Genomic DNA, 143,730 nt, shown 5'->3' with positions numbered 1-143,730 from the left:
CCAATAGCCTACATTTCATTTAAATAGATGCAATGATATGCCTACAGATTTCTCCAGCAAGAAGCAGCTGGTATTTGAAGGATTCTTGCATGTTTTATTCCAAATCAAACCTGCTCAGAACTAAACTGTCATGAAGTCTGTTGCCTTTGGGGAATGTCGCTGTTTCTCTGTTCTTTGTACATTTTTAAATGTTAGTACCAGGCCTGCGGCAATAGAAAAAACAGTTCTGTGGACCAAATCTTAACCTGTAATGTGTCTCTTTTGTGCTCCTGATTTTGCTTAAAGGTGACCAGCTTCAGACAGTCACTTCTAGAGCACTCAGGAGTGTGAGCTGGCAAAATGATCACCTCCCTTCTTTGTAGGGAAGGGAAAGAGGAGATAGCTTCAGCTCCTGTAATTCAGATCGGCCTAATCCTCCTCTAAAATGTGCTAGTGGAATGGGCCTGGGGCCAGCATGGAGCCAAGGGTTAGCTCCCTGTTTGCTCCGTTGAGAATCTGAACTAATTTCCATGTGGGTTTGTTTTAATTCTCAATTTCTTGGAAACATTCACTGGAATCTTTGGGCAGGAAGGCTTTGTTGGTTCTAAAATATGAATTACACTATACATTACTGGTGATGGAGTTTTATGAAGTGTCATTATTATGGGAGTTCAAAGACATACCTCTCTCTAGGATTTCTTAAGCAAACTGAAGGATAAAGACATTGGCTTTGTTTGGACTGGATTAAGGTTTGATGAGGAGGAAGGAAGATGGGTATGGCTCAATGATCCCAAACATCCAGGGCACAGGTAGGTTCATTCTGATGTCATTCTGTGTTGGCTTCCATGACGTCTTCTCCACTTGTTGTGCCTGGGCTGTTCAGCCATTAGACTGTGCAAAAGTAGTAGCCAGATATCAGGGCCCCTACTCCAGTTAGGCAGCTCAGCCTATTCTGATTTTTCTCAGTACAGAATTCTGATCAAAACATGCAGTTGAAAAGTGAAATTCCTTGGCAGCTCTCAGAAAAGGAACTAATTTTATTAGGAGGTGCCTATGCTGTGTAAGCTTTTTACTTCCAGCTGCAAAACAAATAAGAAACAGAAAGGGTGAAGCTTATTAAACAAATAAAACCTGTCTGTATGTCAGAGAATCAAAAGAATGACAGCATAAAGACAAAACATCCAGTCTCTGTGGTTTCACTCTTTGTATATGCAAACAAATTTTTTCAAAGATCTTCATATCTGTGTGTTGTCTCATGCAGTTTTACAATAAAAGGAAGGAAGAAAGAAGAAAACTGTGCTGCCTATAAGTTGACAGAAATGCATGCTGATAATTGCCACTCCCTGTACAAATGGATTTGCAAGAAGAGTGCAGTCCTTCTGGGTACCTAAGATATTGTAAAGTGCAAGTGAATAGGGTCTTTGAAGGGTCTTTGATGGTTTACACCACTTTACAGAGGGTAGGATATCTGATGTAAAATGAAGGGGAAATTGTTGACCTGAATTGTGATGAATCAATGCGTTGTGATTCTATTTGTGATTAAAGTCCAAGAAGATTTCAGGCTCGTGTCTCTCTTCTTTTCAGGGTGAAGGTATAAAATCTATGCGTCTTTGTGCAAGCTGATGCACTGCCCCTTAGAGCTATTAAATAAGCAGTTTACTAATTTTAAGTAGCTTATAGAGTCGAAGAGTTGTGTAAACCACAAGTAAAATAAGGTGGGTTTTTTTACCAGCCTGACAGCTAGATCATACAGCAGGCAATAAGTTGCTGTTGCTACTTACTTCAGGTGAACAGGTGATAATCAGTGCTATGCACTTAAACGAGTCTGCAAATCTCACCACTGGAGGTCCAGTATGGGAAGACATAGTTCTACACAAGAAAAAGTCAAGATCTAGTATTTTTTTTTTAAAAAATCAATTTCATGTACGTCATTCAGTGTTACACAATTTGTCACTTAAAAAACCCATAAATACCTCTTCAATTTAAATGTGAGATTTAGTTGCCTGATATGATGTCTTCATTCTATTAGCATGCTAGAAATGGCAAAATCGTATTTATGGGACTACAGGGCTATAATTCTTCCTTTTCTTAGTCCACTTCACACTTTTTACAAGTCAAAAGTGGATGTTGCAACCCTTCTACATCTCAAGGCTACTGATCAGGATGAGGCAACAGATCTCAGAGATGTTTGCTCTTTTCTGTCTGATCTTACCTTGAGATAACTTGTACAGGTCTGAGAGTAATATGCAGTTCTCCATTGTTATGTACAACTATGACATAATTAACATTTGATTTTTATAGCTAAGAGAAACCAGTATAATGATTAAAATGATGACTCCATGATGTAAAGATGAGTTTCAAACTCTTCTGGTTGAGGAAGATCACTCTGAAAGGCACTTCCACTGCATTTTGGGCTGTGGTAGTACTGTGGTTCACTTGGTGATTTGATTGGTATACAGCAACCGCTCCCTTCGTGGCTTCAAGTGTAAGAGTGAGGTGGTCTAGCATTTCTGGCAATTGTTTGAAAATTGTTGAAAATTGATTGGCAATTCCTAAAGACATTGACCCTAACATGTCATACAATTGCAATGACTCCTGTGAGCTGAGTGTTGCTTCTGTAGGTATGATGCAATTAAAAGCACATCCTTCAGCAGATGTTGCTTTACTTACACTTCGACTACCAGATAAATTTTACACAATGAGATAATTAACAATAACTTGTGGGCACTTGATGAACACACAGTTGCAATGGTATTACAAATTTCTAACATTATCTGGGCAGCTCCTTGATAACAAAAGGTCTTTTTCATAAAATTGGTACATGGTTGTATGTCATACTTGTATGTAGTTTTTATATCTCTGTAATTGAGGAAATTCTGGTTTCCACTATGATCTGTTTCCTATCAAGCCCAGAAGCACCCACTTTTACATAGCTGTTTTATACCTCTGCCATCATATATAACACTACACAAACATGAAGTCTTCCCAGTCCCAATGTTGCAAATGTACACATAATAGCATACAGTCTTCTAAAATAAAATTTACCATTGTAACTCTTTCTATACTTAATTAAGCTTTGCTTTTTGTAGCACTTACAGTACTATGTTTTAGAAATACACAACATCACATCTATGTCTATTTATGTTGTATATAAAAACATCATATATCACTATCATTAGTATATATATCATCATTAGTATATATATCATTATCACTATTATTAATGGGAGGCATGTGAATCGTCATTGAAGGAAATGAGGTTTCCCTTGCTTGGAGATGGGAACACCTTACAATTGGTTGCATTTTGCCCCATGAATGTGATGATCTTGATTTTAACTTCAGCCACGGGAACTGATTGAAAAAACACATCATTTTATCTTTTCCATTTCATATATACCTATAAAACAATAAAAAGAAAACAAAACCAGCTAAACCAAATCGATGCAACTTATAAGCAGTGACACCCTTAGGATTGAAATGGATTATTTGTTCTTCTGTACTACTCTTTTTTATTTTTCCTTGCTTTTCCATGTGCAAGGTTCATACAACTACTAACACCCTGCTTCATGCTTTCCCTCCTTCTCCAGTTCCACTGCTGCAGCCTACTGTTAGCAAATGTTACAGGCTGGACTAATTCCAGTGTGTTATTATCCTCTTTTCTCATTTCTCATAATTCTCCTTGCTTGCTGGATCCCTTTTGCTAATTCTATCGAAGCAATAGTTGATCTCACTGCCCAGTCTGATTCACTGTTTGTTGCTCAAACTAGATACTTATATGTCAATCATGGTGCTTTTCTTTAGTTTAACCACCCCTTCAATGCAAGTATCATCACTTAGGGGCCTTATCATCTCCATTGTTATACTAACCTGTTGAGTCTAATGTGATAATGTGATAGTGATTTGTTCTGTTCTGTTGACCATATCTCTGGCCCTTTATGTTTTTACAATGGCTTCAACAACTAAAGGTTCTCTCAGTTTTTCATCTGGTTCTCTATTGTGGACCTCTTTTTTGCAATGGGGCAGATGGTAGTGGATAACCATACTCTTCCAGACTCTTCTTAGAGCAACTGTGATAATTCATTTTCTTGGATGGATCTCAGTGTTGTCTAAGTTCCCCTTAAGACCCCTTTCCTGCTTTACAGCTGTGTTTAATGTCCTGGGGCTAGGCCATACGCAACAACTGTTCAAATGCAACCTGGTCATAATCTGGGGCTTGTCTGTCTCTATTGTTTAGAAGACTATGGGCAGAGGCTGACAACTTCTTCCATGCCAAATACATTTCTACTGTTACATTTGACTAGTACTAATATATATATTATACAATGTGATGTATCCACTTATAATAATCATTTGCTATTGCAAAGATTGAATCTATATCAGTTATTTCATCAGTCCACCCAGAAGCTGTAGCAGATGCTTGAGAGGAATTCTCTTGATCGGTCATGGTTAAACCAGTATTAGTACCTAACTTTAGAAGCCATGTAATACACAAGCTTTTTGTTTAAAGGATCTGCTTTTGGGGCCATGGCTCTTAATTATTCTGGGATCTGATAAGTAGTAGTCATTATTTCTTTCCTAACAACTCAGGCTGACTCTGGTTATGTATTTCTTATTCTTTCCCTTCTGTTCATCCATCTTCTGTTTTTACAGTAACTCATGCAGCGATGGGTGATACAGCACCTCAGCATCGGAAGCATGTGGACTTTAGCCTTATACTTGTCTGTGGAAGGCTCACTTTCTCAATCAAACCATTATTCGCTATCTCTAAGTCAGAGGGAGGGGAGAGGGTGCTTCGGAAAGAGCTGTGTCCATGCCTTTGCACATAATGTTGCTCTACAGCTTCAATCCCCTCTAGAGTTTTACTTTCTCAGTGTTTTAACTCAGCAAGCTCCTCTTTCAGCTTTTAATTTCTCGCCTTTTCTTTTGAAGTCTGAATTTCCTGATCTAGCCTATGTGTCACTGACCACATTGCCCATATGCTGTCTCACTTGTTCTCTTTACAGGAAAGTTTTGGTGTTAGCACTTTACAGTTTGCAAACTTCAATCAGTATCTGTGTTATGAAAATTGGGCTCTGAGTTCTCAAGCAATCCTGTTCCCCAATTCCAACAGTTCTTACAAAATGGAGATGGAGTAAAAACAAGAAGCTTTCCAGGACCACAGGAACACGTTAGCTGCATTCCAGGTCTTCTGTGATCACTGGAAGCTTCCATCCACAGAAAGCTTTTTACAGAGAAGCTGCTAGCAGCCTTTGTTACACTCAGAATCTTATTACAGTCCAAAAGGAAATGCACACCTTATATACAAAGTCAAGAAGTCATTCTTCGGCTAGCTAAAGTTATAACAGTCTAATCAGAACATAACAAACAAATTATTAGTCCAGTTACAATCATACTGCACAGTCCAAATTATCACAAAAAACATCACTAATAATACATTAAAATTGCTGACATACACGTCCTAGTAGAGTTTTGTTCATCATTGCAATGCCCCACGAGTCCTATGTCCATGGTACCTGTCTTTCACAAGACGAATAGGGAGAGGGCGTGTGTGGAGTCATCGACTGGTGTCCAACAAGTTGTTTCTCAGGAAGGGCATGTTGTTGACAGAGATAAGTTTTTTTCCTCCTCAGTCTTGGGTCAAGCTGGAGTTATATTTTCTTTGGTTGCTAACACAGTTTGCTTAGTTGCTCTGTTTTCACTAGTTCCCAACTAAAGTTTGACTACCTTTGACTGTTTTAGTTAAAGATACACCATAGCCTCTGTAGCCTCAGCCTATGGGGTTAATATTTGTATTAAATAACAGCATAGGTCAGCTACACCTTTACTGCGTGTGGTTTTCACAGAGATAACTAAAACCAAGTTATGCAATAGTTCCCTGGCTGCTAGACAACTCCTGTCACAGCTAAAACAAGCTGAAATTGGCTCAGGCCAAGACAAGTGCAGACAAATCCTGCATGGACAGATCAAAGCCTGTCACTATCCCTAGTAATGTGAAATCGTATTTACTGGGCTACGGGGCCGCCTTCTGGTTCTTTTCCATGTTCTCTCACAGCCTTTCTGAAGAACAGTGACTAGGCCTTTCCTGTGGATGTAACCTGAATATTGTATGGGTATCAATAGAAAGTGGTTCATTCAAACACACGTGGAGAATTGTAACCTGAATGCTTGCTCTTGATATTTCTACATCATGTATCTCAACTTCTTGAATGCCATTCAACTTTTTCTTGTTGTGAAATACAAATTCATCTGTGTTTGTAAGTGTAGTGGCAACTGGCTGATATACTTGCAAAGTGAAAAATTAATTGTATCAGGACATCCACCCAATCCTGGGGAGCTCGGCAGCTTCTTTGCTTTTACTGCTGTGCTAATTTTGCTGGAGCCCAGCAGGCACACAGATGTACAATGAAACACGCTGAATAAATGTGCTGTAGCAAGAAGGAAATATTATGTTCTTGTAGATAACCAAATATTACTGTTAAAGGTGCAAAATAAATAAGGTAAATAACAGATAACTGAAAGATTATCAACTCAGGATATGGTTTGTTCCTATTATAGACTTTTGATCACATAATGTACACAGCATTTCCAACAGAACTGCAAGCAGTTTGACAGTGCCTAGTAAACCAGAAGAATACCAAACAGCTTTTCCATACACGTGGGGTAATTGAGATCCCTCTGACCACTAGATTTTTATGTTGAAACCACAAAGGCAGGATAAGGAGTCCTGATTCTTCAGGACTTTAGCACTGTGAGCTGTCTCTGTGAAACAGCATGTGCTTTCTCCCCAGCCACCAATTTCTAGCTCTAGCAGACATGCAGTCAGCCTCCTAGTTCACAGTAAACTGTTAGTCTCTCAGCTTGTGAGGTTTGTCCCCATGCAAAGTTCTACACAGTGTTTTTGTGGGGAGATAACTTTGTGTAGAAAACTAACCAAGATCCAGGCTTTATTGCTGAAACTTCCCCAGGGGCTGAGTTCAGTCTCTGCTCCCTGTCCTGTGCCAGCCCAGTGGTACACTGTCATTCTGCTGACTTTGGCTCCCTGTGACTGCGAGCTGGGCCACTACCTCATACTGGATGTGGTAAGGTCATGTATTATATTCCTCTTCTTCAAGGCATTTTGATCACCATTTATATTGTGGGGTTTAAGGTGTTTCCTTCTGTTACACAAAAATATATTTACTCAAACGTTGTACAGCATATTATGAAAAATGTAAAAGGCACGGTCTTCTTAATGGATTCCTAGCTAGTCCTTATAAAAATTCTATAAAGACAGAAGCACAGTGTCCAGTTCCCACAGAATCACTCAAGTGAAAGCTGAAAACAAATCCCTTAGCGTCATGTAAGCTGGTCCCAGGATGAACAAGCACTGGTGTCCTACAGAGCTGTAACTGAAAGAATTAGCTTTTGAATCTTGAAATCACATGCTGAAGAAAAATTCATTCATGGTTGTGTTTCTGGCTCCTGGGGAAAAATGTAAGGATGTCACATACTTGTAGTTGTAAAGAAATAACGCTAGAGAGCACTGGAAGTTTTGTGGAAGGAAGTACTCATTTTACCCTCATTTCTTCCCTAAATTGGTCTGAAAAACACATAGTAAATAAGGGCTGGAGACCCCTAAAAGGTAGCTCCCGGTCTGATGTTGGCCATATGCCTCTGTGCTCCTTTCAACTACCAGAAAAAAAAATAATTACAGAATCATAAAACCATCAAAGTAATCGGGGAAGAAATGACCCCTGGAAGTCTCTAGTCCAACCCCCTGCTCAGAGTAGGACTAACTTCAAAATTAGGCAACGTCACTCAGGGCAGCTCTCTTGTCCCTGTGGGTTTTAGCTAAGGACAGCGTTCACATAACCTCTCTGGGCACCTGTTCCAGTGCTGCCCCACTCTCATGAAGGAAGAAATTTTTCCTTCTGCAGCACTGCACCTTGTGCTCATTGTCTATTTTGCACATCTGAGAAGAGTCTGGCTCCAACTTGTGTATGCCCCCCTCCCCATTAAGTGGTGGGTGGTAGCAAACTAGACCGTCTTCTCTTCAATCATCCCTCTCCAGGCTATCTGGAGCCTGATTCTGGCACCCTCTCGCCACCTTAGTGGCTCTCCACTGGGTTTGCACCAGACTGTCAGCATCACTCTTGAAATAATATGCTGAAAAGGAGACGTGGTACTCCAGCTGTGGCTTCATGACTGTGTTGAACAAAGTGAAATAAGCACTTGATAGCTATACTCTTTTTTGTCAGTGCAGCCCTTCCTTATACATTTAGCTTTCCTTGTCATAGGGGCACCCTGCTTATTCATTGCTCAGCATGTTTTACTGCATGGAATATGGTGTTTGTTTTCTGTGTTCAGGTATCTATCACAGGCTTTTTCTGTGTTCTGGTATTTGTTCTAGGCTTAATCCTAATATTTGTTAAACATGTATATATGTGTTATATATGCATATATACTTCTATACTCTTTCTAAGAGATTTTTAAACACTAATCACCTATTTCCTGGTTTGCTGGTGCAGAACTATCCCTATCACGGTGAGATCTCAGTCAGATCTCATCTCAGTTCCAGATCTCTGCCCTAAGGATTGCAGCATGTCCAGAGATACTTGAAGAGGGGGGAAACACTCACCTGTCCTATCTTTGCATTTGTATTGTAAGCTGATTCTGTCTTTGTAGCTGATAGAGAGAGGGGCAGTTCCAGGGGGCTCCTTATCTCAGACACAAAGTTAGAATGTGGTAAATCTCCTGGGCTGCTGAGCTGCTTTCACTTAACTGCAGGAGGCATTAACACAGTTACTCTAAGCAAGGCTTAACTCAGATCTCTAGACCTGGGTGAGCTGCTCCCATACAGTTGTGCTCATTGCTGCAGTCTGGGGAAGATTAGCATATATACCACTGACATGGTACTTATATTGTGATTTAACAATGCTGTTACTGTTTATAGATACATTTGCCCCTATCGTCTGTGGATAACAGGAATATTAACTTAAATGTAGCTCAGTGGCAAATCTAAAATGTTTGTAAAGCTTCTCAATGCATAATAATCCCAATTATTGGGATTGAAAGAATTGTAAGCTGTGTGTGATCTAGCCACCTTTTGTCCATTCAATCCACACAACAATTATAGATAATCATGATTTTACAACAGCTTTGCTTCCAATTTCATAAGCAGAAAGAAAATTATTGCCAAAATGCACTGTGACAGTAAATAAATACGTTAATGGCCAAAGAATGTCTAACTCTGCATGTGAGTACATTTACAGAAAGAGTTCTGGAATACACGGGAAGAAGAAAACTGATGTATCTGGATTCACATCTTACAGTTTGTAAAGCAATGACCTGCAAATACATGATGCATCAATAATCAGCCTGGCCTACTGAAAAGGGTGCTGTGCTGAGGGACAGGAGCGCTGAGCAGTTTTCCAGCCTCTGCCACTGGCCTGCTGAGTGAGTTCAGGCAAGTCCTTTTATTTTTGTGCTTCCAACTGCATCCTGGGAATGGTGACATGCCCTTCTTGGCGAAGTGCTCTCAGATCCAAAGGTTAAAATGCTACCCAAAAGATAATACTTTATTATACATGAGGGTAAGGGACAGGAGCTCTACCAGACCTGAAGGAAGGCAGGCTATGTCTGTATGGCAGAACAGAACACTCCATGGACAGCCTAAACAAACAGGCTTCAGCCTGCAAGTCCACAAGTTGCAGTGCTGCACTGTGCTGTAGGGACTGTGTTAGAACGTATTTGCATCGAACCAGGACGTGTTTGCTCAACCACAGCGCTGTGGTCACACTGGGGTGATCTGCAACTGTACCAGCACCTCTGTTATATCTCACCTTGCAGAGACACCCTCTGTTGTCCAAAGCACTAGATGCTGTTGTGTAGATGTATGATGTGCAGATACATCACTTTTTCCCTGCCAGTCATTCTCCAAGTCACAGATACAGGGTTCCAGAAGACCAGAACATACCTTATAACATCACCAAGAACATGCTACCTGTGGAAGAGGTCCCAGCAGGCTCACTGCTTCGGTTCTTTGAAGGAAAACTAACTCACTATGCAAGGAGAAAAGGCAATATGACAGTGTGCTGGAAGGGGTGTTCACTGGCTCTTTCCTGCCATCACCAAGCTGCTCTGGAGACTGAGCATGTTCTCCCCCTACATATTCACCCCACCACTGCTTAGCATTGAAGAATGCATCAAAGGGAACACATGACACTCAGAATTCTAACAATCTGCACAGCAACATCTTTGGGAATTAACCTGAAGTTCAAAAAGACTTGACATGCCCCCAAAAAACCCAAAACTCTGCATAGAGAAGAAACCCATCTCACAGGCTTCTTCCCACCTACTCCAAGTCCCATCTGCTGCCAGCATGGAAATATTCAGCTTGCAATCCTCAGCCATTGCTGGTTCACTGACCTCTTTTTTTTTTTTTTTTTTCCATATCTTGGTAAATTCAAGGGTTTGCTGTGTTTAGATTACATCTTTTTTGCTGCTTGTGGGATAACAATGCACAGACTTTCATTTATGGCAGGAAGCGCCTTTGGTTGTAGCCCTGGCTCTGATCATGTCTTCAGGGTACTGCTCTTGCACCTCGTTCTACATACAGGCTCTGCTGTGACACAGGGTTTAGAGTCAAAACCCAAACTGGAGATTCACTCAGTTTAGCTTGGAAGTCTCTGTGATGCAGCTCAGCTTTTGGGAAGTGGAAAGGTCCATTTTGTTGTCAGAGCAGCAGGTCAAGTTCTCCAAAATGTGCACCACGAGGCAGCTGGAGTCCTGGGCTGAGCTGCCTGTTCTGTGGCAGAAGGTGCTGAATTCTGCTTTGCAGCCCACGTCACTGTTTTCGGTCTACTCTTGCCTTCGCACGCAATGAAGGACACACTGTCACACCCACAGAAGTTGTCTCATCTGCAGTCGTTATCACATTTGCTCTGTGCATGACTGGAACCGGTAACTGTGCTAACACCAGAACATTACTAAGTGACGTTACTCAGGCGTGACAGTTAGAAGTGGAGTCTACGTGCAATCAGGAGCTCATGTCAAGATGGGGAAGAACGTGAGCTCGCGTTCATTTGCCTACCTCAACAGAGTCACTGAAGCTCCAGACTGCCAAACTCTAAATGATGTGCGGAGGAATTCTAGACAACAACCCCACCATCTTTCCTTGCAGATGCTGCAAGAAGGTCTGAGCCACCAGATATCTCCATGGTCTGGCAAACAGTCTGAAAACTCAAGGCTAAAAAATCACTCGCCCTGTACCTGACGTGTGGCTGACGGATACACAACAAGCCCTACTGTGTTACTGGCCTCACCAGCGTTCATGTACTGTGAACTAAGCATATTAATCAGGGGACTGGGAGGAAAGAAGAGGGTGAGGCAAGGCTCTGCTTGACAAATCCAAAAGATATAAGGTGATGGTGGATCCTGGGAGAAGTTAGGCCACATGGATGCCCAACCCAGATCAAAGTTTGTGAAGAAGCGTTTTGATATTTGGGTGTTTTGCGTTATTTTTTTGTTTGGTTTGTTTTTTTTTTTTTTTCCCCAGGAGTAACAAACCAAAAAACCTGTGATATCTGAATGTGAAAAGATGACAGTGGGGGAATGACTAGGCTGAACCAGGCTCTGCTTCTGAAGCATTTATTCTGCAAAATATACCAGCAGACAGCAGCACGTTGTCACAAGCAAAAGGTGTGTTCAGATTCTGGAGATTTCATATGATAAAAGTGTAGCTGTGAAACTGTCTAAATAAACCAGAAGAACTCTGATTAGCGGAATTTACAAGAAATACCAATAATTTATTTTAAGACACACGGCATGTAGTGAAAGAGGCTTGCTTTATAAAATTTAATGTTAGCCTGTTAGCTTGTCTGCAGTATTCTGCTAGATAACATACAGGAAGAGGGTTAAGGAGAAGCCAGAGGCAGTCTCTTCTCAAAAGGGCACAGCAAAAGGACAAGAAGCAATGGGTACAAGCTGCAGCCCGGAGATTGTGACCAGGCAGAAGGAAAAAATTTCTTCCTTCATGAGAGCGGTGCAGCACTGTAACAGGTACCCAGGAAGGCCATGGGCGCTCTGTCCATGAAGATATCTAAAACCTGCCCTGAGCAACCAGATCTAGATGTGGAATCAGCCCTGCTTTGAGCAGGAGTTGGAGTAGAGGCCTCCACAGGTCCCTTCCTCCCCAGATGACTCCATGATGCTGTGATATGCAGGCTGGCAGTGCTGCTGAGCCCTGAGGACCTGACTTGTTGATCTGAGTGGAGCTGCCATCCCCAGACACGTGGACAGGAAAGAGGGGGATTTCCATTGTCTTTATGAGCAGTGGGTTATTTTGCTAACAAATATCTCTTGGTTCTACAGTAGCCTTTTTCTCCAAGGATTTTTTCTTCTGAAAGTGGTATTGGGACTGAGAGATCAGTGGATCAGACTTGGTGACCCATATCTGGGTATTCATAAATAAAGCTAGAATCTAAAATGAAAGCAAAGAAAATAATGAAAATACTTACAGAGCTAAAATTATTAACACTAAAGAAAATACTTATCAAATAAAAATTCTGTAGCAGTGCAATATCCATTTTAAATGTAAGAAAAAAAATCGGTTTTCCAGTAGGATAGAAGAAATTCAAGAAAAATGCCTTGCAAAGGCTTCTACTCGCCTATTCTTTCTAGAAATTAAAATTCATCTTCCTTTTCATTATCAGTCCTAACAGTGAGCCCAGCATGTAGACTTCAAATCCAAAAAAAGAACTGCTTTGCTCTGGAAGAAAACTGCATGCATCTGTCATTTTTTTCAGGCAAGTGAGAATCTTCTAGATCACAAAGGATGTAATTGCCTGGTCTGCACTGCACACTTACTGAGATTGCTCTTGTGTCTGAAAATGTGTTTTTCCGAGGAGAGGAGAGGAGAGGAGAGGAGAGGAGAGGAGAGGAGAGGAGAGGAGAGGAGAGGAGAGGAGAGGAGAGGAGAGGAGAGGAGAGGAGAGGAGAGGAGAGGAGAGGAGAGGAGAGGAGAGGAGAGGAGAGGAGAGGAGAGGAGAGGAGAGGAGAGGAGAGGAGAGGAGAGGAGAGGAGAGGAGAGGAGAGGGAGATGTTCCCTTAAAATAGAAACACTTTTTTTCCACTAGCTCAAAAAGAGCCATGCTTACACCGACTATACATGATTATATCTTGATGGTTTTGAATCATTTAGGAGGGAGTGATGTGAGAATAGACTGCTTAGGTGTATATGTAGTGATGGAAAGAGAGACTGAGAGTTTAAGCAACCTGTTTGGCCTTCTAGTTCTCCTTTAGGGACCATAGTTCAAAAAAAACCCAAATAAGGAAAGTGGGTTTTGGTTTGGGGTTGGTTGGTTTGGTTTTTTGTTTTTTTCCATTTCAGAGCCTAGATATCCTTCTCTAAAGGATGGTGAAAAGTTCAGGGGGAAGCAATGGAAACTGATTCAATCAGAGGACAAAAGCTTTGTTTCATGTTAGGACAAGTCATAGGGTTGGTATGTAGGTTGCCATGAAAACCTTATCAGTATCCAGTTAACAGTATCCACATCTGCATACTGATCATTTTGTGGCTGATGATAGAGCAACAATGATTTAGATATGTTGTATATAAATTGTACCTGAGCGGCACTTCTGAGTAATCTGTTCCATGACTATCAAAGGTTCATTTTTTTTCCCTAAACCTTTTTGTGTCTGCACTTAACACTGTTACCAACGTTGAGAGTAGGAAGGGAAAAGATCAGTAATATAAGATCACAAAACCAAACTTTTTCTCATTTTAATCTAGAGTCCCTTTGAGTGTAACAGAAAAGGTGAATGGGCTATATCACAGAATAGAAACATTATTTTCAATTGATCCGTGTAGGTTTGTAGACCCTATCTGTGTCAAACTCTAAAGGAATTTTCTAAGTGGGAATAAAGCACAAAGCCAATAGTGTAGCTCTTAACAGAAAATGTCAGGACTCTGAACGCACAAGACTTTGTGGCTGTATGTTCTGAAATTTATTTTTAGGTTTTAGAAGGGCTTTAAGTTTCAATTAAAATCTGTGGGACTTTTTTTTTTTGTTTTTTTCCCCAAATAGAAGACAAAAACACTGTCATCAAAATATCCTGCAACAAACACGCGGGTCATGAACAAGGAGTTAAAGGCAGTTCAGGCTTTCTGCCAGTGGAATTGTTGGGTCAAGCAGGAGATAGCTCAAGCAACTTAGGAACAGCAGCTCTGGTCCTCGAAACTGCTGTCATAGTATTGAAACATTCTTTTAAAAGACATTGTTCATATTACTCTTAATTTTATTTTGAGTTAAATTAATATAATCTAAATTCAGTTGTTAAACCATTATAGTACTTGGTGGATGGATCAGGTTAGAATTTGAGTTACATTTTTATAGCTCTAACTGTGGTGCAGTTACATTAGCCCCAAAACATCTTATACTGATATATATCTTGTTTATCTTCTTTTTAGGTGAATAGGCTATGTAAGATCATGCACACAAACACAACACATCCACAACACAAACCGTACTGCTTTAGCTATTCTTGTGAGAACCAGCAAAGCTTTTGTACATGAGTAAGTCCATTTTTGGGTATTCATTAGAAACTTTGCTCTGTCTTGGCCAAAATTTTTTTTTTTATATTAATTTAAAAAAAAAGTGTTTTAATCTTAATTCTCTCCTGTATTCTGAAGGGCAAGAGATCACACAACAAGAGACAGAATGGAGGCAGAAAATAGGCTTTGAAGCTGTATTGAAAGAAGTAACTTCCTTCCTTTAATCTGTTTCTCAGCCTTCTTCAGAGCCATAGCACGGCGTATGTATACTTTTGGAGGCAGGCAAAGCTAATACAGGATGCAACCCACTGTATTAAGCTGGCTCTTTCCATAACTCAGAGGGACTTGCTCATCAATGGCAGGTGATATCACATACGCGGACGTGGCAATGCTACCGAGGGAGAGACCACACGTTCCTTCTCGGACATCAGTTCCAGGTAAAACATCTGATCAGCTCTTGGGCATACACTGTTTTCTCTTGTGTGGTCTCTCTCTCTCTCTCTCATTCTTAAAATTGTCACTGGATAATACTAAAGAATGCTATAAAATGCTGCATGCAGAAGTCACAGGAAGGGTGAAAAGTTGCAAATGGTGGAAGACGTCCTCAAGAGACACAAATCAGCAAAGCTACTCCTAGGTCAGTATTATTACAGAGTAGTGTCTCAGTTCTGGCCCCTTGTTTTGAGTAACAGAATGAGAAACAAAAATTGTTCATTTTTGAATAATGAGTGTAATCTTTTTTTTTTTTTTTTATATTAACAACACAATCAAAAACCTGTTAGAATAGGCTCCACCAAAATTCCGCCTAGTCCAAAAATCAGATCAATGCATTTTATGATATCTTTATGGAAAAGGAGTAGTAAATTAACTAGTTGCAGTCAAAAGTGCAGTCATGGTCACCGAAGGAAGTACTGAATGACTCCTAAAACCCTTTTGCTCTTCCTATTTAATTTTCCAGTAGTGATTTTCCCAGAACCACATTATCAATGTGTGATCACTTCATATATTTGTAACGAAAGACAAAGGATTAAGTCAATATTTAAGGTAAGGAGATGATTTAAACCAAATTTTTTTAAGAAATAGAATTTCCACTACTTGGAAAAAATGTAATTCATTCATGAAAGCATTTTGTCAAAATTCTGGATCACAGCTAGTATGAATAACCACTTCTCACTATGAACAAATAGGAAATGCTTGTGGTCAGAGTAAGATGATATTTTCATGCTTTCAAGGTTTATTAGTAATTAATATATTTAATTATTTGTCTAAACAACATTGTATAATGAGCATTTTTAGATGTTCTACTTACAATGTAGATTAATAGTGATGGTGGTGCTCTGAATGCATGTACTTAAATGATGGAAAAATGGTGGGTTTTTTATATTTTTACAAGACCTGTATCTAAAAAATAAAAATGAGTTCACTTTATTATATATCTAACAGAAAATACTACCTTAGACTGTATGTTCATGCACCCACGGATGTTTGTACTACTGTAACCTGTACAACACAAAGCATGGAGGGTTTGCCTAGAATTTTGCATAGTTTCTCAGGTGATATAATTTATTTGCAAGGGGAGACAGACATCAAATCTTGATTTGAAAACATCCTAAAATGTCCCTTGATCATGCTGTCTAAAGGAAAAGCTTGAATTTGAATAGGCCAGGCTTTGATTTCCAGTGAAAGTTCTCATTAACATCTAGATGGTTCTTTTAATCCTTTGTCAAATAGATTTTAGCACTCAATATTTTCTCACATGAAGTTAATGGCCACAGTAATCAAGTAATTTCTCAGTGTCCTTTTGCCTTTAAATATTTCACTCTACCTTTCTGAAGAACTCTATTTTTTTGGGTGTTTTTCTGTTCATTCTCCAGTCTTTCCATCTCCTTTAAGAAATATGGGCACCAGAGACGTCCCCAGTATTACTACAAGTCTCAGTTATGCTGTCTCAGTTATACAGAGACAAAAATCTCTTCACTAATCTTTCCTTCACTGTTTATAACTCCCAGTATCTCCTTCTCCCACCCTTATATATGGTTCTACTCAAACACATTTTGTTTGACTGGGCTTGAATTTACAGGGCTGTCATTATGGCTCTCTTTATCTATTGTTTTCTCAACCTTTCTGTTATTTTCAGATTTTACTAGCAATTATTTTTCTACTTACTTTGACACAAGTGGAAAAAGCACCAAATAGTATTAAGCAATATTGGACCTCGTATCAGTATAGAACATGCTAGGAATATCTCCAATGACAAATATCTCCAAAATGACAATTATTTCTCTGTCTTCATCATTAACATGGGTTTTCCTGCTATTAAAATAGACAAGAACTTGAGCCATATTATCATGCTTTAAAAATTCAAATGAACAATTTCAGTTGCTTGTTCCTTCTGTGAAGTTTTAATGCTTTGACCAAAATTCACACATACTCATCCGGCTGGTGAGTCTTCTTTTATTACAAGAAATTCTTCAAAAAGAAGAGACACTTTTACCATAGGAATAATGGGAGAAAATGTAAATTTTCCAGGGGATTAGTTGTGTAATTTTTAAAAACTTGGTAGGAAATTCAGGAAAAATGTGACGGGCATGTTGAGCAATGTTCACAAAACAGACTTAAGCTCAGTGTATGTATAGCAATGATTAGTGTTAAGGTTCCCCACTGCATAGTGGACCCTTGCTGAGATGCCCTGCATTTCTTTGCAGCTGATGGAGAAGGATCTGGGATCCTAGCACGGTGAGCTAGGAACTGCCCAAAGCAGCTAATAGGATAGAGCAGCGATGCAAGGTGCTGCCAGCGCAGCCGTTTCTGGGAGTTGGATCCTTCCCTGCAAGCTAGAAGGAGCTCTCTCCTACAGGGACTGGGCTCAAGGCTGCTTCAGGCAGGACGGATTCCACATGCCAAACACGCTTACAGCATATCCCACTCTACATGAAGAGGTTTCAATGCTTCCTCCTGTTTGGAGCAGGAATTCGAAGCTGATTCTCAAAGCGAGGGTCTCAGCTCCAAGGTGACAGGACTCTGGCAAGCATCACAAGCTCTCCCTTTGGCACTATCCTGACTCTGTGACACATTGAAATGTCTGCTGGAGGATGGCTAGTACCCACACCCCTCCCTTTGCCAGGTTTTATGCCAGTCTTGCTCTTGGCCAGGGATGTCTGACTATCTTGCAGAAAAAGAAGCAGCTTCAGGATGGGCATGAAGAAAGTACTGCATGGTTAAAACTCTCACCGCGGAGGAGGGAGAGCTGGGTTTAGTCACCACTGCAAATTCAGCAGATGAAGGCTCTGAGTGCTAGATTCCCAGACTTTAGGCAAGACTTCACATCACTAGGCTATGGGAAAGTGGAACATGCCCACCTCCTCCTGGCCGCATTTTGTGCAAGTTTCAGACCATTAGATGCAATTTACTGGAGCAGATATTAAAAAACACTAGTGGGGGGCATAGCTAATTTGCCCTGCTAAAGTACAGCTGCTGTCAAGATCTGGTGCATGTGAAAGGTAAACATGCAGGGATCTGAACTTCTGCCAAGGTTCTCTAGTAGCTGAGTAGGTGTTTTAAACATGTAAAATTTGGATTTGAGAATGAAAGTCCCTTTCACAGATCCAGTGCCCGCATCTTTTTTTAGCTCTTCCTCATCAGTGAGAAAGAGGTTTGGTTTGGTCAAATTATGCAGTTTCTTGGAGTTCTCCCAAATACTGTTTTTATCTCAAAGTCTGTTCAATGTATTTTATGAGGATAAAGAAAACGATATAAAAATCACTCGTGGCACAGTTGCAAAGAATGTATAAGTTTGCAGTCTAATGATAAGGAAAGCTTATTCAAAACTGTTGCGATAAACTTGATAATTGGATAAATTCTGTTAAATAATGTTTAACACAAAGTAGCAATAAAAACAGGTCTGCAGCTGTAAGTTTGGGAGGCTGCACCCAGAAAAGTGACTGAAATGGATTTATTGTGGTCCTGTTCCAACAGGAGACTCCATGCCAGGTTGTTACACAATCAGATGGACTTCAGCTGTCAGTCAGGTGCTCTGAATCACAAGGACAGGGTGATTCTTGGATGCTCTAGCAGAGCACACTGAGGAGCAGTTAGTAGGTGATACTATCTGTGCACATTCTTTGGTGGGCTGGCAGGTGCTATTGCAGTGCATATACTTCAAAACAGATGTTCAAAAGTAGGAAGGTGTTCCAAAAATACAAGCAAGGGTAAATACAGCCTGGAAATCCATTTTCTAATGACAGACTCGGACAGTTTTTGCTTCCTAGTCTACTCAAGAATAATTTGAGAGTCACCTGATTGTGGTTCACAAATGATTACATACAAGATCTTTAGCAGAAAAACAAACCAAGAAGAGTGTAACTCCATCATCAAACTAGCCCACAAGTAGTTGTAGGCTGCTACTAGTTCTCCCCTTAGCTCCTTGTTCTCCTGATGCTCTGGAGTGAATGACCCGCCACAAGAACTCCCTATCTGCACACTCATCAATTAGAAGCTTCCAGTAAATAGAGATGACTTTCTGCACTCGACAATTTGCATATAGAAATGAAGTGAAATTTCAGTTTTAGTAAGTGACAGAGATCTCCACCTAGTACCAGGGCTCCTTGTTGCTAAACCAGGTAATGGTGCGTAAGCATCGGCAAAAGTAAGGTTATGTGCTATTTTAAAACCACTTGCTGACTTCTGAGGACTTCACATTCAAATGATCATGAGTCAATACACACTGTAATAGAAGTAATCCTTCTTTTTTTTTTAATATTCAGTTTGCACGGATAGCATGTTTTTTCACACAGAGTGGAGATATTTTTTAAAGGAGTGGATCTTTATTTGAGAGAAAAAACATTTAGTCATAGTAGCAGATTTTCCAAACTACGTATTTTAGAAGAAGTGTCTCCATTTATAAGGCTAGTGCATTTAAAAATTTATAAGTCCTGGCTGTTCTTCTTTGAAAAATATTTACATTCTAAGAAGAAAAATTTTTATGAGCTTTCTTTTTGAGAACAGTTACTTATCTATACAGTTAAATATAATTTACAATTTTTCTGTAGTTCATTGAACTAATAAACTGTAATAAAGCAAACAGCAAAATGTCAGGTTCTCTAAAACATAAAACATCTTACCTGTAAGAATAAACCTTATTTACCAATCAGGTCCTTAGTATTTTTCTTACTGCAAAACCTCTCCACACTTGAGCAACTCTCATATCAAATGCTACCTCATTTTATCCTAATGAGACTCTTCTTCTGCCAAGTTTTTCCCTGATCAGTGAGATTTTATACAACACAAATTGCTACTTCTTTTTAAAAGCCCCAGTGATCACAAACTAGGGCTGTAGCACAGAAGCTTATTCTTAATGCAGATTGATAAAATATCATGATTTATGGAAAGATCAGTCTCCTAAAGGTCCAGATATCTTCCCTAAAACTAGCCAGGAGCTCTACAAAATACACAGCTAAAACAAAATTGAAAATGTGTTCAGAAAGAATCCATGTGCATCTAACTCACACCATGCTATTTTAGTGTTTGTTTGGTTTTGTTTTGGCAGCGTGCATCTGGAAAGGGATGTCTTCAGCCATCAGGTCCATCCCTCTGCTATTAGAGGTATCACATCACATCCTGGCATAAACACATAATATGCTGGCGTAAACATTCACAAGTCAGGAGTGCCCTCCCCCAAATCACCTTGCTGCAGAAGCATTTCTCTGAGTGGCAGCTTTCCCTTTGGGGTGTCCCTGCTGCATGAAGCAGTCATGGCTCTGGTGCCCCTTAAAGCCCTGTGATACCTCCTGAGATGGCTTAGCAACAAATGGGATGTTTGCTATGGATAGTACCCAGGTCTTACCCATCCTTCAGTCTGTCTGTCTGCCTCCTGGTCCAGCCACACAGGACTGAAGTAGTTCAAGCAAAGATTATGGAGGAGGTTTTTAGTTACTTCCTGACAGCAGCAGGAAATGATAAATCATCATCTTGCCTCTTGTTTCTTAAAAAAAAAAAAGCAAAAAAGCTCAACTAGCAGCTCTGGAAACACATGCCCCTTTTTATACAGACTCCATCTTCCATGTAATTCTTTACTGTTTCTCCACTCAATGGCTTGCACAACCTCAAATGTCAGCATTTCCTTACTCCTTACAGGAAACATGATCACATACGCTGAGCTGCGCATGAAGCCGAAACCCAAAGGGACCAGCAGATCAGAGACTTCCGCTTCTGGTAGTGTGCTATTTTATTTGGTTGTTGGTAACTAATTATAGATTTAATCTTTCCCATTACCCAACAGTAGGACCTGTTATCAAGAGTGTCTACGTACAATCTCTCAATAAAGAACTGATTTATCATTTCACACATTTTTTTTTTCACTGGGTTATCCAATTGTACACTCTCCTTGTAAAAATGGTATTGAAAGAGATTTTAAAAATAATTTGAAAAAAATGCCTTTGTGCCCTACATTGAAAATTTGGCAAAGGAAAGTAAAATTTCACATTTTTTTAGGAACCCTCCTGTAAGTGTCTCTGCAGGAACAGTCACAGGCACACATTTGGTCTTGGAAATAGCATAATACCCACAGAACTCTGTGAGCTGAAAGGGAACACCAAAAATACAGCTTATGCAGCTGGAAAATGGGGTGGTTGCTCATCTCACACAGGCAAGGCCAGGAAAACAGCAGTTATGAAAGTGCAACTCTGTGGCTTGTGGAAGTGGCACCTTGACACCAAATTTCCTCGGGTCCTGCCTCTTCCTGAGTGTTTCACTTTCACGAGTTGATGAGTGCCAAACAGCTGGAGAGATGCTTGGTCAGATGTACTTCACTGCGCTATGGTGTCAATATAGGATTTTTTGCCTTTTCTGTGCATTCAGGTAAGTTAGCTTTCAGGCACGACAGGCACGTTAACACAGGAGAGAGTGACCAGAGGGGAGGAACGTACCACAGACCATCCCTGATACTTCCCCTGAATTGCTCTGCAGGGTCTTGAAAGGTGTGGGTGGGTAGGTGGGATGAGGCAACGCTTGAAAATATTAACTCAAAGGAGAAAGAGAGAATTCTTAATGGAATGACTGGTTGAAAATCACTTGCGCTATCTGACAAAATGATCTTTCGATTTCACTTCCAGGTATGCAAAATAGATGCAAATTTTTAATAAGTAAAATGCCCCCGCATACTTCAAACAGACTGATTTTAGGCAGATGCATTCTCTGTTGTTTCCGCGTAAGAAACTGGCATACATAAAGGCAGTGTTAATTTTAATAGTGCAAAAACCTTAAGCTGCTCTTCCTCCTGCCTCCCTCCAGGCCGCCAACACGGGTGCTCAGCCTGGTTCTACGTGACGCTGGTCCTGGGAGTCCTTGTGCTCATCCTGCTAGGCGTCATAGCCATACTAGCCAAGCAACGTGAGTAGATCCTACCATCTGCTTCATCTTTTCATTGCAGACATGATTAAGCCTCACAAGCAGAGTCATGCCTAAAGAAAAATTCCCTTAGTGTAGCATTAAAGGTGTCAAGTTATACTACAGGAAAATAAGTGTAACAGTCCAAAGGGAACATTTGCTACCTGTCATTTAACATATATAGTGCAGATGAAGGGGAGTTGTTGCAGTCTACCTTGTCATCAGTGATGCTGAAAGGCTGTAGAGGTAGATTTCAGATTATTATGACAATCAAAACATATGGCCTTCCTGACTTACAAGTTAAAAGTTGCATCCATGATGCTACTTTGAGATCATTTCACTTAATTACTGTGTTGGTTTGAACAAATAAAAATCAGACTTCAGATCATTTCATTTAATCAGACTTCCCTGGTACTAGTAATATCATAATCCATGGCATGCTCCAGTTATACAAGAACTGTTACAGCGAAGATATTAATTTCCTAAGAGAAAAGCCTTGAAAAACTTCAGAAAAAACATATACCTCCCAATCCTCCCTAAAATCTCACCAAAATATTGTGTATCCTTTATATATCCAACTATCAAAAATAAAAACCTTATTTTCTTTTCCTGTACTGTCCATATTATTCAGCAGCTACAACCTTTGCCAGTTTTACTCACTGAGTATGCTCATAACTGAGTGTGTGTAAGCCCCAATGTATACACACACGTACATCCCCTCACATTCACACATCATGGGATACAAAGGATACATTTTCTTGACTCTTTTTTTTTTTTTTTTTTTTTGTTCAAGTTTTGAAGGGCAGAGCAGGAAAATCTGAAAGTTTGTCCCTGTATGATCTAAATAGCACTGGCAATCACATTTCTTCAGAGAAGACCGTCTCAGCGGGGGTCCTGAAATGGCTCATGGAGGAACTGTGTGAAGATGGACAAGGTGAGGCAAGTTAGTCCTTTCACAGCATAGAGGATGTGTTGCGTGCACAGTTTTGTTGTCTCTGTTCCCGTTTCTATGACACCCTGTAGTTTATGGGAACTCACTGGTACTACCCAGGGAGCATGGAGTTTCTTCATAGAAGTGATGACAGGATCTAAACTAACATTTTGATCACAATAGTTTTGCTACTCTTTAGGTATAGTTTCTGGTACTTTACATTTCCTTCTGCCAGGAGCTGCTGTCAGAAATCGCATCTATTGTAGATCCTCCCCTTGTCCTGGAGAACACTTTCCAGACAATAATTGTTCACAAAAAGTGTGAGGGGATTTAGCTTTCCTATCCTGTTGCATGGATGAGGCAGGGGAAGACCTTCCTGGTCTTTTTACTGTGCATCTATTATTTGTTGGCAAACACTAGTGCTTTTCTAAGGACTTATTGTAACGATGTTACTTTAAAACATTAGAGGAAGCCAAGACAGAAAATGTGGGGGATGTTCCTCCCAGATGCTCTGCGTGAAATGGGAAGCGGACCTGGGAAAAGCAGTGTTCCCCTTATTTAACACAGTTCCTTCTCCAGCTCCGTGGACATGGTTTGGATATCACTGAAGTGCCTGTGCTTTCCAGTCACATCATGTGTCAAATCCACGTGCTCCACATCACGTCACATCGCACGGTGTCTCCTCACAAAGGCTGCATGTGGGAGGATGAAAAGTGTCTTTGCAGCCCTCCAGGTCCTCCTGGAACTCTCTGCAGGGCAGACCCACGGGGAGGTGGACATCCCCGTGATGTGCAGTGGGAGTGCAGAGTGCAGAGCACCACGGCAAGGGAGTGGGAGGCTGAGGAGGGGCACACTCAGCAAACACATGTCTGGGAGTGGGGACTGGCCACTTTTGGACCAGCCAGCCAGGCACATGAACATAAAACGCTACAAGGCAGCTGGAACAAGTCACGGTACGAGCTAATGGTTCCCTCTCTCCACCCACAGGAACAATATGTGAGTTGTGTCCTCCTGGGTGGCAGCTACACAGGGGGAGATGTTACTACTTTTCCGAGGAGGCTGTAAGCTGGGATGACAGCCAGAGAAACTGTCTGGCCAGGAAATCCCAGCTTCTTGTCGTTGAAGATGAAATTGAGATGGTGAGTCTTGCAGCAGCCCTAAAATTGTGTGACAGGCATCTGCCTTAGCCAAACATTGCTGACCATGGCCCAGATGTCAGGTGTACCTGCAGGCAAGCCAGACCCATCAATTGCAGAGCATCCTACTCCACAGACAAGAGCTTGTTTCAAGAGTGTCAACAGGGTAGAGCTGAAGAGGAGAAGCGTAAGAGATGCAGGTGTGGAAGCCAGAGTAGTTTTGACCGGGAGGAGGAAATGCTGGGGCCTTCCCACCGACTACCATTACTTGGGTCTGGGAAGGGAGGTCTGATTCAGCCACTAAATGGAAATTCAAACAGACAAACCTCCTTCTCATTTCCTTTGGGAAAACGAATAGCAAGGTATCATCAAATGGCTCTTCTGAGAAACTCATCATTCCCTGAGGAATGGGTCTTTTACCTTAAAGACCAGGCTTTGCAACCTGGCTTATTAGGGTGAGGAGTATCACTCAGGTTTTTTTCTTGACAGCTGTCAGGCAGCTAGTCAGACTGAGCACCAGCCTGAACTGAAACTCTGTGGCTGGTCACACGTGTATGGGCTGTTGCAACAGGCTCCTTTGCCCTGGCTGGATCCCTGCCCTTGTTCTCCATGTGAGAACCTGAAAAGCCGTGCATGAGACAGGACAGTGACCTGAGCACAGCAGGAAGCTCTGCTGTTCAGTAACATGCTTCTACTTGTTCCACAGGAGTTTATAGACAATAAAGAGAAAGATACTAAATATATCTGGATTGGGTTGAAGATTCAAGACATGAAGAAACAATGGAGTTCAGTGGAAGATCCCAGAGTAAAAAAAAACAGGTGATGATTTGTGGGGGGAGGGTGTCTTCAGGAATAGCAAAGGTATGGTGCTCTTCATGGAAATACAATTCTGAATCCAAGCTAATTTCCCAAAGCACAGATCTAGTCCTCAGGCACCTATTCAGGGTCTACTTCACGGCCAGCTCCAGGTTAACTGGTTCCTGCTGGGCACCTTTGGAAACAGTTTTGTTTTCAGCCTGTAAGACCAACCACAGTCACAGTTCATGTATGTACTAATGCAGAGGGACATTAATATACACTTCTCCCACTAAAATCAGTCAACAAACTCTCACTTTACACACCATGTGTTGACTGCCTCTGTTGAATGTGACATGTGTCACATAGCGTGGGTGCTGGGATCTGTGCAACTGAAGGGTCCTTCCCCTCCCTCCTACCATTACAGTTCAGCATCATGGCTGCACGTGGAGGTTTTCTCATCCTTCTTACACTAATGTTCCTGAGCATCCATCCCTCAACAGCCAGCATTCTCTCCTGTGGGTGCCCATCCCACCTATGTGTGGCTGTTGAAGAACAGTGGGTTATCGAAGGGGCATCACCCAACCCCACCACTCAGGATATTATCAATATTTTTATCCAGAACTGAATTTAAAGCTGACAACTCATTGAATTCCTTTTGTTCTCTCACCAGGGTAACTATAAATAGAATTGAGACTGACAAGAATTGTGCTGTCTACAGAAGAAAAAACATGATCCAAGCAGATAACTGCCAGACTTTAAAGAAGTGGATCTGTAAGAAGAACGCAACTTTGTTGGTGCTCTGAGCCAAATTGTCAGACAACAGACAGAGCTTTTTGTCAGGAGACCCATTTTACTGACAAAACAACATGTGATGTAAATAATTTTATGAGACTTGCACAGAAATTTGCATTTTGCTGTTCTGCGCTCGCCAAGACTTTGATGCAAGCAGGGAACTTGGAAAATGCCAAGTGTCGGTGTGAAGGTCACGCAACAGGACTGCAAGTCAGCACGTGTGGATTTGGGGCTGCTGAGCCTTCCCACTGACAGATGTTGGCAGCAGCTGCCTCTAGGAAAGGGCAGGAGAGAAGACATGCTCTTGTGAGGATGAGCACTGTGCATGTGAACTGCGTGATGTGCAGGCAAGATGCCATCTGTGGTGGCTGAAGAGTGTGTTGGGGCCCACTGCTGTCACACATATCCCTCAGGCAGCCGCTGCTGAGCTGAAGCACCTTTTATTTGGGTTTCAATATTTTAGTGTTTCATGAAGTTTTTGGGTTTTTGTCCTTAGAGTCTAATTGTGACTTGCAGAAGCTACTTGAGGTCTGGGAAAAATGCATTTATTAGACAGTGTCTTATACTTATTCAGAGCTGATCTGCACAGCTACTGGGTATACAGATCACCAGACCAAGCACGAAGCGGCTCATAACACTTGTGGTTAATAAGCTGTTGGCTCCCATCTTCTTCTGATGCTGAACCTTGGGATCTGAAAGAAAGCTTGTAACTAGGGACCATAAGACAACATTGCAGTGCAAGGAAATGAAGATGGTAGCCTGCCTTTCCACCTACATTTTGTTCCTTTATGTTGCAAATTCTTTAACATGGAACCATAGTTACTGCCTGGAAGGTAGGATGATGAGGTACTAAGGCTAAAGGCTGTTGAAATTAATGCCTGTGGGTGGACTCAGTAAATACGTTACTTGGGCATTCAAGTGTTATGGATACACACCATTTCTGGATCAAAAATGCTAAGAGCAGTCTGACTTAGTGCCTTTCTTAGATTCATATATTTGAAAAAAAATGAACAAATGTCATGAATTGATTTTTAAGAAATCAGGCACGTCATTTGTTTCAGCTTTTAAAAACACCTTAGTCTAATAAAGGTAATAATTCCTCTAGATCTGTAGCTAGCATGTGTCTTTGAAGTCAGAGTGACCAAATGCAAGGCAAATGTTTGCACCATTGCTGAGATATTTCTGACGACATCTGTTGCAACAGTGAGGAGTTAAGTAATGTGCAAACACGGAAATTAAAAAAATAACATAGGGGACAATGGAAGCATAGATGTAATAATAATTTTGCAAATCGTGTACCTCCTCTTGGGTATTGCCAGGGCCCCGAGTGCTCTAATAGGTCTTAAGGGTCCTCATCAGCCTCTCCTCCTGAGACTCGCGAGGTCTTCAGCCTCTACCTGAGTTCTGTCAAAGATGTACCTGCCTCCAGTCCCGTCCCATCCAGTTGGACAACTCAACCGGTAACTGAACCAACTTTTTCTTTGAATAAAGTATCAAACACTTCTGATGTGAAAGCTAATACTCAGAAAGCTCAAAAGCTAGTCCCCTTTCTAAACTGTGAATCTCTAGTCTCATATTCTCAGACTGTGATGCAAAGCAGCTGAGGTACTCTCTTATTTACATACTGCTGACTTGCAAAGGTGTAAAATCTTCTTACAGACAGGGTTGCTTAAGCAAATTTTCATTTTACCCACCATAATTCAATTTCAGGCAGGATCTCTTCAGATGCCCCTGAAGTTAACTCTACTATGTTTTGCTTTCCACAGTAAGAAGGTTAATTCTTACCTCATTTCATAGAATTATGCAATAATTTATAGTAGAAGGGACCTCAAGGCCCTTTTGGGGCCAGTCAGGGGTAGATTCTAAGTTCCCAGAGTTTTACTCTAATTTTATGTACTTTTACACTAGCCATGTGGGGTTAGCTGTGTTTGGAGAAAAACCAAAACAAAACCTAACATTCAAATCCAAGGCGCTACTCTAACAAAAAACTGAAGTCCTTATTAGCAATGAGAGAGAGAAACAAGTCTGACATGGCTTTTGAAATGTAGAACCTTTAGCTCATCTTTGCTATGACACATAATTAAAGGTAGCTGCAGTCTCCCAGGTACTCTGTCCCATACCTGCACTAGATCTCTAGTGCCCCTGTGGGGGGCTGTGGTTAGCAACTACTGATGAGTAGTCTAGCAACTTGAGATGAGTAACCAGCAGATATTCTTGCACAGGAGCTCTTGGTGTAAGGTACCATGGCTTTAGCACGCACACGACTGCAGCTGTGGAACAAAATGCTCATGGGCAATATGGCAACACCAACAGACTGACACCCCTCCATCTAGAGACACTGACGGGTAACACCTCACTTAATTATGGACAGACAGAGATGCCAGGAAGGTAGTACGTGCGTAAAAGTGAGAGTTGAAAAGGCGTAGAGATCTTCAGTGGAAAAAGACACCAAGCACATGATGCACTCTGCTGCGTTCCACAGGCACAGCACGATGGCACTTCAGAAGGACTTTGGGTCTACAGATTAAAAGCTGAACCATACCTTCAGTGTGGCTGACTTCCTTTCAGACGAAAAAACAACTCAGACTTACCCTACAGAATGCAGCATCAGCAGCTAAAGACTCATTTGAAAAACTGCAGTTATTCTCATGTTAAAAGAACAACAAAAAAATCCCCCAAACTCCGTGCAGCACACTTGTGGGGAGGAGGATTGGTTTGTTTATTCTAGAGAAGCAATGGCAAGGAAAGAGTCTGAAATGAGTAAGATATATCTATCTGTATATTATAGATCTATCTCTATATATTATAGATACCTCTATCTATATTATATAGATTTATATATAAATAGATTTAATTTTATAGATACCTATATATCTATAATATATAGATTTTTTTTTTTCTCCCATTGGGAAAATTTAACTTCAGGGTACTTAAAGCATACCCTTCTCCATGCATTGGAGACAACTGCTGAATTGGTTTTTATCGCAGACGTTTCTCAAGCCGTGCTGAATTTAACAAGAAAAACTTGGAACTACTGAGCTGGTTTCTCTCAAATTGGTTGTGGTTTTAACAACATTTGTGAAACATCTAGTGTTTTAGCATTCTTGCTATTACTAATGTAATTAAACATGTTTTTGTGGGGTCTTACATTTTAAACAGTTACTAAATCTTGAGTAATTCCACTGATTTAAAAAAAAAAAAAGAAAAAAAATGGCCATTGAAGTGAGTACTTCTTAAAGTACTTCATTAAGCCCCGCTCTGAGTAAAGCATTTGCAGCCTGACCCTTCATTTCGTAGCACGACAAACTGGATAATAAAGAAAATGCTAAGAGTCTGACTTAAGAGTCAGATTACAAAAGACCTTTCATTATAACCTAATGTGCTCACAGTTTCTCGAAAACCTCCTTTAAGAACCAAATTTCCCATTTTTGTACTTTATCCATAGATGATGGAAAAAACCCATAAGAAGAAGATTATTTTGTAGTTAAAGGAAACATCCTGGTAAATCATCTCATTAAGGAAAGCTAAGATACAACATGGTACGTGAATACTCCTTATCCCTTACAATTTCTAGCAAATTTGTGAAATGTACTTTTAGTATGCCCCTAATGCAAATACTTGGAAAACTGTAAAACTCCATGTTTCCCTCCAAAGTTCTGTACCATGTGTGTTTCACTAAGCGCATTTCAGCATTTCCACAGAGGTACTTCAGCATTTCAGTTAAATGCTTTTGTTAAAATGAAACGTGAAAATGTGCCAAAAGTGTTAGAAAGTGAAATGCACTCTCTTTTTGGGTCAAATGTCTCGTGTCATGTCAACCCCAACATTATGATTAAAGATCTTTTCATATTCAAAACTTGAAAATTTCATTTTGCTTCAGTCGGGTGATTTTTTTTTTTCCCCAAATGGTGCCCAAGATGAAAAATACTTTTAATGGCACAACATTAAGACACAAACCACTGTAATTCAGAGGTTCTGTAAAGATATTTATTATCTTTTCAGGACTATTGCACATACCATATCCTTCAGAGCTAGTTAATTTAAAAACATTGCAGAATACAACCCCCTCCAACTAGTTACATATAAATTAACACAGATTATTAGGCTATTCATACTGTAGAGTTCTGTTACTGTGCCTATAAAGAATACAAGCAATTAAAAAAAGTGTAGTTCAGCAAAATTAGTGATCATATATAAATAAACATTTGAAACTCACAACTTATTAACAATATCCATACTGCATGGTCCTGTTACAGTAAAGTCCTATTGTCACAGAAAATAATGAAGGCATAAACAAGAAGCTGAACAAAAATAGACAGCAATTAAATTTGCCTAAAAATTTAAGGCTGAAGCTACAGTGCACTCTAGTGACTACTCCAAAAATGGCTCCACTTGCTCCTCCAAGAAGTCTCCTGAAGTCCATAGGCCTCTCAATAGCACACAGGTCACAAAACAACAATTTTCCAGACTTTAGTCTGAGCGGGGAAGTATTTTACCCTGCTACACAGGCAAATTTCCCATTCTTCCTTCTCTAGAAACCCGACAGGAATAGTCCTTCCAGGAAAATAAGCTGCTTTGCTTCCTCTGGGTCAAATGGCACTTTTAATCTTCAGGTTACCTGCTAGACGTGAGTGGACAGAGTTCAGTGGCAATAAGCCCTAATTCTGTTCAGGCTCATAGCAATCCAACAGCACTGGGTGTTGCTGCTGAAAATGATACGCACACAGAAGAAAACAGTGATTGTCCATCCAGATATGTACCACTTGCTCGGAAGCCCCACGCTCCGACAAGCACGGGACATGAGGAAGCCATGAAAAAACATCCTTTGCTGTTAATTCTCTTATTCTCTACACATGATTTTGCCTGTTTGCACTGAGGACTATTTCTAACTGTATAACACTAATGACTGCAGCTTCATTATTACCTTTTCAATTCAGACTTTTTCCCCTTCAGTGCAGGTGCTCAGGTAAATAAATACTCTCATCTATTCTGACTTTTTTTTTTGCTAAGGTAAGTGCTGTGGGAAGGAGAACTTCAGGTGCAGTGCAGCTAATAAATCCCTATGATAATACTGTCAGGGGAATTTAACAAGATTAATGTAAAATAACATTAACAAAACATTGAAAACAATGCAGTCACACAAGATGCACCCCATCAAATCGGGACAGTAAAATCTGCAATGCTGTCTAAAACAACAACTTCTGCATAACCCTAACCCTGTGTCTGCGAGGCACTGGCAGACCTTCAGGCAGACACACTTCACAACCCGTCCTTGCACACAGAGTTTGGCTAAGGGAAAAGAAGAACAAATATCTCCAAGTGCATACCAAAAAGGAAAAGAAAGAACAGCTGCTTAGCATCCTACAAGAGAAGAGTTAATGGAAGAAATACTGATGGCACAACAAAAAGAAACATCAGGCTCAGCAGTAGCTAGAAAAACGGGGCAAGGAAATGACTTATCAGGATGCTGAAAGCAAGTCTTTTAAATGGTATCTTTAAAAAACAGAAGCTTCCTCCAGGGGTGGAGAATTCTGGCTACCAGAAAAGTCATTCACCTCCAGACAGGAGCTGAGACGCGGTCCCAGAGTATAGACACAACCTGTGTGGATGTCATGTTAGAGCACTAAGTGTCAGGGGCGGTGGCTTCGCCTCCCTTTATCATGCTAAGCTAATATTCAAGCTACAGACCCACTTCCTGGTTAAATAACATCCAGAGACCGAGACTCCTTTTGACTCAAGATAGGCACAGTTTCCAGAGCCTTTTACTTCAATCCTGTAAGGGAGAATGAAAGACACAATTACTTCGACACCCACAATCAAAAAACGCAACAGAGCAAAGGGAACTACAGGGATCACAGGTTCTCTTTGTACAAAGCCTGATTTACCACAGGCAGGGCATTGCAGGAGGATGATAGCTTGTGCTTTGAAGAGAACACCACAAAGATTGTCTTTTTTCACCGGGACCTGGCCCCCAGAATACAAAATCTAGGACTTGCAGTACTCCTGCATCTTGCCTAGTGGTTGTTTAATGAGAAATACACCCTTAGAGCAGAGACTGGAATTCACATTTACCCTTCTCAAGGATGCTGTGCTATCAAGACTGGCTCCACCTTTGACTTCCACATCCTTCTACACAGCTAAAACGTTCCAGAAGCAGCTGTGGAACAAATGCCTCTCTCATTTCCCTCTTCCTCAGAACCGAACACAGCACTACGGTTAAGGGGGTGGTGGAAAACAGGAAGCGAACCTCTGTTTCCACACCGTAGGTGTCCCTACACAAGAGGTAAGGGTCTCCTTCGCCAGCTCCGTTTTCAAATAGTATTACAGTGTCCTGTGAATAGGCCAACCAAACTAGTACGGTCTCTGGAAAAACCAAGGGACAAATCCCCACTAGTGTTAACACCACTCTAATAGCAACTGAGCTTAGACATCAAGATGTTTGCCCTTCTAAAGACAGGAGGGGCAGTCTGAAGCAAGCACAAAGGCAGAAGTCTAAGAACATGAAGAACTTCATCACTGAAAATGAAAGCATCCGTGGATGTTTGTATCACAGGCAGGGGATAAGCAAGAGTGGGAAGGACTTCAATTTTCAACTTGAGATGCCTACGTGCTGCTCACATCTTACATTAAATGTGTAAGGTCTTTATCAGACCAAGCCCTCAGGTCTTGGGGATGAACTGAATATAGTCATGCACCACTAGTAATGTCACAAATTTAAGAGTATTTAAATTTTCCACTTTTTAAAGTTAATTTCAGACTTGTGGAATCTCAATCCTTACTACTGTCACTGGTAATTCTACCAACTCCTGCTGGCAGCTGCCCCAGGACGAGAAGCAGCAGTCTCTGAGATCAGACAGCCACTGGTGGGAGGAACAAACTGCCCCACACCTGACACAGGGATACAACAAAGGGCCATGACCACAGAGCCGCTCATGCAACATAAATTCACAGCTTCACCTTTCTCTCCAGCAGCCTTTTTTGTAGGCGCATTCTATAAGAAGTATGGAAACATCTCTCAGAAGCCTCCCAAATATCTTTGCTATAAACCTCATGCAGGTCGCATGCAGGTTTGCACTTTTACAAAATACATTCTATAATGAGGAATGTGTTATCGCAATCTTCCATTCCTCTTCCCATTGCTTTTGGTGGTCTCTTGGTTAACCTTTCACTTCACTATACTCCCTGCTACCATGAACTCCCGTCTCATGTTGCTTCTGAACCCAGCATTATAAATTAATCTCCTAACTTTCATCCGTCACAGTTTTAACAATGCTACTATGTGAAATCTTTATTGTATTCCATGCTCTCTCCAGTCATCCCTTCAACATCATTACAGATACTTATTTCACGACACTGTCTTTATCTGTGTTAGTTATCCTTTCTTACTCCCCTATAATCTAGTATCACCAGCAAAAACCCTCAACATCAACTTACAGTTCATTGTCTAGTGGTTTCCCATTTACCCAGAAGAATTCTTCATTTCTTTTATAGAGTCCAATCCACGGGTCTTGCTTTGTTATCTTCACCATAAAACTCTGTAGGAATAAACCCATATGAGAAAAGAAGTTTTGCATGTTCAGTCCAGATATTAAAATACAAAGCCTTTGATTCAGGGCTAGAAACCAAAACAATGACCTTGCTTTTCTTCCAGAAGAAACAATATTAAAAATTAAATCTACAGAGTATTGCAGCATCTGGATCTTGTGTGATTCACATAACTGAAGGAGAACTTACAACTCGAACAGAAATCAAATGGATTAATTTTGAGATAGGATCCCTACTACAGATACTGTAGTGACAGAGATGTCAACTGTGAGAATACTACTACTGTGAGTATAATACTAAATGTTAAGAACTGCTATGGAACTGCAAATGCATCATTTTACTGTCTCTCCACAAGAAAGCCTTCGATAAACACCTTTGCAGGTAATGCATTACTTCATCACTGATATGTCTTCATCATACTGAGTTTTTATTATAAGCTAGCAAGGATTTGTGGAAGACATTTTAGAGATTAGTTAAGGATGATCCTTGCCCCAGCATGTGCGACAGAACTGACATCTGCATCCAGTACACCCATTGGCTTGCATCAGAAATAGCGTGGCCAGCAGGGACCGGGAAGTGATCTTGCCCCTGTACTTGGCACTGGTGAGGCCGCACCTCGATTCCTGTGTTAAGTTTGGGCCCCTCGCTACAAAAAGGACATTGAATTACTCGAGCGTGTCCAGAGAAGGGCAACGAAGCTGGTGCAGGGTCTGGAGCACATGTCGTACCAGGAGCGGCTGAGGGAACTGGGGTTGTTTAGTCTGGAGAAGAGGAGGCTGAGGGGAGACCTCATCACCCTCTACAGCTACCTGAAAGGAGGGTGCAGAGAGCTGGGGATGAGTCTCTTTAACCAAGGAACAAGCGATAAGACAAGAGGGAATGGCCTCAAGTTGCGCCAGGGAAGGTTTAGTCTAGATATTAGGAAGTATTTATTTACAGAACGAGTTGTTAGGCGTTGGAATGGGCTGCCCAGGGAGGTGGTGGAGTCCCCATCCCTGGAGGGGTTTAAGAGTAGAGTTGACATAGCGCTGAGGGATATGGTGGAGTTGGAAACTGTCAGTGCTAGGTTAACGGTTGGACTAGATGATCTTCAAGGTCCTTTCCAACCTAGATGATTCTGTGATTATACTGGTGTCTGTGATAGGGGTGATGGATCTAGAGAGAGGCCATTTTAAAATATCAAGGTGTCTGCTATCAAGGTCTTTAACAGATACAGAAGAATATATTCTCTTAGGTCTTTGTGCTAGGTGGAATCTTTCCTAATATTTTAGTATAACTCAGGAAACGATGCTCCAAGCTGTGGTTAGGGTAACTATCTCCAAACTCCAAAGGTCAAGACCAACATAACTACCAACTTAGTTGTCATTAACCTATCCTGCTAAGAGCAAACAGTTGCCTAATTAAAGATAAATAAGATGCAACAGTGTTTACCCTGATAGTTGCCCCAATGTGAGTACTTATAGCTGTGACCAGCACCAGATTTAACTCAGATAAGCCTGGGGCATTTTCTAAAACATCAACTGCTAAAACTGATGTTTGCACAGAGAGGAAGGACGCAGCTTGCTGCAAGCTGTGACTTGTCACGGTCTTTGCATCAGCTTTCAAGCCACTCAGCTTAAGAGGCTGGAAGAACACACTGGTTCATTGTGCAGCTCCCTAGAACTGAGATAGGGTGAAACCAGGACCCCCGCTTTTGTTACCTTACCAGTTCCTGCTGATTTTCGATCACTAGGAGGGAAGCATTGTGCAAAGAACAGAAGCTCTGACTGGAGTTCCAGCTGGCTTCACTCTCCGAGAGGTAGTAGCATTTCCTCTGGAAATACAGCCAATCTGATGGACAGAGTTCCAGGGAAGGACAGACAGGAAAATCTTTGGTTGAAGAACGGTTTACTGTGAAAAGACAAAAAACAATCTTCCTGTTTCTTCTGAAACAAAGAAATTGACTCAACAGTAAAGGTTTTTTATTATTAAGCAGGTATTCTTTATTAGCAGTGCTGGGGTCACCCTGGGGATTCTCCACCATAAGGGTTCCCAAGAATTAGCAAGGGACATCAGTTTATATACACATGAATCATATATATTCATTAGATTTCCTAGAAAGGGGTGTCTTATGATAATGAGTTCCCAGAATTCATTTACATAGTCTGAGCACACATAGTGAAAATAGGGTGAGGGTCTCTGGTGGTCAAGGGAAGAAGTAAGTAGTCTTCTTCACAGTGTTCGCTAGTTGGCCTTCTTTCCAGAGCATGCGCTGTGAAAGTAAAGTCCAGGTGTCTCCCTCCTAAATCAGCAGAATCATCCTCCCTATAACAGGGTCTCTGTGTCTCTTTGTTCAAGCCCCCCCTTATCTTAGTTTTCCCATTCGAGGAGTTGCCCAAGTGTCCACTGAAGGCCTTGAGTCTGCAATCAGTGATTTCCATAGGGAGCCTAACGAGCGTTTCAATCTCACCTAAACAGACAAAGAGACCTAAGGAAACAGTTGAGGACTCAGGAGTCCTTGAGAAACAAATGAAGCAAAACACAAGCAAAGCTTTGAAACAAACGAAGCAAAGCACAAGCAAAGCTTTCATACATCACATCACAGTTTAGTCTTAATAATTGTCAGGAACGCATTTGTTTGAGCCTTTTCATTCCCTTTCACTTCCAACTGGAAAAGATTTTTGGAGCTTTTTAGCTTGCTTTCTGACTGCATCATCTAAATCATCAAAGTCTAACCGTAGCGTTATTTTGACACAGCACTTAGGGACATGGTGTAGTTGGGAACTGTCAGTGCTAGGTTAACGGTTGGACTAGATGATCTTCAAGGTCCTTTCCAACCTTGGTGATTCTGTGATTACTTCTGCTCAGCAGCAACAGCTATTGTAAACTAATTATATACTCTGGCTCCTGCACCCTTATGGTTGCTGACCTACCTTTAAAGTGACGATCAGGGACAGGTTGAAGAAGTAGCTGAGAAGGTGATAATAATGTATCTTCCAAGGACTATTCTACAACTTAAGTATTTCTGACAGCTATAGTTTTTGCAAGTGTTTCTTCCTTGCAGCTGAATTACTATCTTTGTTTATTATAGTGTCATTTTTTGAAGGACTACAGATTGGTTGCAAAGAGCAATCTTCCATTTGTTATTTGTTTTCCTGAACTTGGATTAAGACCAACAGTGAGGTTACAAACTTAGCACACTAAGACTAAACTGAGCACTCCCTAATCTCACTGCAACTAGTAATTTCTCTAGCACTTGACCACAATTTTAAACAATATGTCACGAGACATCTATTTAGCCTTGAGATAAGGGAAGTTCTGAATAAATCTTTTGAAGTTTTGCGGGACTTCTGACAGCCTAAAACCGATGATTTCTAAGGCTAATTATGTTTTCTTTTTAAATGGTTTACACACTTACCAAGCTGAATACACAAAATCAAAATGACAGCGGCAGCAAGGACTCCAGCAACACCTCGCCATAACCAGATATTTGAGAATAGACCTGAAAAAACAAATGTCAAGAATTTAAAAAAACCTCACAAACCCATAACCAGCTGACAGGGGAGTAGAGCCTGGGACCCGGGAAGCTGTTCCCAAAAAAAGTCACTCTCTGTGGAGAGCAGGCTGGGAGCAGAGTGAAGACTAGGAAGTTTAGCTTGTCATCACAAAGCTACTTAGCTAACAAGAACTTGGAATTACTCTGAATTTTAATTATATCATCCAGAACTTAAACTTAATAGCGAGGTAGTTCCCAACGCTCCGAAGTGATTGAAAAAGAAAGAAATGAGCGTGGAACAAATGAGGGTGGACAGTAACTCTGAGGTTGACCTGATGCCTAAGGATGGCATGGGTAAGAGAAATAAGTCATCAGCTTCAGAGCCCAAAACTTCTCCCACCTCCCTTCCAGGAGCCAGTAGCGGGCTGGGTTTGGAGGTGAGAAGGACCCACTGACTCGCGTGTCTTGTGTCCCACTCCGCGGGCAGCAGCAGAGGACGAGGTGCCCCCCCCAAAGGCTGCAAAGGGAGGGTCCCCTCTCTGCTGCCCGCACGGGGTCTGTCCCCGCAGCCTCCCACCCCTGCGAGGAGCCACGGCACACGGGTGGGGGTTACCCAGCCTCCACGCACAAGGTGAGCCCGATTCCCACGCCGGAGCCCACACGCTGCCCGGCACCCCCGGGCATTTCTCGCGTGGGTCCTGCCGCCCGGAGCCTGGCGCCGCCCGCCTCCCCACCAGCCCCGCGGCTGCCCCGGGTGGCCGGCGGGACCTCCACCGGCTCGGGCGGGCCCCCGCAGACGTGCCCCGGCCAGGGGGGCGGTTTCCAGCGGCTCCCGGGCCGCCGCTCCCGGGCCGGGCCGAGCCGGGCGGAGCGGGCAGCCCCCCCGACGGCGCGCCCGCTGCCGGCCCCTCTCTCCGGCTGCGGCCACGGGAGCTCCCGCGGCGTCAGCGTGTCTGTCCCGTCCCCCCTCCAAGTCCCCTCTCCCTTTGCCCCTTCACCTTTGCGGGACCCCGTCCCCCGCTCCGGGGAGCCGCTGCGCCCGCCGCCCCCTCGGCGCCCCATGGGTGCGGAGCGGCCGCCCCGCCGGGTGGGGAAATCACGGGGCCGGAACTACCGGAGCCACCGGCCCCGGAGCGGCGGAGGGTGGGGGGAACAGGGGACGGGCGGGGGCCGGCGGCCGGGATCCGCTTCCCAAGGCCCCGGCGCTCGGGAACGGTGCCGGGGGGCTGAGGGCGCCGCCCCCCGCCCCAGCTGCATGATGACGGTGGGTGGGCTCGGTGCCAGAAAAAAGAAACGGGAAATGGTTTAAGAAGAACTTGGCGCCGAGCAGAACTGGCTGTGTGTGGTTCGCTGCCGTCAGCAGGTTTTGGGACTCCGGAGGGACCTAATAGAGGCAGAAGGCTCTTGCTGCCTTTGTAGCTACATGTTGGCCACTTAAAACTTGATCTCTGTGGAAAAACCTGGCCGGGGATTTGCCTCACCCAGGCAAGCGAAAAGCCTGCTGATCCTGACTTGGCCGGCTGTGGGGATGGAGATGTCGCAAAAGTTGTAGCATTGCTTGTAAGACGGGGCTGGACATATCAGGGGGGTTGGCACATCGTACAGACGCTTCATCTGGTGTGTTATGTGCAATAACTGGTTTACTTACAACAGATCTTGGCTGTGTTGCACGTTCAGATAGCCAGAGGAACAGGGCTTCAAGTCCGTGTGGGCTCTGCGTGAGACTGATGAGGAATTTGGTGACGGTTCATTCAAAGCAGGCATCTGTCTGTACCTGAGGAGACAACCTTAAATAGAAAACCGTGAGAATGGAGGGTTACACTTCATGCTTTCATTGCAGTCTCCAATTACTTTGATTGTCACGGATTTTGAGCAGTAGTCAGTTGCTGAAAATTATCTCCAGGTGTTTACAGGTAATAAAGAGCCATATAAACATACTTCCATAAATATAAATTGACTTCCAGTTGATTTTAGCCTTTGTCTGCAGCAGATGCTCATTTAAGCAAGGGACTTGGAGGGGTGGCTGGACAGGCCAGCATGCCCAGGATGACACTTGGGAAGAAACAGGAAGGCAAAAGGGTGAAGAAGAATCCAAAAAGATACGTGTGAACATGGCTTAAAGCATGGTGGCTTCAGGGAAGTTAGGGAACTGAAGATTCCTGGGAGAGGGAGAATGGGACAGGGAAGAGGTGATGGGTCTGGAGAGCACAAGCTGTGGACACTTCAAGAGGTTTTGTGAGACCAGGATCCAGAGGGGCAGAGAATGAGAGTGGGGTGTGGAATTAGGGCAGAAGGGAGGTTCATTACCTGCTTCATACAGAACAGATTTTGTGTACAAGGAGATAGTGGAATACGAATGTATGCACAGCTGTTATTCTAAGAACAGGTTCTTCAGCATTTATTCACTGTGAAGAAGTAGCTCGCTCTCTTGTCATTCAGGCCTGCCTGTCACTGAGGTCAAAACTAACTTACTGTGGCTTATAACCACAGTGCATTCACAGAACTCTTTTCACACTTACCCGCTAATTCAGAAGATACAGACCATTCTCCAGACTGACAAAAAAACCTGAGAACCTGTAACATACTCAGCTGTGAATCAGCTGATGCTCCAAAACTACTGTAGTTACTAACCCCAGATGCTTATAACTGAGACACTCAACCTTTGCTTTCCCTGATCGGTTTGGCTAAGGCACCTCCAGACCGAAGAGCCTGCTGCTGTTAGTGAGGATGTGCGATTTGGCAGGCTCCCACCACCTCAGCTTAACACTTCAGTGAGGGAGGGCTGCTGCTGAACTACCAGCAGACTAGTCGAGCATTTGCACCGAGTGTTGGAGGAGGAGAGCTCATCACAGAATCACGGAATCATCTAGGTTGGAAGGGACCTTGAAGATCATCTAGTCCAACCGCTAACCTAGCACTGACAGTTCCCGACTACACCATATCCCTCAGCGCTCTGTCGACCCTACTCTTAAACCCCTCCAGGGATGGGGACTCCGCCACCTCCCTGGGCAGAATCATACCCGAGCAGAATGCAGTGTGCAGACGGAATGCAACAGGGACACTTGTCCGACCCACGCTCAGCTGCTGGCTCTCCTTTCTCGTGCCTTACCAGCTTGAGGCATATAGGCCTCTGCGAAGGTAAATCTGCAGATTTCTCTGCACAGGTAACCCCCACGGACATCACTGCAGGCTGTTGGGGTGCTGAGGATGGGTGGTCAGAAAAGGGAAATGTTTATTTTTGCAGGAAAAAAATGTCTCTGGTAAGGCACTGCAAGGGCCATATATTTATTTTCTTATGTGCTTATTTGGTTTCATAGAATGTTCCCATATTTTATAAAATGAAGACTGAAAAAAGAAGATAGAAATTTCTTAAATCAAAAAGGCAAAAGACAAAAATACCCTCCAAACTCAAATCACTGGAAAATTAAAGTATTGACATGATGTAGGGAGAAAATGCAAAATTCTGAGTAAAAAGCATGGCATTTTTCAAAATAAATTGTTTTCTCTTGGAAAAATTTGGCCCCTGCAATACTAGGAGTCTCATGGGACTGACTCAGAAAGTTGGATCCTGTGATGCCACCTCCTCTCTGCTGCCACCAATAACCTTTGATTACCTTTTATCACCCATAACGTGCTACCTCCAACTGTTCGGAAGAATCGCGTTCAAGTCGTGCAAGGAGAAATCGCTGCATGTCCAAAATTTCGAGGCAGGGTATACACGTAGGAAACATCTGCACTGTGGTCACAGCAGTGTAGTGCAGAGACGCCCGGGTTTGACTGCTGCTGAACAGCTCCCACGCTAGTAGCAATCTTTTTGTGATGGCACAGACTCGGGTGGACTAATTTACCCTGCTCTTGGTTGACTTTGTCAGTTCATCTCTATCTCCCTCCCCAGTCAGTGGGTTCAAAATCTTCAGTCAGACCTTGAGGCATTTGTACCCCAAACAAGACACTGACTTTGGGTATTTTGGAGTGCTTTGGAAACTCTCGTGAAGTCGACATATATCAGACAAGTGCTAGTTTCTTAATGTCCCACTGAACTGGGCCAATCCATTTATTTGGAAAAGGAACTGAATTAATGTTGTGCTTCTTTTTACATTTTTTAAAGCTAGTAACCCTCCACTGATCCATTGATAAGTACCTCTCATGCAGCAAAAACCACAGCTTATTTGTAATCTTTTGACTGTACTCCCCCAAAGCCTCCTGATCTCAGAATGCCTCTGTACCATAGGAATCCTGCCAGTAAATAAGGAGGAAGGTACTAAAAGGTTTGCTTTTTGCTTACTATTCCTGAAGTTTATTTTTCATTGGTCCTGTGTTTAGCTGAACAAAAATACATTTCTTTCTTAATAGTTATAAAATTTTTACTATTCTAGTGCCTATTACTTTTTGAGGTGATATATTTTCAGGATGATATTGAGAGATTCCTGCAGTTCCCAAAGTGAAATCATTAGACTGGAAAGAGAAATGCATTTGCTTATCTTTATTATTTATTTTCTTATATGCTTATTTGGTTTCATGGAAAGTTCCCATATTTTATAAAATGAAGACTGAAAAAGAGTTTTGTTTGTTTGCAACAAACAATTCTGATGTAGAACATGAAACTAGTCAGATGACTAAAAATAATACAGGAAATATCCACGTTTTTCACAATAAAATGAAAGAAAAAGGTGAAGGATGAATGTAACAGAAACAATGTTGAGCCGCTTACGGGACATCATGTGTGCTTAGCAGTTCTGAACATTAAATAAGTTAGTCTCCTTTAGAAGGTATTTAACAGAGGTATTAGCAGATTGTATTTACTGCAGAAGTTAAGTTAGTATTTGGGGAGCACTAATCATTTTATGAAGTGCCTGGTTGAGAATGCTGCATGTTAGACACTGGGTCTTTTACACCAAAAAAGCTCATTCTGCTGCAGAAGTCTTGCAAAACATTATTTCACAGAATCACAGAATCATCTAGGTTGGAATGGACCTTGAAGATCATCTAGTCCAACCGTTAACCTAGCACTGACAGATCCCAACTCCACCATATCCCTCAGCGCTATGTCGACCCGACTCTTAAACCCCTCCAGGGATGGGGACTCCACCACCTCCCTGGGCAGCCCATTCCAACGCCTAACAACCCGTTCTGTAAATAAATACTTCCTAATATCCAGTCTAAACCTTCCCTGGCACAACTTGAGGCCATTCCCTCTTGTCCTATCGCTTGTTACTTGGTCAAAGAGACTCATCCCCAGCTCTCTGCACCCTCCTTTCAGGCAGTTGTAGAGGGCGATGAGGTCTCCCCTCAGCCTCCTCTTCTCCAGACTAAACCCCCCCAGTTCCCTCAGCCGCTCCTGGTACGACATGTGCTCCAGACCCTGCACCAGCTTCGTTGCCCTTCTCTGGACACGCTCGAGTCATTCAATGTCCTTTTTGTAGTGAGGGGCCCAAAACTGAACACAGGAATCGAGGTGCGGCCTCACCAGTGCCGAGTACAGGGGCAAGATCACTTCCCTGTCCCTGCTGGCCACGCTATTTCTGATACAGGCCAGGATGCCACTGGCCTTCTTGGCCACCTGGGCACACTGCTGGCTCCTGTTCAGCCAGCTGTCAATCAACACCCCCAGGTCCCTCTCTGACTGGCAGCTCTCCAGCCACTCCTCCCCAAGCCTGTAGCGCTGGTGGGGGTTGTTGTGGCCAAAGTGCAGCACCTGGCATTTGGCCTTATTTTGGAATGTTTTGGAATAGAAGGCATAAGGGAAAGGAATGCAGCTGCATTATCAGCTGTGTTTGTATTTTTTCTGAGGCTAGTATTCACTAGGATTGTTATTTACTTGTTTATAGCACTTGCGCATTGTTACTGTGTAGTAGGAGATATAGACCCCATCTTCAAGAACTGACAGCCTTAACACTGAAAATGACCTAGGGGAGGATAGAAGTAAGTAGGGACGGTTGGAGTATGGACAAGAAAGCATCACAGCATTATAATGACATAAAAACAATTAACACTAGTAAGCTGAATAAACCAGATAAAAATATAAAAATTAGTGTGACAGGGAGATTAGGATGGAAGCCTCAGATGATATAAAGCAACTTATTTGGCTTTATCTACAGAACCTGATGGCCTGGCCACCAATAACTATTAGTAGTTGTACTTCCTGTAAATGGTATCTTCCAGGAAATTGCTGAACTTTATAGATAATATATGATTCACCATAGAGCAAACATCATGTTTAACACCTTGAAAAGTCACTCACCATTTGAAGCCTTTGCAGCCATGAATCAAAGAATGTTCCGAAAAAGTCCAAACGTAGATTTTGCCAGCTGAGCTTGGTGTCATCATGTCCCTTGCATGGGTAGGAGGCATCAGAAGTTTCTCCCCAAAATGTCTGCAGGCTGTGCATCTGCACCAGGAAGCTCTTAGAACTGAAACGAGACCATGCAGCTGTATCATCAGCCAGAGACCTACTGATAGGTCCATTCTCGACCAAAGAGGAGAAGAAAGAAGCACACGCAGCGATCACCTGTCACTTCTGAAGTGGTGAGTCATCCTGACATGGGCTTGACAGAGCTCGACTCAGTTTCCTGTTGAGCATCCTGTGCAGTTGTCTCATGGCTGCAGCTGGTGGAGCTGAGCACCTTCCATCAAAGGCATGAATAACATTTGAATGGCTCAAAAAGGTTTCTTTTCCTAATCTGTATCAGTTTAACAGCTTTTCCTCCCAGCATTGCCTGCTGTAGTGCTGAAGGTACCGTAGCAAGAACTACTGTCCTCCCTGGTGGACCAAAGCAAGGGAAGGATGTATGAGAATTGCAGTAAGAGACCTGCATGGGGTGATGGGTCTGCAGAGACATCAGACCATCTCATGGTATGATGAGTATGTGCTAAAAAGGAAACCAATATGCCACTGATTTATATCAGCATGGTAGTATTGTCAGCGCTGTCCTCCACCATATTCTTTATGCGTTCTGTAAGCCTGCTTGCTGTTCAGACAGCACATCTACATTGGCAGTACATTATCACTAAACTGTCCTGTCAGTGAAGCCCTTTTCTCGCATTGATACAGTTATCATTTAGAACCATATAAAAATTTTTCCATGGACAATCGTGCATTAACTTCCTTTTTTTTTGACATAAAATTTCACTTGTCATTGTAATGTCGATTCACAAGTCTTGTGTAGGCATCTGCATTTCTTCACTGTGTGTTGAAGTCCTTGATCACCTAAATAATCACCTAAATTTTGCTGTCAGTACTCTCTTCTTCCACCCCAGATATTATTAAATTAGTATTAATATTAAATACTTTAGCAACATAACCAAATTAGGTCTGATGATGGATTAGGCATATTATGGAACTGAAAGTAATCCTTATTACATAAATATTCAAAATCAGAGTGAGATGGGGAAAAATAATCAGTGTGCATGGCATATATGGGTACTACTTGACCTATTTCTGTTTAAAATAGTTGTGTTCAATGAGAGTGGCTGATGAGGTAGGGAAAAAATGCTGCTGGTCGTTTGGAAACCAGGAGTAGCTATAAAACTAGAATATCTGTTTCTTTCACACTGAGGTTCTAGGCAAGATTCTGTATGGTGAATGCTTATAGCAACAGGTATCTCTGCCAGGAAGAGCTCAGAGTCTAAATAGAAAAGGTCGGCATGAGGCCAAATAGAGAAATTATTGTTATCCACATTTTACAGGTGAGAATCAATGTGCAGAGCGCTACAGTCCTCAAGGCTACACAGGAAGTCTATAGGCAGTAGAAAGAAAGGAGAAGACACAGTCTTGTGTGTCATCCTTCCTGTCACGAGATAAATTTCAATAAACAGATGCCTGAATAAAAAGGAAACTGTAGAACAAGCTGCTCAAAGTCAATCTGTTATTAAAGGACTGCAATCTCACGGTCTGCAAGTCATTTGAATACTTTTTCCTTTCTTAATATAAAAATGCAGTTTAATGATATTTAAAGTTCTTGGCTTGAGATGTTAACAAACACTTCCTTAATTTTAATTTCCTGTCCTTAATTAAATTCCCATCCTTTATTTTTTTCAGTATTCTAAAGCAATCCAAGAGACTATGTGAGACAACAAGTAAGAAGTGGAACTAAATGACAACAAATTGTTCTTCCATCTCTTTCTGACCTACCAACTTAGACTCACAGAGAATGAGGTGGAAAGCAAGCTGTACCAGAATATGGATGATTTCTTTAAATGTGGCACTCCTCAGATGCATAGGAACATCGGTGCAGTGCAGTCTGAAGGACTGTTCTCCAGCGAGCCTGGAGTGAACACCAGCCCTTTCTCTATCTCCTCTGCAGCCAACTGCACCCTGTCCATCTTTATAGTCTGTAGAAGAAAAGCTGCTGAGACAACTACTACCCTGTGAGGTCTATGGGAGGAATGAGAAATGTTTGCCAGTCAACTGCCTAGTGCAAAATGGTATCTCTTCATTGTAAGGACAGAGTAATACCTTCTTTTTTGTTTCCTGCTTTCTTAACTAAAAAAAAAAAAAATAAATGGAGGGGGAAGGGATCAAGAAGGGCAAGGCACAGGGCAGTGTGGAGCATGTGCTTGGAGGGGACTCCACTTTGTCCTTCTTTCTTTCAGTGTCAGTGTTTCTGGGGTGTGCCGTGGGGTATGATGAAAAGGGGCAGCAGCTCCCCAATCCACAGGTGACACGTGGGCCACGGTGACGGCGTGTAGTGGTGGCCCATGACTCTTGCTGTGTGGGGTGGCGGGGAGATCACTGTGACGGTGCAGATGGGGATGGAGGCATGGGTTGTGGCACTAACAAGCAGTTCCTGTGGTTGTAGTGAGGTTGCGGTGGTGACGGTAGCTCTCCTGCTTCTGCTTCTGCTCATGCAGGGAGGGTGGTAGGTACTGGGGAAGGAGCTCTCTAGGAGCAGGAGGGCATGGTCCTGCTACTGTAGCACTCGGATGAATTGCCACATACTGAATTGCAGAAAGCGTGGGGGTCCTGTCCCTCCTCATTTCCTGGCCACTTTCTCTACTGTTTATTTCCATCCATAGGGGTGGTTTTTCCATCCATAACATAAATAAATGCTGCCTCCTGCCTCAAAAATGGGGTAGGAGCAAGACAAAAAAGAGAACATGGAGAGAAACCAATTGCAGAAGAAGAAGGATACAAACAAAGTGAAGGCAAGGACCAGAGGGTTAAAAATAAGGCACTAGAGGAGAACACCAAGCAGAGCACTCCTCACTACACCTTTTGATCCTTGAAAGCACCCTAAGAGCCAGCAGACATTGTTCACTGATGCTCCCCCAGAGACATAATAGGGTGAGAGAACAGAAACTGACCCCACTTTTGTCACGATCCCACAACAACCATTCTCCTGATAGAAGGCCAGCTTGTCCAGAACAGGAGGAGCTTAGAGCCATATTCATTTCTGCACAGATTGCCAAGTACCAACGGTAACGAATGCTGCCATTTTGTGCCAGGGACCAGAAGGGACAAGCCAGCTCCTAGCACAAGCCACCCATGTCTTCATCACCTGCAGAGCTGCTCAGCATACTCTTCTTAAGTGCTGATGTTCTCAACTACATTTGTTCCAAACAGCACTTGGTGCTAGCTTCTTCTCTGAAGACCCACAAGACTTAGAGAGTTTTCCTCTTTTCTAACACCTTGCCATTTCACTGCAGCACTCTGCTCCAAACTAAGCTATCATCAGCCTTGAAAAGCCTCCCTGAAGCAGCAGAAGGCTGTGCCAGAAGATGTTGTATTCTGGACAATGGTCACAGGAAGGGTGATCTGCAATGTAGAGATGTGGCTCTTGCCCCTCTACCTGCTACATGAGGCATTTGAGTGCCAGCAATCCCCAGCATGGAGGGAGTTGCTGACACATCCCATCCCAAATAAGCATAACCCAGCTTTAAAACTAGAGCAAAAGCCTCCGTGCATAAAGCTGCAAAGAAAAGACTCTCACCATTGACAGTAAATACCAATACCTCACAATTTATAAAATATTTTGAAATGCAGTGTCCGTGCCTTTTTTCCCCTGGCAAACCCTGAACTATGCTGCTACAATTTTGGGGGTCATTTCTGTATTCTGAGGCATTCTGACACAGTATTTCTTAATGAGGACTGACCCTATAATATATTTCCAGTACCAAACAACTGTGCAATTGCCACTGTAAATGTCACTTTCCAATTACATCAGGGCTTATACATGCGGAAAAATGTTCCTTTCTGCCACTGTGAAGACACAGCTTCAAAGAGATTTCGAGAAGCTGGTATTCAGAGCTGGGCCATGAAGAGAGCTACACACGCTATTCTAGCAGTATGCACTGCATTGTTCATGGAGTATAGTTGTTGCTGTAATTGGTTGCTGCCGTACAATTAATTGTTGCTGTACTATTGATTGATGTTATACTATTGAATGCTGATAGTAATTTATAATAGCTTGAGATAAATATATATATTTGCTTTCTTAACCATAGGTAGAGGTGGTTTTTTTTGTGGTAGTTTACTTGCTAGTGATGACTTGTGTGGTATTTGTGGTAATCTCGAATAAGGCAGAGACATTTAGAGGATAAAAGCCTCCATGTCCTTGTGTGTTAGGGACTCCTGCAAACTCATGGTCGTGATCTGCACACACCTGCAGTCTGGGTAACCCTTTGGGTTGGGACAAGGGGTCAGCTCACAGATATGTCAGAAGTTACTGAAACTATAAAAAAAAGTCCATGGTACCTCAACCTGTGGTACCTGCAGGATAAATATGATGTTATAATGACTGTGATCTGACCCGACTGAGGGTATCTGCCTAGAGGTCTGACTACTCTGCAGAGGGACTGTTCTTAACTGGGGCAGCAGAGCTTTGCCTGCTTTACCGGGGACACCACACACAGGTGGTGCCCCCACGGGGGTCGACCGTGCTGCACACTGGTGGGGTTCGCTCTTGCTTCTAGTAATTTCTCTCTCAACCCATCATGGATGGGGAAGAAGACTGGTCCCCACCTCTGCTGTTTGCAGCCCCAGATCCTACACCTCCCCTCTCGCCTTGTAGCATGGGAGGTGTTTGGGAAATGGGACTGGCTGGCCATGCAGAGAGCCTGGAGCAGCAGGCAGCATGTGCAGGGTTGCAGCTGCCTGCATGCAAGGGAGGACCTGCTGCCGTAATCCTCAGTCAGAGCGGGGACGTGGCGGGTGGAGGGATCAGGGTTGACTTTGGTCTACCTTAGCTTTGTTGTTGAGGAAACCACCAAACCCATTCAAACCAAAAATGTGCAAAACCACACTGAATGGTGCCAAGTAGTTTATGGTAAGGTGTTCACACTATGGGTCATGGCCTTGACAGGAAAAAACAGGAAGAAAACCAAGAGAAGCAAAAGAATGAGCTAAGTGCAATGACCTAGGTAAAGAGCTTATGATTTAACTGATTATCTGTGCTTCTTTCACTGGAGTAACTAATCTGGATCATTTTTACAGATCGTTAGGGTGAGGCTTTGCATGCATCCTTTATACCGAGCAGCTCTGTAACTGACCCATAGGCTTGAAGTGTGTATCATCATACTCCATTCCTGTCTGCATTACTTGTGGCAAAAAGCTTATGACATTTGCTTTGTGCTTCTGATCTGCTCCTGTGCTTGTTCTGAGTGCCATGGAGGGCCAATGCTAAGGACTTATGTTTGCACCTGTGCAGTATACCTGAAATGACTCCTGACTTCTGCATACATAGTCCACAAGCATTAAGACAGCTGTCGGTGATATCAGATGAAAGAATAAGGACACCATTCTTAAAACTTAGATGTTGTATTAAACTCCCCTTTCAAAGATACGACAGAAATTGTCGAGTTTGCCCTTCAAGTAAGGAACTGGGGAAAAAAGAAAATGGGAAACAGAGGGTGGTGTATCATAAACCTGTTTCCATCTTCCTTTGTTTTCCAGAAATGTCTTCTGTTACTGTATGAAAATGTTGGGAAGGCAGGCTTTCCTACCCAAGCTTGACAAATGTTTAAAAGTGTCTCCTTCCCTAGGACAAGAGGAAATATTTTGAAACAGGAGGACAAAGAAAGCAGTGTATGAATGGGGAATAAGGAAGGATCCCATCTGATGGACAAAAAGATAATATTCACTCTGAGAAGTAGGCAAAGTAGTGAGGGCAGAAACTACAAGTGGAAGACTACAGTGACACTGCAAGTGGAAGAGAGAGAACTGTGTATAATAAAAAAATCCCCAAACCCTAGATCGAGGCTCTTCTCTTAGAAGCTGTCTCAGTAGCTACAGGAAGAGAAGTGTGAAGTGTGACTGTTCAGAAATGCAGGTACCGTGGTGTCAAAGGGTCAGCCAAGAATTTGACCTCACTTTGGAGAAATGACAGCAAGCAGCCACTTGGTGGCAACTTTGGGGGAATTTTGCAGTTTTCAGGAAGGGTGAACTAAGTGAAGTAAAAGTGCAGAAGGCTCTGAGTTGCTGCGAGTCCTTTCCTTGGATTGTTGAATAGCTGTTTGCAGAGCCTGCAGGCTGCCTGGCTGCTCTCTGCAGTTCTTCTCCTGGGCAAAAGAGGGAAGGAGAAACTACCCTGCTGCCTCAAACTGGGGCAATTTCTTCTGTGCAGCACAGGGTCTCAAGGATCTCAAGGATGAAATAGGAGGGGAACACCTCTGTCCTCCACAGTTTGTGCCTGTGACACCAAAAAGTTAATCTGAAGTCAGGCAGAAGAGCAAGTACCAGGAAAATTGAAAGGCCATCTGCTGTTTTCATTTTGTCTGGTTGTAGCAAAGGATTTGTGCCAGGTTCTGAAATCCTTTCCCTGAACTGGCCCATCCAAGGGCAGACTGCTGTTTGTTAGAGTGTTTTAAAACTAGCAGTAGTTGCATGTTTTCTTGAATTATGAAAAAATATATGGAGAGCTCCTTTTGTATTCTTTTTTTTTTTTTTTTTTTTTTTTTTTTGCCTGGGTTTGCATTTTGATTGGAAAAATTAAAAAAAGCCTTAGCATGTAATAGGTGTATACTTTGACATGTATGAGTATTAGACGTGTATTAGAGTATGTCTCAATTGTAGTGCTTTAGGATAGCTTAGAAACAGGTAGTGATTTTAGGGAATGTGATGCCACCTCCACAGCTCCTGCCCATCAGCGAGAGCTGTGCATCCATAAGTAGTTTAGTACAGTCCCAGTGGCTTCTCACTGTTGGGTGTCTGCTCTTGGAGAAGTTTCTGTCTTATCTTCAGAGTGGCTGTAATGTACTACTCTGTTTCTTCAGCGTAAGAGGACACAACCTTGTAGGCCTTCCGTGGCTTTCAGGGTTCTCCGTAGTTTGCTCGCTGCTGGCACCAGCGGGTGCAGTGTGCATTGCTCTAGAGAGCCAGCTCTGCTGCGCCCAGGTGGCCAAGAAAGCCAACGGCATCCTGGCTTGTATTAGAAATAGTGTGACCAGCAGAAGTAGGATGTGATAGTCCCCCTGTACTCTGCACTGGCGAGGCCACACCTGGAGTGTTGTGTCCAGTTTTGGGCACCTCAATATGAGAGAGATCTCGAGGTGCTGGAGCGAGTGCAGAGGAGGGCAACGAGGCTGGGGAAGGGCCTGGAGAATAAATCCTGTGAGGAGCGATTGAGGGAGCTGGGACTGTTTAGTGTGAGGAGGAGAAGGCTGAGGGGAGACCTCATCACTCTCTACAGCTCCCTGAAAGGACATTGTAGGGAGGTTGGTGCTGGTCTCTTCTCACAGGTGATTAGTGACAGAACAAGAGGGAATGGCTTTAAACTGCAACAGGGGAGGTTCAGACTGGACATTAGGGAAAAATTTTTCATAGAAAGAGTGGTCAGAGAGTGGAATAGGCTGCCCAGGGAGGTGGTGGAGTCACCATCCCTGGGTGTGTTTAAGGGTCGTTTAGATGAGATGTTGGGGGATGTGGTGTAGGGGAGAACTTTGTAGAGTAGGGCTGATGGTTGGACTCGATGATCCCAAGGGTCTTTTCCAACCTGAATGATTCTGTGATTCTGTGATTCTGTAATACAGATTTTCTGAGCACAAGGTGATACCACTAATAAAACATGCTGACTCCAGTATATAGGAGCATGTTGACTCCAGAATGTAGCCAGCATAGCCTGATGCAGTTACTGACCAATTTATTTTTTCTCTTGCAGCTCCAAATAAGGCCCCCAACCATTTTATTTTTTTATTTTTGCCCAGTAGACCCATTCAAAGCAGTGACACATAACAATGCACCCATCATTCCCGTTCTGGTGTGACTTTCAGATGTTGCTTCAGCTGCAGCTGTGCAAAGTGTGGCATCAGCAAGCCTGTTGCTACTGTTTTGAACGGCCTGAGTGCTAGTTTGCTGGGTGGTTGATTTCAGTGGGGCTGGTCCAGCGATCAAGGTGCTTGAGAGTTCTTTGTCTGGAGGAACTTGAAATGCTTTTTAAAGCACTTTATGAAGCCTGAGCTTTATAAACCAGGAAGGCATCAAATATTTGTCTTCTTGCCAAGTGCCCTCCCCTTCTGTCTCTCTCATTCTGAGGCTAAGGCTCCTCCTTCCTGGCAGGGAAGTCGAGGTCACTGAAATCAGCAGCTGCTGGGGCTCGTGTCTCGCCTCTTCCCAGGTGAGTGAATGCTTTCTTCCTCCTTCCTGCTCTCCTTCACACAGCGGTGATGGTGCCCCACTCCCAAGGCGATGCCCCGCTCCCTGCACCCGAGGGCCGTGGTGGGAGATGTAGGGAAAACAAAGATGGCTGTTGCTCGGGCTCCTGGTCTCTCGGCTGGTGCTGGCAGCTGTGGTTAGTTTTGGTTTCAGGTCCTTGTTTGAGCTCAGCAGAGGGGAATTCCTTTCTGAGGTGGAGGAGGAGGAGGAGGGCGGGAAGAAGAGGAGGGTCTCGCATGCAATCAGCTGGTGAAGGGGGGAATGAGGAGGCTGGAGACTTCGAAGAACACCCTGCGCTGCTCATACAGTTCTCTGCAAGTTGCCGTGAGACTTGTTCAGGTGCTGGGCTTTCCAGCACCGAGTGAGATGAGAATATTTGGCAGTAGAAGGACACATTTTGGCACCCCTTATTTCTTTTTGCTATCATAAAGCAAAGTTGCTTGAAATTTTGCATGCTAGATCTTTTCAGAAAAGTAATGTTTTCTAAGACTAATGGGGCCTTGGATGACACAGGGAGCGATATAGAGCGGCAGTGCCTGAGCCTTACTACACCTTGTTGGCCATGGGGAGCAGGCATCTTGCACCTTGGGTTTTGGAAAGGTCATTGTATCCTCTCCACAGCTTCTCCAGTGTGGATGGATGGACCACTTCAGAGAGACTTTCACACCAAGAACAAAAACCTCCACAGTGATTACACCTAGGTCTTATAAAGGGCTCCAAGGCAATCTGTTTGCTTCCCCCTTATCTTGCTTAGCTAAGCTGAAGTGAGGGACAGACCATCTGAGAAGGTTCAGGACACTTTCTGGTGGTCTGTGGAGAGCTGTCTGAAGAGGGCTGATGCACTTATTATAGTAGCTCGTCTTCTTGCTTCTCCATGTTGATATCCAAAGCAGTGAACTATATTCTGTGCATTCCTAATATTAAATCTCAGGTAGATAATATTGATGCTTATCACTAAGGAGCTTTGCTGTTGCAAATGCTTGAATGGAGTATATAGTTACTTATAATTACTATTGTAATTTAATTAAAATTCTAGCTAGATGAAAAAAATTTTCTCCCCTGAAACAATTCCACTAGGTTAAATTGAAAGTATGAATCAGTGCTCAACAATGTGATTGAAGTTTCCAACATTGAGTCGAAGCCAGGGACTAAGTCAGATGCTTGATACCCCAACTCCCAGACTCAGAGTCTGTCACCATTATCAGTGTGTCTGTGAATTCAAAACCACAAGTGTATAGTGTAGCCTGAGAAGAGAAGCCTGGACAAGCAAGATGGTATGCCTTTGGTAGGCAGAACAGTTTGCAAAATTATGCCCTTTATTTCTATCTGTTTTTACGGAGAATGATTTCATCATTTGTGCTTTTGTGGTTTGCTTTTGCAGCAAAGAATGATGGATTTTGAAGAGGAAATTAAACCCATTTTAGATACTTGTATTAGTGAGACCAGTTCTGCATTATCTGCAAGAGTAGGAATAACAGATCTTCAAGGACCACAGATGCTTCCTGATCTACCTGCACTGGCAGCCCATGAGACTCACCACATCTTTGTCAGTTACAGTAACATGAATTCAGCCTGGGCGAGGAACCTTATCCAGAGCCTAGAAGCCATGATTCCTAATCTGAAGGTCTGTTATCATGAGAGGGACTTTATACCAGGTAAAACAATTATTGAAAACATGGTTGAGGCCATTCAAGGAAGCCAGAAAATTGTCTTAGTCCTCAGCCCTGACTTTGTCCAGAGCAGGTGGTGCCTTCTGGAAGCCAATCTGTCTATCTTCCAAGACTGTTTAGAAAGGAAGCCAGTGATCCCCATCATGTTGGTGCCCTGTTTTGTGCCGCTGCATCTTACCCATTTGACTTATATTGACACCAGTGACATCCACTTTTTGGATAAAGTTATCAAGGTCATTTGCACTCCCAACCACGAGATGAAGAATGCTACCATGGTTCCTTATAGCCCTCCATCTCTTTACAATGGGAAATCTCTCCTAGCCCTACCTGCAGTGGATGATCAGGTTATTTCAAAATGGAGAGGAGGCACATTCAGTGAGGCACTGCCTGACCAGGTGAAAATAGTCTGTGAAGATACTGAGGTCTACAGAAAGGCCTTGCAGATGATTAATGAGGTATCATCTAGGGTATCATCACCTTGTTTTTTAGTCAGTATCTTTGAGATATCAGCTTGCCTGTTAGGAATCTTCTATTTGATGGTTGCCATCTTCTTATTTTCTTCATTAGGCCAGGACTCTGGTGACTCCTATGAAGCTTTCTTTGGCTGTATTATGGTCTTCGCAAGTTTGTCTACCTTTTCTGCTTTTGTTAATTGTGCCTACAATAACAAAATCAGATCAGCTGATGAGAAACTTCTGGAGATGTCCCAGGTTGCTGGTGAGGCCAACTCATTGCTAACAAAGTATTCCCTGCTGGTTGGCTGTGATTCCCGAGTGAAGCTCCAGTTCGTTTACATCTCCCTGGCAGGGTGCAGAAGGCACTTCTCAGAGACTTTTGGAGAGGGAAAACCCTCTGCCGAAGAGATGTTCCAGCGAGCCTTGCACTATTTCTCCTCTGATTATGCCTGTTGTGTAGCCAAGAGGCACTTCCAGTTCTCCTACTCGGGGACCACACTGGGGCACTGGGATAAAGGGCCCTGTTTTTGCCAGTTTGTTTCCCACTGTGTGGAGAAAGGGTCCTGGCACTGGAATAGTGATTATCATCCAGATAAAAGAGGATTGGGAGGAATTTAGATGCTGGAGAGTTTATACTCTGTGCAGTTGGCAAGATAGATACAGAGTGGACATTCTTAGTCTCAGCAGTCCTTTTTCCCTTGACAAAAAGAGCTCTGGGTAACAGGAAGAAAAGGGATTGTCTTCTATTTTCACTTGACCCTCAAGGAATTTCAAGACTATAGTGTCTGTAGCCCAAATGTTTATGGTGGAAATATCAAAGGGAAAAAAGTCCTTTCTTCATTTACTGTGGGACATACATTTATACAGCCCTGAGGAGCTGCTCACAAGACAAAGGTTAGGGGAAAAAGTGTAAAATACAAAATGGTTGAAAGCGCAGACATTCAAGCACACAACAGAGGGCTTGATAAAGGCTAAGAGAAAATGTCCACTAGAGAACTTTATTTACCCTCCATTCTAGGCTTATTTGCAGTGGAGTTAAAAAGAGGAGGCTAGGTGATTACTGTCTCTTGAGCACAGCATGTTCTTTACTACACCCCCTTTCACTAATCTTCACTGTAGGTTGTACAAAACAGGTGGGACAAGTGCTCACCTCCAAGTCTAGTCTTGACAATGTCCATAAGGAATTGCCTTGCTGTATATGAGTGCGGGGTAGGAAAGAAAAAAAGAAGAGTACTAATGAAAAGGGCAGCAGTGGGCAGAGCTGAGCAGCAGTGGAATCACTGGAGACCGGTGTGAATTCTGGAAGTTCATCCCTTCTGGTCAGTGTCTTTAGATGGATGCTATCGGTGATGCACCCCTTTCTTTCTGGCCTAGAGAGCTCCAGTGAGAACATCTGGGGAACAGCAGTGGTCTGTCTGAAGGATGAATCCCTGACTTGTCTTTTTCAGGGGGAACATTTTTAGTCCACACGGAACATTTTACAAGACTGATTTCTGGCTACATCAAGATGTTCCTTCTCTCTTCTGCACCTCAGTGACTCTCTAAACTGCAGTGGGTCATTGGTTATTTTCAGATGGTGGTTTCTGGGTATATAGAGTTACAAGAAGAGGGAAGGGGTGTTATGCAAGGGGCCTGACTTACTGTGGCAGGGAAAGAAACCTGGGACAGTTGCACTGACATACTGCTTCCACTGGGCACCACAGGTTGTGTGATTTCCCAGACCAAAATTGCTGGGTCCCAGATGTTCAATCATGTTGTTGCCACTCCTGCTGCTGGCCTGCCCAGCCCAGAAATAATACTGAGACATCTGTCCGGATAGATCTTAACTGGAGACCTAACTGAGGTATCAGGCATATGAGGCACTTTTGTGGACAGGTGATGGATCAGGTACCAGTACCTTGTACTTACACTGCACTATTTACTTTTCTACTCTGACTGTACTTTTTTGGCTTGTTCATTTTATAGGCAACCCTTTTTAGCAATGGCTATTTAGTCAATTTTATAGTTATTCTGTCTTCAATGACTTGAGTTTCATGTACAAGAAATGCAGATACTTTAAAGTTCTTTTTATTAAATCATACCAAGATATGGAAGCTTTCAGGTTTCCCAGTTGATTGTGAACCTGCGTCAGCTGCCAGAGATCCCACCAAAGTTGCCCATGTTGATCATGGCATTGAAGATCAGGGGGCCTGTTGTGTCCCCAAAGAACTGGATTGTCAAGGTGTTTTGCAAATTGATGGGGTCAACATAAAGGGCACAGACACCAAGTTAAAAAAGATAAGCTTATTTTACTTTAGTTTAAAGCAGCAGAAAGAATAAGCAAGGTAATGTACCTGATAAAGAATAAGTAAGGTAATGCACCTGATCATTACTACATAGAGTTAGCTATAGTGATTAAGAAAGATACATCACCAATTGCCCTAATACTTTACCGTCATCCAGATCCGTGCTTCAGCTGGGGAGCCCCGTCACAGCGAAGGATCAGAGAACCGGCAATGGGGAACTCCTAGGCAGTGCGTCCACTCGTAGGTGGGGTCTCCATCTTCGCTGTGAGAGGGTTCCTACTGTTATACAGTTTAACAAATAAATCATATAAAAAAAGGGCACGAAAACTTCTGGTAGATTGGCTTCACTTCACTCGGGAGCACCCTGGCTCTGGCCAGGATCCCAGGTGCATCCGAGGAGTTCCTGTCTTCTAGGAAACCACTGGCTTAGGGTCCAAAAATATATATTCTTTATCTGTAGTTTTCAGAGGATATTACCGTGGTCATACTTCATGCTGAAATGATGCTGGTTGAGAGGTTGACTCAGAAGTCAAGTCCTAGGTTCACTCAGAAGTCAACTCTGGTTCGAGGCCTATGGTTCAACCTTTGGTTCAAGGCCTATGGTTCAGGTCTTTTTATGTCACAAGGTTCAGAACTGAACAGATGACTTCTCCATTTTTTCTGTTAAATGCATGTGAATAAAAATGGCAATGATCAAATGATTTGAACAGTCAGAATTACAATCACTTTCAACTTCAGTTATTGTGGGTTTGTTTCCATGCATCTTCTGATATCACAAAGACTTCCAAGAAGACTGGGAGGAGAATGACTCCATTTCTGATGAAAAAGTAAAACACAGTATTTGCACAGTGTTTATATATAATGGAAACCTATCCAACTGCATAAATACTTAAAAAAAAAAAAAAAAGGCAGCATTTCTTCTCCGTTTCCCTCTTCCTTTTTTTTTAACCTGTGAATCATCCTTCATTAACAACTTAATGATAAAAGCTGTTTAAAAGCCAATTGCTTTTACTCAGAAAGATTTCCATAGAGCATGGTGGAAAGGGCTGGAGTGAATCAGAAGGAAGAAATGAAAAAGGAAGGGAAGAGAGGCTTGATACCCTTAGCATACTCTGTTGCCCCTGTTTTTATACAGCCAGATCAGTGTACTTTGAGATAAACTACTGGAATACATGAGTTACTGTGTAGCCTCTGAGTTCTTCAGGGTCTCATGGCCTGAAACCCTTGAGGAAAAGGTACTACATAATTGAGCCCATGAACTGGAAAGAACTCCTATTTCAGTCCAAGCTCTAGGAGAAACATGAAGAAGGCACTGCCCAGCCTCAGAAATTTTCTGGTGGAAGAGAAAAAAATAGAAGAAACTATGTTGTTGAACAGAGCAAAAATAGAACCTTCAAAGTAGCTGAAAAATCACGAAAGCTCTAATAATTATTATAGGTAAATTTCTTAGGCTGTCCTCTGCTGTGGCTTATTGGAGAAGAGCAGGAATTTATGATCTGTCTGCACAAAATTCTTTGAATAAGTATAGTTGGTTTTTACCTATGTTTCTACTCGATATGATTTTATTTTTTTTTCTTAAGTCCTGAATTCCTCTAGATTTTAGCGATTTTTTTCTCAGTGAAGAATACTGAATAACAATGACCATTAACTTTAGAAGTCTTAACTTTGATGTGTCTGTCAGTTTTAAAAAGACATGTGAGCAGCCCTGAAAAATGTTTATTTTCACATAAGGCACACCAAGTTGGTGGCCACAAAGGGTTCAGTGTGACTGGACGTGCTATAGCTGCTGAGAGATTTGCTGAAGTGCTGGCACCATTCACTAGCATGCCGATATGTCATGTGGAGAAGAGCTTATTTGTAGATTGCTTGTAAGACATTTGAAACATGCTCGATCAGTAGGCAAAAGCAATTTGAATGGGTATATGGTGTTTTCTTGGCTGATCACTATGCTCACAGAGCTGGTACAAGACTCTTTTTTTCTTATCTACTCTACTGACATACCTATATGTTTTTTTCAGTAGTTATTTATTGTTTAGCTCCTGTAATATCTGATATTGCATATACAAACATAAAATGGAGGACTCAAAGCACCCTGTGCTATCCTGGCTAGGCACAAATAAATACGACGTAGTTGGGTTTAGAAAACATATCCAAACATGCATGGGGCAAAATGTCTTCCATATCTATGTTTCTGGTGTACTGCAAAGAGGAGCCGAGCGCTGCCTTCATACTAAATGCCAGTGTGTATATATATATATATATCTATATGCTCTTCTTGTCTGTAAACTTCTACATTACTGAGTCACTATACCATTCATTTAAGGAGTTATGGAAATGTATGAAGAAATCAATTCATTATTATATACTGACATCCATCCTTTTGTTTTTGAAATTATTTCAGAGGGCACCTCATTTAAAAGCCACAGCAGTGTGACTCCTTACCCTCCCAATCTCCTTAATTATCTACAATACAAGCAAATAAATTGAATTAGTTGGCACCTACATTCTGCAATCATGATCATGATCAAAAGTGTAACTTTACGTCCAGTTTCCATGTTAAAGTTCTGTTCTCCTATTACAGATCTTATGTTGACATGATAATCTTCTTTTTCCTTTGTCACCTTGATGTGACAGCCCCTTTTCAGTGAGGAAGAGTTTCAAAAAGCCAGACATACTGTCAAGGTACATCCCATTTACTGCGTGACCTTGGTCCTCCACTAAACTTCACTCAGGGCAGTTGTGGACTTTTAGCTGGTAAGGGGGTCTGTTGCCAAAGAAATGTCACCAGAAGAGGGGGCAATGCAATTGCAGAGGGAAGTATTTGTTGCAAAGCGTTGTTAATTTTGGCTGAGGAGATTTTCATTCTGTCTTGCATAATGTAGTTTCACAGCTGGGGCTTCCTCTTTCTCTGTGAGATGAGACTGTGTGGGGGCAGAGGGATGTGAAAGGAAACTGCCTGCTTATTTCTGTGGCAGGATGAAAACCAAGAAATGGTTGGAATTTATGTGCTAGGCTAGACTAGAAATTGTCTTTGAAGTACAGAGAATAACTGTGATGGCTGACTATCCCTCCACAGGATCTGGGGAGCAATGATTTACTGACAGCTGCGAGTAGCCCAGAGGTACCTCTTCTCTAACCCCTGAGATGAGGTGAGGTCCTGCACAGAAACCCACACGGCAGGGAAGCAGTGGCTGTGCACAGGCACCATGCACAAACCAGGCCAAGGATTTGTGCTAGTGTCAGCGGTTGGAGTTCATAAAATGAATTTGATGGATTGTCCAGTGCGGGCACAGATGAGGTGGCCTGATGACATCCTAGTGACACGTGGTTGGGACAGTCCTGGGGGGAATATGATGAGCACGGTGCATCACCTGCCTTGGGCAGAGCAATAGCTCTTCCCAAGTTCACCATGACACTGCGGGCACTCACTATCTTCTCTTGGATAGGAAGGGTAAATACCCTGCAAACATCTGCTAATATCTGAATTTTTTTATAGATATTATTAACACTCTCCTAGGTATCAGTGACCAGACTTATGTTCAGTTCCAAGATACACACTTCCCAGGGACCTTTAACTTCACAGATGAGAAGGACAGGACAGGCAATGAGGAACTGGAGAGCTTCAGGTGCTTGCTATGAAATTCTGTTGTCCTTTGCTTCCTTGGTAATAGCCAGCTGCTGAAGCAGCCTGTCTGAACTAACAAGCATGTTCTCAGCTGGAATTGCTGCCATGAACCTGCTAAGACAAGCATTATGTGCTTAGCATGGTGGAAATGACTTTCAGGTGGTTGGCAACTTACCCTGTAACTCATGCCTCTGTCCAAAACAGCATGCTGATCCTTAAAAAGCAAGATGTTTAGCAACATAGCACCCCAGAAAGAATTGCATCAGGCAACAGGACCCATTTCCAAAACAGTCCCGTAGTCACTGGAGCCAAGGAACATGGCATTCATTGGGTGTATCACATCCTCCGTCACCCACCAGCCTCTGGAAAGATTGAACAACACAGTGAACTGCTAAAGACTGTGCTGAGAATGATGAGCGCTGGGATGTGGAAACATTGGCATGTAAATTTAGCAGAAGCCACTGGGCTGGTTAGCACCAGGGGTTCTGCTAATTGACCTGGCCCTTCCCAGACAAAGGCCCTACACACTGTAGGAGAAGCTAAGGTTACCATACTACATGTAAGGGAACTGCCTGGGAAAGAGTGGGGGTTGTTCCTCCCTTGGAAACAGGTAAATCCATTTTTGGGATTGCTTTCACTCAAGGATGTAGGTGCACTTGAGGGGTAATGTGGGAGGATGGGGAAAACTGGCGTGTACCTCAGGGAGATTTATCCTTAGGGGAAAATAAGTCATGATTTGAGTTGTATATTATAAGAAGTATTATAGCAGGAACCACCTGAACCAACAGAGGATAACAGCCTCACAAGAAACAGGGCATGTGCAGTGATAACCCTGCCCAGACTGGTTTTAGCACACAATAATCCATGACAACATGCCACCTCTTCTGTCCTGAGTGACCACCAAAACAGATGGAGCCCAAGTCATGGACTAAATTAACTGAACAGACTTGAATGGATATTGGAATCAACATTTGATGGGGATGGCCTGTAGACTTAAGGGAATGACATCTGTGTATATGTCAAAGGGTGGGGTGAGTGTGATGAGTGGATATGAGCATGATGAAAATTATATGGAATAGGAGGTGGAGACTGTACTGGGCACGGCTGGGATGGAGTTAACTTTCTTCATAGCAGCCTGTATGGTGCGGTATTTTGGATTTGTGGCTAAAACAGTGTTGATAACACACTAATATTTGTCTGTTGCTGAATAGTGTTTGCACAGCATCAAGGCTTTCTCTTTTTCCTACTCTGTTCCCTGCCTCCATCTACCATGAGTGGGCAAGAAGGTGGGAGGAGACACAGCCAGCGCAGGTGACCCAAATTGACCAAAGGTTTTTTTCATACCGTATCTTACTCATCAATAAAAGAAGGAGGCATGGAGGGGATTGGCTTTCAAGGTGGCTGTTGCTCAGAGGCTGACTGGGAATCACTTTGCTTATGGGAGGTGGTGAGTGGCTGCTTTTGCACCACTTGCCTTTTTCCTCTTACCTTCAGCTATAAAACTGGCTTCGTCTCAAGCCATGAGTTTTCTTGCTTTTGCTTTTCTTATTCTCTCCCCTTTCTTGCTGCTCTGGAATTTCACTGGGACTGTCCTGTAGGAGCTGTCTGCTACTGAAATTGGTACTTTTTTCAGTGACATCATCTCACGTCAGTATTTTCAGAGGGCAGTACTGGAAAATATACTGCTACATCAACAAGTCCAATGGATAAAGGGCAGACAGTGCATTTGTTGATGCCATCTAAAAATGTTTTTTAAATAGTCCAGATTCCCACTCCTCATCCTTTCCATATACATTTCTTGATACTGATTTATTTTTTGTTAACATAATTGATGTAGAATTATCATTGTCTCACAGACACTATGTTTACCTCTCAGTTGCATAACTTGAATTTTGCGGTGTAACAGAAGGAAATGAGACTGAGGATTTCAAGGTATGATATAGGTGTTTGTGGTGTAAATAAAAGGAATTAAACTTAATGCATTAAGATATAATGAAAGATACAGTACAATAAAATGATCTAAAAGAAAAATGGTACACTAATCTTATATGATATTACCTTTATGCTGTGGTCAAAAGCAAATTGTATATTTCAAGCAGGAATCCTGAACTATTGTGCATCAGCTACAGTAATGACTTTAGTCCATAAAGTAGAGATCTCTCTCTCAAGACAAAATGCAGTGAGAATCCTGAGTGTGATATCTGTGTGGTAAAGCTATTTGGCTTATCAAAAATCTCTACTCTGCCACTGAAAATAGCTGGAGTGGTGATGGATACATCTGAAGATGGTTTTAGAGCAGATTTTAAAAATAGCCTTGGATACAGCTTCCGTTGCTGCTCTTGAAGCTTCATCTGCATTTTCTCATTTCTGATGCTCTCCATCAACAGTATCTCAACTTACATCCTCATACAAAGTGGTTTGTGTCAGGATGAATTTCATAAGAGCTGGGACAGGAAGAAACTGTTAGAGCAACAGTCATGCATTGCACTTCTCATATCGTTGAGCTCAACTACACAAATCTTCATTGTCTGTGATAGATAATGATAGAAATTTGGAATCTGTACATTTCACTGCAAGATCAGTGCATTTTCATCTGCCAAGTCCAATCCATTTCCAAGGAACTTGCTAAACCATTAGTGATGCTATCCATGTTCTTAACAATTTGTAGGAACACGCTGGTCTATAGGCACCTGTCCCTGTGGCTAGTTTTCAGATCTGGCATTATCTCCTATCCCAGACTCCTGTCCAATATGGAAGTTGAGTATACTTTTGTAATCTAACAAGGTGGGACAGGACAAGACAGATCATTCTCAGCATCTAGTTCAATTACAGCACAGCTGAAATTGGTGCTTTCAGACTTTCAGTCTGAAATAAGAAAGAAAGAAAAAATGAAAATCAGAATCTTCATCCTTATTGTCTTGTGTCTGGGCTGGTTTTGAGAATGTCATTGAAAATACATGATACTGCTTCTACTAGTCATGCTTTATGTTGTATAATGAATGTTAAATCCTCCTGAGACTTGCAACTTTGTCATCCTTTTCACACACGCACATGATCAAGGTCCACAGCCTTCTCCGAAACACATAGAAACACAGTCAATTATTTGGGTAGCTGATTTCTAAGAGATGTTTCTCATTTCCTCTGGTCATTTGCCAGGGACAGGTTTATTTCCAACTCACAAGCTTATTCTGGGGTTTTTTGCTTACTCCCCCTCCTTGCCCCTCAGTGGTATTCTGTTTATCTAAGCAAGCTGTGAGAAAGTAGCATGTCAAGGTATCTTCCATTCATATGCTAGAAGAGGATTTATTATCACATTATTATGCCAATATTACCCATCTGTTAATTTATCTATCAATCAACATGCCCATTGCTTTCTTAGCCAGTGCATCTCTAATGTGTCTTGATACCTTACACATCTAGAAGATAATACCAGCAAGAGTTTCCATGATGAGACCTTTGGACTCGTTGGCTGAAAACTGATCATATCTGTTATTTCCTATAACGAAGGAAAAGAGTGCTTCTCTCTTTTCCAAAGTAGAAATTTGCACCATCCAACAATCTCTTTCCCTTGATATAACCAAATATGTAGTTAGAATGCAGATGATAACACACACACAGAGGGTGGAGGGTCCTCCACCAATGGTCCAGGTAACAGGTGTGCCATTCTTTGGCCAATGATGCAACCACAGAATCACATCCATTTCTTTTCCCTCCATCAGTTGTTTCTTGTCTTGCATTTTGGTTGCAGAGAAAGCATCTTTTAATCATATATTTGCATCTGCTAAACTAGACCCTGATCTGTGGCTGTGACCTCAGCACTTCACGCTGTGTTCAAGGAAAGCATTGCACTGTAAAAGGGGTTGGACAAAGCAGAATATAAGAAGGACAGTGTCATGGTTTTATTCCATCTGGCAGCCAAACACCATGCAGCTGCTCGCTCACCCTCCCCCAGCCCCAGGGAATGGGAGAGAGAATCGGAGGGATAAGGGTAAGGAGACTCGTAGGTTGAGATAAAAACAATTTAATAATTGAAACAAAATAACATTAAAATAGTAATGATAATAATAATAGTAATAATAGAAAATACAAACAGGTAATGCACAGTGTGATTGCTCACCACCCACTGACTGATACCCAGCCCGTTCCCCGGTAGTGATCCCAGAGAAGAGAGAATCCTGAAGCCACAATCCCAGAAGTGATAGTGAGCTTCCTGGTCAACCCTTATCTGTATACTGAGCATGATGTTATATGATATGGAATATTCCATTGGCCAATTGTTTTGGCTCTGCTCTATCCCAGCTTCTTGTGTACCTGCGCACTGGCAGGACATGGAAGGTTGAAGAGTCCTTGATTTCTTAGCAACAACTAAACCCATCAGTACATTATTAACATTCTTCTCATGTCAAATCCCATCCTGAATCCAAAATGCAGCACTATTCTAGCTACTAAGAAGGAAAAAAAATTAAAAGCTCTATCCCAGCTGAAACCAGGACAGACAGAGATAAGAATAGCAGCAAAACCTTTCTGGATATTGTCTTGCTTGCAGACTGCTTTAAAACTCAGTGCTGTTGAGTTGTTGTACTTTCTTTTGCTCAGATTTAGCCTGAAACACTTGCGTTCTCCCACAAAAAGCTAAGTATGATCTGGTGACTAGCATGTGCCAAGGATTATTCTGGTTACATAGTTTTCATGCAGCCAAACTGCTCTTGACGGAAAGCTTCGCTGCAGAGAAGTGAGTTGTGTCAGATCAAATGTCATCTGAGTCAGAAAAGGATGGTGGCCCATTTCACTTCCTAGAATAGACATTATGTTAATAATCCTTCCCCTGTCCACTTGCAGATGTTTTTCCAAAGAGAGGAAACACTGATTATTTTTTTTATCAGCAGAAAGATTTGCAGAAGTTTAAGCATGAAAGGAAAAAAAAAAAAAGTCAAGCAGCAGAGAATTGTCTGCACTGTATTGTCACAGGGCATAAGAACATACGAGTACAAGGGCTGGAATTCAGGTAGATGCTGAAGTTATTATATCCTGTAAGTGTGAAATACACATAAATAGGTGAAGACTATAAAATATTTTAAATAATTTCCTCTGAGCTATTACAACTAGGCCTTGGCTTTTCCCATAGAGAAGCACTGTTTTACTATGAATGGATGAACTGCTGGAGTTCTGGAGGAGCTTGGCACAGTCTGTTGCCCAAGGGCTGGGTATTATTTCCAATCACAATTATCCGTATAATTCTTCTTGTGAAGTTATACATTTCAGAGCCAAATCCAGAGCCCCAGGTCTCAAGTTGCTTGAAGACACAGCCAAAAGTTCACCTGATCATCAAATATTTCAGTTAAATTTTCTAAAAATTAGGTTTGGAAATTAGGGAACATAGACTTCAGAGCAAATTTAAAAAAAAAAAAAAAGTCTTATATCCTAAAAAGAATACATGGTTTCTGAACAGGCTTTATTTTTAACTCTGGACTGGTTTTCAAGGTAATCCTGACATATCTTAACCTGAATAAAATTTTCATCTTAAAATTAAAGTTTGATTATTTGTTCCTCACTTTTGTTTTTATATATGATCTTATTATATGAGTTTTATATATGAGTTTATTATATGAGTTTATTCCTCACTTCATGTCAGATTTGTACATCACCTTAACTTTTCTCCCTCCTTTCTAACCGATTCTGATACACTTATGGACAATAAGTGCATTCCTCCATATGTGTCATTTCACTAAGCTAGTCCATGCAAACTTTCTTAATCATCTCTTGTAAGATCCATCCTTTCCATATTCTGGCTCTGCTAGTTATTATTCTTCGTACTTGTTACAGTTGGTGTTCATGTTCAGCATGGGTGGCTTGAACTCTTCATGTTACTACAGATAAGGATGTTTTTTCCTGTAGCATGGTGGTAACATGTCTCATCTCTACTGGAAATATTCATCCAGTACATTCTAGGACTGCACTACTTTTTTATTCACAGCCATGCTACGCTGGCAGTTCCTTGTGCTTAGCACGGACTGAAGTGCACAGGTCTCTTGTCATTTCTAACTGCTAAACTCCCAGTTTAATTCTTGTTATTAGTCTGTACCACTGCACTTTCTGCTGTTACATTTCATTCCGTTTCTTTTGCTACATTCCCCTCAGGTCATGTAGTTCTTACTATATTAGGCTTGGATCTTCACCTGTTTTGACATAGTCTTCCAGTCTTGCATTATTAAGACACAACCTTATGTCACTTTAGGCATTACTAACAGATGTCTGCGTTTTGCAACAAGGCCACTACTGACTGTATTATATATGACATCTGTTTTTCCAAAAAGCTTGTTAATAATTTCATATGTGGAACCCTAATTAAATGTTTTAATAAAAGCCTGATTTCAGATGAGTCAGTCATTTCCTCAGAGAAAGCTGACCTTGTGAACATATTCACATTGGGTTTTCTCCCATTGACCTCTGTGATTTGTATTACCTTTTCCTTCAAAATTTGCTTGAAAACTGCCTATATTATTGAGGTGAGTCTAGCAGTCTATATTTTGTCTAGATATAAGGAACAGGCAACATCTCAGAGATGGTATTTGGGAAGCGTTATCTGGTCCCTTGTCCATAGAAGTCAGTGAACCCCCGGAAGCTCTGCGCCAGAACAAATTTAATCCGACAGCAAGTGGAAGATGCTGTCCCTTCATCAAGGCTGGATCTATGCTTTACTGGCCCTTTGAAGAAAACTGGGTGCTTTTGAGCCAACAAAGGAAACGGGAATGATCAGATGCCACAGAGTTATGGTATTTAGCACAGCTTTAACACCAGCTGGCAGAGACTTGTGACCCAGAAGGGTTCTCTGGGATCACAGATGTCTACACATTACTTGTGTCTCATACCAAACATTGCTAAATGACATTAATTATACCTAGCTTTCCAGTAATTAATAATTTCATACTTATAAAAATAAATTGAATAACAAACAGGCCTATTCATGCGCCAAACCTGCTTCCCACATCTGAGGGAAATGGAGGCTAGTCTCACGCAGTGAAGCTGCATTGAAAATATCTTCTTGGTCTCTTAAGAGCCTTTGCTTTATTAGATATAACAAGTGGCTTTTGCAGATCTTATTCTATAAGGGTAATGGTGTCACTGGCATTTTTCTAAATTTAATTTGCATCATTTAGTCAGAATCTGGCCTTGAGCAAACGTCCTCCTGAACTGGTGAAGAGGCTTCCATAGGAAAAGTCTGGCATAGCTTCATCTCAGCCACAGACACCAAATCTAACTTCCTCACTCATTCCATGCTCAAGCTCTACAGACCTCTTTTTTTTAGCTCTCCTTCTGCCTTTCTGAAGTATTTGAAGCTTTTTCACACAAATTTTGTGTTGTTGAGGATCCATTGCAAGATGCAGTTTCTACTTCTTTAGGTCCAATGACAGCGCAGAAATAGTCAGAAAAGTATCTTCTTATAGTAAACCTGAACAGGGAGAGAAAGGCAGATTTAGTTGCATTCCTGACCTAGCTGGATGCAAGGCAGTCAGCATCACTTCCATGAAAGACAGAGTGGCACCTGGCCTTGCTGCTAAGCTATATTATTGTCAGTAGGATTAGAAGCTGCCTTATTGGAGTCTCCCTCCCATTCCTTAATTTTCTTCCCCAGACCTCAACAGAAGTGTATACGCTATGCTTTCCTATCCAGAGACCTTCCCCCTCTTTGGTAGCCTCCATTCGATGGTGTTGACATCACAGTCTCTCTTGTACCTGCCTAGTATATCCTTTCTTTCCCCGTTGAACTCCATCTAGCCAGATTCCTCCTTCCCTGCCAGAACTACAGCTGTGTCCTCTCTTGCCCTCCTGATGTGACATGCCTGTGTTCCCATGTGATTTACAAGCTCCATTTGACTTCTCACAGGCATGTGCTGAAGCACCTGAATCTCACGGTTGCTACAAATTGCAGTCTCTGATCTTGCTTGTACTTCCTGTTGGTGGCTCTGGCTTCCAGATGTTGCATCACAGTGACTTGCTGGAATAAGCTTACATGTCTGTGCTATGTGCCACGTTGTTAATCCACTTCCACTTCTTCTCGTTCTCAGAGTAGGTGAGACCAAGTAAGTAGTAATGACCTTTTGATTGTGAAATAAGATATTGCTAGAAAGGAAAAAAAACAATGGTAATACATTAAAATTACATTTTCTTCACCAGAGTTACACAGAAAGCTTAGTGCTAAACAGCCAAGAGAACAGTGTGCGTCCAGCCACACCATCTTTTTCCACAGCTTCAGAGGCTGAATTTTTCCAATTTTATTTAATTTCATCTCTCTTCCTGAGGCTTCTTAGGAACAGACTAGAATAACACACTTGTGATACCATTAAAAATATACATCGTAGTTAGCCAGGTGTGACTTGATACCTGGAGACACTTTTCTATTCTGGTTGTGATGGGAAAGCCTTTTCAGTTTTTGTCAAAGCAATGGCTCTCACACATAAGTGTCTGTTTGACTTGCTTGGTCTTGGTTTGTGTGCTAAATCTCTTTAAAACACAAGCCAGCTAGGCGGAGAGTTTGCTCATTTGCATGGGAGCATGCTCGGGGAGAGAAGCTTCCAGACGCAAGACTTCAAGCAATGAGATGCATCTTACTGTGAAGGTGATTGCTACCATACAGAGGGGTTTGGTGTATACAGCTAGCAGTAGATTATAGACCCCCAAAGACATCTAACATGAGAAGACACAAGCATAACCCATCCATCCTTTGGCATACAGGTCAAGAAATTCTAGAAGCAGCCCCATGAATTCAGATCTCACCAGTGTTTTTTTGTTGTCAATGATCACCAGGTCTGACTTCATGTCAATACATTCTTTACGGGAGGCGTTCCAGTCTTTTTCTTCCTTTCTTTGAGAAAAGAAGTAGCATTTTTCCCCATATTTTTGCCAGCCTTGGGGGCAGCCTGCAGGAGGTAAGAACAGGTGTGGAAAAATCCATGTTCACACTAATGAAAGGATCCCATTACAGAAGAAAGGCAAGAAAGTAAGTTACAGCCAGAAAATTACCTGTGTGATCCTGATTGTAATTTTCACCAGACCACCGTGGATCCCTGCTAATAGCTAATACCACCCCAGGAGTCCCTAGGCATGAGTCAGAGAATTAGGATCACAGATAACATTATCCAGCCTTTTAAATCTTTGCTCAGGAGATAAAGACAAATGGTGAGGGTAAAAAGCAGCTTTCAGTTTTCAGATGTCTTCTTTGCCTGCTGCAAATTACGGCAATAGTGATGCTACTGAAAGAAAGAACATTTCTCTCCATTGCCAGGCACAGTAGTGGGAGGAACAGAGGTGGGACCTGGAAAGGGTGATACGATTCAGGGAGACAGGGACTGTGTGATGTAGTTTTGTTGGTTATCCAGCAGCTCCTAAATGGCAAAAGGGAATTGCACTTCATTAAAATGCTAAGAATGGAGGGGTATTTGAAAAGCAGTACACGCACATTGATCCATCATGCTTGCTACAATGCTGTGATACCAAAGGGATTGTTATATTCATGCCCATTCCCCTAGCCATGGGCTCCTCTGTACTAGCATGAGAGAGTAATCAGTTCTTCCCTCTGAAACAGTAACGCAGTGCTGACCAAACACTGCTTACAAAGAAGATGAAAATGTGAAATGTCTCTGGCGTTGAGAGCTCATCCTATGAGTGTCCAGGATAAGGCTGTTTATTCCTGAGGTGTCAGAGTTTTTGCTTGGTTGTTTTTTTTCTGAACAAAAATCTATACACATACCCCCCACACCCCCACCCCAGCCTTAAAAGACAATCTAACGGCTTCTGGAAACTGTCTTTTGAATGACAGAGGATTACCTACCTAGTGCCTCTTCATAGGTGGTGGAGAATGGTTCTGAGCCAGATGGGCTGCTTGCAGTTGGATGGTCTGGAAATAACAATACAATTTCTGCTTTTAATGACTGACTGTTTTGCCATACACCATCAGAGCTCTTCCGGACCTCTTTGACACCTACCATCACCCCACACAGAATGCCTACTCCTCACTGTTTTGCTTCTCCATAGGAAAAAAACAAACCTGTAGTACCATATTGAGGAGCAGATTTCTAAAGAGCCTAACTCTGGAATTTAACAAAAAAATGCGCTGCACAATTTCAGAATAGCGGTAAATATGGTGTACAGTATACTCATAACTATAGCAATAAGAAATAAGAGCCATCTTTGAGAGATCAGTGCTCAATCCAATCTGTTCTTGGTTAGGCATGCTTGAAGCTGTGGTCACTGTCTGCTCCTACCCCAAACATCTGGGCTGAGATATTGAGGCAGAGCTCACCTGTGCCCCAGCTGGAAGTTGGTCTAATGGTGTTGCTCCCCCAGACCAAAATGAGACAACAGTGTTCATTTTAGGTTTTAAAGCAGATACCCAAGCTGAAATAGCATTGATTTTCCTCTTTCTTCTGACACAGTGGTTGTGAGGAATTTGTGCTCCACAGGAGGCTTCTTACCCCCAAGAAAAAGGGACTGTGGAAAGAGGCTTGCAAATTTATTTTTATTATCTGATGACTAGCTAGACAGCCTGAATTTATCACAGAGAAAAAAGGAAAAAAAGAGCTTTGAGAGGGTGAAGAAAGTAGCTGAGGCCTCAGATGAACTAAACTTATGTTTAGTTTACTAGAGAAGCTCATGTGATTTTTATGTATTTTTCATGTCTTCTCAGGGCTTTGGTTTTATCAGTTTAGAAACTCCCTCAAGAATATAGATCCTGTTGAAAGTATGGAGTTCAGGGATCACTCACAGTCAACAGGCTAAAGGAGGATTATGTTGTTCCACATGACTCTGTGTAGCAGTAAGAAAGTCTTGATAGTCTCTCAGCTTCTCTGCTTAGGAAACCTCAGCTTTGGAGACACAATTGCCCATTTCATGAATGGGTATTATTATTTCAACTGACTGAGAGTTACTAAATTGTCTATAGCAAATTTTAAGGAGGCATTTTTGAGGTTATTTGAAGTTAAACAATGAAGGGATGAATAATAACAGTAAAGAAACATTAAACTAAAAATTATAGGGGTAGAATTCTTATAGTTGAAACCAAAATTGATAAATTCCTTTTAAAAAAGAATATATAAAATGAGGAAAAGATTGAATTAAAGAAAGTTCTAAGAAACTTGTGCCAGAATGACATGGAGCATGAAAGAACTGACATCTCTGCAGACTTCATACTAGAGACAAATGATAAAAGAAACAGAATATTAAAGGAAGAACTTTGTTTACAAGCAGTAAGCTCAAAAATAAGATGAGGGAAAAGAAGTGGAGTGGCAGTTAGATTCAGTGACACGTAATCTCTTCTGGATATTGAAAACTGGTAGTGAAAGGATGGATTACTAGCCCAAAGCATTCAAACTGCAACTATCAACAAGGAAGGTGGCCAACCTGAGCTCTTACTTTATTGGGGTAGAACCACTTCCCTAGTACCTCTGCATCCTTACAGAGGCAAGACTCTATAGTGCAGTAGGACTGATACCTTGGAAGGGGGTTCAGCCCACCAGAATGCAGTCATAACTATGCTGACAAGAAGTAACTATTGGGTTTGAGAGGTGAGCACCTCTGTTACAGAGAATCCTTTTTTGCCTTGTACCCACCCCTGGCAAAAATACATTATTTTATCATAAATGTGGCATCTCTTCTTCCAATATATTTTCTGTAGCCAAACTTTACTGACAAAAATCCTGAGGAGCATCTGTGCCCTGTTGAATATCTTATTTCAACAAGATACTTAGTTTTCAGAGAATGCTGCAGAAGTTAATTATTTCCTCAAGAAACAAAGAATACTAGGAAGGTGAAGGTAGCACACTTTTGCCTGTTGTGAGAAACAACCTGACCAGCCTTTAACACGTGGGGATTTTTTCTACCAACTCCATCTCAGAGAGTTCTTCATAGCCAAAATGAAACAACTTTTAGCCCTATGACGATCATAAAGAGAATATAGAATTTTTTTGGCTGGCGGCTCCAAATACTCCTAATGGCTGAAATATCCCCCCAACTACTACATTAGATGATTCAGTAGAATACTCAATATTGAAATAATTAACAAATATACGCTTGTCTTATACAACATATCACTTCTCCCTACATATCTTGTTTCAATTTTATCTATAAACAATCAAGGTTTCAGAAACTCTACTGCCAAAAATGTCCAGAAGGATTTCAAGGACTACCAGATACTCCAAACTGAGCAGTGACATAAGTGAATCTCAGTTTTAGTACAAAGGATTAATCAGCTTCTTCTGTAAGCCTAGAGTCAGACAGTGAGTGCCGAAAGGAAATAGGTTTGAAATAACAGTATTATTTTGGGAGAGGATTATATTTCCTTTCCCAGAAAAAGAGTCATTGGACCAAGTTCATCTGTTCTGTAATTTTGCTTAGGGTTCCCAGCATCTGAAGGGACCTAGAATTTTCTATACTGTCCTCTCTTTCTTTATAACATTAACTCTAATATATATAGCATTTTAAATAATACTTTACAGAGTCTGAGTGCCTTTTTTTTTTTTTTTTTTCTACTGGGATTGTAATGAGTTGGCATCTCCTGGTGAAAAACAGTTATCAAACTACTGTTTTACAAATCTCTGAAGTATGAATTGTAAAAGCCGCACTTCAAAAACACACTGCCTAGGAAGTCCTACTAATCTACATTTCTTTCCTGATGGCAAGCAAGAACTAGACTTCTGGAGTTGGGAGAAAAAAGTTTCACTGTAGCACCTAAAACCAAATGCTGGCGATGTATAATACTGTTCTTACATTTACAATTCAAAGATCAAAGTTGATCAATAAAAGTCTAATTTTGTGGAGACCAAATTGTATGATTTGCCCTGTTCCTTTTAGGGATTAACTTCCAATATATTGGTGTAGGGGAAGTTGAGTCTTACATATCACTATAAAAAAACCCCAAAACAACCCACAAAGAAAGGTGTATGTCCAAACATTTGAAAACACAGGTTCTTAAAGCTCTGGTATATAGAATTACATCCAAACCTGTAGACAGAGATACACATGGTAAAGTATGCATTATATTTTATAGTACATTAAAACAGTTCATCTTGGTGGAAATAATTAAGTTAAAGCTGAGGACTGAAGCTGAAGGAGCAACCACATGTTTGGAAGAGGAAGAAGCAGAATTCACTTTTCAGGAACGTTTCATTTTAGAAGATGAAGAAGCTGGGTTTTGCATATAGCCTGAGCCTGTGGGTGGAAGCTTGAAGTACTGCTTGTAAAGATACCCTGAAGTCCTTAGTATATAATAGTACCAAATACTGGGACTAAAACTGCCTACCGTTAATTTAAAGCATTTATTTCTGTGAAAAATTAGAAATTAATGCATACTGGTATGCCTTACAAAAATGAACACCACCCTACTGATTCTCCTACTGGATGGAAATCAATTTACGACACATAAATGGTGGGTCAATATTTTCACCTGGAATATTGTCACCTTTAACTCTGAAATCTGCCTGAGAGATTCAGACAGCAGCATTACTGAAAATGGTTCAAAGGCACAAATCTTAACAAAGCGACAATGTGTTATTTTCTAATTGGAGCAACTTAACACTGAATTTTATCATGCTTTAGTCATATGCTAATTTGGAACATCAAGGCTTTCTTTGCCTTTTACTGAATCCCTAGAGCAACAAGAAAAAATAAAACAGAAACATCAGTTTGAAATTTTATGTTTTTCATGCATATATGCATTTATATGCATATATCTTGAGGCTGGATTTCAACTTCTGGTTTCAGAAAAGAGCAAAATTTAATTAATATGAAGGATCATTTGAAACAAAGTTAGACCTGCCTGTTCTTGGAAGACCAGCTCATGAACTGCAGCGCCACTTTTTTACTTACTAGCAGATAAATTTTCTCAAAAGGAAAAAGAAAAGGATATGACACTGATATAAAAATCATAAAAATTTCTGGTCAGGTTCTACTGAGTAAAATTTTTGTCATTTTCGTGAACAGAAATGGAAAATGCCTTCTGGCCTCCAGAGCTCTTTTATGATGGAGCAATATCAAAAGGTGACAGTTTAGTTCATTTAAACAAGCTGTTCATCAACAATGGCATATTTGACAAAACAAAACTGCATGGAAAACTCATATAAAATTAAAACTTAGAAATAAAAGGGTGAAAATGACAACAGTTTTCATTTGGAATACAAGTGAAAACTGTATGGTATTGAAATTAAAAACTAATTTGATTTAGTTTCTCAAGTTTGATCTAGATCTCAAGTTTCTTAGGAGTATTTTTTTGGTTCACTGAGGCAGTACTAAATCCAAACAAAGTAACTATACCTGAAGCCAGACCTGAATTAAAGTCTAATGACTCCTCATTCAACTCCTGACTTAAAGTTCTACTAATGCTGGTAATTTCACCTTGTTATGTTGGTTTGTTGTTTGTTTTCTTTTTGAAATTTTGCCTTTCCTGTGGTATTTTACATTTTATAAAGGTCAGAGCACTATCAGACATCCCTCCTTTATTCTTTGCCTTGAAAAAGAAAAAACAATTACCTCCCCCAACCCTATTTTTTAAATTCCATGGATGACAGGTTTTGGCATGTCTTCAGAAAGAGTTTCTCCATGTGCATCTCTGAGTAGACTCTGGGACTTGAGTGTGATTTATTGTGGAAGCCTCTTAAGCTTACTCAACTATCAAAGGATGAAAAGAAACAAGCAACCACATCTGAAATTTAAAAATGGTTACTTGAAAATATTCAAAGGAAAGTACCACATGGCTCTATTAAAATTTGGGGGTTTTTTCCAATGAAGATAAGAATGCTTTCTTTCTAAAAATATATATATCCTTTTATGCAGTTTAAAGATTGTTATGAACTCAGTGATATATATGCAGAGAGACATAGTACTAAGCTTTTATTTGAGTAAGGGACAAGCAAATTCCTTTAAGTTGTGACTTAGCTACCTCTTTCAAATTAGCTTTTATTCATATTTATTTAAAGATTTTTGGTGTTATGGACACCTTGGTGACATGATACAAGATCATTGCCTTGAAATATTCTCACGGATAGCAATCATAATAGTCATAATAGGCATTATCTAATCTTGACTTGTTTCTTCAAAACATTTGTATAATAAATCATTTATTGCTCTAACTTTGTCAGTTTTTTAATTGGGTTTTGGCTTTTTCTCTTTTGGAATTTTAAACTTTCAAACCACTCAACTCTTTTACAGATTTCCTCTTATGGCCATGGTTGGCTAAAAACTACTGTCCCGTGCCTTCAAACTAGCCTTCTGTTGCTACTGGGTTTGGATGTCATGACTTAGACTGTAGGAGTCTGGGCCACGCTGGGAGAAAGTTAGTGCAGACGGAAGAATGCAAGGACGAAGACAAGGCCAGCAAATAAGGCTGGCAAAAACACACAAGATAGCAGATAAGTGAGAGCAGATAAGAGACCTGTGGTCAGCAAAAGCACACAAGTCTGAGCAAAACAGGGTATGAGATAAGGGAGTTTTGGCAAGTTTTGGGTTTTACCTGCTAATTGCAATTAACCAATGCAAATGCTTGTAGAGGCGCGTGAACAGCGCGTGTAGATGACCTGCAGCCTGTTAGAAGATAGATGAGTGCGTGTACGGAACTTAGTAGAGTATAAATGTAACCAGAAAAGGAATAAAGAAAGAATAAAAAAAGATGGACGACCTGATCATCACATTGGTGTTGCGTCGTTTCTGTTCCCGCATGGAGAAATAAGGACCCCGGCTAATGGTGACCCCGACATTAGACAACAGTCAGTGGGTGAGAGTCACAAATCAATTGCAGTTATTACATTTTTAGCAGGACTTACACATAACTATCAGACACACCGCTGAGACCAGTAGGAGGATTGTCACAGCAACCAATACAGCGACACATGTTCGGGAGCAGCAGATTTTACCTACACATAGACAGAAAAATACTAGATATTATATTTATATATAAATATAATATTTATATTTATATATTTATATTATGATACTAGAGTTAAGTGCTCACTGGGATCCTTATCTGTCCTCTATAACAACATGAAAGCGAAAGCAAATCAACCTACCAGATAAAGTTCCTGCCATGTTATACTCCTCAACACAGCAAATTTTTCAGAGGAGCTGAACTGTCCCCTATTTCTCTTTTGACTGTTGTTTATGGGCTTTTGTTCAGGATTTACTTCAAGGGGATCCTTGTGATATTCATTAGTCTGTCACCTCAGTGGAAACTGGCTGGGTGCTATAGAGAAAAAGCAGGTCCAAAAGGGGACAAATAGTATGTTCAGTGGCTGACTGGACTCATCAGACACTGAATTAAAATGTAAAGGAGAGCTTTCCATCTCTTCCTGATTCATGTATCTGCTAGGGTATTTACTTATGTCTTCTGCTATCTTTGAAGTTTATGGTGTCTGTGTGACAAGTAGGATCTGAAAATCAAATTGAGGTTTTTGCTGCTATTACCCCTGCTCTGTAAAGTAAAAAATTTTAGATAAATGAGGAAGCCATCCTGAATCTTCATCCTATCTGCAGTCGATATCTGGTTTGTTCTGTCTGGTAACCTCATTTTCACACCTACTTGTGCATTGCTATTTGAGTTACTGAAATGTTGAGAAGCTATCATACTTAGTATAATATTAAACTAGACTGATTTTAAACCAGTCTCTTAAAGAAGGCAGCACTCAAGAAGTCTGGTTTTCTGCCTGAGGAGGTTTGGTCAGGAAATGGTCGCACCCTGAAAACATGTTGATTGCACTAATCAAAAAATCTATCTGATAGGTGCAAACTGTCTACTGCTACACTAGTCCATGTGGTTATGAACAAGACTGCGAGGGGTGGAGAGAAGTTTTAGTAGCAAAATGGAAGCTTGTAGGAAGGAGGTTGGTGACCAGGAATCCTAAGGTGGCAATTCCAGAAATGGTCCCAGTACCCTGTGCAAGACTGGAGGGAGAAATGACAAGGCAGCATTTTAGCACCTGGCTGAGAAGATGGGGTAAAGATCCAGATTCCTGATTCTTCAGGAATTTGGGACACATCTGGTGCAGAGTGTTCAAGTGGAACAGATTTCATCTTAACTATAAGGGAGTCAAGCTGCTGGACATGACATCTGGAAGATTTTACATAACTTTTAAAATTAATAAGAGCAAGCTGGCAGGGGCTGAAGGTTGTAACTCACTCTTGAAATGAGGAAGGGGAAGCTGACATGGGCTAAAGAGCAGTTTAGGTTGATATTACCATTATGTGTGACTTCAAAACCACTGTGTTCTCAGGAAAAGGGAAGGTCAGAGTATATAAACACTCAAGCAGAAAATGCAACACTGACTGTCATTTAAATAAAGTGTTAAGAAGCAAACAACAGGTATGTCACACTAGCTTCTACACAAATACTAGAAGTCTGAAAAATAAGATGGGAAGACCTGGAATGTCCACCCCAGACTAAAATACTCAGATATCAGGTACCTGAAAAGGGCTGGCTTCTGCCCTCTGAGATACCCTCTGGTATCAGATAACTGCACAGATCTGGAAGATGCTACACAAGACCTCCAAGAATCTGTGGCCTTCCAGATTTGCATACTGAAGCCAGACCAAATGTATTGATGCTTCCCAGATGGCTTTGGACACCTGTGGTTAGGTAACTGAACAGCATCCCAGTACACTGTGTATATGAGGAAGGGGTTAAAAGGGAGACAGTCATCATAGTACTAGACTACATAAGGAAAAATAGAGTGCTAATGGGTAAAAGAGGGGAACTACAGGAAGGAGAGGGCACTTATTAAAAAGAAGTTAAGAAGAATGGCTATGAGAATGAAATCCATACCGGCAGCCCATATATTATTGAAGGATAGCATCCTGGCAACATATGACCAATAGAAGGCACCTACCAAAAATGGAATTATTCAGAAGGAAAAGAAACAAAAATCAGGGCTGTTTTGTCTGTCCACGATTCGTCCCTACCTTCAATGGTGCATGCAGTTCTACGATCCTTATTTCAAAAAGCTTATAGGAAAAGGTTCAGAGAAGGGAAGCAGTAAAGGATGGTGTAGACTAGGGTTTTGCAGTATGAAAAAGAGCTGATTAGGAGTTATATAAAATCCTGAGTGTCATGGAGATCTTGGATAGGGTTTGGCTGCTTACTGTCTCTTTCAGTGAACATCAGCTGAATCTAATAGGAGGTCAGTTGAGAGTGAAAAAAATGCAGCTGGTTCTTCATGTGATGTTAAAAAGAACTGTGGATCCTCTCATCAAAGGATGTTATAGAAATCAGGGCTGTGCATAGAACCGAGGGCAGATTTGGCAAGTTTGTAGAAGAGAAATCCACTGAGGATACATAAATAGAATCACATCTGTCTCAGGAAGTCCCTGAGTAGATGCATAGTCATGTGAAAGTATTACAGAAAGGTATCATATATGGGTTCTTTGGCCCAAACTGTATTTGTGCTCTTATATCACAGAATCACAGAATCACAGAATCAACTAGGTTGGAAAGGACCTTGAAGATCATCTAGTCCAACCATTAACCTAACACTGCCAGTTCCCAACTGCACCATATCTCTCAGCGCTATGTCAAACCTACTCTTAAACCCCTCCAGGGATGGGGACTCCACCACCTCCCTGGGCAGCCCATTCCAACGCCTAACAACCCGTTCTTTAAAGAAATACTTCCTGATATCAGTGAAGCCAACAAGTGTTCAGTTGCATATAAGGCAACACATCAACTGCCCCCTGCTCTGGCTACGTAAAGCAGATGACTGTATCTTCCTGACTCCCATATGGCCTTGTATCACTGCATTTTTGGAAAATAAGGAATGGCCTCCTCTCCTCTCATTGTTTAAATTAATTTCCATTTAGCAGACAGCTAAAAACTCACCGCATGATGTGTGGCTAGCTGCAGCATTTTTGTCTAGGGACTGCACTTTCACTTCTGCGTATATAGAACCTAAAACCAGGCAAAAATAACAGAGAAAGTTGAGAAACATCTTAAATGGAACAAAAATGACTGAAATGATGTGAAATTCTAAACACATGACAACAACTGATTTATGTGGTTATATTTAACTATGCCCAAATAATATTTTTGTCTGTTGGATTCACACCTTAGAGGACTTGCTATAGGTGGAAACAGATCTGGTTTATCTTCAGTGCAGACAATAACAGAGGAGACATGGGCACATGCACACGCATTTTAAATATAAACAGAAGTGGAGAAAAATGTCTAAGGTTGTCTGATTGTCTTAATTCACATCCGTATGTGAGTGGTGAGAATGGCTACAACGTCGAAGCAAACCTGAAAACCGCAGATCATGCTAAATTTGAAGGGGTTAGTAGTTAACGATAAGACAGTGAGAAAAGTGAAAACTTCTAACATCTGCAGATCATAAATACAAACGAGTATGGAACAAAGCGTGTGAGGAAGGAAGGAAAGGCAGGGACACATAAAAAGGGAGTGGAAATTAAGAAATACGATGTTGCAATTTTATAAGACATTGAAAGTCATCCTGACATGCAGCACTGAGCCCGGTTTTTTCTATCAACATACAGAGTTAATGTCTTCTATGAGTTTAAGTGCATTCTCCTGGCTTATGGAATTAATTTCATTCCTTTGTGAACACTGCATTTGATTGTGGGAATCCATTATCACAGAGAAAATAGCAAACTGGGGGAGAAAGAAAAAGAAGACAGAAATCGGTGTTTGAGCTGTTTTCTGTAATATATGCAGAATCACTGGGAAATACTGTGCATAAATTAAGAGAAGAGTTGATAGGGGTTTTCCAGAAAAGCACAAGCAGAGAAACATAAAAATGCTATTAAAACTGTAAATTAAATTATAAGGAAAAGGGAACATTTAATCAGGAGGCATCTATTATGGGTACCTGTAGCTGTTTAGCTGTGGAGTAATCTATTGAAAGAGGTGATAGAAACACTGTTTCTTGGGGCATTAGAAACTCCAGCCATTTCAAAATAGATGACAAGGAATCACACTTTATGCAAAAGACAAGCACAGAGTGGCAAGAAATAGAAACTACTATTTCTGTCAAAGAGATAGTAAGGTTAAAAAGAAAGGAAAGAAAAAAGAAAACGAAACACAGATACAAAGTGTATGAAGTCTGTTATTTTAGGATGTAATTTTATGCAAATGTAGAAAAATAAGTGCAAAAGTTTATGCAATAGTTCCTAGCGCATTAAGGGAAGATAAATTTAAGGTTAGAATTTTACAAAGACATTTATACTAAAACAAACTAAATCTGTCCATGAAACATTTTATGCTTGATTTATTAAACAAGTGGTTTGTACAGACAAAGCCAGGAGGCAAAAACCCTGAAGTGATGCTTGCTATGCTCAGGAGGCAGAAACAGGCTACGCACGAGACTGCTTCAAACAGCAGAAACTCCTGGTCAGTTTGCTGCAGGAATCAGAGTCTGATGCATGAGAACATGCCTCGATCAGGACCAGTTGATGTTCACCTGTGGAACAATCTCCTAAATTGATAGAAACTACTCAATATCACACAAGAAACTCCCCCTCACACTTGCACCTTAACAAATGAAAAGTAGATCTCATAACAATCCCCTTTTTAGGGTGTAAAAAACCTACATGTACACCCCACCTGCACTTTTTTCACAGCGCTGGCCCTCACATTTCCTTCATCCTCTTTGGGGTTGTGGTGCTCCATGGCACTCTTTCAAAATATGTGGGAGAGAGGCTGAAGAATAAAAAGAAAGCTCAGTGCAGATCGATCAACTTACCTTGGGCATCAGTGACTTTCTGTAGTCTGGGCCTGGTTGATTCAGTCAAGTTCAAATCAGCATAGATGAGATTTTCTGACATTCTTGCTCACCCTTCTTTTTTCCTCTCGCTGCTGTTTTTAAAACGGTACTCTGGAGTGAGGACGAATCATAGCTCCCTTCCCTCTCTAATCTTCAGGAGGAAGTTCCTTCCTCTTTCTGTCATACAGAAATTCATAATGAGAAGAGAAACCTACTTCTAATTGATCTTTTGTTAGTAGTGTGTTAAATGTAAGGTTGTGGTCTTGATGTGGTGATCTTTGTCAGGAAGCAGTTCTGCACTAGTAATATTTTGAGTTTCCAGATCTTGACACCCTGCCCCACCTACTCCACCTGGTATTTCGAAAAAACAATCTTTGTATAGAAAGAAGAAGAGAAATACAGAGATCTGGAAGTCAGTCCCAGGACACAGAGTGAAGATCTCAGGGTGGACCTATAGCACATCATAGGGAGCAGCCCTGCAGAGTCCAGAAGACAGTGCTCTCAAAAGCAGACATCTGAAAGCGTGATACCTTTACCCCTGATCCATAGAGAAATGTAACTCACGATTCTGAAACAGGACACTGCCACACTTTGGGCCTCTGTCATGTGTCTGCGGCTCTTCTAAACCACAGCCAAGCTGACTTGCTGTGTTCCAAAGAATGTGGGTTTTGTGCAGTTCAGAAACATGTTATCCCTCTCTGTAGGTAACTTCTGATAGCAAGTTGTGATTCATAAAGTGAGATTGGTCCAGCCTGTTTTGGGAAGGACAAAGGGTGTTTAATATGCAAAGGCAGCAACTAGAATAGGTTAGACAAGCCCTAGGCTTTCCAGGTTTTTAATTCCCACATGACTAATGCTTTCACAGAACAGGAGGTGGCAGCTATGCGGACATTGTGCTGTGAATCATTGTTAGAGGAAATTTCCTAGCTCATAGCAGCATTTACCAATTAAAAATGCTAGATTTAGTTTTTGTGCTGGTGACAGATGTAATCTGCTAGGAGAAGCCCAGTCGCCCAGCCTGATCTGCTGGCTGACAGCAGGGTCACTATGAGGCAGCAGTGTGCCCTGACAGCCAAGAGGGCAAACCACATCCTGGGGTGCATCAAACACAGCATGACCAGCCGGGCAAAAGAGGTGATTATCCCACTGTATGCAGCGTTGGTGTGGCCTCACCTTGAGTGCTGGGTGCAGTTCTGGGCCTGTCGTGGTTTAACCCCAGATGGCAGCTAAGCCCCGCACAGCTGCTCACTCACTCCTTTCTCCTGTGGGATGGGGGAGAGAATTGGAAGGGTAGAAGAGAGAAAACTTGTGGGTTGAGATAAAGACAGTTTAATAGGTAAGGCAAAAGCCTCACATGCAAGGAAAGCAAAGCAAAGAATTTATTCACCACTTCCCATTGGCAGGCAGGTGCTCAGCCATCTCCAGGAAATCAGGGCTCCATCACGCGTAATGGTGGCTTGGGAGGACAAACACCATTACTCCAAATGTCCCTCCCTTCCTCTTTCTTCCCCCAGCTTTATATGCTGAGCACGATGTGATATGGTCTGGGATATCCCTTGGGTCAGTTGGGATCAGATGTCCCAGCTGTGTTCCCTTCCAGCTTCTTGTGCACCCCCAGCCTGCTCGCTGGTGGGGTGGGGTGAGAAGCAGAAAAGGCCTTGACACTGTGTAAGCAGTGCTGAGCAATAACTAAAACATCCCTGAATTATCAGGGTGCTGTTTCCAGCACAAATCCAAAACGCAGCCCTGTACTAGGTACTATGAAGAAAATTAACTCTATCACATTCAAAACCAGCCCAGGGCCCCACCATTTAAGAAGGATATGAAGGTCCTTGCATGTGTCCAGAAGAGGGAAACAAAGGTGGTGGAAGGGCTGTAAGGCATGTCCTGTGAGGAGTAGCTAAGGACTCTGGGTTTGTCTAGTTTGGAGAGGAGGAGGCTGGGGGGTGACCTTGTTGCTCACTACAGCTTCCTGGGGAGGGGAAGTGCAGAGGGAGGTGCTGAGCTCTTCTCCCTGGGATCCAGTGCCAGGATGCATGGGAATGGTTCAGGGGAGGTTTAGACTGGACATTAGGAAACATTCCTTTACCAAGAGGGTGGTCAAACACTGGAACAGGCTTCCTAGAGAGGTGGTCGATGCCCCAAGCCTGTCAGTGTTTAAGAGGCATTTGGAGAATGCCCTTAATAACATGCTTTAACTTTTGGTCAGCCCTGAAGTGGTCAGGCAGTTGGACTAAGTGATCATTGTAGGTCCCTTCCAACTGAAACTATTCTATTCTATTCTATTCTATTCTATTCTATTCTATTCTATTCTATTCTATTCTATTCTATTCTATTCTATTCTATTCTATTCTATTCTAATGTCTCTTGCCCTAACTGGCCTTGCTGTGACTTGGCTACACTGTGAGTGAGAAGGAATGTGATATATTCCCATAGGAATTTGAAGGGGAACACGTTTAGTGAGAATTAAGATTATGTTACCAAGTACAGCACAGTGATCTCAGTAATGTGTTTTATTTGGGACACAGCTCTGAGTGCCTGGATGATTCTCCTAGAATCTCATGGATTCTCTTCATGAGCTTGCTTTCAAGGCAAATATTATTTTTTTTCTGTCCATGCTTCAGTTTTAGTCAAGATAATTACTAGCTAATAAATGTTCATCAGCCAAATGAGGAAAGAATCCACTTTGCATTGTTGGTTACCCTCCTAATCACTCTGTTTTGTGATGTTTCCTTTAAAGTCTGAGGGTGTTTTTACCTGGTGTACGAATTATTGTCAAAATAAGCAGAAACCCTGCTTTGGGGAATGTGGGGAGATATTTTTTTGAAAAGTCCCAGCATGAAATTTGAAATTTGGAGGAGTCAGTACAGTGACAAAGAACATAACTATCATCAGATTTGCTCTTATAATTCTCATGTATACATTGGGGGAAAGTATAAGAAAAGAGAATAGCAAATGGTTTAGCTTTTGTACAATTGGAATTCATAGGTTTGCTATGTGACAGTGTATAAGGTCTATTTTCCAGTAAAGACCAAGTCATCACCTCATTATTACCTGGCAATCAGCAGGTAAATTCCCTGTCATGCAGTCATTGATGAATATGGCAGGACTAATTTTAGAATCAATCATATCATTTAATAACTAAGGACTCTAGTTTTCTATACTGGCCTAAGTACAGGGAGTATGTAGATAGCTTGAGACTAGATAATGATTACAGTGAGCAAATCCATAGAGGAGTCCATCTATGAAAGATCTGGATTTAATAATTAAGCAGCAGCTATTGAAGAGATGACTGTATTCCTGTCTTTACTGCATTATAGTACGTTGCTTTTCTGATTTAGAACAAGCTATACTAGAAAGTAATTTTTATGAAAATAAAATAAATGCCAATGCCCGCTGAACCCATTTCTTGCAAAGGGAGACAATTTTCTATTATATAAGTATCCTCTCATGTTCAGCGCCATCAGATCTGGAATACCCCGCTACTAGGTGGTAATTACAGAGACTTCTTCAGCGGACCGGTGATCTGTTCTGGTATTCTGTCCCTCACTTCCCATACTCAGAGGCCAAGGTAAGGCAGGCAAACACCAGCTGTGTGAGAGAAAGAAGAGGAAGTGAAGTAGTTCCTTTGGTGGTTGATGACTCAGAAGTGCATACTGCGGTCAAACGAAGGTTTGCAGTGGCCCTCAGACTTGACAGTGAGATGTGTCCAGCAATATTGTGACAGGCAGCCCGCTCTGGAATACTAATGTCTCTGATTAGACCACTCTCATTTCGTTGGAGTTCCTGGGGATGGAAGGAAAGAAGGAAAAATAAAATTACATGATCTGTTTTTAAGTTGGGAGCCACAAGACTGTGGCATAACACTACATGTTTTGGATGCATTTTAGTCAGTTTTCTTGCTGTGTGGATGTGTAATTAGCCATCTCAGAGAAAATAATGACATGGGTCTCCCCTCTGACAGCAGAGAAGCTCTCTGAGAGAGGGGAGGAAGATGGAATTTTGATCCTTTCTCAATTTAAGAGATTTTTTCCCTAATTTACCTCTAAGATGAGTAGGTACCAGACTGATGCACTGAAATGCAGCTGGATAAGTTGGATACAGGAAGCCCTGTTCCATGTATGTGGATTTTCTGGATCATCCTAATTCCTTTTGTGTGGACATTGTCTGAGGGATCTTCAGTACTACTTTATTGCTTATTCTGTCCAAAATGCTCTGCCACAGCATCGCCCCCCCAGGCACTGTTATATTACCAAGACGCAAGAGTGTTTTTTCTTTTTGGAGAGGAATTTTTAGCTTTTTCAGTTCAAAGTTAAATGATGACTAGATATGTCTTGGACAGTTACTTGCAACTTCAGCCTAAGAGACAGGACTTCATAATTCTCGTAATGCCTTTCAGTTCCTATAGCCATCGAGAAGCTACAAAAAGCTGGTGGTACCCAAGGTGTTGTGTGTTGGCTCTATCTCTCAGCTGTGCTTTACTCTTGGAACATCAGAGCCAAGTCCATTTCCCCACCCACAAATTTCTCAGAAGGGGGACTTACATTAATGGCTTTAATCATGACTACTTGATCTGCCTCCTTGGCTGCTTTCTCTGCAATTTTGACAGTATCATTGTCCCAGTCAACAAAGTCCATGGCCATCATTGCTTCCACTGCACTGGGGAAAGAGTAAAGGGCAATGGGGAGGTGAAGACATACAATGAGAAGATAAGGAAGGAGGGGGAAAAAAATGAAGGGGGAAAAAAAGATAAAAGAGAAGAGATTGTTAAAATGGCACAGTCGATGGATTCCTGAAACAAGGAAGTTCAACTTGACGGAGCCAAGTACATGGCTCTTTCTTCCCTATCAGCAACATTTCATTTTCTTTATCTTTTCCGTTTGCCATTCTTCATAGCTACATTTAGCTCTGCTACTTCCAGAAACATGTTGACTCAGGACTCACTCAGAGGCCTCCTGCTTGAGTACATGTGCAATGTACAAAATATCAGGGTAGCCCATACAACTGGAGATGTTGTTACGAGGGTAGTAGAAGAGGAATGTGAGACACATCTCATTCATGGTGCTCGGCCCACCCTGCAAAGACACAAGGATGACTCAGAGGTCTTCTGAGATATGAGGAAGATACTTCTCCTCAGGAAAGCACTCTTGTTCGCAGCTCATGCAGATCCTGTCTGGTGAAAAAAAAAAGTTTTGTCTGAGAGTTAGAAACAGAGAATAAAACTATCCTCACAAGAGTCTGATAAATAGGTTGCTCTGTGGTTTTATAATCTAAATCTGCTTGTTCTTTCCTTAGGGAAAACTACCACAGTTTTATTTCAATCTACAAGATCTCAAAATGTGAAACTTCAGGAATTTCAACTAAAACATTCAGGGAATTAACTGAGTGTAACATCCAGATCAGAATTTTTCAGTTGATCCCTACTTTTGGAATGGTCCCAACCAAATCTAACAGTGTTACTCTCTGTGAATTTAAGCTCTGAAATCCTCTTTAGGTTGAATCTCAGATTCTTGTGCACATTTCTAAGTGCAATAACGTCATTAACTCCTCTGCATGGCATATGCTCTAAAATAAGTTATGAAGGTTGGGTATGACAATAATTGTTTATGTATGATGATTTGCAAAACTGATGTCTAGTCCGAATAAGAAGAACTAAAAAGAATGTCTTCATATTTTTAGAAGTGCAAATCAGATCCAGCTGCCAAATTACGTCAGCTTCTGTATTTGACTTCTGCCTGTCCACTAAATCTAAAATGTTCAATGATTGGAAACCAACTCAGCTGCAAGTTTCACTACTTGCACTTGATGTTTTGGACAAGACTTAGCTTGTATGGTATTAGGTGCAAGACAGCTTTGGGATCTGTTCATAAGCCTATAGTAGGAGGGTCTTGCTGGAGAGCTACTGCCCAGCCATGGAGCAACTGTGCAAGACATGCCTCAGTACATCTGTAATATTGTGTCTGATGTGAGAAGCTTTTGCCAGGGCCATGTTTTCTTGGGAAAGAGAGGTATGTCTGCCCAAAAGATTTTAATGGTGATAAACTAATTTTAAAAGCAATAGAAGATTTGTAAATAGAAAAAACAAACTTACAAAGGTAATCCCTGACCGATCCAGTGTCTGAAAGTTGCATTCTACCAGGATCTCATCCCCCTAGAGAACACAGCAGGTCACACTGTCAGAGAGATACAGGCAAAGCATGCAAAACAACCACTTGCAACATGGGGAACCAGGAAACAGTGTGAAAACAATGGGCCACAGCCTGAGGTGGAATGAAGGACAGAATATGTCGATGTGCTCTGTCACCACCTCCCCAGCCTGCCCACCCACAGCTACATCCCAGGGGAGGATCGTACTGGTTTGATTATGAGGATTTCCTTCATGTCCTGTATCTCCTGCAGTCTGAAGTCATATTTGTTGTCTTCACAGATGATCCTCAGCTGCTCACCATTTCTGGGGAAGACAAACAAGGGGAGAAAGTTATAACATTTCCAGGGAGGGGTGTGGAATAAACAATTCCTGAATGAAATAAACAGAGCAGAGAAAAATCCCGTCCAGAATTCATGCCTGATCTCCTTTGTACCATAACTCACAGAATGTATTTTCAATGACAGTCAGTCCCAAACATACATTTAAAATTTCTCACCCAACTCTCTTTGGTCTGGAGTCCAGATGTGGGCTTTTTACATATCAATAATTGTTGTGCCTTGAAACTTTCGCCTTTCAGATGACAGTAACTCCAACACCTGCTTTAAAAACACTCTCCTAACTAAAAAGACTCTCTGACCCTAGAGTTGGCAGGCTGTTCAGACCTCCCTTGCAGAGGCAGAAGTATCACATGTGAATTCTTCCTTGATATTCTATAGTGCTTTGTGATATTGCTTTTTAGGTGGTCTTTGCTCTGCTTGAGCACTGCTTCTCCATTCATGTTACAGGTTCTTAGATCTTGCTAAGTACATCCACGGTGCACTCTGCAAGGTGCTCCAGGGCACCCAGCCCACAAACCCTCGTGGGTCTTATGGCAAGGTTGTCACAGCAGCTGTCACACACCCTGCTTGCTTGCTGCAGGCCCACTTCGAGACTGCTGGCAGCTCTGAGCAGACAAACTAGTAGGCTCACGCCACTGTCCAGCTGCACCTTATAGCAAAATGGGTTCAGGAGGGAGGAACCTGGTTTGGAGGCCAAGCTTCACAAAAATTCAAGTCAAGAAAGAGGATGTGGTACATGGTTTATGTGTACCAGGCAACTTGCATAACCAGCAGGAGCCAAAAAACTATTGCTATTGTCTGGAACAGAATAACTCTTGATAAGTCACTCATACTGGCTGTGTGTGACTTTTGGCCTATTCTGGGGTATTCTGAAATTAACACCTAAAAAGGAGACGGGCCTGCCCCTAAATTGCCATCAAAGATCACAATCTGCTATATTCTGCCGAGGTCAAGCTCCAAAGAGTCTGGGGTCTCCACTAATTAGGCAAGTGACTAAGAACATAGTTATCCTATGTGTTACAGGGGAAATCTCAGAAAAAAAAAGTCACCCCAACTGCTCACAGTGCCTGAATCATCTCTGTTCAGAAGGTGTTTCAAACACTTGAGCTTCTGCTCTGGAGCCTGTGCTTGAGATGGCTTCAGGACATGGTCCTAGCATGGTCTGCAAAGGTCCTTTCTCAGATATATGCTCATCCTAAGTAAATTGAACTGTTGCCTTAGTCCTCTCTAGGCTGACCTCAAGTGATTCCTAGCAAAGGGACAGAATCTTCCTTTTTTTTTCTGAAGTCTAAGGAAAACTCTCCTGATTATATCATTCCCTGCTACTTGGAGCATGCACTTGGAAGGTGCTAGCTAATGAGATAGAGTCAGGCCAGTCTGGGCTGGAGATCACTAGTGTTGAAACTGAGGGATGGCTTTGAAGCCAATAGGTTTTGTTGATGTCTACTTTGGTACTTTTCCAAGAGACAAGCACATTTGCCAGCTATAATGTGCTACTCCTGAGGGACACAGACAGGTATAATTGGGGAGCAGACATATTCAAAGGTACAAACTCCCCATTTATTTAGTCTAGTTATAGCAGACCAAGTTTGTTTCCTAAGGTTCTTAAAAAGCTTTCCTTGCTTTTGCCATGTCACAGTTAGGCTGCAGAAGCTGCTAGGTATTTTGCAGACACAGCTGGCCAGAGAGGGGAAAATACCCATCAGACAATTGTGTTTGTTAGTTCTGCTTTGCTGAGGTTGCCTTTGAGGAGCTTCTAGTCACTTGGCCCCATTCCTTGGCATGCTGGGAAGTGGGTAGAGAGGTGCAGGGCCAGGGTGTTTAAACCATGTTTGACTGTAGAAGGCCATTGGTGTTTAAGGATAACTGAGGAAGGCCATTTTCAAGGGCAGATGTGTCATTCTGGAACAACCTAGATTCTTCTGAATGATATTTCATATGTGTGCTTAGAATTCAGACTAATCTGCCTTCCTCATAACTCAGTTTTGCACCAGTTTTGGGGGGCCAGGGACTCTCCTGTCTTCCACAGCTTGCCTACGGTGCAGTTCAGGTTCCCTGCACACCCACATGGTCAACAGTATGTGGGGAGTTTCTGCAGAGTGAATCAGCATGAGGCAGTATGGGAGACAGTGCAGGGCTCTGGGGATTTGGTGTGAGAGCACAGCCATCTAAGGATCAGACAATGCCAAAGTTTGCCCTTCCCATTCCAGATGAAGTTCACATCACAGTCCAGAGCATGCACCAGCAATGCCACATAGGCCCGCAGGGAACTTGATCTTGGAGGTGTCTCAGTGAGCGCTCTAAGATTAGAGTGTCACTGCAACATCTCAGGCTACACCCATGTTGCTAAATATCATAGGATAGTGAATTGTTCTCTGGCTCACTGGCACGGACTAAGTGTCTGCCTCCCTTAATTGTCTGAAGTGTGATGCTTGTCTCATGTTGGGTTATTCTGAAATTAGAAACCTAAGGAGGAGATAGGCATTATACCTATACTACCAAGCACTTAGACCTGTGTAATGCCTCTTTGGCCTAAAGAACAATTAAATTTTATTTCTGCATTTTGTTTTGCTTTCACATTCTAAGCAGCTGAAGTAGTGTTCAAATGTTATGCTGCAGACCATGGTTGGTTATATTCATAGCTTGGAATTGAGAATTCATACTTCATGGGCTAGGGTGTGATCAGAGAACACATAGAAGTGCTGAAGTTTTCTGCGTGGGGGGGTGGTGGAGGAAACCAAACCCATTGTAGTTTTGCCCATGCAGCCCATGGGAACTGGCACACGCAATCCCCAGAACTGTGTCTGTGTAGCTTCAGGGTTAGTCTGGGTTACAGGACCAAGATATGCAAGGGCACCATGTAGCAGCTGACCAATGTGGATGAGCAACAGTCCAGTGCTTGAGCTCACTGTCTGGACCTGTTTTATTTAACAGGAGGCACAGTCCCAGTCTCTTACTCTCTGCTGAGCTGACCCTTCTTTCCTCAGGGGCTAGTTCTTTGCACTATAGTTCAGGCACTGCAGAGTCTCCTGCAGTGACAGACAGATGGAGACTAACCTGGGAACATCATTCAGATCTTGACAGGCTGGAGAGGTGGGCCCGTGCAAACCTCAGGAAGTTCAACAAGGCCAAATGCAAGGTGCTGCACATGGGTCGAGGCAATCCCATGCACAAATACAGGCTGGACAGAGAATGGATTGAGAGCACCCTTTGGAGAAGGACTTGGGGGTGTTGGTTGACAACAAGCTCAACATGACCCAGAAATATGCGCTTACAGCCCAGAAACCCAACCATATCCTGGGATGCATCAAAAGAAGAGGGACCATCAATTCAAGGGAGGGTATTCTCCCTCTCTACTCTGCTCTCGTGAGACCCCACCTGCAGTACTGCATTCAGGTCTGGGGCCCCCAACATCAGAAGGACATGGACCTGCTGGAGTGAGTCCAGAGGAGGCCGTGAAGATGATCAGGGGGCTGGAGCACCTCCCGTGGGAGGACAGGCTGAGAGAGTTGGGGTTGTTCAGCCTGGAGAAGATAAGGCTCCAGGGAGACCTTATAGTGGCCTTCCAGTACTTAAAGGGGCTACAGGAAAGCTGGGGAGGGACTCTATCAGGGAGTGTAGGGATAGGACAAGGGGTAACAGTTTTAAACTGAAAGAGTAGGTTTAGATTAGATATAAGGAAGAAATTCTTCACTGTGAGGGTGGTGAGACACTGGAACAGGTTGCCCAGAGAAGTTGTGGATACCCACTCCCTGGAAGTGTTCAAGGCCAGGTTGGACGGGGATTTGAACAACCTGGGCTAGTGGAAGGTGTCCTTGAAGGTCCCTTCCAACCCAAACCATTCTATGATTCTATGGTCCTCATCCACTCTAGCCCAAGAGGCAGGGACTGATCCCGTGTCATGGGCAGCAATACTGTTAGTTTCCTTCTCTTACCGGTATTGAGCAGCTTTCACTCCTCTGCCAGACAGGTGGGTGTGAAGCAGGTAGGCAAAGACATGGAGATCTGGAACCAGCATCCCATTCATCTGCAGTTCAAAATGAAGTAGGTCAGAGCCTGGCAGTCAGAGCATAGCACTATGTTTTAGGCCTGCCCATCAAGTCAAAAGCTTGATGGAACTCATGTCAGCGTAACATTTCTTTTAAAAAGGAGGTTTAAAACCATTTCCTTATGGAGGTCACTACTGATTGAAAGGTTGATCTGGGGAGCTTTTCTGAAAATTGCTCTTCTGGCTTCAGGTATTCTGGCATAGTTGTCTGAGTCTGTGATATGCTGGGTAGTGTAAGCATACCTTGCTATCAGCTATGTAAAAAACAAAGACAAGATGCAAGAGAGGTAATTAGTTACACATGCAGGTACATATAGCAGATAATAGAAAGAGTAAAAGCAGAAATTGTAAGACACTGATCAATGGGACGTTAAAAGAACTGTCAAAATATAAACCATAAAAGGTTCAAAGAAAATCTTTGAAAACTGATGAAAAGAAGAAAACCAAGATTACTGCAGGTCTCATAAGAGGGAGAAAACCTATGGGTTGTTCAAGGGGGATTGTGGGACTGTGTAAAATGTATGGGATATTCTAAGTGGATTGTGGGAACTTGCAAAATTTATTATCGGACACTTAGGGAAGAGGTCAAAGTTAGGGAAACAGAGAAACAAACATGGGAAAATGGAGAGAAGAAGAGGAGAGTCCAGTTGTCCTTAAGCATACTGCTGGTTACTATGTTTGTCTGACCAAACCTGGTACCTGATTGCTGCAATCTAGACTATTTTGTTAAACTCTAACTATTTTCTGTGTGAGTGTGCTCTCTATACTGTGTATAGGTGTGTGCCTGTGGTTTTGAGGTGGGATGATCCACTAGGGAACTTCAAGCTAGAAAGATCCAAGGTCCAGGCCAGGGACTGCGTAAAAGGGCCCTGGATCTGGACACAGATGCTGAAAGGACTTATGGTCTGGACCAGAAATCAGAGACCCACATACGTGATTTCATATGGGAGCTGAGCGGGTAAGCATATGGTCATGTTCCTCAAGTGAACTTTAAGCCGGGTTAGCCAGAGAGGAGGAAGAGGTTTGGGTCATTTGTGTTCTTCGTGCTCGTGTGGACGTTGTTCCTGTCTGCGTGGTGCATGTAAAGGTACTGTACTCCTGTCTGTGTTGATCTGTTTGTGGCCAGCTGAGTTTGCTCTCTGGGCATGTGCATTTGGGTGGGGTGGGGTGTCTCTGTATCTTTGGAGTTTGCCCCCAGTCTCAGCACCACCTGGGCCTGGGAAAGGGGAAAGTGACAACCTCACATCTAGCAGTCCTGGAGGGACCTGTGAATCCCCTGGATCCCACAGTCCACCAGAGCTGATTATTGTGAGCAACCACTTGGCTGTGTTTTGAGGGATGTTAAATCCCTGCTCTAAGAGGTACCTGCTTGACCTGAGAGAGAGCACCACATCCTCCCAGCCTCGTACCTGCCTTCCTGCAGCAGTGTGACACACCTATGGCAGGACAAAGGTCTCTTGCATATGGTGGAGCCAGCTCCCTTGAGCTCTTGGGAAGTCACTACAACCCTTGGGTTTTGTTTCCCTTTCACTTAGATGGGGTGAATGAGTATTCAAGCCATGGTCCTGACAAGCTCACACAGCTCTGCTAATGCTCTTGAGCCAAATCTTGGGTATCTGCTGAGCAGTGTTATTGGAAAATATATTCATTTTGCAACATGCAGAAATAGAGGCTAAGATAACACCCTGCACCACATGGCTTTTGGACATGTCTAGAGCAAGATGAAAGCCCAAAGTGAGAAAGGTCAAGAGGGATTTTGTATGACTTTCCCCACACTCACTTCATCAAACTGACTGGAATTGCAAAGGCCATAAGATCTATAGGATTCTGCTCCAGGAGGAATGAAATGCACAGGGAAAGGGAAGATGCCTGTTTGCAGAACCCCCACATCATATTTCCGTAGCTCCGGAGTATAGTAGGTTCAGACCCCTGAGCTGTCGATCAAGCCTGTAAAAGAAAAATAACCACTCCTTCAGCAATGATGTCAGAAACATCAGAAGTGGGGCCTGAAGCAACAACACATATAGTGTCCCTTTCCCAATCACGGTTTGGGAGCAGGCACAGATTAACAGGAAGGCCTAAGCCCTCCACCCTACCCCCAGTAGTATGGTCCACTGTAACGTACAGCCTCGAAGTGATGCAGGGTGCCTGGTTGCACAGGTCTTCACTCATAGTGCATCTGGATCCAACCTTGCTTATAGACTCAGATGATTCCCATAAAATCACTCTACACTTTTGTTTCCCCTTCTGTAAAATGATACCTGTCCTGGTTTTGGCTGGGATAGAGCTAATTTTTCCCCATAGTAGCTAGAATAGTGCTGTGGTTGTGACATTCTTCATCACCTGCCATAGGGATTGAGTGCTGGGGGTCATGGTAGAAGCCTGAGGTGGTACTATTAGGCTCTCAGGACTTCATCTGACCCTTGGTCCACCCTTTTCTCCCACAGCCACTCTGTCCCTTCCCACTTTGCTCCTTTTTCCTGTGATACCCACATTTCCCTGACCTTTTCCCTAACACTCCCACTAGTATCATAGCAGGAAGATGTGCTCAACGTATTTGATGGTAAAACGTGTCTAATCTGAACAGATATAACTATCAATGTTTCTAAAGTTAAAGTTCTTCCTGAATGGGAGCCCAGTCCAGTTTCTTCTTACTGTCCTGAAGGTTGTACTGAGCAACATAAGGAAGTGTTTCATCCAGAAGCTTGATTCTAATGCTTGTAGGTGGGGTCTGAGGCTTCCATCCTGAGGCTGTTCTTTGTCAGACAACTGCCCAGCATTACCCACCTGGTAACAAGTCAAAATTGCTGTAATGGATTTCTAGTCGGATGTACTGAGGGTCCCAAGGTGTCCCTATGGAAACCGCAGCTTCATCTGGAAATTGATAAGACTTGTGGAAAGAGGAAGAGGAGGAATAAACTTATATGAAGTTAGTTTTCAACTCTTTGTTGTTTCTTGATTGAAAACTTACAAAAAGAAAGTTTTTATTTTCTTGCATTTCTGAATATTTATTTAGACATTAGAAATCAGAATGTTGTGGGAAATTCTGCCAATTCCATTTATTTTCCTTCTGAATCGGAACAAAGAAGAATTTTCAAAATTTATTTTTAATTTATCATTTTGATTGGTTTAATTTTTATTTTGATACTATATTTAATAGGAAATTTTTATAGCATATGTACGGTCTTGCAGCAAATTTCATATCAGTATTGGCACTGCATAATATAAAATTGAATAAAATTCACATAAGGGTTTTGTCCAAAGCTTATCTCCTTTCTCTCTCCATCCCCGTGTACATGCATACTATGGAAATACAAAATACATTCTGCTCTGAAAAGCACAAGATAGATGTTAAATTTGTGCAGCGCTGACTTCTAACTAGGCCACTCAGTCAGAACACCAATTTCACTGAATTTTTAATTTTACTCTGCTGAAAAAAAGACAGAGCCAGTACACAAAAAAGCAGAAAGTAGGTATACCTCTTTCTGTTATGCAAGACTAGCATGAGGAAAATTTTGTGAAATTAATGGCCACATCACCAAAAGGTCAGAATGAAAGCCTTAATGTGACATATAATACTTGTTTAATGCAGATACGCACATTTACATATAAATCGCCATCATCACCTGATGCAGCAGAATTAGTCGAGTGGGGACAGTATGAGGAAACTTCCCCAGTTTGGTTGGCCCTGCAGGACTGTGGGATCTTACTGGGCAAGCTGACAACAAGGGTACTATTGTTCATAAGCAGTAATGGGGAAGGGAATGGGCCCTGCAGACTCACCTCTCCTCCAACAGCCCAGCCCACGAGCACCTGAGAGCACAGAGCAAAATCTGGATTGGCTCCATAGCAATCATCTATGCCATTGGGTAGCACGCTGGCATTGCCACAGGCATAAACAAGAATATGATGAACCAAGGTTATGTTGTGGGGTGTTATGACAGGTTCAAACTGTAGCCAAGAGAAAGAGTCAAAAAAAGTTACTGTCAACCCTAAAATACTTCTTTTGCAGGCAACCAGAAAAATCAGTTAGCCATATCTTAGGCAAACAGATGTAATCTGATTTGCAAAATGGATGATAAACTGGTTTATCTACTCATTTTGGTATGCATCCAGTAGAGTCCATTTTCCAGAAAGGATTTGCATCTTCCTCCAAAGCACCTTCCCTTAATCAGAATCACAGGGGTGTCTATTTGACCTGTTATGCTGGGCAGTGTTGTTTCAGACTAGAAATGTAAATAGTTTACCTCATACACCATTTTCTTGGCTGAAAAGCAAGATAAGGGACCTTGATCTCAGGTTCACTATAATTCACTGCTCCATCAGTTGTGCCAAAAGTGCTATAATCAAGATAGTCTAAAACAAACCCTGCAAATAACCTGTATCTGTTCATTAATCACTGAACTTTTTACCAGCACTGATGAGATCAGGCCTTAAAATCCTGATGTTACCACAAGAACTGACTAAAACTCCTGAGTTTTTTCTGTAGGATTACCCTGTTGAATTATTTTTTTCAGTCCATGCAACTTCTTCCTTATGAAATTTTGCCTATGCCATCGCAGTCGAACACCTCTTTTTAAACCTTCAAAACCCACAAAACTAAGAAGAGTTGCTTGACCTTGAAGCAAAGTTATCTTAATTTGAGAAGTAAGCTGGGCTTGCCTTGGAAAATTCCTGTTTCTTTTCTTTGCTCTTCACTTTTTGCATATTCATTATTGAAAACAGGACAGCAAAAATGTTAGTTTTGCCTTTTATACAAATATTCTTAGCAATCTCTAAGAACAAAAGCAAAAGTCCTTTCAATATACAAAACTCTGTAGGATCCCTTTGCTCTCAAAGATACCAACAGGTAACATGACCTGAGCTCACTACACTGAGACATCAGACTTGTAGCAAGAATTCTTCAGGTGTGATGTACATAAAGACAAAGGTACTTCCAAGGCTAGAAACAAGACAGAGCTTATCTCCACACAAGCCAGCTGGCTCATCCCAATGACAGTGAAGGACAGATGGAATGCTCCCAAATCTATACTAAAACGCTGTAAAAGACAGACTTGTGTGCATGATTGCAGGAGCAAGTCTGTCCTGTCCTGGTTTTCCCCAGTCAGGCAGCCTGCAAGTTTACCTTGTAGATATGGTGTTTCTGCCTGTCCATGGGCAGAGGGATAAAGGTACAGGCATACTTGGTTTCTTCAGCTGGAACAGCAAACTGGAAAAGAAACACACACAGGTCACCTGAAGGTTCCCCTGGCAACTCAGTAATGTGCACAGGGAATTGGAGAAGCCAAATGGAAGCAGTGCAAGGAGCATGAGACCCAGAGCTGAAGGGGGCAGGAAGGATGATGCATTTAGCTAGCAACTGCTTGGGTTTGGGTTGCAATGAGTGAGAGGATTAAAGGGTCAAGAAGATGAAACTCTATTCTGGTGAAGAGCAATCACATCTGTCAGATCCACCAGGTCTTAAATTATTTTTCTTTCAGATTTTTTCTGTGTGTTTTTTGTTTTTGTTTTTGTTTTGTTTTGGTTTTTTTTTGGTTTTTGTTTTTTTTGTTTCTTCCCCAAAAGGGAATTGCGTTACTAATTTGCCTATTGTAACACAAGCCAAGTGTAGGAAACATTCATCCATTTCAATCAACATTTTAAATTGCTGGTTTTCTGGAGTCACAAGCACAACACATGACAGCACTAATCCCACAAATCTTTACATAAAAATAGTGCCCCTCTTTTCTATGGAATATTGCCCACGCTGATCAGCAGATTCTGCTGCGTCTTGAGTGAGTGCTGTCTGTGTGGGCTGATGCTGTTTAAAGAAGGAAGGTGTTAATGCAATGCCACACTGAGCTGGTATTTTGAACTCCGTTTGACAAGCATGGCCCATGTACCACAAGGTGATGCTAACAGGGGGGCTCCAGCTCTCCTGGTAAATCCTTATATCTGACACTGCGATGCTGCACAAGGTAATACTGGAGGCAGTGCAGACAGTAGTGTGTATTGCATTTTCTGAGCTCTTAGCCAGATTTGCCACAGAGCATTTAAATGTATACCCATTATTTCTCTTCTCTCTCATTTGTGTAGTTCCCACAAAACTAAGACAGGAAACAGTAAATATCTTCAGTATATTATAGATATTTTTATACAAGTCTGTATGGATGGGACAATAGACCTGTATACATATATGCCTGAGTTAATAATTATATTGCTGTTCAGTAGCACCACAGTCTGTGTTTGGCTCACTAAACTCTAGTCAAGGGAACAGACAACACCTCACAGCATTTTCCTAGCAATTAAGCCCTTTACTCTCCACACAGCAAGCCTTCCATTCCCACTTCATTCCTACTCTTTCCAGCTCCATTTGCATGTTTCCAGGATCAGTCACATCTATCTTTGACCTGTGCAATCCAAACTTCCGGCACGGGTATGATCAACTCTGCAAAGAAAGTCAGAAGAAGAAATTTTTAAAATGCCAAGTAAAGTTCTTGTCCAATACCTACATTGTCCAGCCTCAGGTCATAGGTGAAGAATATTTTGGGGTCAGTTGACTCAGATGGGCCTCTGTACCTCATCAAGAAAAGAGATTTGGAAAATCTTTGGCCTTTAAAGAATTGGACTGTGTCATCTGTGCCAAATGCAGCAATGAGGTGTGCTGTGTCCACCTGTAATGGAAGCGTTTCATTGGAAAATCTCCTTCATTCTTTCCCATCAACCACACACACATGTATCCACCCTACATCACATGCCTTATAGCACTGCACACGTATTAAAACACAATCCACGTATTAACCCTGTGCAACTAGAAGTCACCTAAAATAACATAATTGTGCATATTTGGTACATACCTGGGCACTCAGACAATATGTCAGAACACACAACAAAAAGTAAGCAGTGTAACACACAAGATTTGTCTCATCCGGACAGAGATATAATGTTTTGTGGTTTTGTTTTTTTTTTTCCCAAGGAGAAGGTGCTGGCTAGAAAAGACACACTGTCATTTCACACACGTTATTAAAGCACTCATGGATTTAAAGTGCTGGTATGTGAAATGAAAGAAAGCTGAAAAAAAAAGGCTGTGAGGGATTTGGTAAAGATTTCAGAACCTGCATCACTGTGTTTAAATGTTCAGATACTGAGTGTATGGATGCTGTTCTAGCTGTGGCAGCTGTACAGTGGTGCTAAAATCAGATTTTCAGATCTTGCATATCCTAGAGCAAGCAGATGCAGTTCATTTATCTGTATATACTGTTGATGTGCTTTGGGCAATTTTTACTAAGAATTACTGAGGGACTTCCAAGAAAAGCTAACAAAACTGTGGCCCCCTGATTCCCTATTAGCAGCTACTGTTGAGCACGAATGTGCTCAATAATCCACCTGGATCTGCCCCATCATGTAAGGACAGCAGCAGCCATGGGAGTCTGTAGGTTCTTCCCATTCAGAATGGGGTTATATTTCTTTCAATTAGTAAAGGTCATTAAGGTTTATGACTACAGAAGCATTTAACCAGTCGCTGAATATACACCTAATTCTGAACAAACATTTTTGAGTGGGCTAAGCCTTGGATAATGCTGATTTACCGAGAGGTCCCTCAAGCAAAGGTGAAATGGTGTAAACAGTGTCTATATCTGCAGAATTCCAAACCTGTGTGCATTTGAATGTTTGTGAACCTTGGCAAAGCATATTTTTGAAAAATCTGTGACTTAAAATACCAATTTGGGTTGACTAATCTTTTAATGCTAGTCAATACCAATATGAAGCACTTCCAAGAGAGAAGGACTGAGATTATTGAAACATTCTCAGTTTGATAAACACAATTGTTACCAAAATACTGCCTTATATTAGGCAAATAAAAATTTTATCTCCCACACAAGATTGATTTTTTGTATGTGGCAAACAAGAGAGAAGCAGAGAAATGAGCAGGATCTTAAAGAGCTGTGTTCAAGCTTAAGAAAATGTTGAGATTTGTATCTTCCCAATTCTTTGATGGAAAACGTTATAAGAAAACATCAATGACATCAAAATAGTGCCCCTAAAATAGGCATTATAAATATGGCCATATGGTTCCATATTTTTTATTTATATTCTTGTTTTTGTACTATCGTGAGAAAAACCTGTCATGCTCAGATTTGATCTGGGGGATCTGGGAATACAGTCAGACATGAGAGCAGGTTTGTTTGGGATGATGCTTGAGCAACCCCCTTTCTTACTGTGATATCCAGGTCATTTGGGTCGCATGTCCGGAGGTGGCGTTTGAACAGCATGGTGGTGGAGGTCTTATTCTCTGTCACTGACAGCAGTTGGTAGTCCTGGCTCTCATCATCCTCAAGCGTTGTCTCACCTGCCCCATGACAATCCTGGAAAAGGAACAGTGGTCAAAGCAATAGAGAGAAGAGAAGAGCTTCCTGCACTCCAAGAAGTCATGTTTCTGAGTACTGCTAGTGGGACCTGAGTAATTATCAAAGCATTGCATTCTCCTAAAGCTCCTCTGCTTTCACTGGTGATTTCCACAAGCCAGTTGAAAAGAACTCACATCCAGCCCCTGATATATACAGCTGCTCAAGGGAAGAGCAGGCTGTGGGTCCCATCACCCAGAGGATGGCCTGGGTAGGATGGAAACTAAAGGGTCTTCCCTGCTCCCTGAGTGAGTGAACTGTTGCACACCTGGGGCATTGTAGCACATCTGGCTCAACCACACAGAGTGGAAAGTAAAATAAGCCCCATTGAAAAACAGAGGTAGTTCAAAAGTAAAATATTTTAGGCATACCAAAGTTTCTACTTTAACTCAGGTTTTCCATAACACCTGCAACCTGGGCCTGGTTGTGGATGCTAAGCTCTCCTAGAAACTACAAGCTAACCAATGGCTTTAGCAGCACAGGCATAGTGAAAAAGACAAATAATGCATTACTGAGGTCATCAAACGCAATTATTAGATGGTAAAAGGGCACAGAAACATGAAGCAGAGTTTGAAAAGCAACTAAATATCTAGTTCCTGTAGAAATCTTACTGGGAACAGAATGGGCCACAATAACTGCTGGTATGAAAATACAAGGTGAAAAGGTGGGACTGTACACACAGCTGCGGAAAGGGAAGAAGGATAAAAAGGAGCAAGGGTCCAAGTTGACTGACTGAGATCGCATCATATTTTTGTGGCAAAGGAGTTTAACTGACCAGAAATAAGAAGGCAGTGGCTGCAGATGAGATGGAAATCTCTCCAAGAGAAACCTGAAAGCTGAAAATAATAAAGCAAATGTCTCCCTAATGTACAGCTGTGAAGTGCTACATTGAAAAGTTTTGCTACAGTGCTCAACTTTGGAGGGATAAAAGAGAAGAGAAGGATTTTACTAGACAACAGTCTGATCAAGGAAGAATAATTTTATGTGAAATCCTTCCTTGTATTTTTTCCTCCCATCTCTGTTCCTTTAAGTCATTATTTCAAAATCTGCTTATAGCTTTTGCTAAATTTCCCAGTATGTCCTCTAATATTCTTTCTTCTTGAATTTATCTATGCATTTGGACTTTCAGAATACTCTAATCAATTTTTCTCTAAATCAAATGCTCAATTTACAGAGACACAGTTTGAAAATACAGCTTTTGTTTTCCTACTGTTCTGAAAATCCGTTGTACTCTTTTATTAAAAGATCCAAATTCAAAGATAAGTAGTCTGCAAAGGAGCTACTTTGAAAAAATAAAATATTTAAAATTAAATGTACTTTATGAAAGAGGAAGGCAGTAAACAGCTGGAAAAAAAAACCAAACCCCACTTCTGTGAAAACAAGCCTTTTTTGCTAGTTTTTTACCCATTGGACATTACTCAGCTAATGATTTTGCTATGATTGTAGTAAAGAGGAAAATTAAAACAAAAACCAAAGATGAGAGAGAGGGTTAGAAGGAAGAATGCAAAGGGAAAACCCTACTTAAACTCTATTTACAGTAGCTAGCATATTTTTCTTTCAAACTGTCTGTCCCATGGGTTCAGTGGATGTGCTATACAGCCTCTGAGCAAATGTGGATTTTTGTAGTCATTAATGTGCTCGTTTACTGGAATGTCTCCAGACCTGAATAGTTGGGAGATATTTTTTGATCTGTAAAATAGTTGAAAAAACCTGAAACTTTTGTAGGACCAAAGTTATTTTGTAATATAAACAAATACTTTCAGCTGCCAGGGCAGAAAAGCATTGAAAATGTTAAATCTCTCTTCTGAAAATAATGGAATGTTTAGCATTTTTGAAACTGAACACTTCAATTTTTCCTTTCAGGATGTTCCTTTAGGAGAAATTAAATGGTTTGGTTTTACCCCAAAACACTTTTTTAAAAAAATATTAAAAAATAAAGAACAAGTGTTTCTTCTAAATTGAACTTAATTTTTTTCCCTGTAGTCATTCATCGACAAAACTTCCCTGTCTGTGTCACAATCACAAGATTTCAAAACTGGGTATTACTGAGAATGGTTTTGCAACCAACTAACGACCATGAGTAAGGTTAGCTGCCTCAGCGCCTCCAGAGTTCACCCTTTTTAGACAAGCACCAAGACATATTTCATGCAAAACACATTTTACTGTTGTGTGAAAAGGGAACTGAAAACAGCTGAACAAAATAAAACCACTGCAACTGGCAAACACTTCATGAATGCAGACACTTTTTCTTTCTCTCTCTGGATAACATTAAACCGCCTGTTTCTCTCTCATGATTAAAACAAAACAAAACGAAACCGAACAACACCCAGCTTTTTTATTTAGCACCCTCAGTGGCATTTTGTTCCTCTGAACTCCAGCTGTTTTAACATCAGGCATCTATCCTTAGTGGTTGCCTTTATAGACAATGGAAAACCAGCAAGTCCCAAGGATGTGCTATCCTATTCCTAAGGGAGACATTTAAGACTGTCAGGAAGAAACAACTTTTGGAGGTGAACACGTCTCCACTTACTACAGAGGAAACCAAGTAAATTAACCTTTGAAGAGCTTCAGTGAGGGAAAACATGGGAATTTCACATCTGACTCCTGTCTGAACTGACCTCTGGTTTGGATGAATCAGAAGTTACACTCTTCGTAGCCCCTTCTAACTTCATGGTGGGTGATTGCTTCAGTCATGTCTAATGGTTCTGGCTGTGGTTTTGACTTGCAGATGGGATCAGTTTATTTGCCTAAGCAACATCAAATGGCATCGGACATCTATCTTTAGCCAGTTGAGCCCATATGCTTTCAAGTCAATATACTTGGAGCATGACTTTTGGCAAAGGGAGAAGTCTTTTCAACTTACAGAGAAGTAGATACTGCCATTTGGGAAGACACCTCCTATCACAATGTCAGATCCAGGCAACTCTCCATGAGGGCTGAATCCAAATGCCACCCAGCCAGTTGTAAGGACCTGCAGCTCAAACATCATCAGCTCCTGTTTGTCATGGTCCCAGCGGAGGTAGACCATGTTTGAAGGATCCAGGAAGATGGAGAAACGCAGCAGTGGAGGTGCAGGCTGACCAGAACAAAAGCATGGGAGGAACAAGAGGAAGAGCGTACTCTTGATTCTTGAGAAGAGAACTGTCATCATCAACAGGACCACTGCAGTTTCTGAGTCTTGCTGATACCTTGGGCAGCTATTCTGCTATGAGGGGCCCAGCTTATATGGAAGTGCATGAGGCTGGGCCTGTTGCCAGAAAGGAGGAGTGGAAACTGACTGTTCTAGATCCAATTTAACATGGTAGGAAAGATCAACACTTTACATAATATGCCCTGGCACCCTGCCTCAGTGAAACCATACTAGGCCATCACATATACATCTTAAAATATTTTTAATAGCTGTTTTGTAGTACACAACCAAAAACAGCAACAGTGTTTGCCTCCTACACAGTACTCCTCAGGGTGGGTGAATGCTGGCTCTTCTCACCAAGGAAAAGGGGCTCTTCTGACTAACTTGCCTTTCTATTGCAAATGCTGAAATGAACCCTGACTATACCACCCTATTGTATGGTGTGAAGATTATTGGTAAGCTGGTTGGAAATGGGCTGGTGAGTCTTAGTGCCATGGTTTATCAGAGGAAGCTGCTGTGGCACATGAAAAAGACTCCTGTGGTAGCAATCTGGACCATATTGGAATAGTAGAATAAGAAAAATGCCTTTGCTCCATGCACTATACCTTGGTGGGGGTGAGTGGAAGGAGAAAAGGGCATCATCTTTTGCCTTGCCTAGGACCTTTCAGCATAATGACATTAAAAACAGAGAGCCTCATCAGGTTTCCAACCAGTTCTGCCAGGAAGTGCCTTGTACATCTCATCTCCAATTTGCCCAGTTGCATAATCCACTACAAAACATAGCCTGGGTCTGTGGATTTTGAACAATGTGGTAGTTTATTCCTATTTACTCGCTAGGAAAGCTTAGAAAAGTCCATTTGTATTAATCTGCTGAGACAAGTGCTTGCAGAACAGATGAGTAACAGAGAAGGAGAGATATATAATCTGGTCTTCAGGGACAGGGTTTAAACAGATCAAACTTCATACAGATTGAATCCCAGGTTATGTTGTTGACAATACTGCTGTAGACAACAAGTATATTTGTGGTTTCTTTTGTGAATTATGTAATACAGTCCCAACTTTTTAAATTTTCCCTGCGCCAGGGAGTCCCAAGACACTGTTCTGGGGACACTAGGCAGATCTGAGGGATATGGTAATGCAAAGTGAGTTTTTCAAGGCTATGATAACACAGGGACATGAAAACTGAGGGACTTTGGGGAGAATCAAAGACAAAGTTAATGATGAAGGGGGAAGGGAAAAAGGGAAGGGAAACCTCATGGTTGCATTAGGGTGTTTTGCAGAGCTGCTGGTGTGAGAAATTTTCACCGTTGCTAGCTCTCCACTCTTTTAAGCAGAAAATCCCTTTCTCACATGGAGGGGAGTGTGAGATTAGCGGATGCAATTGAGACACTCTTGGAAGACATGCCTATCCCAGGATTACCAGGATGGATGGTTTAGCTGTGTGACAAAGATTAGAATTGCATGGTTTCTTTGATGGAGCAGGATGTGGTGGTGGCATACCACTGCTGAGGGGCGTGGGAGAGATATTCAAGAACAGGAAGATAGCACAGATTGGCAGTGAGCAACATGCCAAAGAAGATTATAAAATTATAGATGACCCGAGTAGAGGAAAGAAGATAAAAACTGCTTCCTTTAAAAAACTAAGTGGTCATACAGAAGCCAAGTGTGAAAAGAAAGAGGAGAGTCAGAACCACAGGGTAAAATGACACCTCTGAGGATCTGCCTCAAGCAGCAGAGACACAGAGAGAGAAGAGGAAAGCAGTGATGTTTCACTGAGCTTTCTCTTTGGTGATTATGATGATGTACAACAAACTCAGCAGATGAAGAATGAAAATGCTATGCCCAGTACTCTTTTGAAATGACCCTGAAGGCTCCACTGCTGAAACCTTTTGCTGGCAGCACACACGTCCCTGACACACAGCCAACTCCAACCCCCATGTCTCCTCAGCTCAACAATTCCCTGTTGCAGGGTAGGAAGCACAGAATTCTCGTTATAACTAGTTGAAGCAATGTCATTTTTTCATTTCATAATATCTGACTTTCTGTTGAGGTTACTTAACACCTTAGCTTGTTATTTTAGGTCAATTTTTAACAAAATAATTAAAAAAAATGTCACAGTCTTGTTATGGAAATGTGGAAAGAATCTTCAGTCACTAAGCTGTCTAAAATCACTGTTTATGAATATGTTAAGACAAAAGATTCATGTCTGCAGTGACAATAAAAAGTCTGGACAACAGATTTATATCTTCTCAAAATGAGGGATTAATGAGGGAGAAAGGCAGCATTTTAAAAACAGCTACTTCTGCCAGTCTTCATGTGTAAGGATAGTTAAAGGACTCTACCTCTAATAATGCTGACACTTCTGTTGTGATGGGTGATAGGAGCAAAACTAAATATTGCTGTTTAAAATGGTTTAAATTACCATTTTCTGACTTCATCCTTCATTTTATCAAGGTGTTAAGCACCACTGCTCTGCAGCTATGTTCAGACTAAGATTAAAACCTACTTTCTTTCTACATTTGCTTTTTGGGGGTGAAATATGGAAATAATGGAAATATGCTACATTTTGGTTTAGAGCAAAATGGTGGGAAGACCACTGTCTGTTAGACAGTAAAGGGAACAATAGTAACAGCAGTAGCATTGGTCACTTATTTTTCAAATGAAATATTTTTCTCAGAAAATGTGGACTGACTGAAACCACAGCTTTTCACATAGACATACCACACTGCCAACAGTTTGTCAGGGAAATCTTTCAGTTCCAAGTGGAATTAGGGACTGAAAAAAAGAGAGGAAAAGAAACAACTTCCCAAATGAGCTAATAAGAAAGGACATTTGGTAGGTTGATATCCAGCTTCTGGACCTTGTGTTGTAGTATTTGGAGCAAGGCTTGAAGATGAATCCTGTATCACAAGTCAATAGACAGTCAACAGAATATCCACTATTTTGGCACCGGTTCATTACCTTCCTTTAAAAGGCCTTAGCTGTATTACCCAAGGGAACATAAAAGGAGGATGTTAATGAAAGGCAAGTGAAAGGACAGTCACAAAGGGAATGCCCTGGGTAAAAATGAAAAGGTTGTAAGCACTGGCAAGAAGCAGGAGTGTCAGTGGGGGAATCAAGGTTTTCAAGTCTAGAATAAGTGCAGGCAGCTCAACTCTGTGTCTCATGCCCAGAACAAAGTTTGCTTGATAGAACTTGTTATAGTGCTTGCAATAATTATAGCATTTCCTATTCTCTGAACAAGGCATATTGGTACGGTGTGAGTGTGTAGATTAGTGGTGTATTAGCTTATCTGCTGAAAAGGGAAGAAACAAGGCCGCATTAGAGAATTTACTGACTTTGTTTCCTGGTTCTCAGCAGTTCAGGTTTTAAGTATGACAGATACTTCTTGCCCTTCCCCATATCCAACCTTCCCAATGGCTGTGTCCTCTAGAAGGCAATGCAGGACTGCTTTCTATATCATACTATATCATACTGGGATGGGTGATACTCCCCTGTAAGGCATTGTATGGTATGTTATTATATTATACTCACTATTTGGAGTAAAATTAACCAGCAGGTTTAAAAATGACTGGAGACTGATACCCAGACAGATACTCTAACAGAGTGATAACTTGAACATTTGGCAACTAAGCTAAAAATATCCTTGCATTCAGCACCACACATTGCTGCACGTCTTTGACAGCCCTCCTCTTCCAAGTTTGGATCCATCCCAGATCCTCTAGGTTTCAAAAAACTGTAGACTTTGTGAAAGATGGTGCCATGCTGACTTACCTTTTGCCACACATCTGCAGGATTAATTCTACCAAATCATATGGGGAGCCCATAGCAAGAAGCAGAGGAGATATAGGCTCCTCATTGAGTAAAGCATGAAATCCTGAAGAAACGGTGCTGGAATAGCGGAGATTTTTTCATCAGCTGCCTTGTGAAAGGACTTCACCTTTGCTTAACATAATTTCTCCGCTCTTTCAGTGCCATTGGCTTGTTTTTCCATTGCAGTGTTGCACAAATACTCCTGTTCCTGCTGATATCCCACTGCAGATGTGAAAGCCCTCTCTTTCTTCACAGGTTGAAAATCCTGGATGTCCTGAACAAAACTCTGAGGATAGAGAGGTGAATATTCTCTTTATATTAAGTAATTTCCAAAGTGGGCCAGGAAGGAAAGAGACAGTACAAGAGCATGTGAGGGATATTTAGGGAAGGCAGAATTGTAGGACTGTAGTACTTTTACCCCTCTCCCTTCCCAAGCTTCAAAGGGGTGACAAAAGTACTGTTGAAGGCAGGGGCGTTGTAGGTTATGGATAAAGGCCTTTTGGAACAGACATAAGCTATACAGTGTCTACATAGTAATTTTGCTGACAGACTTGTAATTTGAAAGCTAAGAGCACTGGGAAGGATAGAGGGTCAAAGATGACCAGTTCCCAGACTGAAAAATTGGCTTTTGCTGTCTCACATAATAAATAGGAGGGCACATGAACACTTATAGCCACAGAAATTCATGCCTGCTGATAAACCCTGGCACTGCAGACCAGGAGTAACCAGGAGGGTCTCTACTTGTGGAGGTCACAGACCTGGGCAGGCAGCAAAACCACAGATTCATTTCTAGCAGGAGAGGTTGTTTGAGCAGTGCGTTGTCTGGAAATAAGCATGGAATTGTGAGAATGAAAAGTGTCCCTGCTGCATGACTCCAGCCATGCCCCAGGAAGCAGGAACCCAACTACCTCCTATACAAACACACAGAATCCCACTAAAAAAAGTCTTGATCATTATTGCTTGTTTCTTTCTAGCAGAAGCAACAATCCAGTCAATGGCCAACCTTTTTGATGTGAAGAACTAGCAGTTTTTAATGTGATTAAATTATAAAGAATACCTGTAATGTCTTTTTCTTTTTTTAATTATGCAATTTAGTTCCCCGTGTATAATTTGCATTATGTCCATCCCATACAGTGCAGTGCTATGTGGATACTGGTGTTGATACAAAGAAACTCCAATCAAGTAAAAGATAAGACTGGGTGTTTCACTGGAAATAATTCTTAGTGCTTTGTCTATTCAGTACAGTTAAACAAGTGATTGATTCTCACAGCATGCAAGTAATATCCTTGGAGCACAAGGTCACAGAGCTGACAACTGGGAAAAATTTAATTCTAAGAGCTTAAACCTTCCTAGGTTTTCCCTATTGCAAATTACTGCAATTCAATTCATGGAGCCTACCAATGATTTTACTATGACAATTGTGCTTTAAGAAAAATATCTGGAAATAATGTGACCAATCTTTCCATTTCTCTGTCAAACCTCTCTGCAGACTGAAAAATTCAAATGGCTTTAGTCTGTCCAGTCTGACAAACATTAAAAGTGTGATAAAAAGATAAAAGCCAGCATTACAAAGAATTTATACTCCTGGTTAGCACCTTGCCTGAGGTAGGTGATCCCTGCTTATTCACACAGATTTTACAAGAGTCACAGTGTGTTATATGTACATTACGCATTGTGAAATCAAAACAAGGGCAAAGGAGCAAGCTGCAAAATCTCTGCTTTAGATTTCTTGAACTTTTTTCTGAGAGCTTCTCAGCTGCATTGATTCAGTGAAGTAGATGCTGAACCCTTTGCTCATTCTTTGTTCCCTCCCTGGAGGTGTTCAAGGCCAGGTTGGACGGGGCTTTGAGCAACCTCATCTAGTGGAAGGTCTCCCTGCCCATAGCAGAGGGCTTGGAATTAGATGACCCTTGAAGGTCCCTTCCAACCCAAACCATTCTATGTTTTATTTCTTTTTCTCAGTGTGGTACAGACATATTGTTGCACTCTCATGGCTCAACTCTACCCTTATAGGGGACTTTTTCTGTTATTTGGGTTGGGGTATAACCCTGAAGCACTCTGTTCCCAGGTAGAGCTACAACATTCTGAATATAAACAGGGACCTCACCACTGTCACACACTGTTCGATGAGATGTATTTGGTGGACTTATTACTCTTTTTGCAGGGGGGAGACATTAAAGAAGAGCCATTATCAATGTATTCAAAAATTGAATACAGGCAACCTGTAGTGACACTAGATGGCATTGAAACATTAGTGAAGGATCCAAAACCAGCGTTCAGGGAACACGTCACCACCAGCTGCACCTCTGCATTATGGGAATTGGGATTGTGATGTTTCAGGCTGATTGCAGATGATATCTTTATTAACTCTGAATAAAAGAACTAACTTCAGGATCCAGCATGAGGAAGACTTAGTGGCTTACACTTAGGATCCCCGTGGTCTGTCTGCGCTCTGGCAATGACTGTGCATTTAATTTATAGCAGTTATACTTAGGCAGCCTCCTAGGAGGGGTGGTGAAGTGCAATTATTCCAAAATGTATTCGATTCCATAAAGGCAGCAGGGCTAGGAGTGTTCATTGTCATTATTTTTTTCAGACAACATCTTCTTAATGAGGTTTCAAATACAGAAGAGCTATAACAGCTTGTTCACTGAGCCTTTGTGTTCTCACATCTGGATTTCCTAAAGATTTGTGTCCGATGTCCTGTAAATACCCACTGTTGCAACAATGCTGGTTCCTGCAACTTCTCTTCAACACAATGACAAAACTGCCCAACACTTCTCCATACCATGATGCCCCTTCTAGCCTTACACCCCAAATCAGTTATCTCCACTGTAAAATACCCAGCTCTTTCTATGTCCCACATTCTCTAATGGTTTTTATTTGGCCCAGCTCTTGGTCAAGGGGCAGCATATCCTTTCAGTGATGCAGAAACATGCGTGTGCTCCCTGGGCAGCCAGCACTCTCATGCTGCTCTGTGGGCCAGCAGAACTAACCATAACCATATTCTCCTGCCTTTCCCTCACTGGTAACACTAACAGAGTCTCACTCCTCTGTCAACTGTAGCATACAGAAGCAAATAACTTTTGAGAACACTGTTCTTCTGCATACCTCAGCTAATATCTGTTAATAAGTTGAAGAGCTAATGGGGGAAGAGGACAACTGGAAGATAGGCAGGGTAATGTGAAGAGACAGACAAGAAAGCAGCCACCTCATTTTCTTGTCAAATGTGGCTAGAAAATGACACTACATCATCCAGAAACAAAATGTGATGCATGGTTTGGGCTTTTCAATTTAGTAAAATGATCACTCAGTGTCTCTTTTGTCTATGAGTCTGTGCCATTACCAGTCTGTGGGTGGCTCAAGCAGAGCAGGACTACAGAGGATTCTTTTCAACATTTTGAAGGTTGTCCTCTTACAGCACAGAGACAAGGATGCTACCTGTATCTGATGGATCTACTTGTTTCTGCAGAGGAATGTGAAAGCAGTGATGATATCTGAGGGCTTGATCTTTCTCCCAAGTAATTTCTATTTATTTCTGTCACCTCTGAAAAAAAAAAAAAACCCAACAGTTATCTAAAAGAGCCCTTATTAGGAAGTATTTTGAAGATGGAAATCACTGTGGAGGCTGAAGGAGTTAAAAAAGAACAGCAGGTCAGCAAGGAGAGGAAGACAGGAACTATATGGCAGGCAGATAGCTACAGTGAAATGCCATCCATCTGCCTTCTGTGGATAGAAGGATATTCGAACTGAATTGCAGTCTGAAGTGGTTTTGTCACTTTTTCCTCAACATTGAATGCCTTGAAAAACCCATCAGCATATGCCATAAGAAGTAATATGGTGCTGCTTACTACAAAAAGCTGTTGAAATGTATTAATTGTGAAGCTATTGAAATGTATTAATTGTGAAGAAAATGCATCTGCAGCACATAAGGACTGAGCAATACTATCAAGAGCAACTTGGTATAATTGATGCCAAATTTTGCCTCTGGGGTAGAGCAGACAAATATACAAGTGCACAACTGTGAGAAGACAGATATTTTAACTTGGAGCAACCTAAGCAGTCAAGTAAATGTACCACAACAGAGATAATGAACAGCGTCTGAATCAAAACAGTACAAATTATAGTTCCAAGAGTGTAAGAATCAGACCTTTCATGTGATGTGGTATCAAGATAAGTACTCTTGCTGTTCTTAGTCCACACTGTACCCTCGCACTTAAACATAAACTCTTTGCTTATTTTCTTCTGTGTTACTTGCAGACAAACAGCCAAAGTATTTTCCAGATATCTGCAAAAACCTCTGAATATTCCCTAAAACTGACAATGAGCCTGACTCCTTCATTCAGCTCTCACCAGGCGTGGGACTCCTTCTGTGTGAAATGTGATAAGGGCTCTGCAAGATATTCAGCCACCCTGGGATCTCTGTGCAATCACCAAAAGGCGATACAAAACAGAACTCATTTGTCCCAGTACATCATTCTGGTGATGAATAGGAGCGTTTCATAGTCTCCAGGAGGGTCTCTCTGAGGCCAGAGATACAGACAATTCTGGTACTGAAAGCTGGCCTGCTTGTCAGTAATGTCTTCATCACAGCAGGATGATATTTATCTGCCAAAATATCTTTATTATTCACTGCTCAAATACACTCCATAATGGGCTATTGCCTTTCTTGGGTCACTCATCTTCCAGGTGTTTCTTCATGAGTCCCAGGATTTGCCTGAAGCCAAGGGAATGGTCACACTGCATTGTGCAGTCCATTTTCTCCAAGATGACTGCTACCATTAACTTTCTATTCAATAAGAGATCACACCTGTTATAGGCTTTTTGTCATGCAGTCACCTCTGCACCCTGTCAGATGGCTTGTTTATTCACTGTTAGATTAGAACTGTGTGAGGACCATTTTCATATCCTTTGGGTTTTCCTTTGGCACAAAGAGCCTGTGGGAGTTTGCTGTTATGGTGACTTTAACACCTACAAACATCTATTTCTCTTGGGACTGCTGCAGTGTCACTGCTACAGTAGCAGCTGCACTTTGTAGGACAATTTCCTCATTATTTCCTTTTAAATTGCGGTACTGTCTCTAAGCCACAGTAAAGTGTAAGAGTCATAATGAGGTGGGTGCTTTACAAATGCAATGAAAAGACAGTCTATTGTCCAAAGAGCTAAATGTTTAAATTAATTAAATCTATACATCACAGGGGTCATAGAAATCTGTTTTTTTCAGAGTATTAAGTTAAACTTCCTGTGGAGGACAATTTTTCTGAATCAAAACAGCTTGCTTTGATCCATCCTTCTTGTTGATATGAATACTGAGTGGAGTCCCTGCATAAGTGGGCCCAGAGTACCACTCTTCTTTGTTGCTGCTAAAGAGCTAAAGAACATAATTTACATTCCTAAATCTGCTAAGAAAGTGTGACAATGGTTTCCATCTAGTCCTTCACTATAAAAAAGAGAGATAAAGAAGGAGGAAAGTGAAGAAGCTGGGCTTGGTGTCTCTTATTTTCTATATACAGAAGTAAATCCAGTAATCCTATCCACGAATTGTTCCTGACTTACATTGATCTAAGTGAAAGTATTCAGATTCTTCAATCAATGCATTTGTTCTTTTAGATCCAGGAAAATCTAAAATGTGAAAGTCTATTCTAACATCAAGAATAAACGACTCTTCACCTGTACAATCTCCATTTTATTGCTGCTGGTTGTGAAGGATCTCTGATCACAAAGATGTAGATGAGGAAAAGGAACGGTTTTCAAATTCTGTTTTGGTTGCCTGGACTATTTCAGGGTAAAATGAACATTACATGTACTTACAATGTGCACAGCCCATGTACAGACAGATACAGCTTATATTCCTGAGTACAAGTAATACCTACAAAATATACCAGGTATGCAACAAAACCAATCATCGCTTGTGCCGTGTATTACTTAATTGGTGGGAAAAAAAGAGAATTTTTTGGAAGAGCTGTTTCACCACTGTGTTCTTCTTGATCATTTTTTATAGGCTTTTCCATTTGGGTTTCCAAATGTTTCTCTGTGATAACATGTTTCCTTGTGTTCTGCACATGATTTTCTGTTGTGCCTGTGGAGGGCACAGTGGGAGTCAGTCTTTCATCCAGTTCACTTTTCACTTTGTCAGCCGTATCTTTCCAGATATTTTCTGTAATAATAAATAAAAAAAAAGTATAGGGTGAGAAGGCAGACTCTTAGCAACAGATAAACATGTGATCACCACAAATTCACAAAAAACCAGTTGAAAATTCTCTCTGGAATCTTACAACCACCGTTGATACGTTCTTTTGCTCTGAAAGGGAAATGCACTGTGGCGTGGTGTCAGATACCGTAACTATTTTGCTGTCTATGTGATTCTTTAGTACTGCCAGTCTTCTTGATGGCAGCTGCTATAAAACATAAGTAATGCATTTCTACAGAAGTGAGAGATGATGTCTCTATCCACCACATTCCAGTGACCATTCATTATCTGCACACTGTGTACTATCACCTCACCTTACTTCAGACAGATGATATTAAATATAAAGAAATACTAAACACTGATATAAATGCAGTTAGTTCTCCAGGTAGCACATGCTTACGAATATTTTCTTTTTCATTTTCCGGTGTAGAGAAAGAGCCATCGCTCATCTTCCTTGAAGTCTGTGTTTTCTGCTTTGCTCTGAATATTTTTGGTTCCTGGATCCACGCATGCTTCATTGCTTCATCGGGAGTCATGCGCAGGGCAGGTTCCCACCTTAAATCCATGGTAGACAAATAGTTATTCAACTATTTCTAACTGAAAAGTAGTTTAAGCCAAAAGATTCAGTATTGTCTTCAGAAAGTCAGGTCATGAGGACGTTTTTTGAAACAAAAAAATTTTAACTGAAAACAAGGAAAAATCTTAGGTGATCTTCTCCATCCTTTGAAAATTTATATTTGCTTCAGCACTGTGTGCTTTGCTGATCAAACCCTCTACAGCATCAAACCATTTTTAACATGCAGCTCATGGTGTTATTAGGGTAGGGACCGTACTGAATATTTGTTTCAATGTTTTCACATCCTGTTAATGAAAGCTCCCAGAAAGGGAATGTAAGTGAGACATAGGGTAATTAATTAAAAGATATGTCTTCCCTAATTTAACTGCACCTGAAACTACTGTAGAAACTTAGTGTAACAAAACTCATGTGAGATGTTATTATGGAAATGAAAGGTGATTTTTTTTGCAAAATCTGTACGTTGACTTTATCCTCTCACAGGTTTCATTCACTCAGTTCTCACACACACACACTCACAAGTACCAAGTGTTCTGGCCAAGACCACCTGTGTGTCACACAAAGGACAAGGGTTGTCAGCTACTGAGTCCTCATCACATCTCTGGAGTTCTTCTTGATTGGTGATGATGTACTAGTCTTTAGATGGATCTTTTATATCCTTTAGGAGTCACCTGCTGTTTGGGCATGGTCGTTCAGATTAGAACCTTGCAGGCATCAGTCTCCATAAATGTTAGGCAAGGTAGCTACTCATGGTCTGGTTTTCCTTGTATTTTGGAATATATGTTTGTTTTCCTTTTGGGCTAACAGGAATGGATGGCATATGTGATATTCTGCAACCTTGTTGCCATGCAATTGCTGTGAGCTTTGAGATTTTTCACCTGTGGTGTGGTCTCACCAGGGCGCAGGCTTCCTGGCAGTGACACAGACAACACACTCCCCAGTTTTACAAGTGGGAGCAGTGTCCTTTGTTACCAATACATGCCATTCTTTCAACCCCTGTTCTGCTGTTTCTTCCAGTGCTCAAACACACGTACATTTCCATTCATACTGCATTCATATCAGTCCTAATATTTCTGTTTGTAATCTCTACATCAGTTGCAGACTATTTTGTTCTAATCTCAGTGCCATCCAGAACTGTACAGAAATAATGTAGAAAAACAAACAGATTCTTGTCATAACAAGAGCTGAGTGATTTTTTTTTTTTGTCTGATGTTTCCATCCGCAAAAGAAGTGTATACAAGTTGAATAAAGGTATTTGTGAAGTCATGGCAAATGTATCAGGCCACTTTGGACAGACACAGATTAGCAGCTGAAAAAGACAAGATAGTTCAATTCTTTTTGTCTCAAAAAGAGTTTTCATTTCAAACCTTACTTCATTCCTTTGAAAATTTAAGGAATCACAACACATAACTTTTTTTCCTGTGTGACCTGAAATGACTTGTTTACAGGGTTTTTTTACTTCACTGGGATTATTTTCTAAATATTCTAATTCAGCCAACAACGCAAAATGGATCAACAATTCATAAAGATTTAGCAAACAGAGAACATTAAAAACAACCTTCTTGTGAAACAGAGGGGGACGATTTTTTTTTTTTTTTCATATAACCACAAGTTAGCTTGGATTTCTTTAGGAAAGTACTACTGAACTGCTAGAAAGAAACTTACAGTCAGTGCTAAAGAAGACACAAAATATTAGCCTTACATAAGATACAGGTAACACTGGAAAAGTTATGGGATCAGCTTCTGCTGTCATTACACAGTACGAATTAGGATCCAAGCTCACTCCAAAAGCCTCCCTGTGTCTATGCAAGAGGTCAGTATTTAAGGCAACCAGACAAAAGTTTGTTCCTGCATGCTCAGTCTTTTAGTTTGATAGATGAATAAAACCTCATTAGTAACTATCTCCCAAGCAAAAAGACCTATTAGTAAAGTGACACCTCCTATCAGCAGGGTCCATGGAGTCCCACCCTGTAAAATGCTTAGTAACCTGACCACCTCGGAAGAGACACATGATCATGTTTGAGCCATGAAATAGTTTGCTTCTCCCACAGTACTTCATTTATTTAAAAGTTCCATTTACTTTGTGATAACACATGATATGCTGGTGACACCAAATCACGTCTCTCTTTCCCCACACAAACATATAGACACTTTGCCACTGACGGTCTCGCCATGAGTGTGGCTCGCTACTGGAACAGGTTGCCCCAAGAGGCTGTGGATCTCCCTCTCTGGAGATACTCAGAACCCAGCTGGACAAAGTCCTGAGCAACCTGCTCCATGTTTGCCCTGCTTTGAGTGGGAGAGTGGGCTAGATGACTTCCAGAGGTCGCTTCCAACCTGAAGTATTGTGTGATACTAGGTAAAAAGTTCCTGGCATAGAGAATGTGTGGGATTTCTACCTTGTGTGAAGACTGTTAACAATTAGATGTTATTTGTATTTAGCAGTTGACAAAAATGTGCAAATTGTCAATTTCCTTTAAGAAAACAGCTGTGGACCACTTGTCATACTACGTATTCAGTAGCAAAATCCTTGACTGGAGTAAAGTCAACATTTTATCCCAGAAATGAGACGATCTGAGACATATTAAGACTATTCTCGCATTCTGAACTCCAGTGATTTATAAAAATCTCTTCCAATCAAGACAATGGACAATGGACAAATATCAAATAATTCTTGAAATGTGCAATGTGACTGCTGTCAATGAAAAATAAGTATAACTATGATAAGGAGAAAAAGGGCTTAAATCAGCATGCAAACTACAAGGTAACACTCTGGTAACTGTGCTAAGTCATTCTCCTTGCTGATTACCACAGTAAAGAAGAAGCAAGCAAGCAATACCATTGATTCTGGGTTGGAGACATGGCTGAATGTACTTTGCCTTTTAATCCTCTGCTACGGGGTCGCATATGGTGCATTTGAACTAAAAAGAGTCTAATCTCACCCAAGGGAATGTGCATGCAGAGAGCAAGATCTTTGTAAGCAGGTATTCGAGTCAGCAGAACTGTTTTCATACATATACCACAGTGCATCACCTGATTGCCATTTCCAAGGCCTAGCACAGAAAATATAGTCAAGACATTCAAGCCAGTTAAGTCAGCTCCAAATAGAACTCCTGCTGGAGGAAATTGGAAGACTTTCTTCCCACCAAAGTGGGAGTTAGATTTAAATCCAAAACCAAGCTTTGATCTCCAGATATGCACAGCCTTGGGACAGTGCAGTACCATTATCTATGTTATCTGAATGAACCTTTATCAGAAAGGATTTAATACAAAAGTCTCAGTGGGTAAAAATCATTGCTTTTAGAGTTTAGTCTCTAGCATCAGAAGAAGATCTGCTTTTGGATATGATGGTGTCAGCTTTCTTTTTGTATCTTGGACTAATCCCATATAGTCTTTCTGTGCAATCGTTTCTCCCTGCAATAAGCTGTGAATAATAATAATAGTTACCCAAATACTACCATGTGGAAAAAAACAACCAAAAAAACCAAAACATCCCACCAAAAAACCCCAAAGGATACAAAGATTTTAAAGGCACGAGAAAAGCAAAAGTCAAAACTAGCCTGCTGCATATAAGTTAAAACCATGAACTCACATTAGACATCCTTTCAGAAAGTCCAAGAAACCAGCATCATGGGTTTTCAGCACTGTGCTTAGATCCTTGGAGTCTGGGCATCTCTTTTTTCCCTTGCTGTTAGTTATGGATTTAGGAAAACCTTTGGAATCTTAAAAAAATAAAGACATGCTGAACAAATTATGCTAAAAATCCTCACTAAATAGTTAAGAGATTTACAAAAATGGTACCCATACCCATCCCACTAACTCTGGTTTTGCCCTGTTGGATTGATAGTCTGCCAGCTTTGTGGCAAACAATATTAGTTACATCCTAGGGACTGCATCCTACACTGTGATTTTTTGTTCTTTTGTGTAATTTCCAAAACCAAAACCAACTTAGTTCCCAAAGCCCACTGTGTTCCTTTTAGCAATAGTATTTTTAAGGAGTAACAGTGGAATGTATTTTCCAATCCCTTCCCTATCACCTTGGTAATGAGAGGCCCGTACGACATGAAGAGCACAGCACCAGGTTCATTTGCAGCCCTCATGTTACCCGTTTGCTTCTCCTCAATACCTCTTCCTGGTAGAAGTTTTACCAGCTAAGAAGCAGCTAAGGTTGTCTGACCCTACTCTCTACCAGTGCTATTAACTAGTGTTAACTAGCAGGGAAGGAATCCAGCAAGGACAAACCATCAGAAGCAGTTACCAAAGAACGTTCGCTTCCTTGATGCAGCCTGGATAAAATCAGCTGGTGGAAGACCCAATACCTTCAACATAGAAAATGAATTCATAGAGTTACTTCTCATTTCTTAAACATACATAACCATCAAGAGAAATGTTGTATTTCACCCTCCATTTGAAAAGAAGTTGAATGTCGCAATTTACTGTGAAATGTCTACAAACCATTTCCTCTTGTGCTATTTATTGTGGAAGGAATTGAGGGATTCCTCAGAGCTGTCTGCACACAGAAAATGTGATCTCATAAAGGATGACACTGGGATCTTCACTACCACAGAAGGCTCTAAGAACAAGCATCTCTGTTAATGACAGCTGTTGTAGGAGACCACATGGAGAGGTGCTGTCTTTGACAAGTCTTGTACAGACTAACATGGCACTAGAAGGACCAGAATTTGGGCTGAGTTCAATGTCAGGTTGCAGTTTAGTGATTGGTATGGGGTAACTAAGTAACTTGCTTTCATGGGTCAGTTTTGCACCTATTCTAACATTTGCACTGGGTAGGTGATGTCACAGTACGTTCATAAAACTCTTTGAAAAACATTTACAAAGATGATAGAGCCAAATTCCTTGGTAGGTGCAGACAGTATAAGAAGGGACAACTTCCACAAATTGTGGTTTGAGAAGTACAGGGTGACTATAAGAAAAAAACTTTTTCACCAGGAGTGTAGAGCAGCACTTGAGCAGGTCACCCGGTGGGTTTCTACTCAAGCCTTTGAGGTTTTCAAGATTTGCTAGACAAAGCCACAGCTGAGGACTCAAATGTTAGCAAAAATATCTTTCTCAGCAGGAGTTTGGACTAAAGAGATCTGATTCAGCCGACACATAGTTGATTTCTAAGAGAAGAGGAGCCTGTTATAGTTTGGATTGCTTTTCCTTCCCCTTAGATATGCTTCTTCTGTTCTAACTTCTCGGGACAAATTCTGACCAGATTAAAACATGTTTCCTTCAGAAGCAAGACAATGAGTGTACAGAGCAGTGTTTGGCATATGAGATGGAAATAACAGTTTTGCATTAGAACCCACCCTCTCACAGAGCCCTTTGGCTGTAAAAAAACCCCTCTTAAAGGCCAGCCCATAGCCAATTAAATTTCATTATCTCTTGAGATTTCTCTTTGTTGCTGGCAGTGTAGTTTATCAAATGAGTATGCAATTCAAAAGACAATACCAAAAGTTACCTCCATGATGCAGGCAAGTTGGTCAACTTCATTTTCCCCTGGAAACAGTGGGTAGCCTGTGTAAAGCTCAGCTATGATACAGCCTAAGCTCCACATATCAACAGCCATAGCATAAGGATGACCAAGAATCACTTCAGGCGAGCGATAAAACCGGCTCTGAACATAGGTGTACACTATATCAAAACAAAAAATTAGACAAGAAGCAAAATATCATAATTGGGACAGAAATGTGGATTCCAGATTTCACAGAAAAGTGAAACACATGTTCAGCCATCATATATCTACTCTATCCATTAGCTGACATTAAGGGATTGCTCACACAGGCTCTGAAAACCTTTTCTAATCCTTTCCTAAAATCAATGGGTGATATGTTTTCCACTGTTCTATTCGAAAATTGTTCTTCAGCAAGATTCACTGAAAGAAACTATTCTATTAATGCTGTGATTCAGCTTACTCCATGTTGATTTTCCTCTTTGGAGGTCTTCCCCTTGCATCAATCAACAGTTCTTCATTATCACAGGCTTGCACTGTAGGAAATACTGATTTCACTGACACCTAGGGTACATCTCCTGCTGCCTTCTGATTTCCCTATTAATGCATTATAGCCCCACAGCAGATGCCAAGAGATCTCATTTCAAGACTGGGTTTCATCACAGTGAGTAGACTAATTCTTTTACCTCTTGTCATTCAGACAACTGAACATGATGACAGCATGCAAGCTCTGTTATTTTCTTATTCCTATCTCTCTGATGGCCACTTTTTTTATATTTCTGCACTTCTTTGCATCCCCACATATTCAAAATCTTTCATGAAGGAAAGCAGCCTGGAAAGTAAGTGCTGCACAGCTTGTGATTTCACCAAATCTGTACAGTTAGAGAATACCGTGGTGGCAATCTGTGCCTTTGTGCATTTGACCAACTGCAGAATTATTGTCTGCTTTTTGTCATTTGTGTCACAAATAAATAGCTGACTTTCTGTTTTCTACTCTCTAATCCTGTACCACTTTGAGGATTGTACCAATTCTTGCTTCAGCTGGCAGAGTCTCCTCAGTCATGCTCCATCTTTCTTTTCACTTGTTTTGTGTTTCAATATGTTACTCTTCACAAATATTTCAGGCTGCTTCTCAGATTATGTTCTCTAAAACTTGGGCAAACCTAAAATTTTTATGCACTCCTACAAAACTGGGATATACATCTAATGGTCTGAATCCCAAAACATAGAGGAACAGGTTTGGCTCAGCTTAAATATCAGTCTTTCATAGGAAAAATATGAGCCATTTAAGATTAGTTTTCTTTTTCGAACTTAATAAAATGCAGTGCAGATTTCTTTCTTGGGTTTTGTTTTTTGTTGTTGTGAGGGTTTTTTTAACAGATGATACTTGCATTCCTGATGATGATATCATTCGTGCTTTACAATATGTTTATTAATGTTAAGATTTATTATTAGGTGAATTTTTATACATTCATTTCTCCTTTACAAAGTTTGTTCTTGTTATCTCCTGCACATTCTACTTAAATCTTTCATAGAGTAAAAATAAAACCTAAGGCTTTCTAAACTTAAAGTGTAGTTCCCATTCCCTGCATTGTGTTCATCCAAAAAGTACCAATTATAATTTAACCATCCCACTGAGAAAGGCTCTCTAGACCTGATAAACTCCTTGTTAAGTGAAGTATTGGGATTATCCTCATAGGCCTGTTTCAGCTAATCACTCTTGCAAATGCAGTTCTGATTTCAACAGAAGTAGAGGAGCTGATCAGACTTGGGACAAAGAAAAAGCGTGGTAATAGCTTACTTGTCTCCTACCAGTATTTGTTCCACAACCATTGGCTGGACAGTTCAGCAGATTCTAGGGGCACAGGTCACTATATTAGCTCAATCAAAGAAATAGTTTTTCCACATTATTTAAATCAAGAAAGCTTATTAAGAAAATTACATCAACTTGACTTTTCTGCAAACCTCTTTGGTGTTCATAGCAGCTTGATCCAAAATCAATAACTTTAACTGAACCTTGGCCTTTGTGATATAATAATATGTTCTCCTAAAGAGAAAAAAATCACAGGGAAAAAAGGGTTTTAACACCACATTAGGTTAGCGAACACTTTGGAAAATAAGCAATGCATAACACATTGGGTTTACACTTACCTGCATAATAAAAGCTTCGAACTACAACTTCCTTGGGAATGCATTTGCTAACATGAGTAGGCATCCAATAATGTGCAATTAACCAAAGCAGAGGGGAGATTTGTAAAGGTACCCAGTTTGAAGGTTGGCTAGACAGGGGCAATAGTCCCTCACACACAATCCAGGCCACTGCCCTGTGCAGTGTGTGGTGATACCAAGGCACCCTCCAGTGAGAATGCTGCTGTGTGAGCAGGGTGAGTTCCCCAAAACTCATTGTTGCTCGTCTAGTAGAAGGCAAACTGCACCTGGTTGCATACTGTGCTAAATTAACCAGAACCATCCTTTTGTAACCACAGAAAGTCCCTGCCACATGAATGAGTTGTACTTCACAGTTCTTCTCTCCACTGTTTTCAACTTTCTGCAGACTCTCCGTAAGCATACCTCTCTCAACCTCACAACAGTGGGATGCAGAGATCCCACGGTAGTGATGAACAGAAATGGTAGGGTACTATGGATAATTAGCTGGGTGCTGATGGGTACAGCACTGTGTGCCTACAATTCCAGCTTGAGAAGTGATTCTTAAACAGCTATCTCAGGACTAGTTGCACTAGATAGACTATTAGTTCTCTGCAGCAGAGTTGAATTTTATCCTCATCAAAAATCTACCTAAATCTACCTAAATCAAGGATTTCCTTTGATTTCCTTTCTGATCATACAGTCTTCTCTGCTTCTCAGCAGAGATGTGGCTACCTTTATCGACCAGTTTTAAAGTGATTATATATCAAAGCTTTGAGAGACTGAGCAGTTCCCAGGTTGATGCCAAATAACGATAAAGTAGTTTCTTGGGTAATTAGTGGACTCGTAAGGAAATACTGTGTGTGACAGGAGGGAGAAGCTGCTACTGATGAAAGTCAAGGCAGGGACTGACTTCCACTATCCAGGTGTTCTTGGTTCTGTTGTGGGAAGAAGCATTCTCTCTCTGCAGCTAGCTATCCCTTCATGCTCATGGTAGGACTCTGTCTCTAATGCTGAATCTCTCACAATGCAAGAGAGGTGATTAACTGCAAAATCAGGTTCTGGGGGAAGTGATTACCTAGCATTAAGTCCAGAGAAACTCCATACTCCACCTTATGTTGAGAAATATCATGGGAGGCAGATGGAATAACAGATGCGAGTTTCAGGCAACATAAATCAAATTCATGAAACTCTACAACTGTAGAATGAGAAGAGAATTATCTTTTAGTTAACTCACTAAATGTTCACTAATGTGTTACTCTAAATACAGATTACACTCATTGATCTCGCCAACCTCGTTCCTTGTCAGTGGCTGCCTGGAAACAGATTTCCCATTGGACTAACTGTTTCTGATTAAGATATTTTGGTTATCTTGCAAACCTCACTTCTCACTGCAAATTGGTCTGGCAAAGATGTTGGCAAGACAATGGGTACAGACAGTATGTGACTCTTCAGACTTCTGAGTCAGGATACATTAAGCAAAGTGAGACCAGAATGTCATCCTTAGTATTTTTACTTGAGAGCGGATTTATTTATTTATTTATTGGTTCATTTGCAGTTTTGAAGAAGAAATCAAGAGAAACGTTCACCTGAAATGAAAATAGAATTAAAATACTTCAGAAACCTCAGAAAATTACAAAAATGTAAGATTGGAGCTTAAGGAGAATGGAAATGTTTCACCTAGCATGAATGCTTAGCAGATATAGCAGCAGGAATTGGATCACAGATGTTCCTCCAGAAACAGGTGAGCACCCTAAATGCTGTACTATAGAATTGCTTTGTCATTTTCTAGGCTACTTAATTTTATAGTTATGCATATGAAATTAAATACACTTAACAGGATAACCTGAAACAGGCTGCCTTGTGAATATCTCCTTGCATTATAAAGTTCCTCATATTGTAATACTTAGTTTCACAAGTACTTGTTTCTTTCTTTAAGCAAAAAGCCATTACCTGAATCTGATTAATATTTGCATACATTTTGGCAACCAGATTATCTTGTATAACACTGCAGTGAATGAACTGAATCAATGGAAAGAATCACTTGACTCTAGTGCTAATACAGTCTGAAATAAACTCTAGCTTCTGTACAAATACCCTACTGGGTTTTAAGGATTCTTCTGAGAGTTCCTCTCGATCGATAAGAATAGGATGAAGCTGATGTATTGTGTACAGAATAACAGGTTATGAAATGACTGTACTTACAGGCTTCAGATCACAGTGAATGATTCTCTCCTGGTAGAGCACTTGTAAACATCTCAGCACACACTGAGTGAAGTGTCGAATTAAAGACAAACTGAAACCTTGGAAGTTGTTCTTTTTGATCAACTCATACAAATTTATTCTGCGGGGGTTGTGGGGGTGGAAGAAGAAGAAGAAGACAGAAAGCAGAAAGGAGATTAGGGAACTTATTTTTAAAGGCATGATTAGTTTACAGTGCATTAAGACAGTATTTAACCTGTCTTCCTACGTGAGGGAGGACTCATGCAGAAGAAAATGACTTAGCTATTTTCTTCCTTGAGAATGCTCTTCTGCATGCAATATGCACAAACATCTCCCTGAGCCTCCAGATCTAAAGAAGACATAATGTCAGTGGACTTGCTTGCTTGCTAAATTCAGTGCTATGTTACGCAGCTGTGCTGATTTTCACCAAGAACAACTATCATTCAGGAACTGAGAGAAATAAATTCTCTTCAGTCTTCTTTCACTCTCATTTGTCTTTGCTTTGTCACTTTGTGTAAATCCTTTTCATCTAAAGAGTCTTTAATCAGCAGTAAAGCTTTCTAGATGAATACCCCCATAAATTCAGGTCTCGTTAGGTTTTTATTTCCCTCCTGTCACCATCATATCTTAGCTCCTTCTAGTAAGGCATTAAATGATGCTGCTAACTTCTGCCAAGCATGGTTGGCAACATGTGAAGGCTGCCCAGAGACCCCAAGGGCACCACCAGCCCTGATGGCCCTGCCCAGGACCCCACGCCAGCCCCTGGGGCCATCAGCCCCTGCTCCAGCTACACCACAGCAGGACTGGTCTGTGGCTGCCCATCAAGATGGTCCCACCTGCAGGCCCACGTCCCGGCCCAGCCTTGGCCCATCCCTGCACCCAGGGCTGGGGCTGCCCCAGTGCCCCCCAGCTGCCCTTCTCCTGCCTACCAGGCCCTGTCCTGATAGACTCAAGGAAGCCCCCATAACTCCCGGTGCCAGAGCCCTGGGGAGCTCCCAGCCTGGGCTGCACCCCAGAAAGTACTGTGCTTAACATGTGGTGATTCTTTGGAGGAGGAAACAGCCACGGGGATGGTGGCTATCGAAGGGATTGAAGGCACAAGCAATATGATCTCAAGAGGTGTCCTCAGCAGGACGACACGTGTCTGCAAGGACATAAACAACTGTAGATTTCTGCCTGCCCCACTTGTACATGGTGTCAGGCAAGGCCCATTCCTTCAGAAGTAAATTAAATTACCAGGACTTGATGGAGAAGAAAGTTCACAAATTAAGCAGTTTTCACTATATTTTAGAAGCAATAAAAATTTCACAACCAGTCTTCAACTCTTCTGTAAAGAGCTGAACATAGTGGCTATCCTATGAATGTTTTCCCTCAAGTTTTCACAGCAGCTTTCTGAAAAGGTTCGTCTGTGTCTTCTCTGGAAAGGAGTCAGCTCTTATCCCTGTGTGTCTGTGTGTGGTAGACTCACATGCAGCAACGCAATGAATTTAGGTCTCTTTGAGATCAAGCTTTTCATACGATGATGAATCTTCAGCAAGGACTATAACACATGCAGCAATGGGGGCTTTACTTTAAGGTATGGGGAACTGTGGGCAACCTTCATAATTTCAGTCATGCCCTGATTACAAGGAGGCTGGTGAATAGAATAATATGAATTCTCTAAAATTTCCCCAGAATTCCTCCTAAGATGTGTCCTGCAGCACAGGTTCATAGAAAGCAAGAAGAAACTATATTTATAAATTATTTAATATTATTCACATTTATATAACCTGACGTTTACCAGTCCTGAGTTCATTGTTTTACTCTTTTCCCCATAGGTCTTTCAGGGAAGAAGACTTCAATACACAGCACAGGAAATAAGGGATGGATCATGTCATTGTCTGTGTGAAGTCTGAACAGGGCCTTTTTCAGTTCACCTTTGGTGATCAAAGACTCCGTTATGCAGTCTGTATTTAGACATTGTTCCTTCTTTGTAACATTAAGAGCTGCAAATTCTTCCAAAGAAGACATAAAAATTAAAGCTTGTAAGGCACAAGATCTACAATACTTCTTAAAATTTTGTAGAGGAAAATATACTTTACCCCAGCAGTTCAAAGGAAATACAGAAGTGATTGCGAAAGTAGAAGTATTCCTTCATGTGGATGATATTGTGAGTATCATCTTTATCCTTCTTCAGGAGAGCATCAAGGATCTTCACTTCTACCAAAGCCTGGCTGTGAAATCTGAAATATCACATGACATAGGAATGATAACATTAACTCAGTCTAGCATTTCTAGAAATACAAATGCTACAAACACCACAATCTTACTGTAAACTCAACATGTGGGACAATTATTAAAAATTTACCCTTCACCCCTGTTAACTACTGTAACTTTGAATCATTATGGTTGTTTCCGAGTCTAAATATACCGGCCTTACGTAACACAAGTAGTTATCTTGACTTGTAAAGACAGTAAAATCCTAGTGCTTTCAAAGTCCACAGGAATGCTGCTCTTTACTCGAACAGGGCCATATTTCACACCTACCACAGTAAGACAGTTTTGAAGACCATCTTTACATTTAGTGTTCACTGAGGGGGAAAAACACAATAGATAAAACTGTTGCTGGAATCAACAGCATCATTCTCATCTGCTTCATTGACTCTGGCTCAGGCTAAACTCAACTAAAAATTTGTAATGAGTCACATAACAAGAAGGGGTTGTTTAGGACCATAGTGTAGAATTTTTCATGTTTAAATGAGCAACTGGAGCCTCCCAGCATATTCCTGTGGTTTTGGAGTCTTAGGGGGAATGTAGGCTCTCAGGTCTCAATCATGCAGGGTGGGTTACCTGAGCTGTGTATTAACTGTGTCACAGATACAGAGACTTCCTTGTAAGTCTGGAAAAACTGTGCCTGCTTTCATAGACTGTGTCTCCCTGGGTCCAGGCCAATTCTGTGTCCCTGACATCACCCTTCCTCACTCTGTTCTCACTGTGTTTAATGAAAGCTTGATGTACAGGGGGATTGATTTTGCTTTGTTCACATTATCCTGGATTGTCACTACGCTACCTACATAACAAAAAGCTGATTGTACTGGTATAAAGTCAACAGATGTCTCACCTTTTCTTATTCCTTATTATTTTCAATGCCACTAATTCATTGGTTTTATGATCCAAGCATTTAGCCACCTGCCCGAATGACCCTTTCCCAATGACCTCCAACACTTCATATCGATATGCAATATGGTCGTGTAAAACCTTCAAAAGAAAACAAATAATTCAGATTCAAATAGTACAACAAAGATCAGGCTTTAAAGTCCATGTGTGTGTGAGTTTACCGTCTATGAAAGATGCTGGACTGGTAGCAAGTGAAGTCCACATTAAATAAGGGTGACAGAGAAAATAACAAGTGCATGCTTCATTAATCCACCTACCTTGCACCAATCCTGAACGAGATGCAAAGTGAGTCTCTCTTTAGGATTCTCTTCTGAGCTTTAAAGTGATTGGTACTGATGTTTTCACTATGTGAATATTTATCTTCTAGAAACAACATTTATCTCACACAGATCATTTAAGAGTTGGCAGTCACTACAAACTTACTGAGCTGAAAATAAATACCATAATTTTTCCACTTACCTTTAAGTAGGAACCATGCTCATCATCGTAACAATTATTATTCTGGGTTTCAGGCAAACCTTCAATCTTTTTAGCTTCCAGCCCAAGAAACCATAGCTCTGTATAATTGAAAATTTCTTTTTGCTCATAGACTGTTAACTGGTTTCTAAAATTTTTCAAGGCTTCTAAATCAGAAAACAAGAATATAAAACCAAAAATCAATAAAATGTCAGAAACCTGATGGCAAATTGCTTTTACAATGGACCATTTTATAGTAGAGCATGCCACTTTGAGCAGGAGGCTGAGTAGTGACCATTAGAGGTCCCTTCCAACCGACATTTCTATGGTTCCACAGTGTTGACATTTTGCATAAATTTACATTTCTTTTTTCTTTTTCTGACTTACAGTATCATGTTCAACAAAGCATTCATCATCTGTCAGCAAGACTTTCAAGAGAACTTAGGTAAAAATGATTTGATTTTGAGCAAAGTTATGTACCTAGTTTTTGAAAATCCCATCTGTTGTCTGTCTGCTTCAGCAAGCTTCATAGCTTACATAAAAAAAATTATTTTATTGGTTTGATTGTCATATTCATAAAATGGCAGTAAGCCTTAGTTAACCAAAGCTTTCAAGTACTTGTTATTCTGATAGAAAAAGTCGAGCTCAGATGCAGGAGGTTAGGAATTAAATAGGGTCCAGATCTGCTGTCCTCCTGATTCTTCCTGCATAGAAACATTTCAGCTACCCTAACACCTCCACTTATATAATTTAAATCTAGATAAATAATCTGACAGTAGCATTACAAATCAATGTGTTCTCTAGGCATGCAAGTGGGTGTTTTGTTAAACAGTGGCAGATCTTCATCCACTAATGCAGGGATGATAAATAATTTCAAAGCAAAAGGCCGCTACTTTTTTTTCCTAGACTCCTTCTAAAAATAGATTAACTCTGCCAGAAACTTTCTAGATCTGAGAACTCCCAAAATGCAATTTAGCCCACATAGATAAAAAATGTGACACAGCTGCAAGCAAGTGGGAAAAGTGTTTTATCACTGTAATAGAAATTGTTGTCACCTGCATGACCTGTCATGAATCTCAGACAAATATACATTATTTTGTATAATGCATAGTTGTCTCATTTATATATTTGTGTTAGTATATTTATTCTCCTATTGCATACATCCCCAAGTAGAAATTTTCAAAATCCCTGAGCCCATCCATATTCCTGTACTCCAAAATGGTTGTTAAATATTTCAGTGACCATTTAGCATGGGACCTCTGGTCACTGAGTATCCTGACTGCATATGCTCCTTATCTGTGCAGGCAGCTTGTCACTCCAGTCTTTTTAGCATGTTCTGTTATATTCTACCTGAAGCTGTCATAGGCAGTTTGACACTGATGCTGGTGTTTTCCAGTTCTGATGGTTTTGTCTGGGCTCTGGTATCACTTTCAGGAAGACTGTCTGGAAGGTTAAATTGAGAAAAATTGCCTCGAGTTCCATTTTCCTGCCAAGAAAAAAAAAAAAAAAAAAAAAGGTAAATTTTGTTTTCAGATATCTTCATGAACATTCAGCTGATCTGCAATTATATAAAAATATAAAAAAATATATTAAAAAATGCTACATTCCGGAAGACAAAGCTGCAAGATACTTATTTTGGATTTACTGAGTGATCTCTACATCAATTTTGTGCTGAGACAGAACAAGCGTGCTTGGGGACTAGAACACCCTACTTACCCAGAGAGCAAATTCTGCCAATAACACTAGAGGCTATTGGACCATGGAAAGATAAATCTCCAAATAACAGAAGGAAGTTCATCTTCCAGGTTCATTCAATACATGCTAGAAATGCTACAAACTGCTGTGGTTTGATTAAGTTGCAGTAACTCTCATGAACTAGTATAGAGGGCAGGAAAGATGCATAACAGGCATTATCCATCTTGGATTTCTATGTGGGCACATCCAGTGGAGAGTAGTGCTAGAATCCTTGAGATTGCTTGTGAAGCCCACAGAACTGCAGGGACACCAGCCTGGGTCTGCACACACACACACTTATAACAGAAACAAGACTGGTATGAGTGGGGAATAAATGGGCCTGCATGGGTGAGGAACCGCTAGAAGGAAAAAAACTGCAGAAGAAAGGATATACAGATGTCACCTATATCAGCAGGTGGTCAAGATCCCAGCACATGCAGATTCTCTGGGCTCCCAGAATGGGAAAACAAAGGTCAGACTACAGAATCAAGAAGAGATGCTGGAGGGTTGGAGATAAAAGAGCACCAGATAAGGAGACAGAAGACAGTGTGCTCTGGGATAAGGATGTAGGGTATGGAGGCCCAGGACACGTTCTCCTCAGTCCTTCACTGAAGGGAAAAGACTCAGCTGGAGATGATGCATCCAGTGGATCAATACGTGGCTGAAGCTACAGAGAGGGCTATGACTTCTACAAACATAGGATGAGAAACAAGAACGGATGAGCAGAAACAGGATCCATCTCATGAATCAGGGCTAGAGTGTCCGCAAAGAGCTTTGCTAACCTAGTAAAGAGGGTGTTTAATTAGGCACAACTAGGAAGAGTCATTATAATCTAAAGGCCCTGATACTCATGGGGTAATTCAGTCACCTCAGTATCTGCTGAAGTGGCAAAAGCATTCTGGGAGATATCTGGACTGTGTTCTTAATGCAGGTGATCTGAGAGGCACTGCTGGACCTGTTACTCACACGCAAGGAATGATTGGTTGAGGCTGTGAAGGTTAAGGAAAGGGCAGCTTTGGCTGCAGTGACCATGTGCTTGTGGAGTTTAAAATCCTCAGAGAAGTGAGTGAAACAAGCAGAATTACAAACCCTGGTCTTCAGAAAAGCACCTTTAGGCTTGTTCAGGGATCTTCTCATCATAAACCCATGGATGACCGCCCTGAAGGGCAAAGGAAATCAGGAGAGTTCACTGAGTCTGCAGGACCAGATAGAATGCACCTGAGGGTGTGGAAGGAGCTGGCCCACGTCACTGCAAGGCAGCTCTCTATCATCTTTGAAAGTCGATGGCAATCAGGAGTAGTTCCTGACCATTTGGAAAAGGCAAATATCACACCTACCTTCAAAAAGGGCATGAAGAAGAAGACTACAGGCTGGTTAACCTTACCTCAGTCCCTGGGAGGGCTATGGAACAATTCCTCTTGAAACCATTTCCAATCAAATGAGAGCCAAGAAGTTGATTTGGAGCAGCCAGTATGGATTGGCCAACATAATTTATGAACAAATGATGTCTGAACAACTTGATTGCCTTCTCTGATGAAATGATTGGCTTGGTCAATGAAATAATAGCAGTGGACATTGTATACTTTGACTTCATCGGGGCTTGTGACACTCTCTCACAGGCTTGAAGCCTGAAGAGTGAGATATGAACTGGATAAATGGATTATAGCATGACTGGAAAATTGGTTGGATGGTCAGGTTCAAGGACTGTGATAAGTGGCAATTGGTTAGGAGTGATACCCCTCAGGGAGCAATGCTAAGGCCAGTACAGTTTAGTGTCTTTATTAACGACCTGGACAATGAGTTCACCCTCAAATCTGCACACCATAGCAGGGCTGCTGTCCAAATGGACTTCAGCAGGCTGGAAAAATGGTCTACAGGTATCTTCTAAAGTTGAACAAAGTCAAATGCTAAGTCATGCACCTGGAACACAATATACCCATGCAACAGGACAGGCTGGGGGACAACTGAAAGGATGCAGCTTTGCAGGGAAGGGCCTGACACCAACCTGAACATGAGGTAGCAGTGTGCCCTTGTAACAAAGAAGTCCAAACATGTCCCAGGTTGTGTTAGCAAGAGGATAGCTAGCAGGGTGGGGGAAGTGATCTCCCCCTCTATTCAGCATTTGTGAGACCATGCTGGGAGTGCTGTGTCTAGTCTGGGATTTCCCAGTACAAGAAAGACGTTGACCAGCTGGAGCAAATTCAGGGAAGAGGCCAGGGGATGGTCAGGAGCCTGGAGTGCATGATGTACAAGGAGAGGCTGCAGGAAATACATTTGTTCAGTCTGCAGAAGAGGAAGCTTCAGGAGTGATCTTACTGCTGTCTAGTTGCTTGTCAGGATGGTATAGAGGAATACCAGACTCTTCTCAGAGGTGCATGATTCTAGGACAAGATGGGTACAGCGGCTAATGGATACAAGTTACAAAACAGGAAATGCTGACTAGATATTAGGAGAAACATTTTTTAGCATGAGTGGTTCACTATTGCAACAGGTTGCCTGAGAAGCTGTGGACTCTCCAACCTTTGAGATATTCAGAACCCAGCTGGACCCCTGAGCAACCTGCTCAAAGTTTGCTCTGCTTGTAGTGGGAGGTTGGGCTAGATGTCTTCCAGAGGTCCTTTTTAACCTAAATTATTCCTTAATTTATTTATAATTTCTCATCCCTAGAGAAAGTTCTGATGACTCCCAGAAGTGGGACACGATGGAGACACAAAAGATCAGCATCTCTCAGTGTCAGAAGGGTACAAAAGCCATATTCAATAACCAGCACATGGTTGCCAAGACAAGAAGAACCCAGGCCATGTGGTACGGACTAACCAGTGGGCAATCCTAGTCCACCATGTCCTTGTAAGAAGTCCCGTCTGGTACCACTTGGGTACATGATTCTTGATGCTTGTGGGTTTTGGGTTAAGAACATGTTAACATTAGTGAAAACGGGTTTGTTTTAAAATGAAATAATTTTCCCATACTTACCTCTAACCTTGCTACTTTTTTTTTGCATTAACTGCTACAAAAGCAGGGCAACCAGGTATGAGGGACAGCACTTGAACAGCTCAAGTGCAGGTCTGTGCTGACACAGGTCAGCCCTACTGCTATATTGCTGTGCCCCAGCTTGAGACCTCCACCTTGCCCATTCCAATCCATACTCCCTCAGTTCAGCAATGCTGCGTTATTTCTAAGGAAGGGTAAAAAAAGAAGGTCTCCAGAACAGACAGCACATAATCATGCTTTCTAAATTGAAATTTTTATTGTCCCCTGCCATTTCTAAATGCAAAAGCAAAAGGCTTTCTTACTGGTCTTTACACAGGTTCTTATATAGGTCTATAAATTCCATTTAAAGAATTAAAAAAAGTCTGTAAAATGCTTGGCTCCAATCTTTTCACAGAAAATAAAATGGAGGGATGGTTCATTTTCAGATGCAAAGCTTAATCACTGCCTTTTGTAGGAGTTGAGTGCAGGTTTGACTTATGAAGGCCACAAAATTAAGCTTTAAAGAAAATTTAAATTATTTTATATACTAACCCATTCTACCTCATCATTCATGCTATTTTGCATCTTGTAGCTTCACCCAATGATGCACACACCTCCTAGACAAATTAAATAATTTGTAATAGTAGCAAGCCGACAATTTCAAAGTCAAAGTATTTGAGAAGACTTGTGACTTCCCAAACAAAATTCTTTATGTGGGGACTTCCAGTGCAAGAGATTTGAAAAGACTTCATATCAGAGACCTGTGGAACCCGTCAAATCTCTCAATAAAGAGACTCCATGGAAGAAGAAAGGTGAAAAAGGGGGTGATCAGAGTAGTGGTGGTGAGTAGTCCAGGTCCCTGATTTGTTGGGGAGAGAAGCAGCAAAAGAAGAAAAGTACAGACCGAGGGTGGGCACAGGATTTGTAAAAAATTCAAAAGAAGGAATGCCAAAAGTGAAGATGACTTCAAAAACTTCCTGTGATGTTGGGTGGCCATTAAAATATCTGGAGGTATACACAACCATACTGGTGTATTTGACTGTTTATAATTCTTACTTTTTTTCTTTAACTCTGGCTGAAAACAGAAACTGATGCAAATGCTGACACTAAATTATTTCTCTTCCCACACAAAAACACACTTGTGACACTTTGTCACTGACACTCTCTTAGCAGTACTTAGAAGGAAGCTGATTAATCAGACAAACGCGAGATGTCTAAGAGCTTTATAACTCACCTGAAGAGAGGGGAGGACATTCTGCAAGCTCTTATTTGTTATCTGAGGCAGGCTGCTTTCAAGGGGGGAAGGGTTTGCAGTGTCTGCAACCAAGCCATGCTTTGCTTGACCTTCCAGATGTGGGAGGGAAAGAACACCACGACTGACTTTCTAAATAGAAAGCATAATTAAATATTACCCAACGACCTAGCAAGCAATTCTGTGAAACACCTTCAGAGGGATTTTAAACCTTGGGAAATGTGAACGGTTCCCTTCTGACACCTAATGGCGAAGGGGAAAAGAGCAGATACTCTCTAGCAGCAACCCGTTGTAACAAGGGCAGGAGTAGTTCGTCCAGACAATCAGGCAGCCTGACACATTTTAGGGCAGGAAAGTTTCCCTACAAGAACATCTCCATCCAGCATCAGAGCAGTGACTGTTTCAGCTGGAAAAGGTGGTTGGGCTTGGAAACCCAACAGCCGTTCCAGGCAGCAGGACTCCTTCGAGTAGAGAAAATAAAGCGTAGGTAGGGTAATAAGCAGGCATTAATTATAAACGGCAGGCAACATCATTAGGTATTCCCAGTGGTGGAAGAGAAATTGGGACTGGACTGCTGCCAAACACCAGGGCTGGAGACAGTGGGAGTATCTTCCCTGCACTGGTTTCTGAATATTTCCTTCCCCCTCATTTCCCATGGAGTTCACTCGGACTAGGCCCCTTTGTTGCCCTCCTCATTAGTGAGGAAAAGGCAAGCTCTCTGCAAATTTTACTGAAAGAGAAATGCTTATACTCATTTGAAAACTCCAGGATTATTAGTCCTTCCTTTAGATTTCTCCCATTTGTTATTTGCAAAACATTTATATACAACTCATTCTTTAAAGCCAGTCATTTAAGGATGCAGTTTTATGAATGTTAGGACCTCTAATATTCCTGGCTATCTAAGGTGTGAGAAATCACACTCTTGGCAGCAAAGAAAATTTTTGAGGTCGACTATTTCTTTGGCAAATAATTAAAAAATTATTTGAAATAGATCTGAAATAGATGAACTATGCACTATCAAATGCAGAGCAAGGTCCAGAGACTTAAGGCTACAACCCATGTAAGCCTGTGACATTTTTGTCATCGGGGAAGGATAGAAACAAATTTGTCAAGCTTTTTATAACAAAGGAAAGGTTTGATATTTTCTCAAAAAGCAAAGAAACAAAGCTCTCAATCCAACGAACTTGAATGAGTAATTTTTCTTTTCCAATACGACAGAAAAGTTTTTAAAACCTTAGAACTGAGATTCCAGTGGACTTTTCATGAAAAGTGGCTAGGCAGAAGAAATGCCTCAAATGCTACTGAACAGCTTAGCAAAAACCAAATACTTGCAGGCACTTGGGACAGTCGTACAGCTACAGGGGAAATGGAAGAGGGAAGGGAATAAAGGACTTCCCTCTGCTCAGATTTATTTATTATAGGGGGTCTCTTACAAAACAAGCATTCAGATATTTTTTAAGTCAGCTGAAGAGTCACGTACCTGATGGAAGACTCTGTTAGATCCCAGATGATCTCTCTCTTGAACAGTCAGTTGAGACTGAGAAAATGCATCCACATGGGAAGACTGCAAACATGAAATGATGCTTTAATAAAAATGATTCTGGAAAAAAAATCCTGAAATCTCTGTATGGTTTCTGCGTTTCTTTCCTTTGTGGCAATGTCTGTGCCAACACAGCGTATGAGAGAGGACCACAAAAGCTGCTGAAAACACGCTACGCTCTAGCAATTCCTCTCCCAGTCGAACAGCTGTTTTGTGGGCAGGTGCAGAGACAGCTTGATTTGCCTATTATGCCTCTCAGCATGCTTGATATGCCCATGTGGTCAGCGGAGGGGAAGGGGGGCCTCTGCCATCCCTAAATACGTGCTTGAAAGCTGATAGTGAGTGAGTCTGCTTGGAAGGACAGATTTAAACTGCCTCACAAGGTGGATTGTGAGCCCATCCATGGTTAATAGCAGCATTAAACTGATTCAACTTGTGGTACAGATTTTATAAAAACACAGTGCTTAATTAAAAACAATGTTTAAATTTACTGAGATATAGAAAAAAATTCATTGGTTCCAATGGACAGATAATATTAACAACAAATACAAAAAAAAAAGAAACATGGGGAAAGTGCTAAGCAGCTTGTCATTTTTAAGATTTTGCTGGTGCTTTCAGCAGGTTTTTTATAAACATGATAAGTAGCACTGTACATTTCTGTCAAATAACAGACTGCAGTGAATTGCAGAAGTCTTTACAATAATTTAGATACTGAAAACTCTGTGGCTAAAGCAGCTTGGAGCTCTGCTCTATAGGCTGGAGTGAACCCTACTGGGTTGGGTCAAAAGTGCTCCCTCATCCCTGGACTCTGAGACATGATGTTGTTCCACTCACAGTCAAAAAATCACCTTTATCCAGTCAGACACATCAGTTCCACTACAGAAGTTCTGAAGTTGTAGAACAGCGATATTTTCTCTAGAAACGGAAGCACTTGGACTCAGGAACTTTAAATTTAGAGTTCCAAAATAATGAATTTGCAGCCAAAATTATCTTATGGATGTGAGCTGCAGATTAAAAATACTTAAATAAAGCAGTATGGTGTTCTTCTTTATCTGTTTTGCAGCCAGGGCTTCCATGGCCTGTACCTGTCACACGGTCTTAAATGAGCAGAGCACCTGCTGATGATAAGGTCTTTGCTCTTTGCAATGACTTTTAGCCTATCTGGTACCAGTATCAGTGCCAGGGGATCACTTTTTAGAGGCCTTTGTCATGGACTTCAGTTAGTCCACATGAAAAAATATCTGCATACTGGAGGAGTATGCTTAATGTGTTTTGTACTGGCTAGTACCATAAAACATCTGCCATGATGCAGCCTGGTTGCGCTGAAAGGGACTCTATCTGAGCCTGAAAGAAAAAGAGAAGAAGAGGAAAAATAACACAAATAAATAAGTCCTTCTGCAAGTTTAAAGGGTAAACTTCAGATTCAGAACAGGCTGAGAACAACAGCTCTGGTTTTAGTCTTATTATGCTAATTGGGTCATTTTGAGAGGAAAGGTCATGGATATCTGTGGAGTAGAGAATATTAGGAAAGGGAAAGGTACTAAGACCTGTCTTTGCAGGACATAGTAATTCCCGTCTTTGGAAATGCAGATCAGCTGGCCAGAGGTAAGAAGGGATTATGTGCTGTAAATCCAAAGCATCCCCAGAGCCACCACAACAAATGTCCCCAGAAGAGAACCACTGGATTACTGCAACCTACCTATGAATGTCCTAGAGCATGATATACTTTGCCCAGTGCACCAAATATCCTTGCGGTCACTATTCTTCAGCGTGAATTTACATAAATGACCCATGGAAAAGCCAGTGCCAGAGTATTTCTACACACAAACACTTCACATGCAAACTATGTGTCCAGCATTTCAAGGGAGAATCACATCTGTTATGAATGTGAGTCTGGGATCCACAGTCATAACTCTACCAGATATACCAACCCAGATCTTAATAAAGCTATTAATTTTAGTGCATGTTGTACTTTTTCATCTATACTTCACTCCCAGCTAGTTTTATTTTTCAGTTTCTGGAGCTGATAAAAACATTACACTCCATTTAAAGACAGTTTCTTAACCACTTTGTGCTTTTCTAACTACAAGTCAATATAAAGCAAGGATTTCAGAGAGAACCGGGTATCACTGAAAACCAAAGAAAGAGTGGACTTCACATACCTGGACAGACTGCAGAGTCTTCATTCCAAAATGGCATTTTATATCTTAGCAATACTTTTAAAAGGCTATGCAGTCACGTCTCTATTACTAAACATAAATTTCAAAATATTTTTTATTTACTGACAGAGCATGAACAATTCACAAAATGTCTTTAAAACTCATCAAGAACTAAGGAAGCAGGTGGGTGAGCTCCAAGATATGGAATCCATTTAACTTCCATTCACTGGGGAAAGATGAACAAGATTTTGAGATGGGTATTTCTCCTTTTACACTGCAAAAGCAAAATCAGTCCATCAGCCCATGGCTGTGACTTTTTTTAATAATGAAAATTTGGGATTCTCTTTGTCTCTCTTTCTCAAAGCCTACTTATTAAGGGTTTATAGTTCTTCAAAGCTCTTCAGGCAATTTATTCAAAACACCTTAAAATCAAAACCTGATCAACCCTCGTAACATTCCCCCAAACAGGTGAATAGCATAACCTTTTACCAGTGGAAAAACTGATCTGTGCCTACAACAGTCCTGCTGGTGGCTGAATGGGGATCTGGTGGCTTGATCAATTAGTCTGCACAGTGACTTGATGGTCTTGATCCAGATGACCCATCGGCTGCTGCTCTCTAGCAAAATCCTATACATCTAGTATGGGATCTACAGCTGAGCTGTTGTGACTGGTTTAACTCTGGCAGATGCACACTAAAGAAAAACTGCAGTAACTGTTACTATTCCACTCCATTTCACTTCTGGCTGTCCTACTCCTATAGCACTCAGCCTGTCCTACAGCTCCAATATCGCACTTCAGTCCCAAACTATCATCTCCTGCTATTCCAGCCCTTCAAATCATGTATTACCTTGCTGATTCCAATTATCACTCAAGCAACAGAACAATGTCCTCATTCACTACCTACTCAGCAGTCTTAAGGAGTTTTAGGTACTGAGCATACAGCATTCTGCACGATCAGAAACGGTGACACATTTTCATAATTCCCAAAATGTCAGCTTATTTTTTCAGTACCCAGTTGACCATAGAAATCAGAAATGCATTAAAATTTTAGAAATTATTAAATACACAGCTATATAAAATATAGACTCCATTGTCCTCTCATTTAAATGGGCACTTTGTTCTCTCTGTCCTCAAAACTTAATAAAGCCTGTAGAATACTTAGAGAGAATGCAATGCAGGTGTTAAATCATGCAATATATTGAAAAGCCATAGCAAATGCGCTCTCAGTCACTCAAAATACAGTAGGAACATAAACATTTTCCCCACCTTGTCAACTATTTCTGTCAGCATAACTGCAAGAGCCGTTAACTGCAGGAGAAAGGTTGTTTATTCCATTCGGTGAATGCATTTCAGGAAGCCCACCTTCATCTAGTCAGAGCATAGCAGGATCAGTTTCATACACAGTACCCTGATCAGAAAAAAATGGATAACCCTTCTGCTTGGTTTCAGATTTAAATTTTCATCCCGGAAATATGCCAGTGACTATTAGCTGCTCTAGTATTCTTTTGGTGGCCATCTGTTCCCTTTCTCAGCCTCCTTCTAGCCAAATATAATTTTCCATATTTATCATGGCAAGTCAGTAATAAGAAAGACAAATATAACAGGATTGGCTGTTCTCCTTGCCGTCTCAGTCTGTTCTTTCTCACTGAGCTCATGTGCTTGTGAAACCAAAAAACACTTGAACTTGTATTTTTTCAAAATTTGTCACACTGACCTCGCTATACAGTGAGTGAAATCTATTCACCAAGACTGCCAGTCTGGAAAATAAAAATAAATTAATACATCAAGGGTTGATTTCTCATGGGACATTATATGTAATTTACTGAGGACCAAACTGTGGCTCCTTGGTCTGTGGTTCCTGTTGGCACCAGTGCAGAGCTGCTCTGCCCTGTGAGATAATGAGGCTCTCATTTGGGTGTGGATAGTGAGACAGAGCCTAGCTGCCATCCTGTCTTTCCTTTTCCTCCTTTGGGTGTTGCGCATGTGTGACGGAGCACTGATGGAGGCGTCCCTATTCCTCCACCATTTTAGGGGAATATCTAAAACCGAAATTACATTGTGATCTCCTCCTTCACACAGCCAAGGAATGGCATGTTCCCTGCTGGTCTTAAATCTGTTGACAACCCAGAATAGTTCTACTTTCACTCAGAAACCAGGGTTTTCAAAGAAGAAATACATGCTCACCCACAGAAGTTATTCTAGAAGGCTGCCACTTTTACTGATGCTCCTGGAATGAGCACCGCTTCTCACAGTGTGGTCAAAGGACACACAGCATTCATGGTGGCCCACGTAATGCCCTTGACTAATATAATTGCTGAGGTGCACCATCCTAAAAGGCACATCACTCCCATTTCCATCACTCCCACTTTTCCATTCTTCCAAGCTTGGCAACTCTCTAGTCAACAAATCCTCCCCAATATTACACCTCACATGCAAGAGAAACTTCTCGTTCTCCAGCCAAATAACCACACAGTCATGCCAGCAGGGCAGGTTCAGCCCTGGGAATGTATGGAGATGCCATGTGCTGGAATGCAAATTAAACAGCATAAACATGCATCAATTGTATTTAAGTTAAATCACTCCTGCACAAACATACACAAACAGGCACATGCAAGCACTTACAGCCAGTTACACTCCAACTCTTCTCTCCCACAGGTATATTAAGCATTTCTGAGTAATTTCACCAAGGTTCACAAGAAGGGATTTAACTAATGTAGTGTGTGGCATGTATTCTAACTGTGAAAATATAGATTTGGGATACTGGGAATTATCCATACAGTCCACTGTTGATATCATGTTTATGAACTACGTAGATGGGGAGGTACCACAATCACTACTGGCACTTGCTGATAGCACACAGGGTTCTTCTTTCAACCAGCTGTGCTAGGTATATGAGGTGGGGTATGTGACAGAAAGCTGCACACTGCATTTCCTCTGGCTGCTTATAACGCAGCCATTCTTTTAATGAGAAGATTTATAATACAACTTTACGTATCTCCACAACCCTCTCGGCCATACCTTTCCCTCTCAGGTTTTGACTCTTGTTGAGAAACTATTAACCTTCCCAGGATAGCCTACATAGATCTGACACAGATCTGACCATGCATTCAACTGTCCCCCATTAAGAAGAATGTGCTCTATTTTCTTTATTTCTGTTCTTTATAATGCTTTCTATTCTTCTCATTTTATTTTATTTTATTACATTCTCGTAAGCATATTCAAATTTGCTGTGCTAAGTCATGCAGGAATAAAAACAATCTTCAGGATGATTCTTTTCTCATACCTGAAGAGGACCAACTAATTCTTGACAACACAAGAAACTGTATAATATACTACATTTTCAACAATACTCTCAAAGCAAGAAAAACCTTCCAGGATTACTACAAAGTTTCAGTCACGATACACTGAAGTAAAAAGCAGTGCATAAAATGTTTCAGCTATAAATTACAAAGCAATTTTGTTAAGTTTGAAGGAAATATTTATGGTGTTTGTAACTAATTTTTTTAAAAATACCCATTTCTGAAAGATATTTAAGGAACTAAGTGCAATGGTAGGTAAATTCCTCATGGATGTGATCACTGGCTGTGATCATCACATCGACAAAACCTTAACTATAAATCCACTAACTTTAGCAACATGTCTGTGAAGTAGAAATTAAAGAACTTCCCCTGCAAAGGAACAGGCGTTCTGGAGTGGAAGAGGATGAATTCCATCTTAGCCTAAACACTCAGGGTAAACAAATTTCCCTGTGAAAATCCCCCTATCTTTTTATTGGCTTGGCTTGAGAAGGAGCCTGTGCAAATAATGTAGACTAGCTATCCCAAATTTTTATATCCCTAAAATTAGATTAGATTCATTCTACTCTTTATACCATTTACTGTGCTCCTCCTGCACTTTAGTCCTCCTGATTTGAGTGAGAACAAAAGATCCAGAAGAACAATGAACTGAACACTGTCTCCAGCCCTGTGCTGTGACATACATACAGGCTTGACCAGTGCCATGGAGAAAGTCAAATCCTGTCACTGCAGGATGAAGTAGGGAAGGTGAAAACTAAAAGTCCATAAAGAATAATGTGAGTGGAATTAGCAGAAAACTTCTTAAATCACTCCTGCCCTATTTGCTGTAATAAAGCATATGAACTATGTCAATAAGACTGTTGCAAAATCATTGCAAATGGAATGGGTGATTTAAGGTTTTGCATACATTTACTTGGGCAGAGATCCCATCAGATGAACCAATTAGTCCAAGTCTGATGGAAATGGAAAAGCCAGTTGCACAGTTTCTGACTTCTTCAGAATGTGTCTTCCACAGAAGAGTGCAAAAGCTTGGGATAAAGTCAAGTTTCTAACATTTAAATTATTTGCTAGGAAGCTGGGTCTTTAAAGTTTATTAGCAATTCCTATCATGGTTAGGATCTGCTCTTTTTCCTAGCAAACATGAAAAATAAATTAATAATGCTGTTCAGTTCTAAAAGGGCTCAAAAGCTAGATAAGAATCATGAATGGAATTTTACATAGTAGGAAATTAAGACATTGTGTAGCTAAGGGAGATAATTCCTAACATCTGATCATTCATGACTGAATTCAAATAGAATTTGGGTACATGGGGCTTTTCCAAACAGCTGTTTGACTGTCTGAAGCCACCAGGACCTTAGTGACATCATCATTTCTAGGAAACAGACTGGGCAAACAAAGGACGGCCTAGAAATCAGTGCTCAAACAGGTTTTTCTAAAGCATCAATCTGTTCTTAGGACTATTCCAAGAACAGAAAATATGGTTATTCCTGGATTCAGAAAATGAAGAGGAATCACATGAGAAGCAGGAATTGGACATGGACCAGATAAGCTCATTTCAATTGAGTGGGGTGCACAGATGAAATGTAGCTCTAGATATGTGGAAAAGTCATAGCAAAAAAAAAAGTTGATAGGCAGATAAGATCATTACCATGATGGAAAAAAATTTTTAGCTTTCCTATCAAGCCCTGAAAGCCTTGCAAGATGTTCCTTTCAAGAAAGAGCTCCAGCTGTTTCTAACGATCTGCAGGTCAAACTTGGGAAACGCCTGTGTCGCCCCTGTGATGACTGGGAGTGGAAGCTGGAGAGGCTGGTCCAGAAGAATCAAGGCCTCTCGGTCCTTGTATAGTTCATAACTACACTGCTACATTCCTTCCCAAATACTACTGCCATCAGACATCCACCTGTGCATTCAGATATACTTCCTAAATAGTGCCATCTGGGGAGGAAAAGCAGGGGCATCATTTCACAACTTCATTACTTCAGAGGGGTTATACTAGTTTAAAATTTACTAATTTAAATTACAATTTTTATTTAAATTGAAAATTACATCAGTGAACGATCCCTCACATTGATTTTCCTGTAGAAGGTCAGTTTAAACAAAATGATCAAATTTTAGGTTTAAACTTAGAAACACGCATTTTTAAAAAGGCAGAACTTTTGATTTCAGATTACTTTCTATAGAGCATCTCTTTTTCCTCTAAAATATAAAAAAGACTGTCTGTCTACAATATACATATATTTTTAATAAATCACAAAGCAATTAAACCTAAAGGTCAATCGGAAATCTTCTGCAGAACCCTAGGTAATCTGGGATTCTACAAATTAATTATTTATTCACCATTTATGCACAAACCTATAAAATATTCCTGTACCTTAAAAACGTTAACAGTTCTTAACTTTGTAGCATTAATAATGTTAATGTTTCCATTAAAAATTGTCATCTTAATTCCACTTCTCCAAACAAATTTAAATAATGAATAATCCAGTAAAAATATCATATGGAATTGATAGTAGATGGTACTAACTGTCTTATTTCTGTTTTCTAACAGTTATTTTCCATTCCTCACAAGAGGTATGTACCTAATACAAACATTTGTACATCAAACAATAAAAACAAATGCCAACCACTATTACCTTAGGCTTGATTCTTCTATTTCTTCTCATTCGTAAACAAGAGTTATTGAAGAAGCTGAAATCACAGCAGCTCTCGCTGCTTCCTTCTTTCCCCATAATGACAAAGCTCCATGTTTTAAATCTGTCTCCATTAAATTGTTCTCCTTGTAATTTAAACCTGACGCTAGTGTTCATCTAATCCAACACGGCCGCACAGGTGCCCCTCTATGAATAATAGCATGGGTTGATTGATGATTTTTATGGGTGAGCTGGCTGGAATCAAATCACATGTTGTTTTACCACAGTTCCACAGCATTGACACAAACCAAATAACATCCAACTGAACTGAGAAGAATAGCATATTTGCTGATGTGCTACGAAATCTTTGAGGACTTAACGCAAGCACAACATGTTTGTCAATTAGGCTCAGCATGATTGCAAAACCGTCCCTTGAGGCACCACAAGGTGCATCGTTTGCTTTCCTTTTCTTTTCTTTTTTTTTTTTTTTTTTGAAAGACACAACCATAGCTTTAGCTCTCCTGCTATAAACATAAACTGCCTAACGAAGGTAATTCAAAGGTAATTCAGCGTTTTACTGAGAATCCAAAGAGTGCCCCAAGCATTTCACTCACAGCTTCCTCTTAGCCCTCAAAACTACTTGCAATCTTGGAATGACTGTTTCTAGGTAGTCTTGTCTCTGATTAAATTTTAATCTTCTGTGCACCCTGACAGCCTTTTAGATACTCCATCAGCAAAACAAATGCTTGCAGAAGGTGCAGGCTTAGCTTGGAATATTAAGGGAATAGACTTCAGTGATCTTTTATTCAGCATGCCGTAATCTATTTTTGTACTCCTGACAGGCTCCATGGGGGAATAGCTAACACTTAGTCTCAATTCATTATTTTCTTTATTTTTCTTCTGAGAACAATAAAGCAATTCACATTTCATAAAAAGCAGAAAAATGCAGACAGAATCTTTGTCAAAGTGAAAAAAAGATTTTAAAAAGCGGAAGAGCAATACAAGCCTTATGACAATAAAGCCATAGTGGGTTTGGAATAAAAAAAGAGAAATCTCCAAATCTTTTTGGAAAAGACTGAAATTAATACCAGTTAAATTTCTTATATTTTTAATGTTAAAAAAAATTTTACAAACACTATTATTATTTGATCCTTAAAAATGTTTTCATGCAAAAAAAGATTCAGGACCACAGAGACATAGAAATTATATTCTCTTGTTATTCAATTTTTATTTCCTTTGGAAATTTGAAAAAAAAAAAAAAAAAAAAAAAAGGGAGGGAAGGAAAGAGAAGGATGAGAAAAAAGACAATTGGATGACAAAACATAAATGCCAAACAGTCAAATCCCAGAACTGTTTTGATTAAAAAACCCAAGGAAACAATGAAATCTGAAGACTATAACTTTTCTTAGAAAAAAAATAGAATCTCAAAGCCTGAGAAAGATTTTAGAGAATCAGTAAAGAGTTTGTTCCACATGGCAGGAGATACAGCAATAAAATAATAAATGGAAGGGCTTGCACTATAAAATCTATAATGAACAAATTCTGCGTTTGCGTTCATATCCTGCTTCTACAGGATGTGAACTGTTCTTCTGTTCCCAGGAGTCAAATTTAGAGCTTGAAAGGAGACAAGGCAGGTGATGGAAAATGGAGAAACTGTATGAAATCAAATAAGTTTTTTGTGAAGTCTAGTGGAAGATGGATCATTTCCCAGATCCTGAACCACAGTCACTATTAACTGAGCAAGTCCACATGACATATGTGAGCTTTCATTCAAGCATTGAGAAACCTGTAATGACTCTCCTAGTTTTCACAAACACAATACTTATGAACCTGACAATCAAAAGGTGCCAAATAACTCTGATCATTTTGGTGTAGGTTAGGATAATTGCCAAATTAATTTGGAGGCGTCAGGAGGCGGCAACTTGAAAAACTTAAGTTGATTTGGAGGAAAGACAGCTAAATGAATCTGCACCAGCTCCTTTTACAGCTCAACAAGTGCAGGTGCATGGCAATGACTTGTCATCAGTATACTACTAGAGTAAATATTACTCACATTTGGAAAATAATAGATATTAAGAGGTGCTGAGCTTGTGTGTACCTCCTATAAGGGTATAATTTGATCTGCACTTGCAAAAAACTGAATGGG

At 41.3% G+C, this 143,730-nt stretch overlaps 6 protein-coding genes and 1 long non-coding RNA gene across 12 annotated transcripts in view; 3 read left to right on the top strand and 4 right to left on the bottom strand.

The window, feature by feature from the left end:
• LOC141924503 (uncharacterized) overlaps positions 1-755 on the top strand; it is a 1,834-nt gene extending 1,079 nt beyond the window's left edge. Inside the window, exon 3 of the long non-coding RNA XR_012623562.1 lies at positions 673-755. This is a non-coding gene — a long non-coding RNA (uncharacterized LOC141924503). The remainder of the gene's footprint in view (positions 1-672) is intronic.
• Positions 756-14,867: 14,112 nt separating this feature from the next.
• LOC141923686 (killer cell lectin-like receptor subfamily F member 1) lies at positions 14,868-25,563 on the top strand. Its single transcript, XM_074825300.1, has 7 exons — positions 14,868-14,949; positions 20,645-20,722; positions 21,800-21,898; positions 22,689-22,829; positions 23,814-23,965; positions 24,669-24,781; positions 25,431-25,563. The coding sequence occupies exons 1-7, from the start codon at positions 14,868-14,870 to the stop codon at positions 25,561-25,563; spliced, it is 798 nt and encodes a 265-aa protein (XP_074681401.1).
• Positions 25,564-29,525: 3,962 nt separating this feature from the next.
• Positions 29,526-37,723, bottom strand: LOC141923685 (C-type lectin domain family 2 member L-like). Its single transcript, XM_074825299.1, has 5 exons — positions 37,571-37,723; positions 36,495-36,578; positions 34,803-34,987; positions 32,987-33,087; positions 29,526-31,325 (listed from the first exon to the last, which is right to left on the bottom strand). The coding sequence occupies exons 1-5, from the start codon at positions 37,632-37,634 to the stop codon at positions 31,211-31,213; spliced, it is 549 nt and encodes a 182-aa protein (XP_074681400.1). The 5' UTR covers positions 37,635-37,723; the 3' UTR covers positions 29,526-31,210.
• Positions 37,724-51,059: 13,336 nt separating this feature from the next.
• Positions 51,060-55,372, top strand: LOC141923684 (uncharacterized). Its single transcript, XM_074825298.1, has 2 exons — positions 51,060-51,121; positions 52,541-55,372. Exon 2 carries the CDS (start codon positions 52,547-52,549, stop codon positions 53,900-53,902), a length of 1,356 nt encoding a protein of 451 aa, XP_074681399.1. The 5' UTR covers positions 51,060-51,121; positions 52,541-52,546; the 3' UTR covers positions 53,903-55,372.
• A 7,827-nt stretch (positions 55,373-63,199) lies between these two features.
• On the bottom strand, positions 63,200-80,035 carry LOC141923961 (C-type lectin domain family 5 member A-like). 5 transcript variants are annotated; one of them, XM_074825722.1, is made up of 9 exons: positions 79,921-80,024; positions 78,045-78,113; positions 75,004-75,093; positions 69,024-69,089; positions 68,216-68,290; positions 67,970-68,112; positions 67,206-67,315; positions 66,488-66,644; positions 63,200-64,512 (listed from the first exon to the last, which is right to left on the bottom strand). In XM_074825722.1, the coding sequence occupies exons 1-8, from the start codon at positions 80,000-80,002 to the stop codon at positions 66,497-66,499; spliced, it is 783 nt and encodes a 260-aa protein (XP_074681823.1). In that variant the 5' UTR covers positions 80,003-80,024; the 3' UTR covers positions 63,200-64,512; positions 66,488-66,496. The 5 variants fall into 5 exon arrangements, with proteins under 5 accessions (XP_074681823.1, XP_074681822.1, XP_074681824.1 ...); XM_074825721.1 differs by having other exon boundaries at positions 63,200-66,644; XM_074825723.1 differs by lacking the exon at positions 78,045-78,113 and having other exon boundaries at positions 63,200-66,644; positions 79,921-80,035.
• Positions 80,036-83,422: 3,387 nt separating this feature from the next.
• On the bottom strand, positions 83,423-102,007 carry LOC141924002 (putative DBH-like monooxygenase protein 2). The gene is given in 13 exon segments (XM_074825808.1): positions 83,423-83,532; positions 84,486-84,600; positions 84,886-85,016; positions 86,033-86,092; positions 86,296-86,392; positions 90,363-90,454; positions 92,256-92,422; positions 93,263-93,365; positions 94,259-94,426; positions 95,601-95,684; positions 96,967-97,128; positions 98,674-98,820; positions 101,723-102,007. Coding segments are annotated over 13 exon segments (1,656 nt in total). The 3' UTR covers positions 83,423-83,487.
• A 9,484-nt stretch (positions 102,008-111,491) lies between these two features.
• DYRK4 (dual specificity tyrosine phosphorylation regulated kinase 4) lies at positions 111,492-137,015 on the bottom strand. Of its 2 annotated transcripts, none has more exons than XM_074825295.1 (14): positions 136,924-137,015; positions 133,438-133,521; positions 131,940-132,089; positions 127,352-127,487; positions 126,005-126,168; positions 125,490-125,626; positions 124,471-124,611; positions 122,372-122,510; positions 119,987-120,068; positions 118,031-118,203; positions 116,825-116,885; positions 116,159-116,288; positions 112,393-112,547; positions 111,492-111,959 (listed from the first exon to the last, which is right to left on the bottom strand). In XM_074825295.1, the coding sequence occupies exons 1-14, from the start codon at positions 136,945-136,947 to the stop codon at positions 111,724-111,726; spliced, it is 1,812 nt and encodes a 603-aa protein (XP_074681396.1). In that variant the 5' UTR covers positions 136,948-137,015; the 3' UTR covers positions 111,492-111,723. The 2 variants fall into 2 exon arrangements, with proteins under 2 accessions (XP_074681396.1, XP_074681397.1); XM_074825296.1 differs by having other exon boundaries at positions 126,005-126,102.
• Positions 137,016-143,730: the final 6,715 nt, after the last annotated feature.

Source organism: Strix aluco, chromosome 5 (genome assembly GCF_031877795.1).
Source record: "Strix aluco isolate bStrAlu1 chromosome 5, bStrAlu1.hap1, whole genome shotgun sequence".
Lineage (NCBI taxonomy): Eukaryota > Metazoa > Chordata > Aves > Strigiformes > Strigidae > Strix > Strix aluco.
This window is presented reverse-complemented; position numbering and strand designations above follow the sequence as displayed.

Excerpts from the sequence above, each read along its gene's own strand:
- DYRK4 (XM_074825295.1), bottom strand. The coding sequence starts at position 136,947 with ATGCTGACAGAAATAGTTGACAAG. Across the intron at positions 120,069-122,371 it reads TTCACTGTGATCTGAAGCCT|GAGAACATATTATTATATCA; the intron begins GTAAGTACAGTC and ends TTTTCTCTTTAG. Across the intron at positions 116,289-116,824 it reads AAGGAAGCGAACGTTCTTTG|ATTCCAAAGGTTTTCCTAAA; the intron begins GTAACTGCTTCT and ends TATTTTTTTAAG.
- LOC141923685 (XM_074825299.1), bottom strand. The coding sequence starts at position 37,634 with ATGGGGCGCCGAGGGGGCGGCGGGCGCAGCGGCTCCCCGGAGCGGGGG. Across the intron at positions 33,088-34,802 it reads TCGAAAATCAGCAGGAACTG|AGTTTTATGGTGAAGATAAC; the intron begins GTAAGGTAACAA and ends TTATTCCTACAG. Across the intron at positions 31,326-32,986 it reads AAACCACTAGACAATGAACT|GATTGAAGTAAAAGGCTCTG; the intron begins GTAAGTTGATGT and ends TCTCCCTTACAG.
- LOC141923686 (XM_074825300.1), top strand. The coding sequence starts at position 14,868 with ATGGCAGGTGATATCACATACGCGGACGTGGCAATGCTACCGAGGGAG. Across the intron at positions 20,723-21,799 it reads ATCAGAGACTTCCGCTTCTG|GCCGCCAACACGGGTGCTCA; the intron begins GTAGTGTGCTAT and ends GCCTCCCTCCAG. Across the intron at positions 24,782-25,430 it reads CCCAGAGTAAAAAAAAACAG|GGTAACTATAAATAGAATTG; the intron begins GTGATGATTTGT and ends TTCTCTCACCAG.
- LOC141923684 (XM_074825298.1), top strand. The coding sequence starts at position 52,547 with ATGATGGATTTTGAAGAGGAAATTAAACCCATTTTAGATACTTGTATT.
- LOC141923961 (XM_074825721.1), bottom strand. The coding sequence starts at position 80,002 with ATGTCAGAAAATCTCATCTATGCTGATTTGAACTTGACTGAATCAACC. Across the intron at positions 68,113-68,215 it reads TTACAATCAGGATCACACAG|GCTGCCCCCAAGGCTGGCAA; the intron begins GTAATTTTCTGG and ends TACCTCCTGCAG. Across the intron at positions 67,316-67,969 it reads TTGACAACAAAAAAACACTG|CAATATCTTATTTCACAATC; the intron begins GTGAGATCTGAA and ends TTTCCTTTCTAG.